We start from the raw sequence: 144179 nt of genomic DNA on the forward strand, positions 1-144179 counted from the left end.
AGTTCTATGACACATTGAAATGACATTAAACTAAGATAATACGATGGTTATCATATTTTTTCAAATCTTTATTAATAAGTTATTACAGAAACAGTAAGTGACATTTTCAGAGAGCGAAATCTGTTGTGGTATTTAAAAATGGCGGTCAACGATGAAATCTATGAACATGGGATGACGATTTCCATTGACCAATCAACAGTGTGCAGCGTCACACGTCACACGCAGCCTGGCAAAAAAGTACCTTTCGCTCCTGTAGTTCCTGGTCACGAAGGGTAGCTAAAACGGCCCGCTTCGGCTCGCTTCAGCCCAGCTCGGTTGGCAATGGAGAAAGGATAATAAACCGGGCCGGCACAGCTCGGCTCGAGTTGGCCCAGTAGTGGAAAAGCGCCATCAGACATCAGCAATACCGTGCAAAATAAGAAAAAAAGGAACAGATTAAAATGAAAACAAGGAATACAGTAAATGTAAATGCTGAGTAATGACCAATGATTATAATGAACACAACATTAGGACATGTTCATATTATAAAAGAGTAAAAGCCTCAAGACTAGACTAACATTAGGTGGTCCACTACAGCCTTTAACAGTTGTTGGTTTACAGTGAGATTCCTTACTACTAGCCTAGCCATGTCATGTAGTTTTAATGAAACATACACGTTTTCAAATACACTGCTCAAAAATTAATGGAACATTTAATCATTACAGTATAACACCAAGTCAATTAAACTTCTGGGATATTGATCTGTCCAGTTAGGAAGCGTAAATTATTGTTAATCAATTTCACCTGCTTTGGTGCAAATGAAAGCGGTGGACAGGTGGACAGGAGGGGCAACAGCAAGACGACCTCCAAAAAGGTAATGGTTTTGCAGGTGGTGGCCACAGACTATTTCTCTCTCATCCTTCCTGACTGATTTTTCTCTAGTTTTCCATTTTGCTAGTGCCCTTGTCACTACTGGTAGCACAAGGTGTTACCTGCAGCACATTCAGGTTGCACAAATTGTCAGAAACAAACTCCATGAGGGTGGCACGAGGGCCCGACTAGGGGTGGGACGATTAGAAAATGTCATGTCACGATTATCGTGGGCAAAATAATCGCAATCCACGATATTATCGCGAGAATAATATATATTGATTTTTTTTCTTCGAATGCCAATAAAACACACTGTAACCACTTTAACTTAGATGTTGTTGTATTTTTATGACATTTTAAGTCAGTAATTCAAATTCAGATTCTAGTGGCACATCTCTGGCCATAATCCGGGTCCTTAAGAAAGAGCAATCGAGCGCTGATTGACCTAACTCCTTTTCGGCCAATCAGCACCTTTCATTAACGTACCCAAGGAAGTTTAAAGAACGCACTCCCAGTGTTGCCAACTTCCAGAGCCCCTTGGCGACTTAATTAGTCAAAAGCGACCAGCGACAAATCTAACTTCCTTTTCTGGTCATTTGGGGAATTACTGTAAAGCATCTAACATATCCCGTATTCCACGGTTCACGTTACAACCGAGCTCAGGAGAGACGAGTAGGGATACAGTCTATGGCGAGCGAGGGTTGCCGTCTCCTCTCTCCCTCAACACTCACTCCCGCGGCCAGTCTGATAGCAGCCGCGGGGAGCATACCGTTGTTCCCCGGGTCCTCGCGTGGGGTTCGGGCAAAGTTCGGGAAATAACGGACGGTTGTCATGTGTTTATACAGCATGGATGTTACGTGCCTAATGCCTTTGATGCGCACACTTGCTACTTGACGCTTTCATAATTTTATTTAGCCTATATAGCACAAGTCATGCATTGCATGTAACCTCAAGTGCTGAACAGTATTAAGTAAACCACAATATATTTGCTAAAGCTTATATTATATATAATATTATAGCTTATATTAGGGGCGACCGTGCCTTTTGCAGCCATAGACTGTCACTGCCTGGTAATAACAAGGAAGGCCAATGACAGTATCCCGTCTAAAGTTTTTAACCAGCCATGGTGAGTAGGCTAGCATACGTTACCTAGTGACTGACTGTGACACGGCTGACTTGACAGTAACGTTACCCATGCAGGCTGAACAATAGCGCGTGACAAGTTCTGTGAGGATAGTCGCGCGCGGCTCATGTGAGGAATCGCAATTATATTACAGTAACAGTCGCTAACTTGACTGCAAAAGTAATGTAGACTAGGCTGAAAAATAGCGCCAGACATTTGTTAAACACAGTTTATTCATAACATACGATTATGACGATTATTTAAATAATTGAAATTCTCCACGATTAAGTTATCGCGGGTGTTTTTATTGCGATAAACGATAATCGTCCCATCCCTAGGCCCGACATCCTCTACTGGAACTTGTGCTCACAGCCCAGCACCGTGCAGCTCGATTGGCATTTGCCAGAGAACACCAGAATTGGTGTTCTTCACAGATGAGAGAAGGTTCACACTGAGCACATGTGACAGACGTGAAAGGGTCTGGAGACTCCGTGGCGAACGTTATGCTGCCTGCAACATCATCCAGCATGAGCGTTTTGGCGTGTCACTGATGGTCTGGGGAGGCATATCCTTGAAGTGTTCCCTTAATTTCTTTGATCAGCATATGTTCAAATATTCAGGACGATACAGTCTCCACATACGTAATTAACCTTCCGTTAATTAAAATATGTCTAGTTTCGGTTTCAATGGATTGGAGCAGATATTGCCTACTCACACTATCTCTGTAGACCAGTGTTCGAGTTATGTGGGAGCCAATGGGAGCTGAGCTCCCATAAGGAAGGTCTGAGCTCCCATGAAAGCAGTAAAACATCTGTGGGGGTCGCTAATAATACATTACCACAACCATTATTTGATAATAATAATAAAAAAGTCAATATAATGAGTATTATTTATATTTATTTATATGATAAATATTCTAAAATAAACACGTTTTCCAAAAGAACTACGCGCACCAGCATTAATCTCCTGTGAATGACAGTAGGCCTTTGACTGCCTGCACTTTACCACCAAGACACTATGGGGCGCAGTAGAATATTGTGCAACAGCAGAATATGATCGTTGAAAGCTTGCGAACGTGAAAACACGATTATTGAGAAGAAAACATTTAGTAGCTAGCTATCATGCCGCCCCATGAGTTTCGGGTTTTCATCCAAGAAACCAAACTTGAATTCAGCTGCACCTGTTATGACACCTAACGTTGAAATAGCAGAGCTCAAACAAAAGCAAGTGCTTCCGAAGAAAGTAGCAGAACTCACCTCCAGTATGTACAGTATAAGGAGACAACTAGTTCGTACAGGGCAGCCTTTACTGTCGCTAAAGAAAGGATGCCTTATACAAAACTGAATCCAATTATGAAACTTAATGAGATGAATGGCGCGACAGTTGGCCCCTGCTCACCGATCCGATCATTCATGTGCCCAGATTGTAGAGCAAGAGATGAAAGACAAATTCATTTCTAATGTCAAATCACTTGATTCTCGTAGTAGCATAACATTAGATGAAAGCACAATTCATGGACGAGCATACATGATTATTTATGTCAGGTGCGATGTCACTGGAAATGGAGATGTGGACAATGTGTCGTGCTAACAGGGAAAGTGAATGGACTGTATAGCAAAAACAACAAAATTATTGGCCGAGATACCCGTGACTATCGCTTATAGCTGTTGTTTCATGTGGTGCTGTTGATGTGGTGAAATGAGTAGCCTATGGCTAATTAAAACTCGTAAGTCCCATCGCTGTGTGGGCATGATTCGCGCGCGTGCATGAGAACATTTCGCACTGTTATTTTGGAGCCCCCCACAAAGCTCAGCTTATAACTCGAACCCTGCTGTAGACTGGTGTAACTCGGTTATAGACATAGCCTGCAGAACTCCTGTGCAGATCACCTCTGACTTGGTTTGACCAATCACTGATGTCTTTGGGCTTAGCAAAAACGTGGGTGAGTGTTTCCACCTCAGCTGGTCTTGTCCACAAGATGGCACAAACATGGTTGGATTGAGCTGAATTCAACAACACAGCCTAGATAAAATGCAATATTAAAGACATAGGTTTTTAACTGGTGCTGCAAGATGCAAGACTGGGGCACACTGTTTTCCTCCCTACATCCATGTAATGATCTTTATATCGCGGATCAAGTACAGTCGTGATGCAGTACAGGGGTTCGTGGTCTGTTTCAACCTCTTTCCCTAAAAGACGCTTTAGGGCCACAATTAAGGGGATAACGTCTGCAACAGATGCATTAGGTGACCTTATTTCCTTTGTTAACTTCTCAAAGGGGGAGAGAAGAAAGAGAATGTTTTCAATTAATACCCACCGGTGTGCAGTGAATGTTGCGGGCAGATCATAATCTGCTACGTACGCAGCCAGGACTTGCTTTTGCGCAAAAAGGCTTTCCAGCATATAGTACGTACTGTTCCACCTTGTGCTCACATCTTGTTGGAACCTTTTTGGTGGCATTCCGTATTGTTCTTGAATAGTTTGTAAGCGCGAAGAGGCAAGCGGAGAATGCTTTTATGTGGCCCACAATTTTTCTGCCTATCGCTATCACATCCTCTATACTGCGCTGACTCAAGACTCCCTCGTTAACCGCTAATAGAAGAGTGTGGGCCATGCATAGGGATGCTCCGATCTGGATTTTTGGGGCCGATACCGATCACCGATTTTTTTCCTCAAGATCAACCGATACCGATACCGATACCGATTTTTAAAAAAATACATAACTGTAGGCCTACTGACTGGATAGCCTACATATTTTTTGCTTTTTAGACAAAAGTTTTGATCCATTAGGCACCAAGCAAACGCAGACCCATTTTTATGGCATAGTAAAAGTCTGGCCTATCACCCAGTTAGGGCCTGAAGCCCAAGTCAGTCGATATGGCTGTATAAAAGACATCATAAACGTGGCCTTCATGGTTTACATACTGTTACGTCCTCCTATGTTTTCTGTTCAGTTATCTGTCTTCCCCAGGAAAAAAAAAAAAAAAAAAAAAAAAAATCGGTTTTTGCGATCGGCCATTTTTACCGATCACCGATCGAGTCATTTGGAGTGAAATCGGCCGATTTAAATCGGTGGCCGATAAATCGGAGCATCCCTAGCCATGCACGGTATACTTTTCAGATGGCTGTCTTCCATCGCTTTTGCCATATTGCTTGCGTTGTCCCTGACTACCGCATGCACTTTTGATCGGTCAATACTCCAAGTGTCAAACATCTTGGCGAATGCCTTGGAGATGGCTGCTGCTGTATGTGACCCCCTAAACTCTGTCCACTGTGCGGTTAGACTCAGCATACTGGTGGGGCTGACGTCAGAGTTGCAAGTTGTCATGATTTCGAGTGGCAGATTAAACTTGAAGTGCTGAAGGTTTTTGCCGATGTTCCGCCTCTAGATAGTTCAGCCGAACAGAGTTGGCAAATGGTCATTCTTGTGTCACTGACAGAAACCTTGAAATATTGCCAAACTGCCAACATGTTTGCTGTATGACTTGGCAGTTGGCAGTCACCACTCAATGCTCACCTCATTCACAGAACACCAGGGGTTGCTTGCACTGTTTGATTGAGTCATCAAAAAACATCTCCTATTCGTCTGTAAACAATCTGTCTTTTCACACATTCGGTCGAATACCGGATGTGCTTTTTTTGCTATTATTCAGTCGAATACATCCGGTGGCCGAACCTTCGGTACATCCCTAATTTCGTCCGATTCCGATTGCTGGCCGATCGATCGGGGCATCCCTAAAAAATACCACTAAAACACTGAATTAGCCTAACTGAGGAACATAACGCTTTCACTTGAGCTTTTAACAATGATCAAGGAAAGATAATCTCTCATTACTAAATATCAGTTTAATTTGCTCTGAAATGTTTACATAGTGGAGAACCCAAGTACCCTATAACCCAAGAACCCTGCACCGTCAACTGGTTCAGTTCATCAATGTAAATCCTGAAAACTATAATTTCAATAACATGGATCATTAGGCCCGGGATCCAGAACTCTGTGAATTTGAGTCGGGTCACATTTCCCCAGCCCCATTTCTCAACTTTATTCTAAAATCAGCGGGGGACCAAGAATTTGACTGAAAAAGGAATTAAACTATTAATTATGATAAATGTGACATTTAAATACCTCAATGAGAGAATAAATCTTACCGTATCATAACCAAAATAAAGGACATAATTGCAACAACAAAAAAACTCTGGTAAGGTCATTAGATGATTGAATGTCATTAACAGCCATTTATCCTCCTCTCCTCCTCACAGACAAGTATTTGATTGTGGCTCCAGGCTTTAAGGGTCCTCTCTGGCACACAGGCAATCTTCCTAAATCTCATGGCAGTTCAGTTCATGCACTAAACACTATCCACATTTATCATCTTATCAGAGATTCTGGTGTCAAAACAAGTGCTTCAATCAAAGCCCTTCGTCATCTGGCCTTGAGACCGTGAAATGCACTTCCCTCATCCATACGCATCGTTTCCACAGTAGCTGCTTGAGCCAACTCTTCAGTTCATTAGCTGGAGAAATCCTGACTGCTGGAATATTCTGAACCATCTCAGGGAGGGTGATGAGGTCAACGGTGCCTGGAGTTTCCCAGGCAGCTGAGCCGCCAGCTGGGAACAAAGGGATTCACTCCGATATGGAAACTTGACTAGATCTGAAAGGTCTTACACATCATTACATAATGTTTTGAATAGGCCAACTGCATTTTACTTTCAGAATGATGGCCATCTAAAGTACTCTCTCCATAACCATGCAGAGTCTATAGGGCCAACCACACAGGTAGCACCTGCTTCAAGCTTGCTTTGAGATATAGGTTGTTATCATTAAAAACATCATCTAGGTACAAGGGCACCTTCTCATCCACTCATGATGTAAAACCCTGCTCATTCATCTTTCTATCACAATTGGGGAGATTATTTAATGTTTGGCATTATTTGCTAAGATTAGATCCCAGGCATGTCCTTCTTCTTGTTGAATGTGTAGAGAAGCCAATGTATTTTCGACCAATAGCCTATGTGTGAATGTGGGAAATCTGTTCTGACTACCCATATTACATCACATACTTTTTTGTTTTATTTTAGAATTTTACTAACCTGTCTCCCAGCTGACAAATCGAACGTCCGCAAATTAATGGAAGAATACGCCTGAAATCAATGGCATGTAGATGGGAAATGATATACTGCATTCAAGTGCTCCTTGGAAACTTGGACATTTGTTACTTGGAAACTCGTGTTCCTCTGAAATCTCTGAGTTCCGAAGTGCACTTAAATGCACCATTAATCACAGTCATCTTTTTAAATAGAGATGCTCAGCCTCGAGAAGAAATTACCATAAACAGGATGTTATAGATAGTCTGTGTTTTAAGCAAAAACAAGTACATTCAGAGGTATCTGCCAAACCTGTTAGGCCCAATCCCGATTCTCTTTTTTACCACTTCGGCTCGTTTTGGAGTCACTCGTTTTGGAGTCACTCGTTTTGGAGCCAGAGCCGTAGTGGTTCCCCGGGGGAAATGGGACAACCCTTCACGACGTCATCCGTAGTGTAATGAATGGGTTAATTCATAGTCAGGACAGCGCATGCGCCTTAGAGAGAGTTCGCGATATACCAGTAGGTGACTGACAGGTGTTGAGAGAACCGAAGTAAACTGGTTATACCTTTGTTGAACCCAGACTAAAGTGTCTTATTATTCTATGTCCAAGTGACATTACACGTAGTATCGTAGAAAAGCATTGACGCTCGCGATTCATTCACAACGCTATCAATCGATCAAACAAGTCATCAAATAAAAAAGAACAATGCTTCATTATCAGACCATGACAGAATAAGCTCTAACCTGTATGAAACCTGTGCTCCAGTGGTGTAGTCTAGGTGATACGCAGGACTATACCGTATACCCACTAGGAAAGGCCAAGGATTTCCGTATACCCACTTAAAAATGTGTGAGGATACGTAACGGCGTTTTGTGACAGAACTTTCACTTTCATTCATAAAATTCACCCCGTCTGTGTTACGAAGCGCTTGACTTTTGGACCATTGGGACTGACTATAGCGTCATATACCATCAACGGGAGGAAACATGAAATATGTCAAAATGCAGCACTATCATGCGCAGATCAGCCTTATAACATGTAATTTATATATATATATATAACAGCACAGATATATTTTTATGGCGTTACGAAATCCGATGTGACAGGAACACTGCATTAATGAACTACATGTCCTTGATGAGTCTCCCGCTCACTGCCCTCCATCAAAAATGGCACATCCATCGATAATATTACATAATAACAACTGCTCGGATTAGATTGCGAGTTGTTTTGGTATAATAAGTGCCGCAATACAGATAGCGTCATATACCACCAAGGGGGGGGGGGGAATTTGCGCCTATCATGCACATATCAGCCTGTGGATAGATAACTTTAGATAGATAACTTTACATTAAATATGTCTACCATCATCCGCTGTCAAACACCACAATTTATTTTTAAATAAACATGATTGTACATCTCTGTAATCGCGCACCGATGTATTTATACGTATGGGGAAAGGCTGTGCTTGATGATTCCATTGGACTGACGCCGGGCAGAGGAACAGGGACTGTCGCCCTGTGACAAACGCGCAGATATGAGCAGGTGTCCCGCTTTGATAGTCTAATGCAGCGGTTCCCAACCTTTTTGGACTCACGGCCCACTTTACAAATCTCTACAGTATTCGCGGCCCACCTAGTGCGTGAAGCGTGTAAAGAAAAAGTCTATAATGCATTGAAATGACATTAGTACATCAGACATTAGACATCAGACATGGAAATATGTCAATGCGCGGCTGTCATGCACAAATCAGCTTGTAACGTTAGACACACAGCACATCGGCATAATAACGTTGTGTTGTTGTTGTGCTTGTTATAAAGAAAAGGTCTATAATGCATTTAAATGAATGATACAACCCATTAATAATATAATATTACCTAATAACAACTGCTCGGATTAGATTGCGGGTTGTTTTGGTTTAATACGTGCCATAGCTGTAAATAAAACATGGAAATATGTCATGCGCGTCTATCATGCACACATCAGCCTAACGTTAGATAGATAACTTCACATTAAATATGTCTAACATCATCCGCTGTCAAACGCCAAAGGTAATCTTTTATTTCTAAACAGGAATGTACATCTCGATGTGAATCGCGCTCCTTATATTATTAGATAATATATTATATTATGGGAAGGCTGTGCTTGACGTTTCCATGGGGCTCTCCTGCATAGGCACAATAGCGGCATAATAGCGATCTTTTTTTGTTATGCTTGTTGTAAAGAAAAGGTCTATGATGCATTGAAATGACATTAAACTAAGATAATACGATGGTTATCATAATTTTTCAAGTCTTTAATTACAAGTAATTCCAGAAAAAGTAAATGACATTTCAGGCTCGCTTCCGTATTACGAGAGCGAAAAGAACATTTCTGTAGATGTTTCGCAATGCATGCCGGAAGGGAGTCTCATGGCTCCGAATCGAACGAGGGTCAAGATTTTCTCCAAACGGAGCCATGGAAAACCCTAACCCTAACGCTAAATGAGTAATGAATTGGGACGCCACTCTACGGCTACACGTGAACGCGCAAAAGGGAGCGGAGGGTGAAAACGGAGCCGGAGTGGTGAATTGGGATTCACCCTTAGTGTCTCATCATTGCCACTGGCGGGTGCTGATAGGGCACATTTAATTGCTCTGAGATACTTATGTTTGATATCAGAATTAAGCAGTGAGATTGTTACATGCTACCGTAGCATTTTGAAAGCAGGCCCTTTTGAAAGACATCACTCAGACAGCTAGCCATTTTGAAGGTGAAAAGACTGCAACCGCCTGACTGAGGAAGAACAGAACACCATCACGTCTCCTTATTCCAGATAGGAAGGATGTGAGCAGGTTCCAGTGCTCTCTGCGGTCATAAAGGCACTGTAACAATGCTGACCTTAGATGGCAAAGCTAAATGGAGTCCTGGTTTTTGATGGTATCAGCAGGCAGTTAGGGGAACCACTCCCCTCTCCTCTGGGATGGTGTCTTATCTTCCCATGGAAGATATGAACTGAAACCAGGGAGGTCCTGGAACCTTCCTGAGCTTGCGGCAGCTCTATAGGCATACCCTACGGTAACGCTGCACAATGTTCGTCCATAAAGTCGATGGATGCGGCTTAACAGAGACATTTTGCAACTCAAATGGTTATTCTGCAACTTGAAATATTCACCACGTTTAAATGCACATCTTCGGTCAGACAGTATCTGGTGGAGCAATGGTGAACACAGACAGCGTGTCCAAAGTTTTCAGTCAGTCTTACTTGGTTCAAAAGTTACACGGTTCATTCTATTATGTCTTAGTTATCTCGATAATTTGTCTCTCCACATGCTACCCTCTATGGTAAATGATAGAGAGAGAGTAGAGAGAGACCGAGAGATGACCTCACAACTCATGATGAGAACCTCACAACAGGACAAAAAAAAGAGAACAATTTATACCCTGACCTCTGCTTTTATATCAATCAATCAAGTTGTGCTTTTTACATAGACAAATGTCACAGTAAAAAAAAGTGCTTCACAACAAAGATAATACCATACATATTACAATTAAACAAAAAACTCCCTCAGAGGAAGAAACCTTGACAGGAACCATACTCCAGGGGAACCTATCCTCCTCCGCCTGATCAGGTGCTGAACAGTAACATAATGTGGAATGTGGTGTGATGTAAGAGTTCAGGGGTCTGCTGTACAACCACAGTATTTAAATTGTTTGCAAGGAGACCCAACCAGAATTTATTCTATCAGTTCTATACTGATGACATCATAGTTCTGACACCTCTCACAACATTCCACAGAGCTCACAGCCATGTGTCTCCTCTGGGCAGGGCTCTGAATGTAGGGGGGCAGAACAGCTCTCCCTTCAGATTATGAAGATCACAGTCCCCTCAAGTTTACCTACATTTTCCAATAATTGTGGTGTCCTGAAATAGGGGTACTATGTCTGTGTACTTCAGGCAGTAAGGATTGTACTTTGGATTTTTATAGCATTTTTTTCCAATACCTTTTAGAACCCTGAAATAGCCCTGAACATTTTTGCACTTTCTCAATGGTGAACCCAATCAGAAAAAAACAACATTGAATTAAAGCTGAGAATCTCTACTTTAACCTCATACTAATTGTTTGATTTAAAATCCAAACTGTTGGAGTATAGAGCTAAAAGAAGCTTTCCAATATTTAAGATTGCCATGCAGCAGCAGGTATTTATGGGTGAGGGACTGGGCATTAAAATGTTCCAGTGACTGATATGCAGTGGGTTTACGCTGTGTCAGGTCTCGGTCTATACTTAGGAAGTGCACTTCATTCACCGTGATTTCATTCCAATAAGATGTTCATGAAACACAGGCTTGTGTAACACGAGGCTCTGCATTTGGCTTCACCATTGATTGTTGTCACCGAAGGTCTTGGGCAAGCCAAACACTATCCTGAAGTCTCTTTTTCCAATATTAGGCCTACTTACGTGGTTTTCGTCTCTACCAGAGAGTATCATTATCTTGCATGAACAGCTTAATCCTCCATGATTGACAGCAATGGATAACATTAATACAAATCTAATTGTCTGGCCATTAATGGTGGAGGTTTTAACATGGAGCACAGTGTTGAACATGCATGGTTGATGAAGCTTTTGCCATAACCATTAGTTCTTTCTGAGACTAGTTTTCTCAAACAAAACCTCTGTAGAGCTTTTATTAATACTGTGTGCCGTATGTATACTTGTGACAGAACTGCATCAAAAACTTTTTCTGAAATGTCCATATTACAGAGTAGGCGAGCACATACCGGGCGAACGTAAACAGAGGTGCACAGAGGGTTAGGGGGAAGGTGTTGTTGGAGATAATTGGTTGATCGATTAAGCCTTTTAAGCCAATGGCTATGCACTGTCCGTTTTTCGATGGTCTTTCTGTTGGCTTAATGAAGGCCATTAGTCCACCAGTGTGCATTCGTGCTGAAGTCTCTGGGAATGACAGTCTATCTAAATGCAGTCACTGACCACTTTCAGTAGACTGTGTTAATTTGGTTTCTCATTAGATTATTGACAATTGAGGGGAACTCAGGCAACAGTGCTGTTATTGTTGCATAGTTTGGCACCCAGTGCTTGGATTCTGCCACAAACTGGAGAGACCTTCTCATGAAAGGGGGGCGTGGGGTCAGAAAAAAATGCCACAAAGCGGAATGCAACCACTATCTGCATGTTTGTCTGTTCCCCCACCCTTCTGACCCTATGCATGGACGAAGAATGTCATCAAACATCGAACATTTGTTCATCATCTCATAATGAATCCAAATAAATCACTGTCGTTATTACCACAGGAAGGTCTGTTTTACCACCCTCCACCATGTCTGTTTACCTCAAGAATGTCACAATGATTTATCCCCAATTTGGGGGCATGCCTGGGGACTGCTGATGCGTGCCTGGGGACTGCTGATGCCTTCATTAACATGATAAGAACGTCTCAGAGGAGGGCTTTCAAACAACAGTGACTTGATAGTGCCATTTTAGAATATTATTTTCCCTCTGACTCAATATGATTTCCATCTCCATTCCCCCCACAACAGATCTTTGGAAAAAGGCCAAACTCTCAAAAACTCCTCTTGTCTTGTGCTGCTCTGACCTTTTAAAGCCTAAAGATGTTGTGTTTTGCTGAATCTCAAATTTTGGAGTAGGGGTTGGGTCAGTGTGTTGGTTAAAACATTCCTCAAGCTCTAGCTGCTAAAGGGCGAGTGTGTCTGCAGATAAGTGTCTGCTGATGAAATGTCAACCCCCCTCATCCTTCCCTCTGAGCGGGACAGGTTCATACCCAGCGGTCATGTTATCAAGCCTGCCGTGCAGCCCCCAGGTAACACTTGAAACAAAGTTTTTGGTAATTAATGTAATCACATTTTTGTGGAACACTGCTTTATGTATAAGAGTATCAGACCGATGGAAAGAAAAATAATGCATTTCCAATGTATTGTTGAATAATAGGTTTTGAATAAAATGGCAGCTGTATCTGTCCGTCACAATTTGGGCAAAGGCCTGTTTCTTACTTACTGTTATTTAGCAAAAAAATTGGCTGTGGGGGTGCTAGAGACGGGAGCCAATTTGTGCTCCTAAGCCCCTGAACACGCACAAACAAACTACATACAACCTTCCTAGCCGGAGATATGGCCGCATTTTACAACAAATATCCGTTGGGTCACTTTATAGCAAATTGAATCAATCGCAATTAGATATTTTCCCCAAATCGTGCAGCCCTACCTAGAGTGCTGTTTTAGTAAAACTATCATTGGTGACCCACACACCACCTCCACAGGATAAAGAGTAAGATTAGCTGAGAAGCCTGAGAAATGTCAGTGGTGTGTGTGCGTGTGTGTGGTCAACTTTGAGGGCGTGTCTCCAGGAAACAGAAAGCTAACCCTGAGCAACCCTTGATGTAACGTGTTTCTGTTAAACATGCTGCTCCTTAAGGAAGCTTTGATGTAACGTGTTACTATTACACATGCTGCTTCATAAGGAAGCTTTGATTTAACGTTTTACTGTTACACATGCTGCTCCATAAGGAAGCTTTGATCTAACGTTGGGTTACTGTTACACATGCTACTCCCTAAGGAAGCAACGGTACCCGTCCTTGAGCAGAAACGGTAACTACAACAAAGTTGTTGTAAAATCAGCACCATTTTTTAAGGGGGACCAAATACTCAAAATGGAAACCATAAATAAATGATTAATTCAATTAATACCTGATTTAATTCTGAAATGAGTCCAGAATTTTCATTAATGCAAGTGATTCACAAATCACTCTAAGTTGAATTGAGTCCATCTTAATGTAGCCTAATTTTGGAATTAATATCTTTGTTTTTATAGAGTCTCTGATCTGCATAGGAATCAATTACACACTGTAGATTAGGGTGTTACTACCAACTCAGCAAATTGTATAATTGTCTCTTGATCCTGACCCCCCCCTTCCCTCCCAGTGACAAACATACCCATAACATGAGGCAGCTACCACTATTCTTCACACAGATGAGAGACAGAAACTGCATTGCATGTGCTGGATTTGCACTAAAATGAATGTTTTGTAGTAAAACCAAATAAACACACTTCCAGACACTTTCTTTGCTGTATCACTTGAATTCATTGTTGCAAACACAATTATGGATATGAGATAGATTAGTTTCCATTTTTGGCCACTTGGTTATAGACACATTTTGTAGGGTCACTGAGATGATGTCCCATCGACTTTGCTTTTTCCTCTCCACCATTCAACTTTGAGACTTTTCAAGTCTCCCCAGGCCTCAGAGTTGCATTCTTGAACAGATTTTCTCAGTTTGTAATGACAAGCTTATCCAATCAGAAACCCTATAAAAGCAAATATATTAATTCCAAAATTATTGATATTAACACCCACGAACAATGAGTTAATACCAATGTCTGTCATGTGAAGAGCTCTAATGGAAATATGATGTTTTTTTAGTTTTTTTATGTGTTGATACAGTATACTGTATGTATAATTAATTTCAAGCTAGGTAAAAACTTTGAAAGGAGGTGTAGACTTTCTATAGGCAATGGAATGGAATGGAATGGAATGGATTTTATTTGTCATTGCTACAGTACAGGTACCAAACAACGAAATTTAGGAGGGGTGGCTCCCCTGGTGTTAGGAAAGAAAAAAGAAAACACATTTTAGAAAAAGCATAGATGCATAAAATCACAAGAAGGTAAGGAGCTGGTTTACATCAATAAAGGCTATGTACACAATCCACTGTACTATACTGCACAGATAGTCAACTAGGGTTGTCATATTGCACAAAAAGTATTTTTTCACATTATTTTAAAGTGTCACAGTTTGCAGGCTTGAAAATGTACATGTTTGTGCCTCAGCACTAGCTGCCGTACAATCCGTCCGGACTGTCCTGGGCCCAGAACTTAGGCCTTTTCTGTGTTCAGGGCCTTGACGGCCCTGTGGTAGAAGCAGTCCTTCAGTCTGTTTGTCTTAGCGGCCGGGGTCCTGTACCTCCTGTTCGAGGGCAGCTTGACAAAGTGTACGTGCCCAGGGTGGGTCGGGTCCTTGGCCCTCCTGAGACAGCGTGTGTTGTACAGCTCCTCCAGAGAGGGGAGGGGGGCGCCGGTGATCTTCTGTGCTGTTCTCACAGATAGATAGTTCTCACAGATAGATCTCAATGTATCTGGATAGACTGGTTCTGAGTGATGCACGGAGTGTGAGCAAGAAACATCAGATTGATCTTCCCAATTGACACTGAAAAAGACCTGCACATATAATTAATGTCTGAAATAATAATAATAATTGTATCAAGTGTCTATGGAGATATAAGTTCTCTCATTTAATTATGCAGATGCTTATATTGAAGTTCACATAATATCGACTTTCTCTGACTTGACATTCATTTCATGTCAAATGTAAACATCTTAACTCATACTGATCACGTAACAGTCAGGCTGCCGTTCACGGCCAACGGAAAAACAATCTGAATTACAGGGTTTGCTGGGTAAAAGTTATCCAATGGAAATCATCCTCTGAAAAAAACGCATGTCCTGGGGTAATAATTACATAACTGACATCCCCCCCAGTAACACTAGCCCAATCCGAATCGGGCTATAGATGTCACTTTTTGAGTGCGTTTGTATTTGGACACTGGTGAAATACGCAGACATTAAAATATAGGCTACTTGTTTGTAAAGCCAGACTGTTGGTCTGTTTTCCCATTACTCTGCCTGAACAGACCATGGGGATTGTTTTCACTTTCTCAACCAATCTATTATAAATGTGGTGTACACAGTCATTGCAAAATGAATGCTGTGTCTGGAAGTTAAACATGTATAGTGCATGGCATTCTAATTAGCTAGGCTGTCAGGGTGTGATATTCTTTTCCTCATGTTTGAGCTGACATTGACAGGCTCTGTCCAACTATGCGGCCTCTGTGATGTTATTTTTCAGCCTACTCAATGTTCTATTATCTGAGCTAAATTGGTCCCAGCATAGGCATGAGTTTTGGTCAGTTAATTGTAACCCTCAATACAGGTAATGAATTGGCTATTCATTTTGATTCATGACAAAAAATACCAATGCAAGCCAGCTGAGGGATGCACCATATTGGGTGGTTCTACCTGGTTCTACTTGGCCCAAAGCCCCCAAAGCTCTCTCTGTGGCGCTGGAGGGTGGATCAGACAACCCGCAGCTGGCCCGGCGTGGCTTGGCTCTGTCCCCTCTCATTAGTCTCACATAATCCAGCCTGCCACGGCCTTCAGGGAGCTGCCACAGGGTACCCACCACTCTTCCCTCCCCTCTCTTCTCCCCACCCTGAAGGAAGAAGTCGAGGCCCTGGAAACAGTGGCTCTTTATCCTTTATTTTGTTGAATGGACATTGCTTTAACAGCCATTGGTAAAGTGTTGTCTCCTAAACACATTTAACTTTCATTCCCATGTCGTGGGCTTGTCACTAGGGATGCACTGAAAGTTCGGCCACCAAAATTATTCTACCGAAAATAGAAAAAAAAGCACATCCGGTGTTCAGCCGAATGTGTGAAAAGACTGTTAGACCGTTTTTTTTATTTTTATGACGCGATCAAACAGTGCAAGCAACCCAGGCTGTTCTGTGAATGAGCATTGAGTGATGACTGCCTACTGCCAAGTCCTATAATTACAGCAAAGATGTCGGCTGTTTGGTATCCGTTCTCTGAATGACAGCGACATTCAGACTTCCGTTTTCGCTTTGGTGACTTCAAAATAAAAGCCGGAGCTAAGCAATAACTGGAAACTGATGGGATCACAGTATTATGTGACAGATGTTGGTGAAAGGGGTAACAAGCTGGCAGCCGATTTAATGTTCAGACTTTAATTTAGAAAAATGTTAATACATTTCAGCATTGTTGAAAATCAGTGACGCACTCGCTAGTCAACTAACATTGTTTTGTGAGCCTGCTAACAATGTAAAGTGTTTCCTCCAGGATTTTTCACATTTGGGGGCGCTCACCTTTTGCGCGCGAAGCACGTGCGTGATTTTCCGCGTGCACGTGCATGAAACGCGCACGCGCGCTCAAAACAAAGACGTGCGCGTTTTCACTCTAGCAGAACAAGCGGTAGGTGCAACAGAACCCAGGCTACAGATTTCGCTCTCGCAAAATGTCATTTACTTTTTCTGTAATTACTTTTTGAAGAGATTTGAAGAATTATGATAACCATCTTATTATCTTAGTTTAATGTTATTTCAATGCATCATAGAACTTTTCTTTACAACAAGCATAACAAAAAAATCGCTACCATGGCGATGTGCTGTGCCTATGCTAGACTGTTCCACAGTCCAGCACGCTTCATCATCCCCCTTCTAAAAACTGCCATCCACCTTTCCATCCCTCATGTTATTTTATCAATGAACGTGGTATTACTGCTATTTCAACATTTCGTTTTGCCGTAGGCCTATCGTTTTTGGTGTCGTGTGGTCGGCGATTGGGTGCGTTTTCCGATAACAATGACGCGGATACCCACACATGTATTGTGGTTTACTTAGCTTAATACTGTTCAGCTGCACTTGAGGTTACATTCAATGCATGACTTGTGCTATATAGGCTAAATAAAATTATGAAAGCGGCAAGTAACAGGCACGTAACATCCATATTCTGTATAAATAAAGACTACCATTAAACGATTAATTAATTAATTAATTAATTCATTCATTCATTTACCAGCAAGACACCGGAGCACTCATATCTGCGTGTTTGTCACAGGGTGCCAGTCACCCTGGTCCTCAGAGACGCAGAGATTGTATGAGTGCCCCGGCGTCAGTCCAATAAAAGCGTCAAGCACAGCCTTTCCGTAGAAATACATTGCTCCCTGTCTAACGTTATATATCTAACGTTACATGTTTTAAGCCTGATCTGTGCATGATAGTGCTGCATTTTTACATAATTCTTAGCGCATTTCCCCCCGTTGAGCTGTATAGCGGCACTTATTAAAGTGAAGTGCTCTTATGACACTTAACTCCTCCTACTGTCCCGGCTTGCTCCAGGTCTGTTGTGTATAATGGAGAAGCGTTTCTGAAAGTACAGTACGGGTAGGATACAAATGCATGCCGTACAGTGCCGTACCGGTCTGGTCAATCGAAAAGCGCCATTAGTGGACTGAATGAATTAGTGGCGGAGAGAATCTATTTGTGGCGGGCCGCCACAAATCAATGCATATAGAGGAAACACTGTAGTGTTATAGTTAATTAGGTAGCAGTGGGGATTACTCACCGAAACCATTGCATTGAACGTTTCGATTGGTGACTTGTTCCCCCTTTCACCAGCTGCTTCAAACACCTAATTTTGATAAATATAATTAATCAGGTTATTTTACACGAATAACCATACACTCATGAATAAAAAGCTATATTTCTTTAATTTGTGCAATGGTAGAAGAATTGGCTAAATAAATGGAAAAACCGGTGTACTCAGCTTTTTTGCCGCTTTTTGCAATATTCGCAAATTCCCGCATTTTCATTGCATAAAATCACACAAATGATCGCATATTCCATTGCATAATCAAGGATTTCTGCCCGCATAATCAAGGAAAAAACTCAGTTTTTCTGGAGGGACTGAGCAATCCTGTTCTTTATAATGTCTTTGTGATTTGGCATATGTGCTCTGATGTTTGTAGGACGGGCATGGGGGGATCCCGCTGCTTTATTGTAACCTCAGGGCCAGATTAAATCGGACATCAGGAAGGACACGCCCACACCCACTGTGTGCTGATAGCAGATCCTCTCACTGGGTGCGATCCAGAGACAGCCTTCTGATGTCCCATAGGCAAGGCAGACCTCAGGTCTTTGCTGGTGCCTGCATCATGACATTTTGTGAGTGTGTGGTTGAGCTATGTGTGTGCTTCCGCAGTCCTGTCCAGTGTGCGTAAAACTGGAGGCCCTGTGAATTGTTTGTTGTACCAGTAATTGGGCTGATACTGTGTTCATGATTTAGTGTGAGAGTGGGAGAGGAGAGGGGGGGTGCACGGGGTAGAAATAGCAGCACTGAATATGTTTTCACAAATCAAAATTGTCAAATTGGGCAAATAGAGTTTATTCCCCTCAACCTCTCACAAAAGTACACATTTTAAGTCAGACACACACTATCAAAGGCTTTTTCCTTAGAGTTTGAGGTGTTGATGAAGTATAACAATCACAGCGGAAGAATGACACACAGAAGGGAAGTGTCAGATAAGGTGTTGAACTGAGAACAGCCGACACTTGGACAAGAGTTTCCTCAAATGGCTACGTTGGCTCTCCCAACTACAGGCAACTACAGGCAATCAGAATATTGTGTGTTGGCTTGTTCTGTACAGGCAACTATTTCTTTTGTGTCCCTTCGACTATCAATATGGTTGCCCCATCAGTAGTGCAAGCTCCTTATTGATGCTCAGAGCAAGCGGATTGTTCTCCCCCGCCTCCATTGCATGGCTTGGATGGCTTACATAACCTCATCTTTTTGTCAGCAGTTTTGGTGCTCCACGTCAGTCAGAAAAGTAGCCTGTTAAAAGTTGACAGACATTCCTTGTCCTAGCCATTTTAATAATCATTTCTCAGCAATTTGTACAGTCGGTCTGCCTTTCTCGTGCAGTCCTTGTTTTAAAGCAGAGAGTTACTTCAAAACCAGTGCCTTCAAACTTGCTACCAAGAATAATCAGAATACTAAAGCAGGGCAAACTGCTGAGAATTAAAGTGCTGTTGACTGTGTTATGTCCTTTTTACATCCTTTGATCTTCTAAAAGATGCTGTTTTCCCTCCAAATACATGCCATGAGTTTTTAGTTTTAACAGAGGAAATGTCTTTCATTAATTTTCTTTCTTACAACCATACAACGAGTGATGTTCCTGCATTTTAAGCATTGAAATCATATATTGTATTCATAAAGCCTTTTTTTCCATCCTAATCCTTAACTGATACAAGGGGCTTCAGTGTTGCCCCTAGGTTTGCTGTCTTGGGGGAGGGGCATGGACCGTGGCATGGACCCCCCCCCCAGGGGTTAAGACCCTGCGACATACCAGCGTCATGTCCAGGGGATGTACTAACTTGTACATTAAGCCGCCTCACGCTACAGAAACAGGAGATAGGCTCCTGCCCTATGGGCCAAGGCTACTTACTTATGTGGTCTTGACTACCTGTCCACTTTCTCACCTGGTTCTTGCGCTCTCTCTGGTGCACCATCCTGCTCTCTCTCCTTCTCTCCCTCTCTATCCTCCTCTCTCCCTCTTTTGCTGTCAACCAAAAGGCAATCATAACAACCAGAGTATTTATAATCTAGTAAGAGGTATACATTTATCCATATCAATTTATAACATAATTATAATTGAATATTGGATTGCTGTGGGCAATGCAGTCAGATAATGTCATTTTGACTTTACTCTCTCACCTGAAAAAAAATCGTATGTCCAACTATATAAAAAACAGACATTTCCAATGCTTCAATCCACTGTCCATGTACTGTAAATATGCCATTATGGTATTACCATAAAGCTCAATTCTAACAGAATAAGAAAGATAGTATATCTACTTTAAGTAAAATAATAAAGTGCATCCAGTTAGCTCTTTAGCTGGCATGTGTGCAGCAGACTAGCTCATCTAATCACCTCTGAGCTAGCTAGTTAGCTTGCTAGTTCTTTGACACTACTATTTACATACCATGGAACTATAATCAGACACTTTCTAGTCACAATAATAACGACCAATTTGAACCAACTTGCTCTGTTAGAACACTCAGCAATTATATTTGCTTACTTGCTTACTTTCCATCTGCAGACATCTCACCCTGCAAAAACTCTCTCGCATCGCGCGCGCACACTCGCGCACAATCTTGTACGCGAGTGTGTCCAGCGCGAAGCGAAGTGTGGAGATAGGTTTGGCTATGCGAGACTACTGGCAGACTAACGTTACCAACGAGCCCATGGGCTTGCCACTCGCCAGATTCGGGTTGGGTTTTTAAAAAAGCGGATATTTTAGCCTACTTGTCAGATGTTTGGTGTCTACGTCCGTAATAATTCCTCTTTCTTGGGGGGGCGGGGGGTTCCGTTGGGGGGGCGGCAATGGTAGGGAAAACACTGGGCTTCATTGACATTTTACAAATCTTATCATGAAGAGAACATCAGCTAGACACTGGAACACTGTCGCTCACCATGTTGTTGATTAGGAACAGAATCTGTATTTTGATTAAAGATTCTTGATTTAGCATTTGGCTGAACGTACATGTAATACAGCTGAAGGAAGGAGATTTCTGCAGGTTTGCAGAGAGGTCTACCCACTGTATGCTTGAAGTGTATCAATGCACTCCGGTTGAAATATCCAGAGTAATAAATAAAAGAAAAACGGTTTTGTTTGATTTCTTTTTACGGCTACTTTTCCCCTGGACTGCAAGAAATAAGTCCCATCCATTAAATATTCTTGTAGAATACCACATTGTGCTCTTTTGCTTTTTTCCTTTTTGGTTAACATCGGAAGTAGGGAAAGTTAAGCCCTGAAGTCTTCCAAAGCTGTTGATGGCTACCCCCCTGAGCAGTTTCTGGCAGCGCTAGATTGGACTGTAAAACGAAACATAAATATCAGGATGTAGCAATAGCCTCTTTGGAAAAAAGAGTTTAGAAATGGTTTTATATTGCAAAACCTACCCCCCTGAAGGCTCCAACCCTTACTTACCAAGCAAATAACAAAAGTAAGTTGATCTTATGTGTGGTTCAAAATAATTTCTGGAATTCTGGGGACTGAGCTCATATGTGTTATAAAAGTGTGTATGTCCCAGTCCTTGCTAGGCTATAATTTGGTAGCTTTATGCACAAAGCTTGATTGGCTTTACTGAAGGATTGAGATACCAGATATAAACGGGACCCTCTGTAGAGTCTTAAACACATTTTCTCCCCTTTGTGTCATTTAGGAATGGCTGGTGAAGCAACACTCCCTGAGGTCCAGGCTTGTGTTTCCAGGCCCTGAGTTAAGTCGCTTTTGCTTAGGCAGAATGAGACAGCAAGGGTGGCCCCTGCAGTCCATGTGAAGAGGAAGTGGAAGAAGGAGAGGATGGGTGTCAATACCTCCAGCTATCCCCACTCATGCTCACCCCGTTTTGGGGGCAATTCACAGAGCCAGCAGACCTTCATAGGTGGGTCCTTTTATCTTTTAACTCACAATTCTGTCTTTACATGTTGGTTTCAAAAGGGATTCTGTACTCTCAGTAGAATAAAAGCATGACTAAATGGGAAATACCTTCATTACATGCTCTGCCTAATTCCTAAAATGTTTTGAATCCTTATGTAGTTTGGTTGATACTGTACTCTTTTGATAAACAATGAGTTGAATCAAGAATCTTTCCATTCAATTAATTATTTTAATGAGCATAGCAAAGGATCAGAGTGTTCCTGTAATCACCTATAATGTTTACTCCATAAGTGTACCAGAGATGGTACAAGTTAGTATGCCAGTGACTAAATAAAATATCAAGCGCAAACAATTCCAAAGAGAATTTTCTGATTAGTTTTGCCTTTTCATATTGTGTGTGTGCACATTTGTTGGATGTAGGGCTGCCACAAACGATTATTTTCATAGTCGACTAGTCACCGATTATTTTAACGATTAGTCGACTAATCGGATCATAAATTACAGCTTATCGCACAATTACTCAATCGCTCTTATTTAGCTATCATCTTCTAAATTAGCTTCTAAATTTAGCTTGAAGTTGTTAGTTGTTGTTGTAGGCATGTGCTAACTAAAAATAAAGACAATTAAAATGATTGTTCACTCAAAAATAGATATTTTAATGAACTTTGCAGATGTATTTCTGGCATCACTTGCATGTAATGTAATGTAAAGAGTAGTAGAGAGTGCAAACTGTTGAGTAAAATGAGGTAGGCTAGGCACTAGGCAACCAAAAGAATACAAAAACAAAAATAAATACTTGTACAGAGTACAAAAGTTTTGCTTTGCTTCTCTGGCATCAAACATACATTTTAAATGTATTGAATAGTGCTGCAAAATAAAATGAGGTAGGCACTAAGGCAACTAAAAAAGAGCAATTATCCACAAAAAGAAATTTTGTAGAGAAAAGGTTTGGTCTCAATCAAATAACATAACAAAGAAAAGTGCAGGAGACTGAGCAAAGAAATTGTTTCTCTCCTGTGTGGACTATTCATTCATAGCGAGGAAATGCACGTTGGCATCTTGACAAGATAACTATCCATAGTAGAACGCACCTTCTTAGCACTGTAACGTTAAGACAACATTTTTAGCTATTTGATAAGTATCGCTTTGATGACAACGTTACAGCACATAACGTAAAATAATGTAAGAAGGCTTTTAACGTAACAATATCGTTAGCCAATAACAAGCTAACTAGCTTACCGAGACGAGCCATCGTCTTCCTCGTCATCTGCCACAACGTGCTTCCTTTTGAGATGCTCGCGCATCATAGACGTGCTGCCATGATAAGCGAGTTCAGCTTTGCAAATTGTATTTTACATTCTTTTTTTCAACGTTGTGGTTGAAATGCTCCCACACTTTAGAGGTACGAGGACAGGAAGACATTTCTCTCTGTTTGTTTTTCCGGCGACGTCACATGTGCCCCGGATGACCGACACTGCGCATGTACATCAAAGACACTGGGAGACGCTAGCCAGTGGCAGCTTCAGGGAAGAAAAACGAATGCATATCGCTTATTTCAGCTCCCAAAAAAATGCGACGACGTCGATTACCAAATATGTCGGCGACGATTTTGGCAATCGACGTCGTCGCGACTAGTCGACTAATCGTGGCAGCCCTAGTTGGATGTGTATGGAAAATGCAACATTGGACAACCATGTAAAAGTCAGTTGGGAGAGATCAGTAGTTCTGTGTTTGAGAGGGCAGACACAGATTGGAGTCATTCTTTCCATTTGAGAGACGGTGAAAGTAACAGAGATGAAAGCAGAACATAATGGCTAACAAGTAATCTCCAGAAGCAGACATCTTTTAGTACACTTAGGGACGGTTTCACAGACAGGGCTTAAGCTTAGTCCTGGACTAAATCACTTGCAGGCGGAAGTGGAAGAAGGATGCTTTTTAGTCTAGGATTAGACTTAAGCCTTGTCTGTGAAACCAGCCCTTAATGTCGGATTTCCCATATGAAAGATACTAAGAATAATCAGAATACTAATGCAGGGCAAACTGCTGATAATTGTGTATACTGTTGACTGTGTCATGTCCTTTTTATATACTTTGATCTTCTAAAAGATGCTGTTTTCCCTCCAAATGCATGCCATGAGTTTTTAGTTTTAACAAGGGGAAATGTCTGAGGATCAGTCCTATTAATTTTCTTCAACCATACAAAGAGTGATGTTCCTGCAACAAATCAGATTCTTGCACTTTAAGCACTGAAATCATATATTTGTATTCAAGATGCAACTTTCTGCCTTTTTTCCATCCCAATCCTACTCATACAAGGGGCTTCATTGACATTTTACAAATCTTATCATAAGAGAAGAAGCTACACTGGAACATGGCCGCTCACCATGTTGATTAGGAACAGAATCTGTACATTTTTATTAAAGATTATTTGCTGTATATATACATTTAAAACAGCTGATGGAAGGCTATTTCTGTTAATTACTTTTTGAGTACTTGCCAGATTGCAAAGTGTATCAAGGAATGTGAATTTCTAGGACATTAAGATTCAAGAAATGTCATGTTAAGCATTACCACAAGATGAAAGCCATTTAGAATTCTGCAGTTACTACACTGACCTACAGAGTGGTTAGCACTAAAGCCTGCAATCGCACTTTTGGTGTGAGTCATAGTCATGCTCTCTTTGACTCACACCAAAACTTTTTTTGAGAGCTTCTAAGAGGACCTCTAAAACAGGGGTTTTCTGCCCAGTCATCGAGGTTCACTCAGTTTTACCTTTCATCTAATTAACTACCATATGAAGTTGATTTGAGTGGTGAACTAGGCCTAACCTTTTTGAAAATGTGTTGGAGTGTATCTCTCCAAATGAAAATTATTGCAATGTGCATAGCTTATCCAATTCAACAGGCTTAGCTAAAAGCAACTGTTGTACTAATTAGTTGGCTCAGCTTGACTGCAATCCGCCTGCACTGTCCCATTGAATCCGTTCTCAGGGTGCAAATGGTGAAAAAAAAGAGTTGAATGTTTTAAGACATCTTGACTACCATTCAGTTAACCAGTGACAGTTCTTTAGTAAGTAAGTAAGTAAAGCTTTATTTATATAGCACCTTTCATACAAGAAATGCAGCTCAAAGTGCTTTACAACAGGAATAAGAACATAAAGTGAATATAAAAGCAGGGGAAAACAGTAAAAAGAAAAAGTAAAGATCTAACTTTCCATATCCCTTTCATCTCCCCACCTTACACAGTCTTTCTGTACTTCCCACTGGCTTTCCACCAGCAACACAAACATCAGTTTTTCGAAAAGGTCTGTCTCAGTCTCTGTGTACATTCTCAGTCTCTGTGGACGTTCTCTAGTTGGTTGCACTCCTCTACCACACCAACGCACACAGCAGACGGATCATGCAAGCAGTGTTTTGCTGGCTTCTCCAGTCTAGTCTTACTGTGTCTTACTGTCTCCCCCTCAGGGACGTCTTCCTATGGCCCCCAGGGATATGGTGGAGAAGGGAAGCTCTACAGCCTGGAGCCGGGCCCCGAAAAGACCCAGGACAAGAAGAAGAAAAGCTCTGGTCTGGCCACACTCAAGAGACGCTTCATCAAGCGCCGCAAGTCCAGCCGTTCGGCCGACCACGTGCGGCAGATGCGTGAACTTCTATCGAGCTGGGAGGTGCGTGACGCCAACGCCCTGGTTGAGGAATACGAGGGCACGGCCGCCCTCAAGGAGCTGAGCCTGCAGGCGGGGCTGGCGAGGGCTGAGGCCCGGACCCTGCAACGTGACCTGGCGGCCCTCTACCAGCACAAGTACTGCACCGACGTGGACCTGATCTTCCAGGACGCCTGCTTTCCCGCACACCGCGCTGTCCTTGGCGCCCGCTGCCCCTTCTTCAAGACGCTGCTGTCGTCGTCGCCGGGCTACGGCGCCGAGGTGCTCTTGGACGTGGGCACGGCGGGCATGGACGCGGCCGTGTTCTCCGCGCTGCTGCACTACCTGTACACAGGCGATCTTGGCCCGGAAGTCGACGCGCGGCTGCGGAACATGGACGTGCTGGTGCGTCTGAGCGAGGAGTTTGGCACGCCTAGCTCTCTGGAGGAGGACATGCGAGAGCTGTGCGAGCACATGTGCTACTACGACTCGCTGCTCAGCTTCTCCTCCAACTCGGAGCTGGTGGAGGCCTTCAGCACGGGGCCGCCTGCCGGGGGCGGGGCAGGCTGTGGAGGCGGGGGAGGTGGCACAGTCATCCAGGGCTCCGCTGACGAGGAGCTCCGCGCCCACAAGGCCGTCCTCTCTGCTCGTTCTCCCTTCTTCCGGAACCTCCTCCAGCGCCGCATCCGCACTGGCGAGGAGATCACAGAGCGTACACTGCAGACACCCACACGCATCATCCTGGACGAGTCCATCATCCCCAAGAAGTATGCGCGTGTCATCCTGCACTGCATGTACACAGATGCTGTGGAGCTAGCCCTGGTGCTCAGAGGCAGCCCCTCGGCGGGGAGCCTGGGGGAGGTTCAGGCCTTGGTGGCGGGGGGCAGGGGGAGTGTGAGCCGTGCCGAGGAGGCCATGGAACTTTACCACATCGCCCTATTCCTGGAGTTCAGCATGCTAGCTCAAGGTGAGTGTCTAAGCCCTGATCCTCCCCCCCCACACACACACTTTTCCTGCTTCTTCCGCCTACATTCAAGGCTTTGTTTACTGCTTAATACATTTACAAGCTGTTAAGAGGGAGGATTGTGGGGTGGGCAAAGTGCCTATTACCGTATTGACCCGAATATAAGACGACCCTGATTATAAGACGACCCCCCTTTTTCAATAATTATTTTTGGTAAAATACTTTTTTTGAAGACCAAATCAAGAAGACCAAATAAAGAAAATAATTTGATTTGTATTCACATTGAATGAAACAATGTAGGTTATTATCATCTTGGGGTATGGGCATACAATCGTTAGGTTTTTCAGTCACGTTTTCACACACCCTCCTGTCAATCTCCTGGAAGAGGCCGCTTTGCGGACGGCGATACGCTTTTCTCTGACTGTTACCATTCTTAAGCCGATCTTTTTGGGCTCGTCAACTTCTAACATTAAACTCTGTCATATCATATTTCTTGGCTCCTCGACAGTTGTTTGATGCCTCTGCTTCATTGACCACCATGGTCTTAAAATTGGCATCGTAACTCCTCTGTTGTTTGTTAACTTGACCAACCACTTGAGCCACTTTTTTCAAGCTGGTCCGAGTGTGTCTCTGCGGTGTCTCTCCGCGGGTGTGTGTGCGAGTGTGTCTCCATCTCTCCAGGCACCCGTCACTGGGGGGTGTGTGAGAGGGAGAAACACGGTGGCTCGTGTGGGGAACAGTCTTTTGGCGCCATACGTTGTTGTGAATTAATATGGACGTGTAAAAGTCTAGGGCGCGAATATAAGACGATGCAACTTTTTCAGACTTTTTTCCGGGGAAAAAACCCTGTCTTATATTCGGGTCAATACGGTACTTCATGCCCATGCAGTGGTTAACGTAGTTAGGAAAACCCTGTTGCTCTTACGTCAGATGTAGCCCTATTCATTGTCAAGGCTCCATTATGTTTAGCAATATGAAGGACATAGTTTCTTTTCAAGGGTAGATCAGCTTTAAAAATGACTAAATATACAGTAACTTTTTCAACCCTGCCGTATCCCTCTCTTTATTGGAGGACATGAAAAGAAAATAATAACTACTTAATCTGATCTAGCCTACTTATACTAGTACTTAATATATGACACGTACTGGTGAAATGTGCGACCAACCGCCAACCCTGAAACCATGAAAAAGCAGTAAAAAAAAAAGTTTATGAAAAGCCTTGAATTTCACGTTCAGTTTGTGTTCACTCATAGGGCTTTCACACCGGCAAAGAACCATGCCCATTCAGGAACCTCCGAACGTTGGTGCTGTCTGGCGAACGAGCCCGCGTTCATACCAGTGTAACCAGAACCATCCCCGTCATCAACGATGGGTGATGAAGGGGCGGGATAAACAAACATTTCACAACTCGATGGCAGCTACTTCACTGGAAAAGAGGATACTATCTTCCACTACAGTATCTGAAATAAACAAAATTTTCTATGAAACAAAACAAAAGACACTTTCTACACGCGTTCTCTTACTAATCAGCTGCTCCGTTACTGGAATAGAAATGGCTTACGAAATTCGCGTTCGCACATGTCCGCGTGTTTGCTGAGCATGTGAGGATGATAGAGAGAATAATGAAAGTTTTGATATTGTTTTTGATCACTAATGATTAGATTTACATTAGATTTAGATTACATTTTGTCTACTTCCTCCTTGCTGGTCTCTGCAGCCTAGAATATGACACACCCACTGACGACGTGACTGTTCTACGTTTTGGTTCACGCTTGAGAACCATTATTTTATTATTTTCTGGTTCCCGCGAACCGGCACGGTTCTTTGCCGGTGTGAACGCCCTAACAGAGGGGAGAGACGCTTCACTGACATGGAAAAAACCCCACTGTGTTTGCTGTAATGTCGTAGTTCATTACAGCATTGAGTAGGCTACATGCAGTAATATGAAGCACATATTGAATAACTTGAAAAGTGGTTTTCGGGACACTTACTGCCTGGTTGTATGAAATACCAACATTGTATTCTTCCGTTTTTTATGCCGAAAACATGTGTTAATGTGACCTCTGCATTATTATTGGGGATATTGCAACCGATGGTCCTGGCGGTAACAGGCAGTGACGTCTGCCATGTCCCCAGGAGACCATCCAGTTCATCCCATCCCACCCTGGACAGAGACCAAGAGTCGTTTATTGAAAAAAGCCTAGCACTGTGCGGAATTCAGTCAAATCTGAAGAATAACATCCTTGAGTTGTAGCTTATTTTCAGATGTTGACTCAGTCTAGTTGACATCTTATCTATACTTTTTTTCTTGTGCTTTCGACTTGTAGAGGGGCCTCTATTTTTGTTTTCCAAGCAGCACAGACTAGGGCCAATCATTTAAACAGTTTGAGCCTGAATAACAAATGAATATCCACATACAACATTATAGATGTTTAAATAGAAGATATATTTGTTTATTCAGTAGAAAGCAAGACCGTCTGGTATAAAATTTAAAAATTTAAAAGAGGAAAGACTGGAGACAGTTTGATAGACGGATAGGTAGATTTATATTAAATGTTTTATAATCATTCATTTACAATCTTGAAATGAATAGTGGTCTTTTTCTTCTTTTCTTTTCCTGGTTGTCCTCCATATAACTGTAACTGGCGGTCACCATATAGGCTAACTGTCAGAGCCCTAACAAAATGTAATGATGTTGTAAAAAAAAAAGTGTATTCTGATTGCAAGTGTTTCACTGTAAATTGGATTTATCTCTCCCATGTCCACACACACAGACACAGTAAGGTCTCTCTTAATCTTTCCTGTTGGATATGTCAACCTCAGGTAATGGGTTAATAGGTTTTTGCTCCACATGTCACGTGGCGGGGCGGCGGTAGCCTAGAGGCTAGAGAGGCCGGCTAGCAATCAGAAGGTCGCTGGTTCAATCTCCGCCTCAGGAGGGAGTTGCATGTGAGCTGGTGACTGCTGGCATCATATCTAAAGTGTTGCCGTTGTGCCCTTGAGCAAGGCAGTTAACCCCTAATTGCTCCAGCAGCACTGATTAATGCTGACCCTGTGCCTAGAGCAAAAAATACATTTAGTTGTACTCTGTGCAATGACAAAAAGGTGGAATCTAATCTAATGTCTGGGACGTTGCCCATCCTCAGCAGTAGATAACACTACCAGTCAAATGTTTTAGAACACATTTTTCCAGTTTTTATTAAATATATGCAGTTTAATGTCTTTATCAGCGAGGCTTGTTTCGGATCCGCTTTTCCATGTTTCACGTCAGGGTGATGCCTCAATTAGTAGTTCCGTAGATTTGTGGTGTTTCCACAAAATTTAACCTCCACTGCGCACACCTTGCATATGGCTTTGCTTTTGTCCTGCTCATCGTCTATCGTCATAATTTTTTACATCCAAAATGCACCCAGACATCTGCCTTTAAGCCTGGTGGTGACGAGTGTTGCTGCCATCGCCATGTTTTTAGATTTTACAGTGTTGAGACCTCTCGTTGCGTGAGATGATAAATTCTTGTAGCGCGAGATCTGGCCACGAGATCTCGTTGCGGGTTGAAGCTGCAAGCAGGAAAATGCATGAAAGATCGATCTCGGGATTTATGAATCGATAATCGCTCATTCAATGAAGATCGATTCAGAATTGGGAAATCGATTTTTTGAACCCAGCCCTAATCATGCTATACACATGCTATGAGGATCACTGGCCAGGGCCATGTGTACAGGAAGCAGATCCTTTGAACCAGTGACGTTGTTAGGCCTGGGTATCCGGGACTCTAGCCCCGAATGTTTTATGAATAGCCCCGGATCTCCGGATCCTGGAAAAAAAATTAAAAAAGATCTACCGCATGGCCGTCGATTTAGCGTATTGCCATCGATTTAGCGCAAGCCCGTACTCCACAACCAAAAACTGAAACGATGAAATGTGGGCTAGCTCCCAATGTTTCAAGAACCTAACAACGCCTCTACTTTGAACAAATGGACCAGTAGCTGACTCCTTTCAGCAGATGGATAGATAATCACCACTGGGCACGGATCGGAGTTCCCCCCCTCAGTGAGAGAGCCAGATAACTCTCACCCTAGGATCCTGGGATAAGCTGGGATAAGGCTTGATCAATACTGTGGTCAGACAGCAGACAGCAGCCCCACCAGTCTATCATTCCCCAGCACTGAGTATTACCAGCCAGATTAAAAGAGGCTCAGGAGACTGATGGGACATCATGGAGGCGACGGGTGGGGTCAGTGAGAGCATATCCGCTGACATTTCCCTGGCTCGGTGTTGTTGAAGAACCATGTTAAGCTGAGGAAGAGCTCTGCATTTAAGGAGAACAGTAGACACAGACCAGAAAAGGGACTGTGTGAGAGAAACCTTTCCTGAAGTGTTTGATAGATCACTTATGAAGAATACCTGTCACAACATTGCATGCTGGACCTCTACTACTGTACCTCTGAGTTTGTTGTCTTATGGCGCTTTTCCATTACAGGGCCAGGCCGGGTCAGCCCGGGCTGGCCTGCTTCTTTGACCCTTTTCCATTTGTCGGCCCAGGTCGCGTCAGGTCGGTTCGGGTCGCTTCTTTAGCTCCCCTTCGATACCAGGGTCTAAATTTCCCAGAGGAGCTGTGCCATGGCGCTGCCTGGTGCGGGTGTCGCTTCACCATGTCTGAGCTTGCTCTGCTGGCTAACGTATGGGAACTTGTTGCATCATGCCGTACTGCGTTGCGAAATTCAATGCGAAGGCAAATGCAAAGTTCATTTCTCACACATAACGTGGACAAACTAATTTCCACTCAATTTATTAATGATTATCGAGCAAAATATTTTGTGATCGACCAAGATACTTATCAATCAATTATCGATTGTCGATCATTGATGCCCACCCCTAGTTCCTACATTAAGTAAGTGACTACAGGTGGTCAGAATCAGATACCGGGCTCGTGGAGAGGACAGTGTCACCTGGTAAGAGCGATCAGACTATTCAGGATTAGTCGGCCTCCTACACAGACAACTGCAAAATAGCTTTATACTAGCTTATCCTCATGTGATTTTGAAAATGTAAGGATACTGGGTGGTAGAACACACACACACATATCTAGGAAAAGTCATGAAAAGTCAAATGACCCCACCCATGGCTGTTCTAGTGTTAAAGCCAGATTGGTGAGGGTCAAGGACGTTGTTCTGAAGAACATTGTGAGACAGTTGGTTAGACACAGCACTTTCAAGGGTTTTAGATAAGAAGGGGAGAAGGGATACCAGTCTAGTTATGGACAGTAGACCGGTCAAGAGTTGGTGAGAAGAGGCTTGACTCTGGCTGTCTTAACTGTAAGGCCCCCTGTGTCAATATTACAACAACAAATGTAACTATCCAAAAAAAGATATAATATATGATTTTTTTCAAACCACATTTACATAATCAATGGGTCCTATTCTTTACCCTCGCAATGCAGTATGGTTAAAATCCAACATTATTATTATCACAGCAACTCATTACTTGCTTTTGTTTCACTCACTAAAAATCACAAACTCTTATGAGTTGATGGGCATTTACCTCCCTCTCACGCACACTAAATACAATTCCAGTGTTTCCTCTACATGCATTTATTGGTGGTGGGCCGCCACGAATGAATTTCCTCCGCCACGAATTGATTCAGTCCACAAAAAAAATAAAAAAAATAATATAATAATAATAATCTGAACATTTTGGCTGATTAAAATATATCTGATCCTAGATCAGCGCTATAATGGATGTTGACTAAAAGTGCACCTAAATCCACGCCCATCTCTCTCTAACCGCTGATCCAAAATCAGATTAATGACATTCAGTTGACGACGTGACACAAGGGCTCCTGATTGGTCTAAATGTGAACTGTGGTATTATTGTTATTGTGTACAGGCCACCGTAGTGACATCAGGGGGGTATTCCATCAACATCGCTAAAGGGAAAATCCAGGTTTAGTCTGATAAATCTCGCGAGAGTTCTTAAAAATATCCAGGCATATTCTGATAGGTCTCGCGAGAGTTATCAAAAATAAGCCAGGATTTTCCTTTAGCGACGTTGATGGAATACCCCCCAGGTCAGGTGGGCAGGTTACGACGAGACAACAAGAGACCGGTATTGTAGAGCTTACAGAGCGAGTTAAAATAAAGACACTTACATTGAAATACAGAAGGACTCACGTGTATGTTTAATAGAATAACACGACATGGTGTCAGAAGTCCTGTAAGTGAGTGTTAAGAGTTAGATCGGCCGACAAGTGTCATTTGAGCTCGTGACGGTGAGAAGGGAGAAGAAAAGATGGATGCTAATGCTAACGCGGGAGCAGCTGCAGTCCAGAGAACGGCGCCAGTTTCAAGTGCTACGTTAGCAGACATTAGCAAGTCAAAAAACGATTCGTATTATATTATAGCTGATGATCTTTGTGTGTGTGTATGTGACTGTCAGTCACAAGTTTATATTCTGTATATTCTTTTTTTTCTTTTTTTGGCCATCCTCTAGTTTGGGCTGTGATTAGATTTTTTTTTTTTTTTTAAACAATTAGATCGTTGTTTTTAGCGCGCGGTCACGGCCATCCGCCACCATTGTAAAAATTCCTGGAGGAAACACTGAATTCTGTTTACATAATTGCGTCAAATGAAATAGGGTTATTCAGTTTCAATTCTGTCAATTCAGGAAGGGATTTGAGTTCATCATTTAAAAATAAATTATCATAATTCATGAGTTAAAACGTAAAGTTTTTTTTCAATACCTGGGTCTTACAGAGACCGATCCTGTGGATAGAGAGGAATTGATTACGGTGGTAAGGAAAGAAAGGAGATGTTTGGAAATGGATTGGAGGAGGGGATAGGATTGAGAGGGCAGGTGGTTGCCCGCTTGGATGTGATCAGTTTTAGAATATCAACAGGGGAAAGGGGGAGAAAGAGCTGATAAGTCAGAGACCGAGTGTAGAGCAGTGGGTTTGGGAGGGGTGGTAGCAATGTTGGCGAGAGGCGGAGAGAATGAGCTGCTAATGTCATCAACCTTGTTTTCAAAGTAGGTGACAGTCATCTGCAGACAGGGATGAGGGGGGGAGGTGAGTTGAGGAGTGTGGAAAATGCGGAGAACAATTTCCTTGGGTTAGAGGCAGAGGATTGGATTTTGGAATGGTGGTAGGAGCTTAAGCAACTGATGCAGAGGAGGTGTAGTTGAGGAGAGAGAGAGAGATAATGTAATATGTTGGGACTGTGAGTGGTGGGCTGACAAAATATCCCCCAATAAAACATTTTGGTAGAATTTGTTACTGAAAGAACTGCACTGGGCTGATGGATGCATTTGTGATTGGGCTTTAACACTGGCGTCCTCCACACTTCACACACCCCCATATTCACTGCCCACGATGCGTCTCCTATATCATGTTTACCCAAGTGTAAAATGAGCTCGGAGCCTCCCTCCTCTATTTTACATGGGCCGACCTTGCTGCCTGACAATTCTCTTGACAATCTCATCTTGGTTGTGAGAGGAGGGACTGAACAAGTGCTTTTTGTTCTGAACAAGGACACTGTGCTGTAGTTCAGGTTGCTTTTCCTCCCGCTTTCACAAAGGCATTCCTAGTTGTCAGGTTAGATGAACCATGTTTTGTTTTAGATTCTCATTATATACATTTCAGAGATGATTTGAAGATCGTTTAAACAAAGTAAAAATGCGTTTCCAGTTAATCTGATCAGAATTTCCCTCTGACATACTATTACCAATTTGCTTGAAATTCTCTAAAATTCACTTCAATCCCTTTGCTATGCCACTGGTTTGTGTTGGACCGCGGTGAACCATTTCAACAATAGACAGACCACACACACACACACATGCACACGCACAGTGGAAAGGGCAGGGCATGGGGTGTGACAAAGCGAATGGTTGAGCCACAGTGGGGTGCAAAGATTTGGGCACCCCTGGTTTAAATGTCTGTTACAATTAATCTCCTAAGTGATTGAAAGCAAACCTGAACACTAACACCTTTCTTCAGATTGTAAAGTAGTTTCTTTTTTTTATTTTCTTTTTTCTGAGTTTTTAAATGATAAAAAAAAAAGGAAAAGGGCCCTGTGCAAAAGTTTGGATTATTCTTTGTTACCTTTTGAGAAGATGATTACTAAGGGTTGAACTATATATTCTGAAGTAACTCCATGCCTTCTAAAGTATCTGACTGCGGTGGCTGTTGTGTCTGGTGTTAAAAACCATGGGTTCCTCTAAACAGTTGTCCAAGGATGTCAGAATCAAGATACTTCCACCATCAAGGAGAAGGCGACAAAAAACTCTCAACATACCCATTTCCACTGTCAGAAACATCATCAGAAAATGGAAAATAAATGGAACAATTGAAGTCAAGGCAAGATCTGGAAGACCAAGAAAAAGTTCAGATAGAATGGCCCGAGATCTGGTGAGAAATGCTCAGAAGAACCCACACATCACTGCAAAAGATAGTAATAGTTGTTCACAGGACAACAATACAGTGTACCTTAAGAGTATCGCGATTCATTTTTAATTTCACCGATTTGAATCGTCTCTCATTTGTATCGATAATTAATTGCATCGCGATGCATCATTACATCCCTAATGTTTACCAGTGGTCTAGCTATAGCCTATCCGAAATCAAAACGGCCAAATACACAAAAGAAATTATAAGCTGCGGGTTCTGTCACAAGTGTCGAGGCTGTCTTGAGAGGAGACCAGATCCCTAAGCTTTACCAGTCAGCTTACACTGCAAGTAGTGTAAGTATGGCCCACACATCTTTTGGCCAACGCAGTGCAACGGCAATGCGCTCAAACACACCAAAGTAAAACTCAACCTCAGACTATCAGAATGAAATGTGTTTACTCGCATCAAAACCTGAGGAACACTGCCCGCCAGCGTTCGATCCCATCGCTTATGGCGTATAGCATAATTCCTACACTAGCAACGTAGCCCTCAATGGCTAGGCTAGGCTAAAAACAAGTAGTAACGCAGTTGAATGACGTCAGACTCTCATCCACTCAATAGTAATAATAAGTAATAATAATGACTGAACTATATTATGCTTGTGTATTGTGTATATTGTTTTTCTGTGCATGATTAATGCGAAAACAACAACAAATAGTGCTACAGAGCCGACATTAGTTCTGTCCGTTAATTTGCGTTTATTGAATGGAAAGAAATGTTAACGGTCCTAATGTTAAAAATTGACTGGCCCTCGGGAACGATTATTCGAATAATCGATTGTTCTGCCCATCCCTAGTGAATATGATGAATTACAATCTTAAGGGCTCTGCACACAGCGTGCGATTTCTGTTGCGCGTCAACGTTCCATTTTGAAGTTTGAATGGAAGTCTATGAGAAAATCATAAAACATCGCATCCCAATGCACACAGCGTGCGATGCGATTTCTGTTGTATGTTCTCATAGACTTCCATTCAAACTTCAAAATGGAACGTTGACGCGCAACAGAAATCGCACGCTGTGTGCAGAGCCCTTTACACTACAACAAATGTAGGTTGAATTCACATTCTTGTCAATAATTTTCCTTAATCTGATGCAGGCTTTACAAATATGCAAGTCGATGCTGAAGATAGGTCCCTCTCTCATTTAGTGGCCTCTTGATTCACTGTTGTTGATGTATTGGCGGTCAACTGACTCAGTCTTGAGTTAGCCTTGAGTTAGTTGACATGATTTTCAACTGCTGCCAAAGACCTTTCTGTTAGCTTTGAGGAGTAAACAGCTCCATCCATCAGGCCAAACTAACTCGGGTAACTGCACGACTACCAAACGGAGGAGGCTTGATTACATTTCGTGATTTGTAGGCAGTAGGTGTTTTACACATGTTTGTTCAGTGTTTGTGTTTGGTTTACAATTACGTTGTCAACAAACAATGGAATAAAACAAGCTGATGAGGTATTCATAAGTTAGATTCTTCAATAATCAATAGCTAGGCTATATCATTCATTTAAATGTTATTTACCAATCCCAGATTCCCTTTAAAAAGAGTGTAGATATGGTACAGCCTGTCACAGGAACAGGAACAGTAGTTGTGACCTCACATGACATGTTGTCATACCCAGGCCTCCGGGGCAGCTCCAACATGAGCTGACATTTACCAATGCTGCGCTTTCTCCACATTAGTAACAGTAGAGCTCACAGAAATGAGTGTCAGCTCCATGTTTCTCTCTCCAGTTTTAGAATGACTCAACACACACTTATTGTTGCATATGAGTGAGAGGAAAAACTACTCATAGACAATTGAGTGAATAATTAAGGACTGGTGACATGGGAGTCTCATGAGACAGCCCTTATCAATATTGATAAAGTTGCCTATATATTATGCATATACAGTGGGGAAAATAAGTGTTTAACACATCAACAATTTTATGTTTATGTAACATATCACCAATCCATGTAATAATTATTATAAATAATAATTTGAATATGCTGGGTTAGTGCATGTTGGTGGGTGAGTTTCCCAACTCTGAATACAAGTAAGCAAATCATTTGTCACCAAGCTTTCCTGCAAGAAACTTATAGGTAGAGGCAAAGAGCTCTCCCAAGACCTTCACAACAAGATTGTTGAGCAGCATAGTAATGGCACTGGTTACCGACGGATTTCTCCACTCCTAAATGTTCTTATAAGCATCATTGGGGCCATTATCCACAAGTGTAAGGAACTTCACACGACTATCAACCGGCCATGCACAGGAGCTCCTCGCAAGATTTCTGACCGGGCAGTCAGAAAGTTAGTCAGAAGAGTAGCCCAAGAGCCAAGGACCCCTCGAGCAGAGCTCCAGAAAGACCTGGAAGCAGCGGATACAGTTGTCACAAAGAAAACAATAAGCAATGCACTCCACCACGATCACCCTGGAAGACTCCATCACTTAAGAAAAGGCATGTTGAAGCTACATTTGGCGAAGCCTGTAGATTAGTAGATGGGAGAATGTAGTCTGGTCAGACGAGACAAACATTGTACTTTTCGTCAACAATGTGACGTGTCATGTTTGGAGGAGAAATAGCTCTGCCTATGATCCTAAAAATACCATACCTGCTGTGAAGTCCGGAGGTCCGGAGGTGGAAGCATCATGTTATGGAGAGGAAGAGGAAGAAAATAAAGGTGTTGGACTCGCCTAATCAATCAGACTTAAATCCAGTAGAAAATTTGTGGAAGGAACTGAAGATCAAGTTTCACTAGCGGGCCCCCCGTAATCTCCTGTGTCATTCCCTTTTATTGAGTTAATACCAATGTCTGGTCTAAATGTCATGTGAATAGCTGTAATGGAATTATGTTGAATTAAAAAAGAGTTGATTGTAGAATACTTATTTTCCCCACTGTATGTATTTGCAGTAGTTACACTTCAGTATCTCAATTTCTGTTTAATGATGTTGGACCATTGGAACACCACTACGTGTGTGTGTGTGTGTGTGTGTGTGTGTGTGTGTGTGTGTGTGTGTGTGTGTGTGTGTGTGTGTGTGTGTGTGTGTGTGTGTGTGTGTGTGTTGGGAAATAATAGGTTAAGAAATAGTGAGTAAAACATGTGTAAGCTGTTGAATTGGTTGTCCCACTCCCTCTCTCTTGACCCCCTCCTTTCAACCCCTCAACCTACCTATTTCTCTCACTCACTAACACACACAAACACTATCTTTTCTCTCTGTCTCTTGCACTATCGAGTCACATCCTTCTCTGTATGTCCTTCTACAGTATGCCCTCTTCTGTCTCTCCAGGTTGTGAGGACATTGTGGTGGCGAGCATCTCTCTGGACACGGTGGTGCCCATCCTGAAGTGGAGCTCTCAGCCCTACGGCTCCAAGTGGGTCCACCGGCAGGCCCTGACCTTCATGTGTGAGGAGTTCAGCCAGGTCGTGACCTCCGACGTACTCTACGAGCTCAGCAAGGACCACCTCGCAGCTGCCATCCAGTCAGACTACTTGCAGGTCCGAGGTCACACACACTCACACACTCACACACTCACTCACACACACACACACACACACACACACACACACACACACTCTTCTGTGTGCATTAGGTACACGCTTCTATCGGTTCAGGTCCGTTGTCAGATGGGCCACTAGAGTATTGTTATGTCTATACAGGAAACAAGGCTAGGATTTGCAGTTTTAACTTGGGTTCTATTGGAAAAGATTGTGTGCTGTGACAGATTGGCTGTTGGTTGTGTGTGGACATTATTACAGGGACTTTACAAAGACTAGGATGGCTGCTGTGTGAAGACCAAGAGCAACCCCATGAGAGCTAGTCTGGCTCTGTGACAACCCCTCAGTGGCTGCCCAGAGTATATTGGGGAGTGAGGACTTGATATGAAGAGGGAGTTATATAATAATTTGTCATGTATCATTAGTGTGTGCCTCATACAATGTGTAAGCGATTGGCCTTAAGGCGACATTGAGGGGGTCCGGGCTGGCTGTATGTGAGGACCAAACTGTTTCATAAGGACCTTACGAGGACTGCCAGGCTGGATGTGTGTGTGGAGACTTAGATAAGGACCTTATTAGGAGTAAGCTAGCTTTCTGTAGACTCAGCTGGTTCTGTGGGGACTGCGTGAGGCAGGCTGGCTATGTGGGGACATGCAGGACCGGGGAGCAGCAGCTGGGAGAGGTTCCAGCTCCAGCTCTACATCTCCAGCCAAATGGTCTATGATGAGCAGATTAGTGTGCCAGCCACAGGGGTCTCTGGCTCTGCATTCAAACTCTCTTTCTCTCTGGCACTCTCTCTCTCTGTCTTGATCTCTTGCACTCTCTCTCTCTCACACACACACACACACACTCTATTTTTATAGTTGCCAACATACACAGGCTAACTAAGGCAAACACTCACACAAAAGCACACATTTTCAGAGACATGATGCACACAAAGAATTCTTTATTAGTAAACACACGCGCACACACACACACACTATAAATCACACATAGTAAAACTCAAAGTTAAGTCAACACACACACACACACACTTTTTCGACCCTGTTTAGGAATAGCTTGGATGGTCATCTCCTTTGAGGTCAAATCCACAGAATCATGACATGAAAGCCATAGACTTTCCCTGCACATCAAAGCCTAAACTCTTCAGTACAGGCAGACAGGGGGGGGACCAGAGTTGCCAGTCTCTCCTCAGGGGACATCCCCCCACAGACCCATCATAGTGAGGCAGTCAAAGTGTCATCGAGGCAACGTTTCATACCAAATGTCAACCAGACGTCTAAACGTCAGAGAGATGTCCGTTTTAATATTAGTACTCCATGTTCCACTTAGATGTCTACCATAATACCGCTCATCTATCTACAGTGCTAAAGTGTTGGAAAGCATTTTGTCTTATCTCTTTTTCTGTAACCGTTTGGATTTGAAGTCAACCAATGGGGTCAAAGAAGAGATTCTCAGCTTTAAATGAAATGGGTTTTTTCCAGATTGGGCAATATCCCTATTTCAGGGCTCCAAACGTATTGGAAAATTGCATATCATATTTGGTCGACAATCCCTTGCATGCATTAACTGTCTGAAGTCTGCAAACTATTGACCACACCAGATGCTGGGGATGCTATGCCAGGCCTGTACTGCTGCCATCTTCAGGGTTTTTTTACCTTTTTTGGCATTTTTTCCTAAAATGTAATCATGAGGAAGTGAAATGCATGTTCAATTGGATTTAAATCTGAAGATTGACTTGGCCAGTCAAAAACATGACGCTTTTTAACCCTGAATAACTCATCAGTAGTTGCTATGGCAGTATGGTTGGGGTCAATAGCTGTTTTTCCATAAAATGTCAAGCGAATTTTTGTTCGCAAAAAGAAAATGTGAATCATGATGTGAATTATGCGCGTTTCCAGGGGTGTTCTAGGGGAGTGGACTCACCAGTGTTCAGGTTTTTGTCTTTGGTGGCTGCTTCTTCGAATCATGCCTATATGCAGAAAGACAACAGCTATCTGACACTGCAGGTCCATTTTTGGGGGGTTATATTACTAGAATCAGAATCAGAATAATTTGTATTGCCAAGTATATTTGCAATACAGGAAATTGACATGGTGAGGTTGGTGCATATGACGTAAAAACAGCAATATAAGCAAAAATTATTTAAAAGACAATGGCAAAAAGAGCAATAGAACAGTAATTATGTAGGCTGTAAATTAGAATAAATGTAAAACTAATACACTGTCAGTGCATTGTGAACCCGTCCATGGTTCTAATGATGGTCCTGGTTCTCCTTCACAGGCCAGCGAGCAGGACATCCTCAAGTACGTGGTCAAGTGGGGAGAGCACCAGCTCATTAAGAGGATGGCCGACCGAGGTAAGATCACTTTTGTTTAATCTAGTTTTCTTTTTTTCTCTCTCTCTCTCTCTCTCTCTCTCTGATATCAGCTGGCTAAATTCACCGGGTACAAGACACCTTTGATTACATCCACCTTCTTTCTTTCTTTCTTTCTTTCCTCCCCCTCCCTTCTTTTTCATATTGACTCAGCCAAACTTCTCCATGCCAATGATGTATATACCCTTATCCAGGTTAAGTGGAGTAATGATAACTATGCAGAGCACTTCAGCTGTAACAGAAATGTAGCCTATTTCAACACTTGTTTCATTCAATCTTTCGTTCCATAGGCTATCTAGTTTATATGCATTCATTTAATATTCCTCCGTTTAATTGAAGGATGTGGGAATTGAGGCAATTATTTAAAAACACATGACACAGTGACCGGAAAACATAGCCTACATATACCCACGAGACTGTGGAACATTAGGACCCTTTTTTTCGGGACCGGGGAACATAGGACCTGGGTAACATAGGACCCGGGGAACATAGGTACGCTCCCGTTGGCATGGCTCTGTCTAACCACTGCCACAGATGGAGAATAGTTAGCTCCTTCGGCTACTTTAGTTTCTTGTGTATGATGAGAGGTCCATTCAAGTTCAGTTTGGTCCTTATTTAGATGTGTGCGTGTGCATGTGTGTGCGTGTATGTTCTTTCACAGAGCCCAACCTCCTCAGTGGCACGGCCCACAGTGTGAACAAGCGAGGGGTAAAAAGGAGAGATCTGGACCTGGAGGAACTGAAGGAGATCCTGTCTCCACTGCTGCCCTATGTCCGCACTGAGCACATCCTGCCCACCAACAGTGAGGTCCTCTCAGACACAGTGAGTGTGCCCTTGTGGTCAGACCTGGGCTAGATACAGTGCCCTGTGTAAGTAATGGGACAGTGAACTAAACTAAAAGTTTGGATTTTAAATGAAAAAATTACTGCAAGGTTAAAGTAAAGATTATCCGCTTTTATTTGATGGTATTTGCGTACATATTGGTCCCACCATTCAGAAATTACAATGCTTAAAAAATATATATATACCGTATATACATAGTCCTCCTATTTCAGCTACCCAAAAGTAATGGGACAATTAGCTTGACAGGTGTTTCTGGTAAGTCCATCACATCATTTGTGCAGGCATAAGAGAGCTGTCAATGTCCAGTATTGATTTAAGGCTTTGGGTTTGCCTTTGGAGTCTACGAAAGTCAAGGAAGCCTTTATTAGGTTGAAAAATCTGAAACTTGAATTGTACAAAATCAACAGTTTGGAACAACATTAAAAATAAATTTGCCTATCCAACATAGCCTTCATCAAGCAAGCAGACACATCCCAAAAAAACACCCAGACAATTATCAAATAATAATCCAAACCAGCATAGAAAAATAAACCATATATCTTACTTTTGGCGCTTTTCCACTACCGACCCGAACCGGGCCGCATTTGTATCCGAGCCGTGCCGTGCCGTGCCGTACTTTCAGAAACGCTTCTCCATTATACTAAGCGACCCGGGACTGTAGGAGGAGTTGCGTGTCATAAGATTCCCCCCGCTATACAGATCAGCGGGGGGAAATGCGCTAAGAATTGTCAAAATGCAGCACTATCGTGCACAGATCAGCCTTACAACATGTAACGTTAAGTGCCTGTTACTTGCCACTTTCAGTTCTTGTAGACTAGTTTAGATCTCGCAACCAGGGAAATGCCGACATGAAATGCCGACACGATTCTATTTTTATTTCTCCTGACACTTTGGGCACTGTGCTCAAAACTGCACAACTGTGCTCAACTTTTCAAAAAGTGCAACTTATCTGCTTTCAGAAACTGTTTGAATTTTTTAGATTGGATATATAGTTCATGAATTACGATAGTTTGAAGGAACGCTGTAGAATCCGCTGTAGACAGCTCCGGTTTCGGAGCAAGAAGCGAATCTATCGGCATTAGTCAAATACATGCTCACATCCAGTCATCCGCTCACTGCTCTCCATCAAAAATGGCACATCCATCAATAATATGACATAATAACAACTGCTCTGATTAGATTGCTTAGATTGTTTAATACATCAACGGGGGGAAAAGCGAGATGAACTCGCGAGTATCATGCTTCCTCCATTGAACGGAAAGTCCTATCTATTCCATTCAAAGTGTTTTAGCCTTCCCCCTTTCCACTGGTAATAAGGAATTGGCAAGAATAGATAGATATAAATAGATCAACATAATGCAGCACTATCATGCACAGATCAGCCTTAAAACATGTAACGTTAGATATATAACAGAGCAATGTATTTCTACGGAAAGGCTGACTGACGCGTGGCTCATACAATCAAGCGGACGTTTGTTATAGATACGAGTGCTCCGGTGTCTTGCTGGTAGTCAAATATATTTATTTATATATACAGCATATGGATGTTACGTGCCTGTTACCTGCCGCTTTCAGTTCTAATAGTTTAGATCTCGCAACCAGGGAAACCGACATGTGTTAAAGGGAGGAAGACGCGAATCTACCGCTGGACTGAGGAACAGCATAGGCACAGGACATCGCCATAATAGCGATTTTTTTGTTATGCTTGTTGTAAATAAAAGTTCTATGATGCATTGAAATTACATTAAACTAAGATAATACGATGGTTATCATAATTGTTCTAATCTTTATTAATACGTTATTACAGAAACAGTAAGTGACATTTTCCGAGAGCGAAATCTGTTGTGGTATTTAAAGATGGCGGTTAGCGAAGAAATCTATGAACATGGGATGACGATTTCCATTGACCAATCAACGGTGTGCAGCGTCACACGCAGCCTGGCAAAAAGGTACCTTTCGCTACCCATCCCGAACAATAACTATTTTACCGTGCCGTGCCGTGCCGACCCGGGCCGGTCAATGGAAAAGCGCCAAAGAACAAGACCCGGGTCGGCCCTGTAGTGGAAAAGCGCCATAAATGAGTCTCTTTCTGCTCTTCCTCCTTGCAAAGTCGTCCACTACTTCATCAAGGTTCAGCTGCCTGACGAGCTTTGACTCGATGGCCATAAGGGATAGAGTTCAAGCGTTTTTGGCACATCTTCATTCTGAGTTCATTCTTAATTCAGTTTCGAGAATGAGCGCTCTCCCTCACAGTTGGTTACCGGCAGTGTCAGGAAAAGCCTGCAAGCAATGTAGACATTCGGGAACGTGGATTGCAAATCCAAGTCCAAAATTGTTTTTAGCATTGTGTTTGGGCAGTTCTCTTTTTCCTCTGTATGATCTGTAGTGGATCAGTTCATCTGCCAGGCTCATGTCCAAATCCAATGAATATGCCGCTGAGAGAGCGTTAGCTTTTGATCTGTGGTCAACGTTTTCGGGCAAATATCTCAGTCAGGTGTGTGTACGCTTCCAAAGTCCTAACAGCAAGAACCGCGGCGCTGCTTGCCTCAGTGCTAACATTAGTGCTGCTAGCGCTCTGTATCGTTGTCCGGTGCTTTTTAAAAAACAAAACAAATTAAAGGAACTTTTTTCAGGAAAAGTGCCTCCTTTGCTTCCTTTATCTTCTTAGCTTTTCTTTTAGAAGCATCACTTTTTATCCATAACTTTAACATAGCCAGGAAGCCTACTGTTAAATATCTAGCTATTAGAAATGGATAACTGTCAACTAATTAGAAAATACCCGCCATAAATAGTCCTAATCTGATTGGACAAACGGTCATCGCGCGACCATCTGACCTGATGGACGTTTGGATGTGTCACGTGTCATGATACAAACATTCAGCAAACCAATCAATCATATTTTTATTCAGAAAATAATTGAGTAGGTATAACAATCCCCACCAAAATAATAATAATAATAATTTAAGAAGAAAAAAATGGGCGGCCTGGTCGTTAATCCGGGCTTGATCCACATGCACCACTGCGTCCCCCAGATACATTGATCCACATGCATCGCTGCGTCTCCCAGAGACAGTGATCCACATGCACCGCGCTGCGTCCGTGCCACCTGAGGCACTGATATAGGACTGTTGCTATTTCAGAGGCTTCTTGCTAAGCTAGACTTTGAAGGTCCTGCCTCATCTTCTTATTGGCTTTTACAACCTGCATATCCCCTTCCCCCCACCATCCAGATGAAGAGAGGTCTGATCAGCACCCCTCCCTCAGATATGCTCCCCACGGCGGAGGGAGGCAAGGCCAACGCCTGGCTGAGGCAGAAGTGCGCCGGCATCTACGTGCGACCGCGCCTCTTCTCTCCCTACGTGGAGGAGGCCAAGGTAAGACCGTTTACACACACGTCCACACACAAACACACATATACACACACACACACACACACATACAATCACTCCTTACACTCTCCTTTTCTGTTAATGGACCATGTGACTCACTCAGTACATAACACACACACACCCTTACCCTGTCTGTGCTGCCAGTCCGTGCTGGAGGAGATGATGGTGGAGCAGACAGACCTGGTGCGTCTACGGATGGTGCGCATGTCCAACGTACCAGACACCCTCTACATGGTCAACAATGCTGTGCCCCAGTGCTGTCACATGATCAACCACCAGCAAATCACAGGCAGCCAGACAGCCCCACCATCCGTGGTGGCCAATGAGATACCAGGTGGGTTGGGTCAAATGTTACATTTCTTACTGGTTACCCAACGTAGAATTGGCAAGAACAAGGGGCTGGAACAACTCTGGCTGGCCTGGTGAGTTTGTAGTGAAGTCCATCAAGGTCACATTGTAGACCATTTCAGTAAGACACATTTAAAACAGCATTTTACTTGGATATTCAAAACAATTTATATATATATATATATACTGTATATATCAATCATCATTGAAATGGTCCCAAAATATCATTACTGTGTAGTGGAAGCCTGATGATTTACGTCCTAGAATAGTCTCATGATGATATGGCTTGTGGCTGTTAGGATATCCACAACCGCGCATCGCTGCTTTAAACATATTGTTTGGCTCAGAATCTGGAGAGAGTAAGCCAATCCTAGATTGTTGCCTCATGGCAATTTCAATCTGCAAGCAAAAATGTTAGGCTTCTGCTCTGTGTTGTGGCATAGGAATTGCCCTGCATGACTAGATAATAATAAGATAGCACAAGCATTTATTTTTTTATGCAAGAGTAAACTCTCTTTGTCTGTAAGTGACAGTCCCATCTGTGAGGGATGGAGTGAACATGGGCTTTGTTTTTCTCTGTGTGTGTTCCGTGTCTACTCAGTCTCCTTGATTGTGTGTCTTGAAATTCAAGTCAGAGTTTATTTTGCTGTTCATATTAGTAGTGTATTTCTGTGCCTTTGTACTCTGTTCTCAAACACCAGGAGTGATTAGCATTGTTGGCAGAGATGAGCCGAGCCGTGAGATGGACTTTTCTCTGTTTCTGTCTCCCACACTCACTCACTCTCTCCCTCCATCCTGCCCTCTGTTCTTCTCCCACGTTTTGCTCTCTCTCTCACCACACATCTTGCTGTGTCTCTCTCACTTTCTCTTTCCCACCTCTATCCCTTTCTCCCTTTGTTGTTTGTTAGTTATTTTCCACTTCCTTTTTGCCTTTTTCCCCCCATTCAAATGCTTGTTCTTCCACCTCCTCCCTATGCCCTTATGTTCCCTTTGTTCCTCTCTTATTTATTTATTTGTTACATGTATTTAATTTAGTAGGTTAATGATAACACATTCCATTTTCCATCTCTTCCTATCCCCCCCCCCATTCTTTTCTGTACGACTATTTCTCTTCCAGGGGCAATTTAGAGGACATCTTCAGAGCACAGGAGCATAGTTACATATATCCTTCAGTAGTGCACATGCAACATATAGGACTACATACATTTACATTTTAAGCATTTACCAGACACCTTATTCTAAAGCGACTTACAATCAATGCATTTGACTAAGTAAGTAAATCAACTATCCAGTAGTCATAGCAGGAAAAAGTCATCTATGCTCAGGCCTGGGGTCATTGGCAGTCGTTGTGCTAAAGGAAGGAATAATTATTTAAATTGTTTATTCTCATAATGATGGGATCACATGGCTCAATGATATGTATAAGTTATAATTATTATTAATTTCATATATTAGTAATAGTAATAAAACAGTATATAATGGTATCGCTCTGATTCTCTGTCAGTTCCCAGACTAGTGGTGGTGAAGGAGATGATCCGGAGGCTGCAGGACCTTCGGCACACAGACAAGGTCCAGCGGGCGTACGCCCTCAACTGCGGCGAGGGAGCCACTGTGAGCTACGAGCTGCAGATCCGTGTTCTCCGCGAGTTCGGCCTGCCAGATGCTGCTGCGGAACTGCTGCAGGTGAGTTACCAGGAGACCTGAGAGAGTTACTAGGAGGTCTGAGAGAGTTACCAGGAGACATGAGAGTTCCTAGGAGGTCTGAGAGAGTTACTAGGAGGTCTGAAAGAGTTACCAGGAGGTCTGAGAGAGTTACCAGGAGACATGAGAGAGTTACTAGGAGGTCTGAAAGAGTTACCAGGAGGTCTGAGAGAGTTACCAGGAGACATGAGAGTTACCAGAAGACTTGAGAGAGTTACCAGGAGACATGAAAGTTACCAGGAGACATGAGAGTTACCAGGAGACATGAGAGAGTTACCAGGAGACATGAGAGTTATCAGGAGACTTGAGAGAGTTACCAGGCGACATGAGAAAGTTACTAGGAGGTCTGAGAGAGTTACCAGGAGACCTGAGAGAGTTACCAGGGTTTTGGTTAGAGAGTCATGTATAAAAATGAGAGTTGTGTATAGAAAAATCATATTAGAGCAAAAGGTTATCAACATCGACTGAGAGGACTGGTGTATTTGCAGACCCTCTCAGAGCCATTCACAACGATATTTTGCTTCTTTTTTCTATTTTTTACTTTGACTATGTTACTGTTTTATAGTGTGGCAAGCTTTAACTTCAATATCCTCTGTAAGGTCTTACTGAAGAAAACCAACTATCAATTATTATATTGGATATTTACAAACAATGTAGAGTATAATGGATATACATGTATATACGGTACAGTTATTTTCGGAATATATCAACCTTAAACAATGTCACATTTTGTAGATGTAGAAGCTGCTTGTTTTGTTTTTATTCACTGATGGCTTCTGTCACTGGAGCACCTCATAATGACGAACATCCCAGGAATTTTGGCTGGAGCACAACAGCATTTTGTTTATTCCATTTCATTCAGCAGTCTGTTCAGTGGTGGCAAGTGGGACACGGTTGACTCAAACTCGAACTGAGGGTGGAAAAGAAATGTTGAAAAATGTTGCTGGATATGGTTTTGTTCTTACCAGACTGCCTTGATAGTCTAGTTGATAGTCTTGATAGTCTTGTTTCTAATGTAGTTTTGGTAGCCATTTGGGTTGTGTGGACCTAATTCATGCTGTACTCCACCCCCTCCAGAACCCTCACAAGTTCTTCCCGGAGGAGCGTTTCGGGGACGAGAGTCCCGTTCTGGCCCTGCTCCAGTCTGGGCGATGCCGGGTTAACAGCAGCCCGGCAGTGGAGAGCATGTTCACCGACTTGGAGGCCATGGCAGGGTTTCACCCTCCGCTGCCCCCTCCCCCGCCTCCCTATCATCCACCGGCCACGCCCGCTCATGCCCAGCTCAAGGCAGGCTGGAGGCCCCGTGCCCCGAGCCAGCCCCCATCACGCTCCTTCTCCTACCCCTGCAACCACACCCTGTTCCACCGTCAGCTCTCTTCGTCCAAGCACGGGAGCCCCGCCTACCTGCCAGGGGCCACCAAGGCCCTGTCGCCTGATTGTACCAAACCCCAGAGCGGGGGACGCGCCCCTCATCAGGACAAACCAGGGGTGAGTTGAGGGTGATAGAGTTGTAGTTAGGGCTGGGTTCAAAAAATCGATTTCCCGATTCTGAATCGATCTTCATTGAATGAGCGATTATCGATTCATAAATCCCGAGATCGATCTTTCATGCATTTTCCTGCTTGCAGCTTCAACCCGCAACGAGATCTCGTGGCCAGATCTCGCGCTACAAGAATGTATCATATCTCATATCTCACGCAACGAGAGGTCTCAACACTGTAAAATCTAAAAACATGGCGATGGCAGGGACACTCAAGTCACCACCAGGCTTAAAGGCAGACGTTTGGTTGCAAATTACAATCAAATTCTCCGCGTGCCCAACAAATTACAGAGGCTGTAGCAAATTTTATTTGCAAGGATATACGCCCTTACAGCGTTGTCGAAAATGCTGGCTTTTGAAGCCTCGTCAGTGTACTAGAACCACGCTACGTGTTACCGACACGCAAACAGTGGAGTGAAGTGATAGTCCCAGACATGTCCGCGCAGGTGAAACGTGACATCGCAACTTCACTTCAGCCAGCAGAGAGAGTTGCCATAACGTGTGACAGCTGGACATCCAGAGCAAGGGACTCGTTCGTACCTGACAATCACTTGCCACTTTATCAGCGAGGCTTGTTTCGGATCCGCTTTTCCATGTTTCACGTCAGGGTGATGCCTCAATAAGTGGTTCCGTAGATTTGTGGTGTTTCCACAAACATATTGTTACTGTATACTACAGTATTTTAATAATCATTGATTTTCCAATTATGTTTATTCCTGAATAAAATCTTCCAATCTCCAAAAAGTGAGAAAGCAGTAATGAAGGGCTTTAGTTTCATGGACATTATGGTTTACAATGTGTTTTTTTGTTCCCCAAAATACCCTCATCTATTGCACTATTTTCGTTTGAGTTTTGCACATTTTTATTTAGTATATATATATATATATATATAATGCAAATAAGCTATTTGAGACAGTCCTGAGGGATGTGAGATGTCTTGTTTACCGATAGGCTATGTTTGTAGCCCCTTTATTTACACTGGCTGCAGTAAAGCACATTAAAAAGCACTTTTTGTAGTGTCTGATTTAGCAAAATGTTGGTCAATGATGTTCATTTATGTTCCAATAAGAAGTACCGTACATTCATGTAACTGCTTTGGAGTCAATTCTTAATGTAAACATTGATATGTTTAACAATGCTACATGTTATAGGGTTCCTTGAACCATTTATATAGCATTAGTTCTGAGAATCTCTTTATATTCAAGGAAAATTGATATTGTAACTAAATCGAATCGGAATCGAATCGGAATCGAATCGAATCGAATCGAATCGGGAGCTGTGAATCGGAATCGAATCGTTTTGGGAAATCAGTGGCGATACCCAGCCCTAGTTGTAGTGTCTATGAGGTGGTGGGACTGATGGCTAATAGGCTATCTGGGTATGAGGGTCTATGAGGTGGGGGGGAATGAAATGTAAACCCCTAAATCCCTAGAGTATTGTATTGATATTTGATTGAGGAAAATAAAGCAATATCTCCCTCTCTCTACCATTGCTTGACTGAATACTGGAAACAGGTTCTTAGATATTTAGCCTAAATGGCATGACTTGCACAGTATTTGGTATTAGGGTTCCACAATGTTAACACTTCTTTGTTTTCTCCTGTAGAATATGGAGCCGGTCATTAACGAGTTCATGCCCGACATCGCCATGGGGGTGTCTGCCATGACCCTGAAGGAGCGCTGCCTTCCAGAAGTCTCCATGGAGGTGGAGGCTCACGACCCACACCCTTTCCACACGGCCCCTGTCCCGGCCGCCCCCGTCCCTTACTGCCACGCCGGCCGCCACCTGCACGCCTCCCGCAAGCGCCATGCTGCCGAGCCCAAGGCGGAGGCCCAGGCGGAGGCCCAGGCGGAGTACCCTGACCTGTACTCTGGGCGCCATGTGACCTCCTACATCGGCCCTGACCTCTACAGTCACAGCCGGCTCCCTTCAGGGGGTCTGGTCCCCCCTCCGTATGCCCAAGACGCCCAGCAGCACCCCTGCCGGCCCTCCCCGGGCGACCCCCTCCGCCTGGACGTCCTGGAGCAGCCCCCTCAGAGACTGGATCTGGCCCTGGCCACACAGGCCGGAGCCCAAGCTGGGCCAGCGCACGGTCCGAGGGGGGAACGTCCCAGAACTGAAACAGACCTCACTAGCGGCCTGGGCCTGGTGAGGCCCTCTGAGACTTATGAGGAGTGGCCCCAGGGCCGCAGGCTCTGCACCGAGTCAAAGTCTGGGGGCAGCGGCGACGAGATGGTGGGGGCCAGGGACCGCAGGTCGCCCAACAAACCAGAGTACCCTTACAGGAAATCTGCACTCTGACCCTCCATGAGATAACCACCAGAGGCCCTGGTTCAGATAAGGGTACAGACAGACTAGAAAGGTGGTGTGGTCTGTGCTGTCCCTGGTGGAGGAGTGATGGTCACACTCATGCACAGTTCAGGGCACAGGCACCACGCACACAGTGGTCCCCCCAGGAGAGCTCCATAGTGGTCCCCCCAGGAGAGCTCCATAGTGGTCCCTCCAGGAGAGCTCCATAGTGGTCCCTCCAGGTTAGCTCCATAGTGGTCCCTCCAGGAGAGCTCCATAGTGGTCCCTCCAGGTTAGCTCCATAGTGGTCCCTCCAGGTTAGCTCCATAGTGGTCCCTCCAGGAGAGCTCCATACTGGTCCCTCCAGGAGAGCTCCATAGTGGTCCCTCCAGGAGAGCTCCATAGTGGTCCCTCCAGGAGAGCTCCATAGTGGTCCCTCCAGGAGAGCTCCATACTGGTCCCTCCAGGTGAGCTCCATAGTGGTCCCTCCAGGAGAGCTCCATAGTGGTCCCTCCAGGAGAGCTCCATAGTGGTCCCTCCAGGAGAGCTCCATAGTGGTCCCTCCAGGAGAGCTCCATACTGGTCCATCCAGGTTAGCTCCATAGTGGTCCCTCCAGGTTAGCTCCATAGTGGTCCCTCCAGGAGAGCTCCATAGTGGTCCCTCCAGGAGAGCTCCATAGTGGTCCCTCCAGGAGAGCTCCATAGTGGTCCCTCCAGGAGAGCTCCATAGTGGTCCCTCCAGGAGAGCTCCATAGTGGTCCCTCCAGGAGAGCTCCATACTGGTCCATCCAGGTTAGCTCCATAGTGGTCCCTCCAGGTTAGCTCCATAGTGGTCCCTCCAGGAGAGCTTCATGTCCTGCACCAGTGAGATGCAGCTGTCACAGTGCCTTCAGCACAGAGTGGTGGTGGGTTTTGAGGGAAGGGCTTGGTTTTATTGAGAATTATCTGTAAAAATAAACAATCCCATGAATAACACATGCAATTGGCCACCAAGTAGATCTTGCTGTTGGTTGAAGCGGTCCATGTCTGTCCACCACCTTTCTTTCTCTAAATTTCGATTATTAAATGTGAATAAATCTTTTCCAATGTTTGAGATTTAATGACAATACACAGCAATCACTTCGTATTTACATTCCTCTCATTTCCTGCATCAGGATGATACTGTAGAGCGGATTATGGAGAAATATATATTTATATTTTTGTGCCTATTTGCTTTGCTTAGAAAATAAATTGAAAAATGCAGAGGCAAACTCATTTCAGCCCCCCTGCCCATTACAAATAGTTCCTCCTCTTCAAAGAGCGCGGAATTGCAGTAATAGCTTGTGTAATCCTCTACAACCAGGGGTTGTACGTCAGTATGGGCAAAGAAAAAAACAAATTAAATCTCCCCACTACCAATGTGGCTACTCTCCAGAAATAATAATTGCTCAGCTGCTTTATTAGACGTGATTATTGAAGCCCACTTTGCATACCAGAAGTGGAGTCTCTTAGTCCTCAGAAGCTGGGGAACCCAACTTCTCAATCATACCATAGCACTCTCTCACTGAGTCAGTCCTGTTGTTGACAGCCTGGCTAGAATTCAGCCTTTAAGCAAGTCACAGTACTGCTGCTTTTCTTTTCCTTCTGGTACATCTGTTACTGTCATTGGACAGAGAGTCCAGATACTTGGTAAGGATTGGGGTATCCCAAAAAACCCTGCGTTAATCCATAACCATTTCACTGTTTCTTTGTTGTTGTTTTTTTGTTATGAAGACACAGGCCTCATGACTGTGCCTCTCTTTAGATGGCTCCACAACGCCATCAAGGATAAACCTCAACCAAACCAAGCTTAGACCCTTATTCCCATGACTCCTCATTGGCCATATGAAGCAGGCCACTGCGGTCCATGTCTGTGATTGGTTGTAGGGTGGTGCCTCACCATCTTACCACTTACTTTGCTGTACCCAACAACCAACGGTTATGATGATGTCACAATGAGTTATGGTGAGAGAAGAAAAAAAAAGTGTTTGAATCATTTGCCTTGAGGAATTTAGAATATCTTCACCCCCTGGGGAAAGACTCACTCCAAACCAGCATAGCATCAAACTGTCCTTCTCCTTTGATTGAAAATCTCAACATGTGTTTTCTCCCATGTCTTGCTACTCCCATTGCTCCACAGTGTCAAGAGACAATATTGACTTCTGTTCACTTTAATTATCTCAGTCATGTTAGCTTCTCCCCACATGGGGGAGGGGAGAAATTGCTGTATTGTGCACCTGTTATACTACCATTCACAGACACTCTATTGCTCACTGTGTACCTCAATACTATGCCACTTTTTCCCCCTCAGGGTGTGACTCGTGTCCGAGGGCTCATCTCTGTAGAATGCTAACGCCTGTTGTTTCTTGGCAAAGCAGAGATTCGCCTCGGGCGGGTAACAAATCACCTCCAGGAAACCTTTGTATGAATACCTAAGGACTTCCTTTATCTTGCTAATCCAAATTGCCTACTTCTCTGTCCTTTCAATGCAATGCTCAAGATGCATAACACTGGACAGAACAGAAGTCCCTGTAAGTTCACTTAAACATTATTTACATTTTTTCAACTCAGTTTGTTCGCTTGTAGGGAAGTGGGCTCTGTAGGGTCAAGTCATTGGCGGCTGCCTTGAATGGCTGTGTGAATGGGATAAGGCAATTGTATCTTGAATGAGCTGGGAGTGTCTAGCCAGTTGGGTTGAGGTTGCCAATGTTTGCGATCTTTCAGATATGGTTTCGTCACACCTAGCTTTCGATAACAGTGGCTGGAGGGCAAATGTGTACCAAGAGATGCATAGGAAATGTGTTAATTTGAATTAGTTTCAGTTGGGAGTAGGAAGGGACTACACTAAATTATCCATTATATCATCTTAATTTAATTCTGCCATGTCAGAAAAACAAGCCTTTTAGCACGCTCAGGAGTGTAGTTTGAGTCAACTCTTGTGTTGCATAGGTCGTCTGCTACTAGTTTCTACACTACTGGACTTGTTCTTGAATTTCACATTGAAAGTCTCTCATGGTTCAATGTCTTGACCCAAACTTCAACCCTTTGCTAGACTGTGACCTACCTCTGTCCAGACACTTACTCATTATAGACACTCCTCAGCAAACGTGTTATTTTTTTCTTTAACTTTCATATTGTCTGCCAAGCGCTCCTTTATTCAAACTCCTGGACCTCAGTTATCGTATGCAAATAGTTGGTAATGTACTACTTATCTGTACAGCTCCAACACTTCCTAGATATCACCATGGCTTCAGATCATCACATCTGTCTAAGCAGTAACAAAATCTATTGTTTTCTTTGGCTTTCATGCTAATCGCTTCAACCTCCTGTGGGTGCGTTCTGCTGCTACCGCCACTGCTTGAGGGTGGAGAGGGAGGTGTGTGTGTGTGTGTGTGTGTGTGTGTGTGTGTGTGTGTGTGTGTGTGTGTGTGTGTGTGTGTGTGTGTGAGAGAGTGTATTCACAAGTGTCAATGGGTGTGCGTTGTTGTGGGATGATGCAGTCTGCCTAAGGGGCTGAGCTCAAGCACGGCGTAACCAGCGCCCATCGTGGGCTGCCTCACTTGCTCTCTGTCATAGGCAATATGGGATTCAAACAACAACAAAGCGGTCACCTCTGCACTTTATTTGGTAAACAGCTGAGGGATGGGGCTGGAGAAATGTAACCACTCTCACATTCATAGATGGAGCTATGGATGCAAAGACTGACCATGAGATCAAAATGATTGTTTTAACCCTTTTTTTTCTTTTTACAATTACACTTTTTACAAACAATAGAGTAAAACAAGCTTACATTTTGATGGTTTTGACAGGGTAAGACAGTTGAACTAAGCTTGAGGCGTTTCTAAATTATATTCTTCAAGAATCAATGGTTATATATTGGAAACAGTGATGCCAATCCCAGATTGCCCCTTTAAGAATGACATATGAATGGTTATCTATAAAAATGTGAAAGAGAGGAAGAGGAAGGCTGTCTCAAGTATAATGTTGGTGTCGTATTTAAGAAGAGATGATCATGGATCATAGATGGATGGTTGTCTTATGTTCCACTACCTTGTTCTACTAAGGTAGTCTTATCCATTGATCTTTGTTGGTCCTGGGTTTGACTTTGATAGGTTTGATAGGTGGGGATTGTTGTTTGTTATTGATGATCTGTAATATAAGACTGTCAGTGTTCAGATCTCCAAGAGGGGAGAACAAATGTGTGTGTCAACATAGCCCAGACAGAGACTGGAGCTTATGACTTCTGCAGCCAGAGCTCGGCCCCCCCCCCCCCCCCTCCTCTCTCTCAGCACCTCACAGCCCTGAGGCCCCCGCCCCCCAATCATCTCCTCCCCCACCCCCATCCCCTCCAGAGACCACAGAGGTCATTCAGAAGGCAGGCAGGGATGGAGAGCTGTGAGTGAGACTCAAAATATTAGATGTCTGAGATGTTATTGCTGCTTTCTCATTCCAGAATGGCTCCCCCTGGCAGTAACGTAGTGATAGGAACGTAAATCAAATCAACACTTCTGCCCACTAAGCATTGACGTCATGGCAGGCTTTTTTTAACCTGAAAGGGAAGGTCCTCACCCCCAAGCCCCTGATTGATTATCAGGCATGATTATCAGGCATGTTGCAATATGTTATTTGATTTGAAGTTATTGCTGAATTCTAACAACAGTTGAACAAAATCTGTTTTGTTTTGTTATTTGTCTTTTGCTATAAGCTAGTTCCTTTTGAAATATAGGTCTTCACTTATTGGATACAGATAGCAAATCTGCAGGTTTTCATAACAGGTATATCGTTTTGGACTATAGTTTTGGTATTAGCAGTTTTCTCTTTCTGTACTGGCGTGAGCAACACAGGTGTGAGCTGAATGTGGTCATAATTCAGGTGCGAGCCTGTCTATGTCATGTCAGTCCGTCTATGTCATGTCAGAATGCAGAACCTTGTGTGTAGGGGACCTCTGGTTTTAACTACATCCCATCTGAGAGGAAGTTTAGAGTTTGGCTCCTGTCTTGGGACAATGAGTATCCATGATGACCAAGCCCAGCCCTGCAGCAGGGCTAAGCTGCTGTTTGTCCTCCCACAGATGTTTGTGTCTGTTTTGCCACAACGGAAAGACTGGACTGTTGTGGCAAAAAAGGATTGCTGTATCAAAGATATAGAATTAACCCCAGGAGAACAATGATCACGTTTGCCACGATCATTTAATGATTGTGCATTTAGAGTATGTCGAGTGAGGCTGAAATGACTCTGTGTTGACTTTTTTTGCTGTAGACGATGGTATTGGAAGCTCTGTGTACAGAGGGCCTCACCATTGCACTAAAGTGAAATCTCATAGAAGTATTGTATGTATATTAGCAGTATTAATACTGTGGAGTAGTGCCCCCTATAGGTATAATGGAGATTTCAGATGTTCAGATGATTTTCTTTTTCTTGGTAGCTTGGTGTCTGACACATTTCCATTCATTATCAAAAAATATTGTTGCTTTTGCATTATTAGCTAGCCTTGAAAGACCCACAACCTTTGGTTTCCCTCGATCATGTCAGACATAAATAAGATATACAGATTCACTCTGGTTTTCTCTCTAGATTTTCACAAGGACCAGCAGTTGTAGTTGTGCAGGGTTGGAGGGAAGGTAGATGGGGACGCAACTCATGTCCTGCTTCCTGGTTTTGCACCGGTACATCCTCTGTCTGAGGTTAGGGAGGGTTTTTAATGGTTTTCTCATTTCCTCCAGCTCCTCCTTTAGCTGCCTCAGCCCTCCCAGATGGAGACTAAAGAGTGCCTTCCCTGCCAGTGGCTGGGCATCCTCCTTACCTTTGTCCTATGCAAGCCTTTTTCTACCAGCCCACTCAACCGGTCTCTTTGTATTAGTGTAGCCAATACTTCATGTACATAGTGGTTTTCAAAAAAGTATTTTTTTGATTTTAGGTACCTTTGAACACAAGTCTCTCAAATGTATTTCTTTGTAGAACATATACATTTTTCTATATATAAAACAAATATGTCAAAAATCTGGAGAAAAACAGCATTCTTGTAGGTTCTTGTAAGGAATTGTGGAAATTCTATTTTTCTACTCTTCTCGGATAGAAGTGTAAGAGTAATGAAGCTCAAATCTGCAATTTAGGTGACTGACATCTTCAAAATAAACAGCTTTGATAGAAATTATTAAATGACTTTGAGTCTGTTTCTTTCCTAGTGACTAAAACGTTCCTGACAAGGACTCCTGACATTAAAAAACAATGACTCCCTAAATGTTTGTGGTCTGGTGGGTCAGATAAACTGACATTAGCTGCTCCAAAAATCCAACAAATCAGGAGGCATATTTCCATTGAATTCTAGAAGCCACGAAGAAGACAGAACAGAGTGATCAATTGTCACTGGCCTAATGGTAAATGTTTTGAAAACACATTTTTGTGAGCAATGTGCCCCATTTGTTTTGTGCCTGAAATATTCACACACCTCTGTTGCAGCTGTTTTGTGTTCTCCCAGATAATGAATTTGAGCTGTAACCTACTGGTTTTCCATAATTATACCTCCACGGTTGTCCAAGTGTAAACTTCATTGTTTTCAGAACTACCTCTGGTTTATCATCAGTTTAGGTTTGCACAGAAGATTCTAGAGATGCATCACTGTGAGCGATTAGATCAATTATATTGATTGTGTGAGTTATATAATAATTATAGCTAGCAAAAAGGTATTCAACTTGTAGTATGTTCTGTAAAGCATAAGTGAAGGGTTCCCAGAAGGATGGCTAGGATTAACTAGCACTAGAACAACTTGTATTATTCAGTTTTATTTCTCAAAGGTTGAATATTAAAAAGGAACAGTGATAACAAATGAACACTACACATTGTTATACAAAAGGTATAAGTAAGTACTGCAATCATGGTTTCTGCATCTTTGATAGAGCACTAAAGAAACCGCAATCGGTGCCACTGAGGGAAACTGAATTAGACATTGAGAAGGAATGGAGTTGAAAGAAAGTGTTTTATGGAAAAAAAACAACCTACCAGACAAAACATTGCCTTTGTTTTGTCCAGATTAACCCTGGCTTTGATCCCCTTTGATATGCTGGACGGCAATGGATAATGCATTCACTTTGAATGTTTGAAGAATAGATCCATTAAAGTTAGTCTCCAAATAATAGATAAATGTCAGAGGGTCAACAGCGGAATAGGGTCACCGGCTAACAAAATGCTGTACTTTAAATACGATCACTCCAAACAGATGAGCTGTAATACAGACTAGAATTGTCCTTAAGAAAACTGTTGCAAAGATGTCAACTATTTCAATCAAATGTCAGTAAAGCCCCCCAAGATAACATTTGAGGGCAAACATCAGCCAGTTTTGCTTCCTAGCTTTTCTTTAAAAAAAAAAAGAAGAAAAAACTTGAACGTAAACATAGAGTGGTGACGTCAGTCATTCATGGAGCTATGTGGGAAAGTAACTCAGAATGATCCTGATTCTTTTTTGCTATCCAGGATCAGGTGGAGCTGGCTGATTTCCCCTATACAACTCAAAATCAGCCAGATACATCTGATCCAGATTAAAAGTTTTGAACAAGTGGGCCCTGATATAGCTAGAAACAAATCGTGTCCAAAGGTTGTCTGACTCTTCTGCTGCAAAAATGCTGGTGAAGGGGGTTCTGAGTGTTATATTTGACAAACAGGCAAGCCATGTCACTTCGGTGCTCTGAGCTGTATGTATAAACTAAAAAGCACCAGGATGTCATATAAAAAAAACATCACAATTACTAATGTGGGCCTTTGAGAGAATTCCCCTTTATTAACCTTGCATAGCGTCAACACTATATAACAATTGTATGGTATAGCAAGTACAGCAAACTGTGGCAACAGGATAACAAGCTCACACATTTGAGAACCGTTACATTTTTATTTAAAAACAATAATTCTGAAGAGGTGGACTACAATGATATTGGACACAAGGCGACATTCAGTGGAGGAAAACTACTGATAGGTGTTTGGAAATGTGGAGAGGCGTTGGAGGTTTGGATGAGAGCAGATGGGACTGGGTCGGTTCAGCTGCAGTAGTACTGGCCCGCGTTGGCCCGCCGCCTCTTGCGGCTTTGCTGCTGCTCGAAGAACTGACGAATGTCCTCAGGAGTCACCACCTGGCGGGGAAAGGGACCAGGCCATCACACAACGACGACATAACAGCCAAGAAGGACCACATCCTTATTGAAGGCTGATAAGGTAAGTGGACTAATAAGCACCTACCGTGTACCTACCTTTCCATCTGATGCAAATCTCTGCAGGAAGTCCTTGAGCTCAGTCTTCATGTCATTGTACTCTGAGAAGAAAAAAAATAACAATTTCAAACGAATGAAGTTTTGGGCTGCTGCAGTTGCAGCACTGGTGGCTGTCTTCACTTAGCTTGCTCCCCCAGGCAACCCTCACAGAAGAAATACAATTTGTAATACAATCAATGTATGTTAAGGACAATGGGTCAAACGTGCCCTTCTTTCCCCTTCCCTTGTTCCTTCCCTCTTTAACTACACCACTTTATACCATGGATGATCTCCAACTGCTGAACGTGGTTCAGGGTGTTGAGGGCTGACATCAGGGGGTCACGGCCCTCTGCGCCCCCTTGCTGCTCCTGTTCGGTGGTCTTGCCCTTGTTTTCATAGGCTAGAACGGTGTCAGACTCGTCCAGAAGGAAGGACACACCTGCATCGGTGTAGGATTTCTGCACCGGCACAGAAAAGGGAAATGGGTGAGTTGTGAGCAAAGTCTACAAATTGAATCACACTATACTAAACTACTACTACATACTAATTATACATTTAAAATAAAATAACATTCCTAAAACGTATAGACCAACATTATCTCAAACAGGATGTTTACAGCAATAATAATGGGTTAATCAAGTCTTTGCATTCTTTTGCAACATGAGGCTCACAAACATATTTCAGAGGCTCAAATTCATTTGGAACAACCATCTCAGTTGAAGTTGGTTTGCTTGTTCCTGACAGCTTGAATAAGAGATTTAAGGAATGAGAAGTGAGTGGTATCCTACCTTACAGCTGTCGCAGGGACAGAGTTTCGTCCGCCAGGCTGAAGGCCAGAACACAGCCCCAGCCCTCTTCAGCCCAGTGTCCTCCAGGTTCTTCAGCCCAGTGTCCTCCAGGTTCTTCAGCCTACACTCAGGCTCTCTGGAGGGCAAGCCTTGCTCCATCTCCCCGTACTTTCTTTTACTGACTGGCACTCCATTAGCTTTTGACTGCAAAAATGACACAAAGTCCTCTGAACATTTGAGAAATAACACTTTCTATCCTGAAGATAAGCGGCAACAACATCACTCTAATGATGTATCAAATTCTGTCTGAAAGGATGAATGAAAGGAAGCATGCATTTTGCCAAGACTGGTGGGTGGACCTCGGACCATCAGGCCAGTGTTTCTCTTCTTTTGGATGTGTTTATGATTTATTTTTGATTTCTCAGCCCAATAATGGCTTCCTTGACTTGCAGTGACCCTTTAGTCTTCGGATTGACAGACACCAACAGCAGTCTCCAAAGGGAAACAAAGCCTGGACTCAATACTAGACATTGACAGCTGTCTTATGCCTGCACCAATGATGTGACAGAACACATCTGACAAACCAGAAACACCTGTCAAGCCAATCTTCCAATACTACTGGTTCCCTGAAATAGGGGGACTATGTTTAAAAAGGGTTGTTCTAAATGGTGACAAATTAAATTAAAGCAAAGAATCTCCACTTTAATATCAGTAATTGATTTCAAATCCAAACTGTTCCAAACTGAGTATAGAGGTAAAAAAAAAAAGACAATAATTCCTCTTTCCAGTACTTATGGAAGGCACTGTATATTTGCATGAAAGTGAGCTGGAACCACAACAAACATTATACATGATTCAAATGCGTGTGTGAGATCACAAGGCTCCAGCCAGGGCAAAGCGTAGGTTGTCAAATTAAGGCTGGCTTCAATGTGCGACTTGCCTCAGAGGCTGACAAATGAAATGTGTTTATCGCTTTTGTTTATCTCTTGTTTATCGTATGTGCCGCCGCAAAGCCTCAGGCTGCTCCCTGTGGACCAGAGAATCAGCGTTTGGCATTTATTCTCTAAATACCCACACAGACACAGCGGAGGGCCGTACAGGAAACTGACACAGCGGAGGGCCGTACAGGAAACTGACACTGCGGAGGGCCGTAAAGGAAACTGACACTGCGGAGGGCCGTACAGGAAACTGACACTGCGGAGGGCCGTACAGGAAACGGACACAGTGGAGAGCCATACAGGAAACTGACACAGTGGAGGGCCGTACAGGAAACTGACACTGCGGAGGGCCGTACAGGAAACTGACACAGAGGAGGGCTGTACAGGAAACTGACACAGTGGAGAGCCGTACAGGAAACTGACACTGCGGAGGGCCGTACAGGAAACTGACACTGCGGAGGGCCGTACAGGAAACTGACACTGCGGAGGGCCGTACAGGAAACTGACACAGCAGGCTGTACAGACTCCTCAAGCTGCCTCATCAGAGGTGTGGCGCCACCATGTGGTTTAACAGAGAGTCTTTCTTCTCCTACACAACTGAAATACTGGTAAAGCACAAACTCCAGGTTCAAACAACGGCTTTGAGAGAGAGTGTATGCATCCTTAAAAAGGGGAAATAATCAACTGTATACAGTAAATCAGTAAAAATGGCAAAATATCATGTGAGCAATCTGTATAATGTCTGTATAGTAATAACATGAAACATCCACATCCATTTCCCACTGATACTTTCAAAAAACTGGTTCTCAGTCTGCTGGTTCCAGTGCCATCTACAGTAAGGGAAATAAGTATTCAACACATCAACAATTTTTTTCAACAATCTGGGATTAACCATTCAATATATTTATTCAATATATTTCCACTACAGATATTCAAATGAAATTTAGACCAGATATTGGTATTTACTCAATAAAACTAAACAGTCAAAGAAATTGTAACATTCCAATCGATCATGTGCAATAAAGTGGAATGACACAGGAAAAACGTATTGACACAGTAAGAAAAGCACTAAAGCAGCTTATGCCACTAATGAGTTCTCCTACCTGTGCTAATTAGTGCATGTTGCAAACAAGCTGTCCTGCCAGAAACATCCCATGGTGGATAGAGGCAAAGAGCTCTCCCAAGACCTTCCCAACAAGACTGTTGGGCAGCATAGTAATGGCACTGGTTACCAACGTATTTCTCAACTCCTTAATGTTCCTATAAGCATTGAGGCCATTATCCACAAGTAGAGGGAACATCAATCGACCATCAGGCCACCAGCCACGCAAAGGAGCTCATCGCAAGATTTCTGACCCGGCAGTCAGAAAGTTAGTCAGAAGAGTAGCCAGAAAAGGCATGTTGAAGCTCATTTGGAGAAGCCTGTAGATTACTGCGAGAATGTAGTCTGGTCCCAACCCGGGACCACCAGTGATTTTCGCCGTTCATACATGAGCTAAATGCCCTAAGCAATCTGTATAATGCCTGTATAGTAATAACATGAAACAGCCAGGGCACATCCAGAACTCATTAGTGGCATAAGGTAGCTCTTACTGTGTAAATACTTTTTTCCTGTGTCATTCCACTTTATTGCACATGATGGATTGGAATGTTACAATTTCTTTGCCCTTTCCCATGTTGCACCTTTACAAACATGCAATGGCATTCCCGGGTTAGCACAAGTAGTCCAGTAGTGCAGCAGATGGCGCTAATGCAACATGAGGCCGGATGTACCCAGAGAACAACAACAACAACAAACGCGCTTCAACCCTCTGGCCTTCGACACCGCCTAGCAAGTCGCCATGTTCAGGCTAATGTTGATACACCTGCATGTATTACTAGCTAATCAGCTCGTTAGCTACCAGCTAGCTAGCTCACTATCAACAAACCTAAACATGATTAACAATAGTAACCCACAAACAACAAATTGACAATTAACTAACCTGTACGACTGACAATGAAAACGTGAACAAGTCTTGCGTCAGACATACATAACCCTTTACGTGCCGTTCCAGGCAATGTTCATGCTTCTGTTCACAACTAAGCCTTCCCTGCATTTTCCATGGAATTACACATGGTCTTGACCAGGTAAATTACCTGAGCAGATTGCCCTTGAAATTCTGTTTTCACATGCCCCTTACCAGGTAAATTCCATGGAATTTAATGGGAAAGCTCTTGTGTGAATGAGGTTTAAGTTTTAGGCAACAATACGACACGCCATGTTTGGAGGAGAAATGGCTCCGCATATGATCCTAAAAATAGGATCGGGCCCCTGGGAATCTTCAATATTTAAATACGTGTATGTCTGTGTTGAAGAATGGGCCAAAATCCCACTTGATCTCTGAGAGATTAGTTTGTTCGTACAGGAAGCCTCTTGAAGCTATCATTGGAAACAAAGGCTTGTTACAATTTCTTTATCTGTGTTGTTTTATTGAGTTAATACCAAAGTCTGGGCTAAATTCCAGGTGAACAGTTGCAACGGAAATATGTTGAATAAAAAAATGGTTGAATACTTACTTTCCCCACTGTATTCTTCTCATAAGGATGAAGCTTGGTATCTCATGACTTACCTTCTCTTCTCCTCTGTTGTGGAGGCTCGTGGAGGCCTCGTCTGTTCTGTTGTTTCGTTCCTCATTGTGCTCCACTTCTATCGTCACCTCATCCTCTGCTCTGCACGGGCTGGCTTTGGCCACAGGGGGCACTGTGTGAAAGACGAAACACACCTTGGAGCACCTGGTTCTGAGAGGTAAGCAGACTGTACATATGCCTAGAACAGGGGTGGCCACAGCCGCATGTGGCTCTTTGCCTGTCTGTGTGCGGCTCTTTAATCCATTCATTAAAAGTGCGTGGCTCACTCTCCGTGTCTCGATAGATGTTGTTTTGGTATGGCAATCTATGGCACTCGCCATAGGCCTACCTGGCTTAAAAAAAAATCCCCAGAATCTGAAACACGTTGTGTCAACAGCTAGTTTACGTATGTCAACAATGTCTCTATTCTCAATAATTTCAGTAATAATTGTACCAAATTGGGGCCAGTAAAACTAACTTGTGTGTAAGTTATATGTGTGTGCAAGCATGTTTTGATATTGTCAGTCGTCTCACTTTTAGTAGGTGAGATGTAACAAAAATATGCCAGTGAAAAAAAGGAAAATGGACATAACAAGGAGCTTTTTTGGTCAAAGGGCAGCAGAGACACGTACAGGGACACAGGTGAGGTCTCATAAATCTAGCGTTTTAACAGTGCAGTTAATTTAGAGTTGAGAATAGCTAAATCTGTAATGTTTTGTTTCTAAGGAGATTGAACCAGTCTGCCTGCTAGGAAAGATGTAGATTACTACCCACATACTGTAGTTGTCTCCTTTATTCATTACCTTAATGTCATATAAGTCAATTGTATAGAAACAACTCACCAAAATTGACTATTGCGCAACTTATTTGGAAAAAAAATCCACCGTGGGGGGTAACCCCCCCTCAACCCCCCCTCAACCCCCCCACTCAGACCTTGCCATACCATGTCTTTTGCTGAAATGACAACACTGGTCTCATAGCCTATTGGAAATGTATTGTGTGTGTGTGTGTGTGTGTGTGTGTGTGTGTGTGTGTGTGTGTGTGTGTGTGTGTGTGTGTGTGTGTGTGCGCGAGTGACAGCTTTTGTGATGCATGTATGATGTGGCTCTTTCTGGTACCCCAACTATTTTTTTGGGGCTCTAAGTCTCCGACCGGTTGGCCACCCCTGGCCTAGAAGATGGTGGAGTGGGAAACCTAATATCTGACTGTCAAAGATACAACTACAGTTATACCCCCACTGAGGTCATTTGCTCACTTACTGCAGGTTTCAATATTGTTTGTGTTAAAATAAATGAATCTTTAAAAACACAGTTCTCAAAGAACCTAAGTAGAGTCTGTTGTCTGTTGTAAATTTGTTCACACTTTTTTTTCTTAGTTTGCAGCTATAGGGACATACCATGTAGGGACATGCCATGCATACCTATGAAAGTCACAAACTGTCAAATGTAAACATAGCTGGACCCACACCTCGTAATTTTTGGAGGCATGAAGCTGTGTTACAATTAGTTTTGCTTGCAAAAGACTTGGAGAAGTAGCTCATCAAACAGTAAATCCCCTCCATTTTGGTTTACATTTAGAGGCTAGGAATGTGTCCTTTCAGGGCAGAGAGCAGGCCTACCTGCGAGGTGGGCCGCATACGTCCACAGGAAGGGGTTCTTGTTCATGCAGGACTCGCATACCATCTCCTGCAGCTCCATGCTCTCCGGCACAGGGCAACTCAGGTGCTGGAATGAAGGAGTAAAGGTTTTTACACACTGATGCGTTTTTTTCGTATGCGTATTTTTAAATCCGTCATCCGGAAGAAAAAAAAAATGCACAGAGACCTTGCACACTGACCTCCGATGCGTTTTATTATTATATTGACGTTGAGAAATGTCGCAATATGCACTCTACATTCTAAATGCTTGATTTAGCAAAAGGTACAAACAAGTGAGAGCAATATAACAAAAAACAAATGGTAGACGACATCAGTCATTGCCTGCAAAGGATTCTCGACAAAGTATTAAAAATGAGCATTTTATTTATGATTATGTTAATTTGTCCAATTACTTTTGAGCTCCTGAAAATAGGGGACTGTGTATAAAAAGTGTTGCCCCTTGAATTAAAGCTGAAAGTATGCACTTCAATTACATCTCAATTGTTTCATTTTAAATCCATTGTGGTGGCGTACAGAGCCAAAATTATGGAAATCGTGTCACTGTCCAAATATTTACGGACCTAACTGTACTTCATATACTTTTGTAGTGTAGAGTCAAAAGAAGACAAAATGCTTCAGTGTCCCAATACTTACACAGGGCACTGTACAGGAAACCAATGTCACGTGAGCCTAGACTTTGACACGTGACACGGTACATTCCAGATACCTAAAGTCTGCCTAAATTATAGATGTCCAATATCATGTTGATGTGGATCCTGAAACATGAAGTACTTTCATTATAACAAGCAGAAATTGTATATCTGGAATAAGGCCTTACCCTGCCGTGAAGCCAATCTTCACACACAACGCACTGAATCATCTCATCTTCAACCTGAGAAAAGATGCAGCTTTATTTTAAGTGCTGGATTGATTGTCTACTTCTGTTTCCATACCAATGTGCAATACACTACACATTATCCCAATACTGTTTTTAGAGAAAAATCTGTTACCGGGTCATCTGGGTCTGGATATGGTCTGTTGCATGTGCAATACAGACCCAAGAAATTGTGGCTGTATTTGTTCTCAGTGTTCAACGGATCTTTTTCCTAAAGTAAAGACAGATAAAACAGTCATATCAAGGCCATGGTCACCATGATGGTGTGGTATTTTAGATATAGTTTGCTTCACATGCCTCCATAATGTTGCATAATTTAAAATAGCACAATTTCAATAAATATTGGAAAACATACTGAGTATAGCTTGCACTCCATCTCTCCAAACTTGCTGTTTCCACAGTCGCAGCGGAAATTCCTATAAAAGATTTCAGAGAGCTCAGGGTCAAGTATGGACATCTTTTTAAACCAACTGCATTACAGATAATGCTAGAGGGTTTATGATACAAACACTGAACAATAATCAAATACTACATGACAAACTCTGCATCACAACGTTATGGTAACTGCACTGATTACGACTGCAAGCCATACAAGAGGCCTTGAAGACAGCATCACTCAGGTGGAGCTCTCCCCCATCCAGGACATCTCCTCCACAGCGGGATACGGGTGTTTACAGGTCGACATTTAGCCCCAACTCAGGATAACGCAGGTCACAAAAGCTGCTCACTTTTAGCCAGGTACCTGTGGCAACACATCTAACTAGGGATGTCCCGATCCCATTTTTTCACTACCGATACCGATACCTGGGCTTCAGGTATCTGCGATACCGATACTGATCCGATATTAGTATTTATTGTTTTACTCCTGAATAATAACAAATACTTCCCCAGTATAGTCCACAACAACAGTTGGCTATTAAAGACTGCCAGCCTTTATTCAAGCAACAAAAACAGTACTCTGCAGTACTCAGTGACCAACTGGTTAAAACAATTTAAACAGCAGCATTCAGCATTGTAGGAAAAAAAAAGAGTTACGGTCTGATTTCTAGTTTTAGTGCCTTCAGGTTTGTATTCTATTTATCTTCTCTTACAAATGGCAAATCAATTATAGGACCCTTTTTAAAAGTGTAGCCCGCTGGTGAGACCAGAAACCAGTCGCAGAATCGAAGGAGTGTCAACAATATCTGGTTTTCGTTTTTTGTACCCAGTCCATATAATAAAAAACAGTTTAACCATCACTAAATACTTATAATCTGTGGATTGGATTAACTGTTCTCGTTTGTCGGAGGCTACCAGTAAGTGATAATGACTTGTAAACATACTCTCGTTTTAGGACGTGTTCAAAAGCAAGGACTGTGTGTTCATCTAGTTAAGATGGGAGTGGAGGTGAGGGAGCTGATGAACTGGGGCTGGGCTCCCAGAGAGGCAGCGCTAAACTGAAAACAGACGCGGAAACGGATGCATTCAGAATGTAGTTATGTGTTTTTAGCATGTCCATGTTCTCTCAGTATGTTGTGATGATATAAAAACGCAGTTAGATGTTCCTAGCGATGTACCACTGTTAGCTGTTAGCCGCTAGCAGCGTTTGTTGTTGTGGTTTGGTCAGTCACTTTTCTCCTGTCGCATTCCCATTCGGTGCACCAACATTAAAATACTCGTGTCGTCTTGAATTTCTTTCCGATTTCAATGTCTGACGCATCATTTGAAAGCTTACCATCTGTAGTTTCAGACTATGTAAATAACCGAAAAATTACTTAAGCAAATGGTTTATGATTTCACCAGCTAGCATCATGACATTGTCAGACTCATTACACACAGGTAGTCAACTCTCATGCCCGTGACCACTGACTACTACTGTTGTCATCACGTGAGTGACACGCCGGATCGCGCACGCGGATCGCAGCCTATTTTCTTTCTGGTGCGATCTGCGATCCAGCATTCAGGACCAATATCGCAGCGATATCCGATATCAATATCGGATCGGGACATCCCTACATCTAACCTCTAGCTTAAACCTGCTCCAAGACATCTATCCTCTAGCTCTACCCTGCTCCAGGACATCCAACCTTCTACCCGGCTCCAAGGCATCTAACCTCTAGCTCTACCTTGCTCCAAGGCATCTAACCTCTAGCTCTACCCTGCTCCAAGACATCTAACCTCCAGTTCTAACCCTACTCCAGGGCATCTAACCGAGGACCATTCAGATCCCTCCCTAAAAAAAAAGCCATCCCCTCCATATTTCACAATGACTGATAGTAATACCTTATTTATCAAATATAGTGTGTTAAAAAAAACACATCTAAATTATGGCTGGTTCATCTACCCCTCCGAATGGACTGAAAGAAATGACATTGTAGGAATGCATTTGACACTTCACATATGTAACAGGCTATGATGGTATAGTGAAATAAGCTATAAGGAAATGTATTGACAATGAAATAGGCAAGCTGGCAGTAATTGGTTATTGAAACCAATCACTGTTTTCTGCATTGACAGGAGTGCTCGATTGGCTGAACAAAGCAAATGCATGCACAGTTATCTTCCCAAATCATGTCTGGGTTGAATTAGCAGCTGGTGCTGGAACAGTCTATCCTCAGGATATTGATGAATCTGAATGTCGATCTTATTGAAGCGGGCCATCTTTGAATAATGCCGATCATTCACAGTTTGTCTTGTGACATACTGTACCCCTCTGGTGAGATCACAGGAAAGCCCTTAACATCCAGCTAAAACCGTGAAATCTCACAACAACTTGCACCTTACTCGACAACACACTTCTGCACCACTGTGCCGGCATTCTTCTTTCTACCTTGTGCTCTGCTGCTACTGTTATTATGTAATATACACACACAGTATTATACATGTATTAGACATTGTTGTTATTGTACTGTTGTGCATTGTTTATTATAGTGTTTATTGTATTACTATTGTATTGTGTTACTATTGTTTTCGATGATGAGTTAGAATTGCATTGTCGGTCATGCACACCCCTGAATCCCAGTACATGACCTAACCCTTAAGACAAACCTCAGGATGGACATACACTTTTGGATTCACATTAGAGCTTTAAACAGGCCTAAACAAATCCCTGTTGAAATGAGTCTGAGCCCAACAATTTATGAAACACACCTTTTGGTATAGAGCTCAAAGAGGTCATGGCCTTCATGGCATTTGTAGGAGCAGGCCAGACACACCCCAGCAGACTCTCCTCCCTGCGGTTGGCAGGTGGTGCAGGCATACAGGGCCTGTCGCTTTACATACCCCTGCAACGACAAAACAAGATGATCCCTGGTACATCATTGATTGACATGTACAAAGGCAGTAAGGTAAATAATTACCATTCTGATTATAAACAGGTCGGGAATTGTGTCTACCATGACAACTCACTACAAATCAAATGAACAACAAGTTAAATTGATCAACACATACATGTCAACTTAATGGTGTTCAGGACGGATAAAGGTGCTCTTGATACTTGCCATTTGAGGTTAGCGGGCAACATCGATCTGAAGATAAGCATACAGCTGTACAACAATTTGGGAATAAGACAAGAGCTAAAAACGCCGTTGTTTTCCAGCAAAATATGGGAGCAGTTCCCATACCGATTGAGTGAGTCCGTTTATCTAAATAAATATAGAATATGCTAAATCACATACCTCAGGGTATGAACACTTCTCAGAATCGCTGCCACCTAAAACAGCAGATGCTTCGTTCTGTAACTCTTCATCTTCTTCCAAAACGTCAACTAAGGATACAGTTGTCTCGTCTCCCTCCACTGCCGCCATCCTGGGAATGAGAAGGTGAGTGTTACAAGTTCCTGTTCCAGGGCAACATGCACAGCGCGCAGGTGGAAACAACTAAAGGGTCGTATCGGACTAGAGAAATTGCACCACAACTCTGTCTTAGGCAGAATAACAGGACTACACCGTTATCAAAGTGCTTCTTTTGTTTCTCAGTTGTTGGTCAGTGCGACGCGCGTTTTTGGTCAGATTATGAAACTCGATACGTCGTATCTCATTATGACAACTTCCGGTGTCCTTATGACAACTTCCGCGCGACTTCCACATGACATATTTGGCGGGAATTTCTGGAAATGTGTTTATTTGCTAATTTGCTACGCATTAAGCGAATAGGACGAAAATTATCTGTCATATCCATAAATACCTGAAATACGAAAATGATCTATCTCATATTCATAGTTGATATAGCTGGAAATGCATAATGGGCTTGGCGATTTACGTGAATTTGTCTTCCTCAGCCACCGTAGTAGCGCGGTATGGTGACGTCGCGAACCAAATATGGTGTTGAAATCCTTTCAAACTACTTTAAGAAAGCCTCCGGCTACGGGTGGATATATTGGTCTACGTTCGGAATGGCATACTAGCATACTACTCATACTAGATATGACGTATTTTTAAGTTTGTGAGAGCACACGTTCACAGTATGCGAAATTTGAGTATGCAATAAATCTAGTATGTATACTAGAGTTTGCTGAATATTTGAGCATGCCATGACTGGACACTAGTGGGGTACTAAATCCCCCAAATGCATTGTGCGTCTCTTCAGTCTCGTCAAACTGCGTCATACAAACTCGTCATACAGCTGTTGTTTACAATGGTCTGAGAGCCTGGGGTCCGTTTCACTAAAGGTGGCTTAATATAGCGGCGCTATAATTAAATGCGGCGCTCAGGGACCTCGAGATTGGTATTCAAGCCTCAGGTGATTCCTCGAATGAGGATCAGCCTTGTGTCATCAGTGTTCACAGAAGACAGGCTTACAAATCTTCGATATGGGCGCGTGCACGCAGACATAAAAAGCCCTGAAGTGTCGATCTGTCGAAATGAAGATACTCCACTCTGCAGGGGTACTACATTTGCGCAGCATTCCGAATTATTGATTTTTATGAAAACGGAAAAATAAGATGTAAAATAGTGCAATACTGCCGCAATTAACAAGGCGAGGGAAATGGTTTGGCAAGAAATTGCTGACCGATTAAATGCGTAGGTCATACTAGCCCCAGTTATTGTTATATGTTCATATTTTAATAAATGAATATTACTACTGTGGTGATATCTGCAGCAGGCTACAAACCATCATATCGCCACAATGGCCTAGTGGTATTGACTGCTGCCATAGGATTTATTCGTCATTTTATATCAGTGGTTCGAATCCCTCTACAGACGCACTTTTTACTGCATTTCGTTGTCTGAATCTAATCTAAAATCTCATCTAAAAAAGTATTGTAGGCTATAAAATTATGGTGCAGGCTAATTTACAAGAACTGACACGATTACAATGGTGTTTGAAACCTTTGCATGAAATCTTCGGTTAAATGTAAAAAAAAAAAAATGAATGACTTAGTCAAGTCTCGAACTCGCAACCTTTGGAACTCGAGTCCGCAGCCTTAACCACTACGCCGGCCAGACCGCTGTCATGACGGCAATGCAAGTTGAGACAATTACTTCTTTTTTTTTTTACACTCTTTTCTTTATCTATCTATCACACTTTCAAAATATCAAGTTATCTATCACACAATCAAACTATCTATCGATCGATCACACTTTCAAAATATCAAATTATCTATCTATCACACAGTCAAACTATCTAATCTATCTATCTCATGTGAAGTGGGAACTAATATTTCCTAAAAGACACATGAGGAACTTTCGTTCAGGGTTTAGTTTCCGCCTGTGAGCCTTTTTTGACGCACGGATGACTATAGCCTGTGTTTTAGCCTGGTCGGGACCAGGCTAATTATATCTGACTAAGAAGGAGCTCAACCAAGCAGCGAATTATTTGAGCCACATTGATGGCACCGAACGCAAGCTAACATTTTCGAGGCTTAGAACTTTATCGAGGCTTAGAACTTTATCGAGCTTTGTGGAATAGGGCCCTGGAGACCGAAAGCTTGCAATAAACATTGTTTTTTGTACAGATTTGAGTGTGCTTTTTTGCACTATATTTTATACTCTTCAGCTGCAGCACCCCAGCTAAATCTGATCACGGATGAGCAGTAGTATTTTCACTATATTGGGAATTTACATGGTGAAATGCATTCTTAGACATGACTACGTCGTCATGATTACAAAGATGCCACTTGAATTGCATAAAATCCTGTCTTACACACACGTTCCCTTTTGTATTTGACTGCCTGTAGCCCAATCACGAATGGTCCCAGTATTGTAGCTTCAACAAGTTGGTTGTTATTGCTGTAGCAAGCCCACAATATATTAGTGCTCATATATATTTAATTTAATCCTGTTCTTTTACCAACTGCTAAGACAACAATATACTAAGTATAGTAATCATTTTACAACTTGTTTAGATATTATGTTACGATGTTTCTGTCGAACCCCACAGTGAAGGTATAGGCAACATTAATGTAGTTAGCGAACAGAAGTGAGAAAAAACGTCAGATCAGATATATAAACGGGTTGTTTTGATAAACTGGACACATTTTGGAAATATATATGGTTACTTTCTCGCCTGAAAACATATTAAAACTTCATAAAATGACATGTTAACACTTTCAGTATATACTCATTGAGTATTCTAGTACGCAGTATGCTAGTATGCCATTTCGAACACAGCCTTGGTTATTTGAGCTGTCCCGGAAACGACCGAGGCGCAGGTGAAAGGTCATGAACGCATCATGGCAGCTTGCAACAGTGAGATACGAGGAGAACTAAAGCTTCGGGATGGTTTGACTAAGGAGGTTGTCGTTAAAACGGAAAATAACCTGCCTTCGATGATAACGGGGATAAAGAAATTAAACACAGATGTCTCAGGTCTTTTAACAGAACTCGTTGTCCAAGAAAAGCTTTGCGGTGGCAGTGACAAGAGGGATTCTCCAGCCGATGATGGTGAGCTCCTGGCCAGATCACTTTTGGCCAGATTCGAACTGTGCACAGCAGCCTGTAGACAATAATCACAAGTATGAATGTATGTATCTAGGTAGTGTGTGTAGGGTGTAATTTAGCAAATATGCGTTCGTATCGAGCTAGCTTTTATGTAATGTAGAGAATCACTACAGTATGTAACAAATTAAACATTAGGCAGGCGGCAGCCTATAAACGCTGTTCAACTCGACCGTTAAAATGAAATCACCTTTTCTATACAAGCTTGCCATGTTTGTCTCAAGATATGTTCGATATCATGGTATTCTTTGATTGTGATGCAAAACTTTACCAGTTCATAGCCATGAGGATGTGATGTTCCCCAGGTGGGGTAAAGCCTTGTTCAATCAAACATCTGTTTGGAGACATGACTTGATATTAGATTGGTATTGAATAAAAGAACACCACCCAGTGATAACTGACAAATAGTCTATTGACAGTTGAAATGAATTTTTCACACTATTGACACTTAGGCTATTTCTTTTTTAGCACACAGTAAAAAAATATATTCATACACACAATAACCATAATAATCATAGAGTAAGTGCAAGGAAGACAAGAAACCCAGAGGGGCTTATTATGGAGCGTCTCCCTCGATCATAGAATGTGATTACAGTTAATGAAAAATAAATCAAAGAAAAAGGTTAAAATGACAGAAAAAAATAAAGAGATCAATAAAGAACAAAACAAACAAACGGGAGAAACGGGAGAAATTAAAGTAAAGATAAGTTTACATAGTTAACTTTACATGAGAGAAACACATATTAAGTAAATCAGTCGTGATCAAGAAATAGGTGTCATCAATTCTCAAACAGAGGGTTGCATTTGCTATGCAAACCTGGCCAACCAATACAGTTGTATAAACCAGCTAACAGTAAGGGTTTCTAACAGGTAAACCTGCTAATGTTAAGGGTTTGTTATAGGTTATTTGTTCCATACCTGCCGACATGAAATAGACATTCTTGCATGCTGGCCAAGTGGTCAACTCAACAACATTGTTGTGAATACTATAACCTAAACCTATATCGACAAAGTACATCCACTGCATGAAATTATAGCAGATTTAGCCTTGTGTCATTGATTAACCAGTCAGCTCAACGTGGTAAATTGGCCACAACGTTGCATGTATGAAATCTATCAAATCTATCAAATTTGCCATGATGAGCATCCCGATCTTTTTCTAGTTGAATTCAGAGAGTGCATTATTGACCTATGCCAATATATTATCGATCAAAATGTGAGTAGGCCTATGTGGGAAATCTGTTATGACTTTTCCTATTTTAGCCTATATAAACCACACAATACCCACAATGGGATACCAGTTGGAGGGCAACCTACTGACAAATCAACGTTCACACAGCCTATTGTGACGCTTAATGATAACAGCCGTCAATTGTTACTGCATTTTAATATTGGTTAAAAAGAGAGATTAACCCACTTCACTATTGATTTGTATATGATAAGTTGTCTGTTTGAGGCATTACCAACTACTGTCTCTGAGCAGCAGAATGTCTGTTTGAGGCATTACCTCGACTACTGTCTCTAAGCAGAATGTCTTGCATAATGACTGTCTTTTTTGTCAGAAGCATTTGATTCGATGGTGTCAAGCAAGTTGCATCAAGAACAAGGGTTACCATACATTTGACCGTAATATCCTCTCAACACTCAAATTACTGTTGGCCTGCAAATATTTATAACTGGCTTAAAGCCATCTCTTGCGCAATGGGGTCTAATTAATTACTTTACTCAAATGCTGTTACTATGGTATCATGTTGATCTTGAGATGCAATCGGTCAGTATTCAGTTATGCTGACATCACTCCATCTTCATAACTGCAGAACTGTAGAGTGAGTGAAATTTGTATTTGTTGCAGATGAAGAGGAAGGTGAAAGTGATGAAGAAGAAGCAGACACAAAAGCAAAGACAAAGGCCCGTGTTACGCAGACTCCCGCCAAGCGGTGGAAAAGTTCATGACAGGCCCGATGGCCTGAGACAAGGCTGTGGTATGTGAAGAGAAACACTGTTTTGGGGGCAGATGTCGATGTACCACCAGCCTTAATAATTCTGTCCAATATGTGGTTGTGGAGCCACTTGTTCTGCCACTTATACCATCTGTACAGTTATAGGCTTTACACCTTATTGTCTTATTACACTTGTTGATTGAATGATTTATTGTTGAGCATGTGTGTTAATTATTTCATGATGGTCATCTATAATTACATTTGATTTGAGTGGAGAGGTCAGGAAGTCCATTTTGACTGCTTTAAGAAATGACTGAGAGGACTGCAGAAATACATTTTCATGTTTATTTTCTCCTTTGTTGATCACAGTGCATTTAGATTTGAAAGGCAATAAAAATCAAAAGCTCCAACATAAATATCCATTCATTCTGCTAAAGAAGTAAAAGACCAAGGCAAGGGTTAAAAGGGCCCTTAAACAAAAAGTAAAAGCAGTATTCCTTCTCCTTTTGAAGACACCCTCTTCGAAATATGGATAGGGGACCATGAAAGCCAGTGTCTCTGAACTGTGGAAAGCTAGGCCTAAAGTCTGGTACACACATAAATATTTTCTATATCTTAACAGATTTTTTTATCTGAGATTCCCAATACAGCACACCACATACATAAAGATCTGATCTACGACAGTCTAGAGTCTCGTCCCCAAGCCAGAAATCTCGCGTGATCAGGGTAATAGTACCCTGACTGACCTGTACGAGGCAGCCATGTGCGACAGGGCAAATAAATTGCCGAAGAACCAATAGAAGAAGACGCGTCAGTCAGATCACTTCTTGATTGGCTACATTCCATTCCACGTCACAATCGGACTCCGGAGTCGCCCACACACAAGGATTTTTTATTGTAAATATTGAACACATTTAATATTAACGATCGTCGGCTCCAACCATTTTCCGAGCAGATTGTCGGGAGAAATTGACTTCACACGCCTCACACCACAGGATAATCTTTAGAGCCATCCGATAATCGGGCGTTTGCAGTCCTTGGTCGGAAAGGGGGAAATCGGGCCAAATTCGGCCAGATTATCTTTGTGTGTACCAGGCTTTCGGCATGGGGCGAGTCAGAAGGACAGTCTGCCAGGTATGATTCACCTCAGTGCTTGATTAATCAAGTCAAGCCAAAAGGCTTACTAATGTAGAAGAGGATCAGCCTGAGAATGGCACTGCACACTACCATGGATCTACACATTGTCTTGTATTGCTAACAACAAGCCTCAAAGTTGGCCACTACATATTGAAATTGGCCAGTCTACACTACGCCTCACTCAGACTGGTTCTTTTGAATGCAGAGAATATGTAGATGTAATGTCAACACAGGCTATACCTAAGACTGGGTCAGTCATTTATAGAGGTAACAGGTGAAAAAACAACTCAGGTTGTGCTCTAGGGTGTTATTAGTTGGTGCAAGTTTGCAGGAACGTAATGAGGTTGAAAAGGGTGTGAACGGAAGGTGCCAACAATAAATGAAAACGTTGTAAGTCACTAAAAACAACCCCCTGCCATGAAAAAAATGTAAACACCCATGTAGACAGTACTTTACTGTAGTCAAGGATAAATTCATAATAAATAATCCCTTTTTGTTATGTCGCTCGATGCAACACAGTACTGTGTGCACTGTCAGGCTGAAGATAAAATAATACTCCATTATGTACATTCATCACTGCGATACTGAATCAAATCTTAAGCTGTCTTAGTACCTATTTTTTCATCTTGAATTAAATAACAAATGTAAAAACATGTAGCTGAACTGCACCATCCCGGACAAGACACAAAGACTTCATTTCAAAACATATTGCAGGTTTGCCTCTAAGGAGCCTGACTGGCATATGCATTAATATATCACAGACACATACGCATCAGAGAGGGAAAAGTCCAAAAATCATTTTCCATTTGTAAGCGGGAAAGTCCCATAACTCATTTCATGTTTCACAATGGGAAATGACAGTCATTGGCAGTTGAAGTCTTCCTCGTAGCTCCACATGTTTCCATGGATTGAACAGATAGTATTTTAACAAAAACACACCTTTCCACAAAGTGCTTATTTTTCACTCATAGAAAACCCCAAAATGCTTTGTTATATTGGCACAAAATATGAATAAAAGCATTTCAGTGTATGAGCTTTCTTAGACTTTTCTTGAGGGGCAGGGCAGTTCTAAAAGGCACAAGCTATTTTTCCTCATACAAATACTGGATTTAAACCATTTGACAAAACCCCGAAAAGGTATCCAAATATTGCAAGTGACAAAAATGTGTTGTATATCAAAATGAGCCAATACAGAAGTAAATTCCACTATAGAATACATTCAAACCTATGATAAATAACACTGTTGTACTTCTTTATGGCCAACTATGTTTTTGAAATGGCATCAAATCCCTAAAAATGTCCTTTTAGTACTTCATCTTCTTTCAAGTCAGGAGGAATAGTTTTTGGATGATTAACCAATATGGCTTTCTCTTTTAAGACTTTCCTCATAACACCAGCTGAAAACCTAATGGTACCTTGCAAGTTAATGGACAAACCCTAAATGTATTCATTATCGCTCTTAGTGGCGGGCAATGAATGAGCTGCACCCTTTGGTCCAGTCTGTTCAGTTTAAGAAATCACAAATACACAAAGTGTGAGAGACCTATCATGGTACTTTCAAGACCTGCACACACATCAACAACACCCCCATTCCCCTCCTCCCCCTCAAGCAAACTGCCCAGTGATGCCCTGTGGACTAACTGCCCAGTGATGCCCTGTGGACTTCACACTAACACAAGTGCACTAAGGAGTGTTAAGAATTCTGGACTTCAGAGTGCAAAGGAGGCGGTTGCCAGATGTGTCCAGATGTACAAACAGCAGCTCCCATGTAATCAGCAGTTAATCAGCAGGGTCAGCCTCTTCAGGTGTCGATCAGCTGCAGCCGGCTGATCTGATTGGACGCCTTAGCAAAGGTCTGGTGGCGGTTGCAGAGGACTGCCAGGCATACGGGCAGGATGCAGTAGCCCACCGTCTTGGGGTCAGTACGGGTGCATGAATAGAGGAAGAGGAACACCTGAAGGTAGGGGATGAGAAAGATGGTGGCCCAAACCCAAAAGGGTAAGAGGAGCAGGCGAGTCTTAAGACTCTGAGTCCACGTGAGCGAGGAAGAGGGGGGGGAGGAGATGGCATCCCCTGCCTGGGCAGAGGGCGGCTGCTCCTGAGCCACTCTCTCCACGTGCTCCAGGGTGAGGCGGTTGTATTTATGGTTGATCTCGAAGACGTAGTAGACTGCAGCCACACTAGCCAGTAGGTACAGCCCCACACCAATCCATCCCATGCGCTGTCGGAAGTTCATCATTCTCCATAGTCCTCCCTACAACACAGGTAAGTGACGAGGTTAACACAAAGCAACACCAATGGGACTGGGGGATATAAAGGGATTGGCTATGGTCAGAGTTGTAGTAGTAACCTAATCAAATCAAAGTTTATTTGTCATATACACAGAATACAGCCATCAACGGTGCAATGAAATGCTTAGGGCAAGCTAGCATGTCAACAGTTCGATGAAGTAATAATAATAATAATAATAAATAAAACAATAACATAAGGTAGCAATAGTATTAAACTGCAGAAACACAACAATAGTTGGGTGAGTAGTAGCACTAGCAGTATGTATGTATGTATGTATGCGAGTGCACATTATGCACCAAGTTGACATGCTCAGTGACACTTGTAAATCTCAACTTTAATGGGGTGACGTTGGCTGTCCCTAGGATCCCAGTTAGCATTTACCATAGTAAATGTCTACGAAGCAATGACTTCAAGACCATGACTAACCATGTAGTGTGAGCTCAACTGCATATTAACCTCAGCTTAGCCCGGGACTAAGAAACTGCAGGGTGAAAAGCTCTCGGTTTTTTCAAAACTAACGAATAAGTGGGCTGGCTAGCTAGCTAACGTTTTGTGCAATTCAACGAAGATTAAGAGATAAAACCGTGTTTTCCTCTTAGGACTCTGAGGGCCGGTTTCACAGACAAGGCTTAAGCCTAGTCCTGGACTAAATCACACTTTCAATGTAAAATCTCCATTGAAGATGCTTTTTAGTCCAGGATTAGGCTTAAACCTTGTCTGTGAAACTGGCCCTGAGACATGTTGTTGAAGCTTAAAACTTGGGCAATAGAGACATAAAACATGTCAAAGGTAAACACACAACTGCCCTAGTAGCTTGAATTATTTCATTGCATGCATAGTACTTTCTGGCCAATGTTGCGCTTTGACAAAAACACATTAGTAGCCATCCTACTTGACACTTGTTTCGCTAGCAAACATCAACCAGGCTACCTGGCTAACTAGCATGAAGTGCTAGCTGGCTCACCACAGGCAGATAACATGTGTAGAGTAAGATAAGTAAGCGGTTACCTCACCCTTCTTTACATAACAGACTGTATTGTTCACAAGAAGCAGCTTGCTGTGGTTTCATTGTACATCCATGTTCACACTATGTCCAAATGCCAGACCAGCAGAATCCCCTCGGCCTCAGTGTTGTCATTATGACCAGCAGTGTCACACTTCCTCATTGGAGACAAGGAAGAAAAACTACAAATGGGATATACTTGGGATATCCGGGACCACGTCGTGATGATCTTGCAGCGCCACTCCGTGTTGAAATTAAGATCAGCACCCTGATGTCTGGTGGCTGAAATTCCCACTACGTGTTTTTAGGGTTAGGGTTTTATTTGTACAGACGTTTATTTTTGTCCTCCACACTGATGTGATGACATCGGAGAGGGGACTATGATTCTATTAAATTTGTGTTTGGAGTAAAGGTGCCTTATATCAAAACAGAGTTAGTAGCCTAGTAATGGCACTCAAATTATTTTTTTCTTTTTGGTTACAGAAGGTGATCACACCCAGATAAAAGCCCTCCTAGCCCTCCTGTGCGCAACGGACACACTGTAAAACACACAAAGACAACTACGACAGTGTCATAGAATAAACGCATTCACACTGCTTTTAGGGACGTACATCATTTGTGACATTATTCTGGTAGTAAAATGTAAGTAGAAAAACAAGTTCCTTTACTCAGTCTTATTTTGGTAGTATACTCTACTCAAGTTGTAAAAGAAAATCAGGGAGGTGGTGGATTTTATCATAAGAGGACAATTTTAGCATCCCCTCAGCGTCAGTGACTTAGTCTGCGGCTGCGGGGTTCCTAATATTTGCGCTTTGATCGCAGGTACATTATTATTTTATATCCTGTTCTATTCATTGTTCATATAATGATTGTTACCTCAGTCTACCACGAGAGGTCCCATGGCGAATGGTGCTTGAGTGACTGCCAGTCTGCGGAGGTCCTAATATTTGCGCTTTGATTGCCAGATTGCCTGAGATTATGGCTGCTGCCAAAGGCATTGACTGGGACATCTTTATTTGACAACACAACACAACACAGAGCAAATTACTACCGTGGCATGTGTGGGATACAAATCATACAATACATCACTACAAACGTATGTCATTAATTTATCTTCATACCCCTATTTCATGGCACCAAAAGTATTGGAACAATTGGCTTGATAGATTAGTTGTTATTGAGACAATTGGCATGACTGGTTAGTCAGGTGAATTTCGTCACATAATGTGTGCAGTCATAAGAGAGCTGTCAATGTCTAGTCTGGAATTTAGGCATTTGCCTTTTGATTCTGCTATTGGTGTCTGTCAACATAATGACCAAAGAGGTGTCATGAAAGGCAAGGAAGCCATTAAGAGACTGAAAAAAATTATGATCAGAAACAGCCAAAACCTTATGCTTACCAAAAAACAACAGTTTATTTTTTCATTAAAAATATATAAAGCACATGTACCAGAATGATGGCAAGAGGGGGTGTTATGGTTTGGGCATGTATGTTGTATGATCACTTGTCTTCATTGATGATGTACAGTAACTGTTGACAGCAGCAGTAGAATGAGTTCTGAACCATACAGAAACACTTTGTCTGCTGTAAGCAAATGCCTCCAAACTCTAACCCTAGGAACTAGAACGTTTTCAGGGCCAAAACGTGGAAGGATTTAAATCCAAGTCAACATACATTTAATTTGTTGAAGATTAGACTATGCAAAAAGACCTAAAACAAACATCAGTACAGGCCTTTGCTACCAATAGGTAGCAATGGTAGCAAACTTCAGGTAGTTACTGCATGCAAAGATTCAAATGCTTCACTGTTTTCTATGACAAAATGTATTCCGTTGTTTGCATTTTACTGTTAAATAGGCTCAACTTTGAGACGACGAAGTCACTAGATGGCGCAGTGTGTGCATACAGTAGCCACTATCTGTAAACGACATTAACACAATCGTACAGTCCTACTGATTTCAATTTACATTAAATGTGAATTATAGACTACTGCACCATTAAAGTTCCTCACGATTTCTCGTATCGGTCTGAAGACTACCTGGATAGTGTGCATCTGTGTCTCTCTCTCTGTCTCTCTCTGTCTCTCTGTCTCTCTCTGTCTCTCTCTCTCTCTCTCTCTCTCTCTCTCTCTCTCTCTCTCTCTCTCTCTCTCTCTCTCTCTCTCTCTCTCTCTCTCTCTCTCTCTCTCTCTCTCTCTCTCTCTCTCTCTCTCTCTCTCTCTCTCTCTCTCTCTCTCTCTCTCTCTCTCTTTCTCTCTCACACACACGAACCGGAGTTTACTCACCACGGCGCTTAATGCGAGCTGGCGGAGGGAGGGTATGTCAGAGGACACTCTATACGATTTACCCCGGGAGATAGAAACCTAACATGATCCATGAGTCATAAGAATCGCGTCAAAGGAATTAATCTGACAGGGAGGAACTGTAAATGACTGATTCATATGGGTAGGCCTAAATTCATGTAATTGATCATCATAGGAAGTGGGTTTGCTTGACACTGAATGGTCCACCAACTGATTAGCCGTAAATGCTCCAGGTAACCAGACTTACCTGAAATTCAGGAGTAGGTTTCCATTTCGATTCCAGCAGACCTACATGTGACAGACAGTTTAGCCTTAACTCAATTGAAGTTTGCTGCAGCTTCGTAAAACAGGTGGACTAGGCTATTGCATTTTTCATTAATACACTTTTTGTTCCTTCAGGTTTTATGTGAAGACACCCGTTTTACATTTTTCATTCTCTGGACGAAATATCCCATAGAGATGCAGACCTTTCTGAAGGGCAGGAGAGTGGGCTACTGGCTCAGTGAAAAAAAGTTCAAGAAGCTAAATTTCACGGTGTTCGTGGATATGTGCAGGTAAGAGTACAACACAGCGTGTGATTGAAAGTCTCATGTGCTATTCGTTGGAATGATCGGCCTTCCAAAATTGTTCTGAAGAGAATAATCAAAATGACGTGCGGAGACAACAGACCCTAGGCTTAAGAGTATGGTGGTGGGATATGCGTATAGTTCAATAGCTCATGTTATCGTAGCCTATAATTCAATAGCTCGTATGTTTCTGACCGGGCATACAAGGCAGTTGTTTTGTTAGCCTTCGGATAATCAACACTTGTTCACTATAATCAATAATAATAATAATTATTATTATTATTATAATAACGATTATAACCACATATTATTATTCATTATTAATAATTATTAATATTAATACTAAAAGATACGAAACGAAAGATGAAAGATTCGCGCACACAAGTCATGCACAATTATTCATACTGTGTCAGAATAAGACTTTGAAAGTGTATATGAGGATACCAGATATTTACCCAAATCATGAAGGTGTTTCAGGGTATGGCATTGTTCAGTTAGAGACTATCCTCCTTCTGGGATGCTACCTGGCAGGTCTTACTGGTCAACTAGTTTTGATGACAATGCTTCTCCAGACAGCCACTGTGTTAAAGGTTAACTTTCTGAGAGCCATTTGGGCTTTGTTGCATTTGTTTTGAACAGAATGATGCCAGGATTGTGACCGATGCAAATGAATGAATTTGGTACTTAACCCTAGAGATCTTTCCCAGGATACAAATATATTTTAACCAAAATGTTCTGGGGGTTTTTGTTGTTCTAGTGGTTGTTATGGCACAAATTGCCCCAGCAGCGAATTATGAAAATATCTGGTAGATGAGATTACCATCTGACATTACCTGCTGCCAAGCAGCTGACTGACCACAGCAGGGGCGGTTGAGAAGTCAAGCACCAATCAAGTGAGAGCCTAGTAGCTTTAACCTGTCATGGGTGACTGTTATATGGGATCTGGGTGGTGACATGGAACAGCATTTTGTGTGTAAACGATGTGTGAACGTGTGTAAACGCATTGTGCGGTATGTCAAAGCACTAGTGGTGCAAACATTCTCTGACATCAAATTACATCAGATCACGTAGTACACAGGGAATGGGGACACATCAGTTGTTTTAGAGGAGCTCTGTGACTCTCTCTCTCTCTCTGTCTTTGAGTCTCATTTTGTTTCCACTATGTTCGTAAGTTAGCAGAGGGAACAGAGCTCCATACTCTGTCTGCAGATATCAGACACATTTTGGAGTAATTTCACCTCATATATGGTATGTATTATTCCCAAACTAGAAACCAATGAAGTCACATTTGAACTGTATCCTTGTCATAGCACAGGGTTCATAAACATGTGACAACGACAGTGTTGGCCAAGTGAGCAGTCACAGGTTCTTCTTAGCAACATTGGGACTTTCTATATGACAAACCATTTTCCAATAAACCCTCAACACCATGACAACGGAGTAAACCTCAATAGCCACATACTGTATGGACCGTGTATGCTTTGTTCAGTCACTTTTCATTTTCAGGCAATTCAGGAAGTAGTAAAATCCAATAGTGAATTACGTTCAATCAACGTTGATCTCCAGAATTCACCTGAACTGAAATGGAAATGACTAAATTTGAGTGTCCATAAAACCTGTGCTATGATGACAAGGACACCCACAGCTCATGTGACTTTATTGGTTTCTGGTTTGGAAATAATAAAGACAGAGAGAGAGAGAGAGAGAGAGAGAGAGAGAGAGAGAGAGAGAGAGAGAGAGAGAGAGAGAGAGTTTCAGAGTTCCTCTAAAACACATAATGTGTCCCCATTCCCTGTGTGCTGTGTGATCTGATAGCAGAAAATGTTGGTACTGCTAGTGCTTTAATAACTTTGTAATTTGTATAGCGCTTTACGTCAAAGTGCTTTACAGTAGGTAAGCAACAATCTAAAACAATTAAAACAACTATTCCAGTTTAACACACATAATTACACAACACAAATACACAAGCAATGACATATAGACAACAGAAAACAGGTGGGTCTTCAACTTGTTTTTGAACACTTTGACATACCGCATATGTGAAAGTGTTTTCTTTTGACACAAATTGCTGTTTCATTTCACCACCCAGATCCCATATAACAGTCACCCATGACAGGTAAATTGAAATGTCGTAGAAAGTCAAATTTTCCTAACGAGACTAAGTTAAGAGTCAATAAGTTAGCGCAACACACAAAGGTGCTGTGCAAAATATGGCCGATGTCACAAACTATATTTTACAATATGGCTATAACATAGCAATTGGGATCTGGTTTTGTAAGAGGAAAAACACATGGATGAAATGTACCAGTTTTAAGCACTGGATCTGACTAAGTGCAAGTGGGCTATTGTCTGAGGTGGGATAATAAGGAGGGGTCCATTCCCCAAAACAGATAGATGCCCCATACAATCAGAAATGACAAAATCACTTAATTATGCTTAAAATAAACATACTTACTTAAATATATAAATATAATATAAATTAATAATGTGTATTGTATTTGGAAGATTGTAAATCATGTATTTATTATGAATTAGTAATTAAATGTAAACATGCTCCTAACACATTGACCAATGTGTTTGAATTATGTTAATCTTGTGTGAAAATACAGGGTTAGTGTGAAACAGAAGAAAAAAAAAACTGATCAATTAAGACTTTCTCTTCAGAAGAACATCATGTTAGATGATCCCAGGAACCAGGCTGTGTTTGATACCCACTCAGTATTGTCATTCATTCTTTTGTTTAAAATGTTGCATCAGCCTTTGGTGTGTTTTGGAATCCCAAAAATGCTGCCACCTGTTTGTGTGCAGGGTAGGTGATTCATATGATGGAATGTTGTTTAACAGGTCTGCCATTATTGTAAAGTAATACGTTTAAGAGTAACAATTATAATCAAAGAGACTTGCCTGTCCATACTTTTTGAGAAGATTTAGACTGTTGGGCCAATAGGCCAATCACTTGGAACTTGGTTTCACCATAGTTAATGGTGGAGTCTGATCAAGTTAAGTCTGACAAAAAAGATCAAACCAATGAACAACTTACAGTAACTTACAGGCTGGTAAGACATTGAGATGTTAAAGAGGGACTCCACTGTCTGATTTTGCCTTGATTTTTCTCCTCATTTAAAAAATATGCAACTAAGAACGAGATTTGTTTCTTGGAGCCCAACCTTCAAAGTTGTCAAGGAAAGGTGGGGTGTAGTAAGTATTTGCTGATAAAGGTCTGTTCACAGACTGACTTAAATGTAGACAGAAAATATGGGTTGATGTCAAAAGTTTTCCTTTTTACACGTTTATGTACATTTTGGGGCTAGAATTGATGTACAGTGATGTGCAAAAATGTGGGCACCCCTGGTTTAAATGTCTGTTACAATTAATCTCCAAGTGATTGAAAGCAAACCTGAACACTAAATGCTACAAAGTTAAACATGACATCTTTCTGCACATTTTAAAGCAAGGTTTTCTTATAATTTTAAGTGATAAAAAAGGAAAAGGGCCCTGTGCAAAAGTTTGGGAACCCTTTTAGAATATTCTTTGTTACCTTTTGAGAAGATGATTACTAAGGCCCAGACCAAGGTGATTTACTTGTTAGGGCTTCAATGAGTCAGGTGAATATAATTCCAGGATTTAACTATATATTCTGAAGTAACTCCATGCCTTCTAAAGTATCAGACTGCGGTGGCTGTTGTGTCTGGTGTTAGAAACCATGGGTTCCTCTAAACAGTTGTCCAAGGATGTCAGAATCAAGATAGTTCACTTCCACCATCAAGGAGAAGGTTACAAAAAAAGTCTTGCAATGTCTCAAACTACCCATTTCCACTGTCAGAAACACATCTGAAAATGTAAAATAAATGGAACAATTGAAGTCAAGGCAAGATCTGGAAGACCAAGAACAATTTCAGATAGAATGGCCAGAGATCTGGTGAGAAATGCATAGAAGAACCCATTACTGCAAAAGAGATGCAAAAAGAGTAGCAGACACCAGTCTAGTTGTTCACAGGACAACAATACAGTGTACCTTAAATAACAAAGACCTACATGGCAGAGTTGCCAGAAAGAAGCCTTTCCTACGACCTCAAAATTAAGCGTCTATGCAAAAGAAAACCTTAAGAAAACCTTGAGAAACCTTGAGAAAGTATGCAAAACCTTGAGAAACCTGAAGCCTATTGGAACAATGTGCTTTGGACTGACTAAACCAAAATTGAACTTTTTGGCCACAACCAAAGAAGGTATGTTTAGAGAATTCTTAGAGAAGAACACTGTGCCAACTGTTGAGCATGGAGGTGGATCCATTATGCTTTGGGGTTGTGTAGCATCTGGGGGCACAGGCAATATTGTGTGGAATCAATTCTGAAGGAAGAATTGATTCTGCCAAATATCAAGACATTCTAGAGGCTAAGGTCAGTCCAGAAATTGAAGTTGAAGAGAGGTTGGGTATTCCAGCAAGACAATGACCTAAAATGCCACATTTCTATAATGACAAAAAAATAAAATGATATATATATATAATAAAAAATATTTAAAAATAATTTTGAAAATGATGAAGCATACATCAAAATCAACTATGAAGTTCCTCCAGGAAAGACGGATGAAGGTTTTGGAATGGCCATCACAGTCCGCAGCCTTTAATATTATTGAAAACTTGTGGAGAGATCTCAAACATGCTGTGCATGCAAGAAGGCTGAAGAATATTTCTGAGCTAGAGGTGTTCTGCCAGGAAGAATGGGGAAAAATTCCCAAAACAAGAATTGAAAGACTCATTTTTCCTTGTTTAATTATTTTGAAACTGTAAAAAGTAAAAAAATAAAATAATAATAATAATCTTGTTTTAAAATGTGATTAAATGTGTCATGTAATCTTACATTAGGTAAACTTTGTACCATTTAGAGGTTAGGTTTGCTTCGTTTCACTTAAATATTATTTGTAAAATACATTTTGACTAGGGGTGCCCACATTTTTGCACCCCACTGTATGACTACTACAGATGCTACATAGTCCATGTTTAACCGGAAAAGTTTTTTCACTTTAGTTCCCCTTAACGATTAGCCTAGAACAAATGAGTAAAATACTACAAAAGCTGATGTAAAACTAAGTTATTTGTGACTCACCCTCCTTATCCTTACCTCCATCTGGCATGACACACTCCTTCCTCAAATGTTTACATTACATGAGCGTGTGTGTCAGTACATGAATGAATGAATGAATGAATGAATGGTCTTTATTGTCATTGATATAGTACAGGTACCAAACAACGAAATTTGGGAGGGGGGGCTCCCCTGGTGCTAGGAAAAAAAACAACAACAAAAAAGAAGGGAAAAGAGCTGGTTTACATAAATAAAGGCTATGTACACTATCCACTATACTATACTATACAAATAAAACACTGTGCTGTACTCTATGCTATGCTATACCTATTCTAACATTTCCTATTCTCTGAACCTTATGTACCCTAGGGTTGTCATATTGCACATAGTGTTATTGCACATTCATTTAAAGTGTCGCAGTTTGCAGGTTTGAAATGTACACAGTTGTGTTTCAGTATTACACTTGATTTCAATCTAGTAGCTGCCATCAATTTGTCTAGATTGTCCAGGGCCTAGAACCTAGGTCTTTGCTGTGTTCAGGGCCTGAATGGCCCTGGGGTAGAAGCTGAGCTTCAGTCTGTTTGTCCTTGCGAACATGGTCCTGAACCGCCTGTTCGAGGGCAGCCGAGCAAAGTGTTCGTACCCAGGGTGGGATGGGTCTCTGGAGATCTTGGAGGCCTTCCTGAGGCAGCGTGTGTTGTACAGCTCTTCCAGAGAGAGGAGGGGGGCGCCGGTGATCTTCTGGGCCGATCTCACGACTCTCTGTAGCGCATTCCTCTCTGCGGCTGTGCAGCTGGAGAACCAGATGCAGATGCAGTAGGTGAGGATGCTCTCCACTGCGCAGCGGTAGAAGGTCACCAGCATCTCCTGTCCGATGTGGTCTTTCCTGAGGACTCTCAGGAAGTAGAGCCGCTGTTGTGCCTTCTTGATGATGGCTGCTGTGTTGATCTTCCAGGACAGGTCATCCTGTATGTGCACCCCCAGGAATCGGAGGGTTGAGACTCTCTCCACGCTCCCTCCATCGACGAGCAGGGGCTGGACCTCAGATTTTTTCCTCCTGAAGTCCACGATGATTTCCTGGGTCTTTGACTGGTTCAGCAGCAGGTTGTTAACCTTGCACAGCTTGCTCAGCTGCTCTACCTCATCCCTGTACGCCGCCTCGTCCCCCCCCGAGATGCAGCCCACCACGGTGGTGTCGTCTGCAAACTTTACGATGGAGTTGCTGGGGTGGACGGGGGTGAAGTCGTAGGTGTAGAGGTTGTAGAGGATGGGGCTTAGCACGCAGCCCTGGGGGGACCCAGTGCTGAGTCTGAGGGCTGTGGAGGTGTGGGAGCCCACCCGCACCCTCTGGGGGTGGTCAGACAGGAAGTCCTTGATCCATGCACATATAGAGTGTGATAGTCCCAGGTCTAGTAGTTTGGTCACTACTAGCCTGTCTGGAAGGATGGTGTTGAAGGCAGAGCTGAAGTCCACAAAGAGCAGTCTCGCGTAGCTGTTTCCCCTCTCCAGGTGGCATAGAGTGGAGTGGAGAGTCGTCGCGATGGCGTCCTCTGTGGACCTGTGGGCTCTGTAGGCGAACTGGTATGGATCCAGGTTGGGCGGGAGGCGTGTGACTATGTGGGCCCGGACTAGTTTCTCTAAGCACTTCATGATGATTGGTGTGAGTGCCACCGGGCGGTAGTCGTTTAGGCAGCTCACCGTGCTTTTCTTCGGGACTGGGATGATAGTTGAGGTTTTCAGGCAGGGTGGGATGGTGGCCTGGGACAGGGACTGGTTGAAGATGTTGGTGAAAACCCCGGCCAGCTGGTCGGCGCAGTCCCTCAGCACCCGTCCCAGGACGCCATCCGGCCCTGAGGCTTTCCTGGGGTCCACCGCCTTCAGCACGCGTCTCACTTCATGCTCTGTGAGAGTGCGTGCATGTGTGTGCAGTGCACGTGCACGCACGTGTGTGCAAGGTATAATATGAGATGTTAAAGGGATTACTGCCATGCTGAAACTGTGATGAGCATTATTTTACTATTTAACTGAATGTTTTGCTCATTTACCCCTTCAGTATCACTTAAAGTGTATTCAATCGTCTTTGTAGTATTTTATATTTGACAGTCTACACTTTGTAGGCCTACATGTTTCTATGATATTTGATGTGGTCATTGGTTTAATTTAGTTTTGCCCTCTTTCCTCAGGAAACGAGGCATAGAAATGGTTCAGGTAAGTTTCTCTAATTTACATTCTACACTCACACCACTCATACTTTTTGTATGGTTTTTTTTCTGATTTTTTTCTTCCATTACAAGATATAGCTCTGATATGATAAATCAACTAATTTGATCTTGTTAGACTCTTGAGGTAAGTGTCGATCAAAAGACTTTGATCGAAAGCCGGTGTTCCTTCCCTCCAAAATAACATAGAAAAGGTTGGTTACACCTTTTGGCCGACTTTCAACATAACTCAACTCCGACAAGTAGATTCTCTTTCTCTGGCCATCGTAACCAGCCCAAAAGTCAGATTCATGACCACCTCAACCCCTTTTCCTCAAACAAGAGTTATTGATCATGCCGTGGGATGCTTGTGTGCAAGTTTTATTTGGAAGATGTTTATTATGTTTATATTAACGTCGGTGGGTATCATAATGGCAAAATACAGGTTGAGGCTTTACACATCCAGGGATGGAGCGGTCAAGACGAGTTATGAGATATCCCATTGAGTCAATAGTTAAAGATCTTTATTATGACGGAAGCTGTAAGAGTTGTTAAATGACCTCTCTTTTTCAAAGATGTCGGTATTTGTTTTTCAGAAAATCAGATGCTTAGCTCTGTGACTCGTAATGTTGTATGTATGTAATAATGTTAATAAATAATAGGCAAAATAGTGAAAATACCACCACTCATCCGTGATCAGACTTTGCTGAGGTGCTGGAACTGACGAGTATCAATAGAGTGCAAAGTTACAGCATACGCACACTCAAACTGAGTGTCTGCATTATGCCTGAAGAAGGTCTATGACCGAAAGCTCGCAATAAACAAGGTTTTTTATTTTATTTATTTTTGTATTATTATTTTGCAATAAATAATAGGCACAAACTGATGTTGCAAAAGGTCAAAACTATAACTGCATTTACTTCCCTGTGTTTAAATGAGTCCTCTTGCTGAAAAATATCATAAGCACTTATTGCTTTTTCTACTTGAGTCAGGGGTTAAAGATCTTAATTATGGGGCGCTTAGGTGGCGTAGCGGGTTAAGCGCTGACCATGTAACCGCAGGGTCCCTGGTTCGATTCCGGCCGGGGACATATCCTGCATGTCATCCCTCATCTCTCTCTCACCCATTGTTCCTGTCTAAATCTTTACTGTAACTGTCAATAAAAATGAGAAATATGAGTGGGACTGCCCCACTCAGAAAAAAAGAAAGAGAAAAAGATCTTTATTATGACAGAAGCTGTAAGAGTTGTTAAATTACCTATCTTTATCAAAGATGTCGGTATTCGTTTTCAGAAAATTAGATGCTTAGCTCTGTGACTCGTAATGTTAATACATAATAGGCACAAACTGATGTTGCAAAAGGTCAAAACTATAACTGCATTTACTTCCCTGTGTTGAGTCCTCTTGCTGAAAAACATCAAAATCACTTATTGCTTTTTTGATAAAGTTAATTAATTTCATTTTCAGAATTGTTTTTGTGAAGGTGAAAAGTATGTTATGTTAAAAAATAAAATGAAATGGTGATATAATGATTGGCGGTTTTAGAGCTGGTTTCACAGACAAGGCTTAAGACTAATCCTAGACTAAAAAGCATCTTCAATAGAGATTTTACATTGAAACAGTGATTTAGTCCAGGACTAGGCTTAAGCCTTGTCTGTGAAACTGGCCCTTAATGTTTTAAATTCTATATTTGACCTACTCCACATTTTCATAGCCTTATCGTAACATGTATTCTTACCACTAGCAGCTAATCAAAACCATATAATGTACTGCTTTTTATAAATCTATAAAAGTAATATTGAGCAGAAGAAGTTCAGCCTACTGGTCTGGCCCTCCACAATAGTCCCAGTTTCTCATGTGGCCAATTGCCCACCCCTGCTATAGACTCAAGCACTGAAAAGGTGAGTTTTTCCATTATGGGACCTTAAAGGGTTACCAATGATTTTGTTTCTTGGCTCATGCTTACATGTTTTTGGTCATGTAAGATATAACATTTATATTAGTTAACTCTTAACTTAGCGGGATGCTGAAAAACAGATTCATGCTTTTATTTCAAGTAGACTTGACTACTGTAATGATCTCTTTACTGGCCTCCCCAATAAGTCTATAGAGAGGCTCCAACCAATTCTTCTGCTAGGCTACTGACAAAAACTAAGAGGAGAGAGCATATCACTCCAGTCTTAACCTCTCAGTACTGGCTCCCTTTATCATTTAGAATTGACTTCAAGTCCTTCTACTGGTGTTTAAAGCACTAAATGGGCTGGGACCAGCTGTCGTTACTGACTTGCTGAAAATCTATACACCCTTAACAGCAATCAGGTCCTCTGCTGCTGGCTTATTGAAGGTTACCATCAGAACCCAAAAGAAAGTTGGTGATGCGGCATTTATTAATTATGCCCCTAAACTGTGGAATATGTTACCTCAAGAAATCAGGGAAGCAAGCTCAGTAGACATCTTTAAGCGGCAGTTAAAAACCGCTTTAAAGAAATATCTTCAATTTAGCTTTTAATTAGCATTTTATCTATTTTGTCTGTTTTTGTCTTAAATATATTTCTTTAAGACAAAAACGTAAAAAAAAAAAAAAAATAATAAAAAATAATAATATCGATATTGTATTATCATTTACGGTTATTCCTTATATGTAATTTTAATCTGTGCCCTCTGGTGGCCAAGACAAGCAACAAGAAATCCTCAGTGGTGACCCACTCTACCAAAATGTGACAGCTGCTGGTGAACGGGGGAACAAGCCGACAGCTGATTGAATGTTCAGACTTTTATTTAGAAAAATGTAAATACATTACACTAGTCAACTAACACAGCTTGTTTTGTGAGCCTGCTAACAATGTAAAGTAGTGTTATAGTTAACTAGGTAGCAGCTGGGATTACTTACCGAATCCATTGCCGTGCAATATTTTGACTTGACTAGCTAGAGTGTGTTTCCGTTTTTCAAAATAAAGGTCTGAACATTTTTGATTGGTTGCCAACTTGTTCCCTTTCATCAGCCGCTGTCACAAATAGCCTGAGGTGATCTGCATGTGAGCTCTGCAGGCTACATCTATCAACGAGTAACACCGTCTACAGAGATAGTGTGAGTATGCAATATTTGCTCCAATCCGTCATTGAAACTGAAACTAGCCATACATTTTATTAACAGAAGGTTAATTGCGTGGGCCTGTATCATCCTGAATATTTGAACATATTTGGAAGCGTTTATGTTTGATTAAAAGTACATGACATGGCTAGTAGTCATGAACTGGATTGGACAAGTAACCTACTGTTAACGTCTGAGGTATTCGGCTACGTCTCGAGTTACACCGGTCTACGCCGGTTTAGGCTTCTGCGTAAAGTCGACGCCTAGGCTACGCGTAAGCGTACGTAGTTCCACGTGCCCTTGCGTAGCCTTGACGCGCTCCTCTCAAAAAATCTAACCACGCGTCAGAGCGCACGTAACCGTAAGCTCTGTGATTGGTCCGCTTGGTAGAACATGATTCAGACAAGATTCCGACTCTCTCGTCGCCCAAAATGCGGAAGTCATGACAGAAATGTCATTCACCTTTTCTGTAATTACTTATTAATAAAGATTTGAAAAATTATGATAACCATCGTATTATCTTAGTTTAATGTCATTTCAATGCATCATAGAACTTTTATATACAACAAACATAACAACAAAAAGATCGCTATTATGCCGCTTTGAGCTTTGAGCTCCGTTGAGTTCCTAACCGGAAGAGGCACAGCACAGGGGCTGAAAACACACTGCCACCTAGCGATGTGACGGTGTAATTGCAGCGCGGTCTACGCAGAAGTGTAAATTGCGAGATCTACGTAAGAGGCTATATGGCGCTTTTCCACTACGATGCAGACCTGGTGCCGACCTGGTGCTGACCTAGGTCTGCCCGCTTCGGTTCCCTTTTCCATTCGTCGGTCCGGGTCGCTTCAGTCCTAGGTCCCAGGTACCACATCCGAGCAGGGTCCCAGGGTCCCAGGTCCCAGGTCCCACACCGTTGATTGGTCAATGGACAATCGTCATCCCATGTCCCATCCCATATTATTTCTTCACAACCGCCATCTTGAAAATACCACATTCACTAGGAAAATGTCACTACATTTTCTGTAATAGCTTATTAATAAAGATTCGGAAAATTATGCTGACCATCGTATTATCTTAGTTTAATGTCATTTCAATGAATCATATAACTTTTATTTACAACAAGCACAACACAAAAATCGCTATTATGCACCGTGTTTGTCCGTGAATAACACCGGCAAGTAAGCTACGCACGTAAATTCGACGCAGAACTCTAAATCGGCCTTAGTGAGTAGGCAATATCTGCTCCAATCAAACCGAAACTAGTCATATTTTAAATAATGGAAGGTTAATTATGTGGGCCTGTATAATCCTGAATGTTTGAACACATTTGGAAGCCTGAATGTTTGAACACATAAGCTTGTATGTTTGGTTAAAACTACATGACATGGCTAGTAGAATCTGACTGAGTATCAGTCTGAGTAAACCAATAACTGTTAAAGGTGGTAGTGGTTACTGTTATTCCGCTGTTTTATTTTTTTAATCTGTTCTTTTGCACTGTATTATACAGCACTTTGAGCTGCATTATTATGTATGAAAGGTGCAATATAAGTAAAGCTTGTTATTATATTATATTATTATATCATTATTATAATATTATTATTATCATTATTATTAAAATAATAACTAAAACAAAGAGGGTTATTTGTACTGTAAATATAATTGTATCTTGGAATATGTATTTATCTATTGCATAACTACAGTGCCCTGCATAAGTAATGGGACAGTGAAGCATTTTATCTTTTTTTGTCTCTACCCTTGTTTGGATTTTAAATCAAACAATTACTCTAAAGTAGAGATTCTCAGCTGTTATTTGGTATTTGTGTACACATTGGTTTCACCATTCAGAAATGACAACACTTTCTATGCATAGTAATTTATGGTAACCAAAAGAAATAGAAGAATTGGCTTGACCGGTGTTTCTGGTAAGTCAGGAGTGTTGTGCCACATAATTTGGGCAGTCTTAAGAAAGCTGTCAATGTCTAGTATTGATTCTAGGCTTTGTGTTAGCCTTTGGAGTTTTCTATTGGTGTCTGTCAACATGAAAGTCAAGGAAGCCATTATTAGGCTGAAATCAGGAAAAAAAAGAGCAAACCAACAGTTTAGAACATCATTAAACATTTAAATAAAAGCACTGATGAGCTCAGCAATAGCAAACGGGCTGGTAGGATGACCGAAGAATGCTCACCATAATTAATAAAAAATAAAATAAAAAATAAACTGTCCAACAGATCAGGAATACGCTCCAGGAGGTAGGCATAAATGTTTCAGAGACTACCATCCGTAGAATACTTCACCAGCCAAACTACACACTTCTCTGCAAGGTACAAACCACTAGTTTGAACCACTCAAAAAGGATGGTCAAATTACAGTTATCTAAAAAGTACCTAGAAAGCCTGCAGAGGTCTGGAAAAGGGTATTGTTGACAGATAATATGAATGATCATGTTTTGAGAAAAAAGGACCATCCCAAGATTTACAGCACTCCACCTCATCTGTGAAACATGGTGCATATTAATGTTTGGGCATGTATAGCTGTCACTAGAACTGGCTCACTTTTCTTTATTAATAACTGCTGAATTAATTCTTAGTGTATAGAAACATTTTGTCTGCTTGAGTGCAAATGCCTACAGTAAGACAATGACCCAAAACATACTGCCACACAACTAGGTCGTTTTTCAGGGTCGAAAAAGGTGGAAGGTTCTTGATTGGCCAAGTCAATCTTCAGATTTAAATCCATTGAACATGCATTTCATTTCCTGGAGATAAGATCTTATGCAAAAAGACCTCAAAACAAACAACAACTGAAGATGGCTGCAGTACAGGCCTTGCAGAGCAACATCAGAGAAGATACCCAGCGTCTGGTGGGATCAATGGGTCGCAGTTATGGCATGCAAAGCATTTTCCAACAAATACTTAACATGAGTGCTTAATTTGACATTTGATAAATATGTTCCATTACCTTTGGGTACCCTAAAATAAGGGGACTATGCATAACATGTAAAAAAAAAAATACATTGTAATTTTTGATTACTGAAACCAATATGTATTTGATTTGAAATCCAAATGTTTGGTGTGTAGAGCCGAAAGAAGAACAAATGTTTCACTGTCCCATTACTTACACAGGACACTGTATATTCAGCAGAACTGAAGTACTTAAATGTTCTCATGTTGGTAGGGTGATTAACTTCTCACAGATGAGCTCTCACAGCAAATGATACTTGATGAAAATTGAATTCATGAATTCATGCTAGTTGGGTGCCAAAATATACCTTAAGAGGAAATCCCCAAACTAGCTACTAAAGTTACTTAATGAAAATGACAGTAAGTAAGTAAATGGCAGTTTTGAGTGAGAGGATTGAGCTGATTGTTTGTTCATGGCTGTCCTTCCATTTTTTTTCCTTCCATTTTGAGCACAGCCACAATTAGGAGATACGTCCTGGGAACAATCCCAAAGTCAGCACGGCTGTGTTTTACGAAGCGGATGTGAACGATTGGAGAGGGAACCACTTTTTACAAGTGTGCTACATAACCACACACATGCACACGCACACACACACACACACACACACACACACACACACACACACACACACACACACACACACACACACACACACACATACATTCAAATGCATTCAATAATGATAATAAATTGTATTTAATATCATGAAGGCGGGTCATGATAGAAGTGGGGGGATGGCAATGGGTTTGAATGAGAGGTATAACCAATGGTCTCTATATAAATAGATATATCAGTTGGTAAAACCGAGTATCGTCGACTTAACAGTGAAACTTGACTCCATGGTGGTGTGCTAGATGATAACAATGAATGGACCTAATACTGACCCCTAGGGGATGCACAGTGTAACTGTGTTTCTTTTGCTGGAAAAATGTTTCTCTGTCTGAAAGGTAGGATTGAAAGCAGGAAGGTGCTACACCTGTTATCCTCAGGCTAACCAGACGGTCCAGTTACAAGGAGTGGAAGACAGTGTCAAAACACTGCACTGAGGTCGAGGATGAGAAGCCCAGAGGAGGCCATTGGTAAACTATGCTGTGTTTAGAAAGGAATCCAGATTGAAAAAGGTTCATGCAGGTTTTCATGCAGTAGTCCAGGTGGGGTTGGAGTGAGACAGCCACTACATGTTCCAATACTTTTAAGAATGGAAGTGACAGCAGTACTGGCACAGTACTCAAGGTCAGGGAGAAGTGGATTATCCAAGTAACCAGGGGGGAGATGGTGGGCAGGCAGGCTTTGACTAGACCAGTGGGTAGATGGTGGACTTGCAAGTGGTTATGAACTTTGTTATGGACATTTCAGAGACCTGGGTGGAATCAGAGAGACGGTAGTAGAGTAAGGTCACTGTGGCCATCAAGGAGCTGTTGGTGGATATTGTCAATGTTGTTCTGAAAAAAGCTAAAACATTCATTGCATAGCTCAGTGTAGACAGTAGAAAAGATGACTTTTCTAGAGGAAAAGGAACAGTTTGTCTTATTTCCCATCACCACAGACAGTATGAACATCCCAGCATAGTGGTGGTAGTACTGATATTTATATTTCAAATAGAAGAGTGTGTCAGAGCCTCCAGACTCTGGCCTTGGCTGTCTACTCTCAGCTCAGCTGATAACAAACCTGTCTCTCTCTTGCCCCTCCCTACCTTCAGGGTGTAGTAGAGCGTGACAGATGTCCAAATCCATATCAGTGAGAAGGGTCATAATGAGCAGAATGAAGGAGGGGACTGGACTTTGAGTACTCCTTAGTGTCACATGTCATTGCTGGACCGGCTACACCCAGTCATAGGTTGCCAGCTAAATTAATCTTTTGTTAATTATCAAGTTATTATATAATGACAAGCTGTAAAATGGCCTAATTATCACAGTGTACAGTGCCCTACTTAAGTAATGGGATGGTGAAGCATTTTTTCTTACTTTGGCTCTATACAATCAAACAATTACGATGAGGTTAAAATATAAAGATATTGCAATGTAATGGATTCGGTGAGTAATCCCCACTACTACCTAGTTAGCGTAGAGTAGTGGGGATTACTCACCGAATCCATTGTATTGCAATGTTTTGGCTTGACTAGCGAGTGTGTCATAGATTTTCAACAATGTTGAAATTAATTTACATTTAAAAAAAATAAAAGTCCGAAAATTTGTATTGGTTCCCGCTTTCACCAGCTGCTGTCACATATTGGTTTCACCATTCAGAAATTACAACACGTTGTATGCATAGTGCCTCTGTTTCCGGGTACCTAAAAGTGATAGGACAGATTTATCAAATTAAGCACTCATTTTTAGCATTTGGTCGACAACCCTTTGCATGTAATAACTACCTGAAGTCTGCGTCCCCTTGACCCCACCAGATGCTGGGTATCTTCTCTGGTGAGGATCTGCCAGGCCTGTACTGCAGCCATCTTCAGTTGTTGTTTGTTTTGAGGACTTTTTGTCCTTACTTTTTCACAACATCAGGGAATTAAATGCATGTTAAATTGCATTTTAATCTAAGATAATAATTTTACCATTTTTGGCCCTGGTCATTGTGTTACTGTTATGATGAAGAGCCATCCAATGAACTTTGAGACATTTGCTTGTTCTTGAGCAGACGAGATGTTTCTGTACACTTTAAAATGCGAGGGCCGCGAAAGGTAGTGGGATCAATGCCATGCATGTCAGTAGAACTTGGTAATATGATTCATTTGCGTTTACATTTTTTGGCGGCTGTGGCTCAGAAGGTAGAGGCGGTTCGATCCCTGGCTCCTCCTGTCCACGTGTCAAGGTGTCCTTGGGCAAGACACTGAACCCCAAATTGCTCCCAATGAGCGGGCCGGCGCCTTGCATGGTAGCTTGCCTCCATTGGTGAGTGAATGTGTGTGTGAATGGGTGAATGAGAGGCCATTGTAAAGCGCTTTGGATAAAGGTGCTATATAAGTGCAGTCCATTTAGCTACATCATCAATTAAGACTAATTAAGTTAGCCAGTTCTAGTGGAAGCTATACTGTACATGCCCTAACATTAGCAACCATCCACCATATTTCACAGACAAGGTGGTAGGCTGTAAATCTTGGGCAGTTCCTGTTTTCTACAAACCTTCCACAAACCTTCTTGCAATCACTCTAGTAAAGGGGTTTTCAAAGTCCAAGACAGTGAGCCTCCCCTAAGAGAATTGTCATAATAACTATTTTCTCTGACTGTAAATTCAACAGTGTTGTGCCAGCTATCAAAAACCTTTTACTGAATTAAAAAAGACAACCATTGTTGTCCATCGTTTCAAATCAAATGTTTCCAAAGGCGTCAATTATACGCGAGCCACGGTACTGTCTGTGATGCCTGTCTGGTACTGTCTGAGTACTGTCTGGTACTGTCTGTGACGATACTGTGCGATAGGGTCTAGTTTAGCCACTGCTATCTCTCCCATCATTATGGCACACATTTCCTTGGCAGCTGGCAGCACTAAGGTTTCCCCAATAGTGTGTGGATTACCTGCAATGCGTAATGCCACCCGATATGATGCCTCAGTAGCCTTGACATTAGTTTGACTGAATTGTTGAATGACCCGCTTTTCTCCTAGTAACACTTCTAGTTTCCTTTGGAAAAACTCTGGTGGTTTGGATGCTAGCTCGTTGTGCTTAGTTTCTAGATGGCGGCAACGTTTTGCGGGTCTCATGCTGTCATTAGCCAGCACCTCTTTGCAAATGAGACATTGCGGTCGTGGGATGTTGTTTGAACCTATCCAGGTAAATCCTAAATTGATATACTCATCCTATTTCCTACGTTTTGGTTTGCTGTCAGAAAGCTCAGGCTGTGGCACTGCTGGTATCAGAAACCTCTTCATTTTTACAATTTTAATCTCACGCTCTTTCACACTCTCTCTCACATCCGTTGCTAGCCAGACATCCGTTGCTAACAGACGTTTTGGCACGTGACTAACTATAAAGCAGGGCGCAAGGCTACATTTATTTAATTTATAGAATGCAATACAGCCTTGCAATGTTCTCAAATTTAGCATACATCTCTCCCATTATTTCTTTACATTTTTCTTTGTCTGTAAAAAAATCACATTTCATTCAAAAACATTAAACCAAATGTTATTTTACACAGGCTCCGCGCCTCACACTTTGAAAACGCCTGCTGTAGATGATTCACTTACTTAGACAAATGAATTTGTTGTAAGTCGATTTGGATAAAGGCGTCTGCTAAATGCCCAAAATGTAATGTAAATGTAATTAAGTTTATACTAATTAGCTGTTAATTTATCTATTACTATTACTATTACTAATTTATTTATTACTACCCTCTAGGAATTTGTACAGCAGATTTATCCAGGGGTTAATAATAATGTTGTGGTTCTTCTTTAATCACGAGCAGACTTCATTACGACAAGAAAAATGGTGCCAGCCCCACCTCCTATGAACTACATACCATTAAAACATTTAATAGACGAGGGTTGGACTATAAAGATTTTAAACACTCTTGTATGATGTTCTCCAGAACTTCTTCTTTGTTTGTTGAATGTCTTCAGAAAGAATATGGATGGTTTTCTGGAATAGAGACCTCACATTGTATTTGTTTCAGTCAAATGGATGGTTACAGTTGAAATGTAAACCTGTGTAATAAGTGCACTGTAAGTCCATGACACAACATCCTATGAGCTGTTAAGAGACAGATTTGCCTTTGCTAATGTACACCATGTTCCTCTTTATTCTCCAATTGCTGATTGATTGATTGATTGAAAAACTTTATTAGAAGATTTGCAGGAGTAGGTACATGAAAGTACATATTATATACAAGGTCAACTAACAGGATAAAAACCCAAGAAAGCCACTGGCTTATTTCAATTGGGGTCCTTGATTCTCAATTCATCGTTACATGTAAGACAGACAAAAAAAACTAGTACTATCTACAAGATAATACAGACAAATAACTAGTACTATCTACAAGATAAACATACATCCATCATGGGAAGAACAATATAACAAAACATTAGGTATGTACAGCGGGTAGGACAGGTGGGGACATACACCACAGGTGGGGGCGGGGGACAAAACACAAAGTATGTACAGTGGGTAGTTCGGGTCTTTTAATCTAATTTTTGATTTAGAGGGTCCAGTTACGGATTGCAGCCTCCTGTAAATGTTTTTTGAGAGTGGTTTTGAAGGTGGGCAGTGTTTTGCACTCCTTTAAGATTATAGGAAGGGCGTTCCACATTTTTACTGCATAGTTTGCAAACGAGTTTAACCCCTTGTTTGTGGTGCAACGCGGTTGAACGTGGTTCGTGGAGCTTCCTCTGGTATTGTATGTGTGGACGTTGTTCACTTTTTGGAAGTATGTTGACAGGTACTTGGGTGTCTTTGTGGTGTAGCGTATCTTGAAGACCAGGCCCAGTGCAAGCTGCTGCACTCTGTCAACTACTCGTAGCCAATCAAGGCTCAAAAAATGAGCAGCGGTTAGATGTGTCCCAGGGTTGAGGCCTAGCAAAAGCCTAACCAGTTTATTTTGGGCTGTCTGGAGTCTTGTTTTTTGGGCCTTTGTGGTTCTATAGTACCATGATGTTACGGCATAGTCGAAGTGACATTGAATGAGAGCTCCTGATAGGGTCCTCAGTGTGTTTTTACTGACAAGTGAGGATATCCTGTACAAGAATCTAGTTCTATGGTTCACTTTTTTTGATTACTTTTGCTGCCATTTTATCTCCGGAAAGATTTGCCTCTAAGATGGAGCCCAGGTATGTAATATCCTCTTTTCTTGTGATATTAATGTTACCCACTTTTATTTTGAAATTTACAGCCTTTCTGCTCTATGTAGTTTACACCCCAGGTCACTTAGAAAATGAGGAAAACTTGGCTAGGGGCATTTTCTATTGTTTCATGTCTCTCAGAGGCCTTTCCAACAGGGCTAGGTTATTTGGAATTTCAATTATTCATTCATATTCAAATTCAATCATTCAATTATTGAAAATAGGGCATTAACTTGGTTAGTGCTATGTCAGTACCCCTTGCATGAAGGCATTTTGATCGATTGCTCCCAGAAAGATAAAATGGTTGCATTCAAGATAAAATGGTTGCACTCAAGCTGAGCTCATGAGCTCTCGACTCACATACGTACAGTATGTGTATGTTTTTCTTAAATCAGCTGAAGACCTATAAGATCCAACTGGTAAAACATTTCCAGACATCCTCCTCCCGCAAGATTAGATCCACGTAGAAAATGGGCCTCAAGGGTCTCCCCCTAAATCCTGTCCTCCCCCCTGCCTCCTTCCATCCCACGACTTGGTGGGTCCCTGGTGTGTTTGTGCTCCTATATTTGGTGCCAGCGATGGGCCGCGAGCCCTTGACCGGGTCAATTCTCATTACATAATGTTTCATGCTGCTTTTTCCTCCACAGCTGTTGCAAGGCCCAGTACACGGGCAGTTGTGGTTCCATGGCTTGCCAAGAGGCTCAATACAGCCTAATAAAAAGAATCTCTAATAAAACAACTCTGGCCCTGAGGTTCAAATCCTAAAGAATCGAATAACTGTTTTGCCTAACTTCTGTGCCCTTGTCCTCGTCTCCAGTTGGATCTGACTCAGCCGCTGGAGGAGCAGGGTCCCCTGGACGTCATCATCCACAAGCTGACTGACCTCATCCTGGAGGCGGACCAGAACGACACACAGGCCCTGCTATTGGTGCAGAGTGTCCAGGTAGACCAATAGCATCATGGGAAACTTGCAGGGGGTGGAGCTTCTTTTTGGGGGGACCATACAATAAGCTGCTCATCTGAAGGGTGGGGTTGCTTTTAAAGTGATGTTTCAAAGCTAGGACACATATCTTAACCCCCCCACTGTCAGACATTATAATAATCCAAAACAAATATTTGGCATATCTGGTTAGTATTCACACACGTTTCCGTGCTGCTCCACTGCTGCTCCATTCTCAGGTTGAGTTAGTCCATCAATGACTCCATTCATGTCTGAAATATGAATTAGTTTATCTTTAGCCCAACTCAGAAAAATAATTTTGATTAATATTTAAGACATAGACACCAAAGGACAGGGTAACTCTGATTTCAAAGTACATACAGAGATACCAAATAGATTCAACCATAGAATGATAAATTACTTATTATTATATTGTACACACTTAGAAACATTTATTATCATCGTCACTAGTGTCACTGGTCTAATGATTAGTGGGTTTCCCAAGCATGCTATGATATGATTGCACTGATTATTCTTTTGTGGTTACTGTACTTCTAAATTATTAACTGGTGTCCATGGTAACACTAAACAGAGGAAGTAGAAAGCAAACTTTGACGATGTATGTTGTCTTTCTATTCAACGGATGTTGCCTCTGTAGTTTTTTTTGCTTTTGTGGCCATCAGAACTGTAACATGGGAAAATCCCAATTGATGATTTGAATCCCTATTGATCCCAAGTGTCTGATATAGAGTCCCTAGATGGCCATGTTGGAAAGTACAGAGGTATCAATATTGTTAGAACTGAAGAATATACTCAAGACCTATTTGTTCATAATGTGGGGTTAGGGTTTCGGGCTACGGTTAGGGGATACTGAGTGACTGAGGATGTTGTGGGGTTGTTCAGGACTACATCAAGGCCCATCCTGAGACAGTGGTTCTGGACCCGCTGCCGGCCCTCAGGACCCTGTTGGACCGATGTAAGTCCTACCAGCTCATCCGCAGAATCGAGGACAGCATGAGAGGTATGGGGAGAAATTCATGAATGCGCGCACACACACACACAGAGACATAGACACACACAGAGACATAGACACACACCACAGAGACATAGACACACAGAGACATAGACACACACAGAGACATAGACAGATATTTACATACTGCACCCCATCGTCTTACGTCAGGTATCGTCATTCTACCCTGATACTGCTTCTGATATTTTGTGGTGCCAAAAAATCAGAAAATAAATCGCCGCCCATTGCTTTTAATGGCATCACAATCTATTTACTTTACTTCAGTTCTCCAAACTCAATTAAAACCATTGGCTTTCAGAGCATCTGGCATGTAACTTTAAAATGTCGAATTTTGTATACACAAAAATATAATGAGCACCCATTTTATTTTGTATTAAATGTGACCAAATCTTCAATGCTAGCTTTCGTCCTCATTTGCCAAATTAAAAAATACTGCAAACTCAACTTCAAAACTCCTTGCTAGATATACTGGAAAAAAACTTGGAAATCATTTATGGATGTATTTTTTGTTGAATAGTCATGACTGGTTTGAGGCTAAAAAGTTTGTCTGTATCATTGTAACCATGATAATTTTTTTGACAGTGAATATTTTAGCCGGGATACTTTTTATCCTTCCCATAATTGCTTGTGAGTTCTCAGAGAGATCAGTGTGGACAGAGTCTTGCTGTCTGTCGTAAGACAATGACTGGACCTCCCAAACAAACACACACACAAGTTAAGTCTAATCTCCACAAACCTGTTAAAAATGTGTTAAAAAAAAAAACTGTTAAAAGTTATCTTCAGAAATGGTTATTACATGTTTTGCTAAGCTTGTAGTCATGTTTATGAAAACATTATAAAGGCATTAAGACATACTCGCATAAAACAAAAACACAAACCAAAAAAACCTCAGCATCAACACCAAACATGAATATGAATGGTTGACTTACTCCCGGAAATCCCGGAATATCAAAATACGGGAATCTCTGTGTGTGGTTACATACTACATGAGCCTACTTCCAGAGCCCCTTTGTCACTAGATGGATATCCAAATGCGGGCTCCATTTCGGAGCTTTCCGCTGGGGAAATGTGTGGCTTAGAGTGGGTTTATCCACAGTGTGTGTAGAAAAACTGCCGACTGGCTCATCCTTTGTCCTGCGGCACGGGGCATTCCCAAACAAAAGGCAGCAGGGATCAGGGACCAAGAGGCCAAAGGGTTAGATACTGACATGTACACTGGGATGAGCTACAGCTACAGCTACTGTGGCGCACTGTGTCATAGTATGTATGAAAATAATGTATAAAAACGTACAGTATATGTACTACTAGATAATACTGTAGATGTGATCTTTCTGTTTAGTGTCATGGCATTTACAGATGGTGCTTTTGACAATAGAACAGTAGAGGTGCCCCAACGTCATAGTTGGTGGCACAACAGGTTGACCATCTTTCTGTGGTCTACAGAAAAGTTACCTAACCTGCTCTTTCAGATTCTTAGCTAGACACACCAAACCAATATGCAGAGACACTAAAATGCAGAGACACATATTAAATATGCCACTCAAACAATAAGACACTCAAACTGTTTTCCTTTAAAACAGCTTTTTCAGTTACAGGCATTATGAATTTGTATGGGTGTCAATGGAAGATTTGCTCACATTTGCTTTAAGCTAGATCCACCAAACCGACTTTGAAATGTGCAAATATCCCGAAAGACAGATGTGAAACAGTGACATGTTCAACACTGCGTTAAAGAAACACCAACCCGCTTTTAAAATAAGATAATAATATATATATATATATATATTAAGATTATTATTATAATAAGATAATAATATATATGTTATGATTATATATATAAATAAGACTGAATACCTTAAAATTGCTTTTTGATACTTATTTAATACTTATATTTGAAAATGAGTCAGATTGAATGAAATTGTTATATACATCTTATTGAGGAAATACAGCAGTTATAAACACTGTAAATGCCATTTCTGAACATGTCATTTAAGCAATAACACACAAGGCTGTGCTATATATATATATATATCCAAGATGGCGGCGCACACGGTTGCTGCGGCTACCAGCTCTCTGACTAGGCGCATTATATTTGTATTGTTCGTATACTTAGTTTGTCTAATGACGTGGTGTCATGCACTTAAATACACCTATAACAATGCAGTGCTCCGGAATATCGGATCGCATTTCCAGGTTGCGATTACCAGCGACTACCAGGGGACCCACAACATCCCATCGGAGATAGCGAGACCGACTGAGTCCCCCTGGATTGTTTACATCCCTAAGCAACGCAGGCGGCGTAGGGAGCGCAAGCAAAAGCAGGGATGTCGAGCGGGGCTGCTAACCAGGCTAAGGAAGCAGCCATTCAAACCACCATTACCCAGTATCTTCTTAACAAATGCAAGATCAATCGTCCACAAGATTGACGAACTGGAGCTACAACTCACAGCCAATTCCTCTGCTCGTGAATGTTGTGTACTAATCGTCACGGAGACATGGTTACACAAGCTAATCCCCGAGGCTACTGTACAGCTAGCGGGCCGCACCATCCACCGCTATGACAGGAACAGTGACTCTGGTAAGAGCAGGGGAGGAGGGTTGTGTGTCTATGTTCACAACGACTGGTGCATCAACAGCAAGATTAGAGATACCTACTGTTCTCCTGACATAGAAACAATGACAGTTGTTTGCAGACCTTTTTACTTGCCCAGGGAGCTGACAGTAGTTATCATTACTGCTGTGTATATACCACCAGATGCTGATGTTAGCACAGCTCTCTCCCACCTATACAACATTGTAAACAAACAACAGCTAGCACATCCTGAGGGAGTACAGATTATTGCTGGTGATTTTAATCAAGCCTGCTTAAAGACAATCCTCCCCCAATTTGTACAGTATGTACAATGTTCCACCAGAGGGGCTAACACACTGGATCGTGTCTATTCCAATCTGAAGCATGCCTACAGAGCAGTCCCCCTCCCACATCTCGGACTATCTGACCATATTTCACTCATGCTTATCCCAGCATACTGTCCCCTCAGGAGGAGAACGAAGCCAGTCACAAAGACTGTCAAAACCTGGCCAGAGGGTTCACTCTCAGAGCTACAGGACTGCTTCACTCAGACAGAATGGAGTATCCTAGAACAACCAGACCTACAGGGCTTCACTGACAATGTACTATCCTACATTAAGTTCTGTACGGATAATGTCATGGTTGAAAAGCACGTCCGTGTTTATCCAAACCGGAGGCCCTGGATGACAAGTGAAGTTCAGTCACTCCTGAGTGCCCGTAACTCCGCCTTCAAGACAGGTGACAAGGCCCTGTACAGCTCAGCAAGGGCAGACTTGAGAAGGGGCATAAAAGGTGCCAAGGAGGCATATAAGAGGAAGGTGGAGGGCCACCTATCAGACAATAACTCACGTCAAGTGTGGCAGGGATTGAAACACCTCACCAACTACAAAGGGAGCTCTCCTGTGACCCTCAGTGCAGAAGCCTCGCTGGCAGAAGACTTAAACCATCACTTTGCCCAGTTCGAAGCAACAAGGCCCAACACAGCGACACTGACATCACAGTCCGGAAGCACGTACACTTTCAATGTCGAAGAACATCAGGTGAGTTGTGTGTTCAGGTCTGTGAACACAAGGAAAGCCACCGGTCCTGATGGAATACCTGGGGTAGTGCTGAAAGCCTGTGCAATTCAGCTCGCACCTGTCTTCACAAAGATCTTCAATCTCTCCCTGAGTCAGGCATCCGTTCCACCTTGCCTCAAATCAGCCACAATAATCCCACTCCCCAAAACCCCAACCATAAATAACCTCAATGACTACAGACCTATTGCCCTAACACCAGTGGTCACAAAGTGCTTCGAGAAACTCATAATACCATCATCCCCGATATCCTCGTGGACAAGCTAGCTGCCCTGGACTTCCCCCCCGCCACCTGTGCCTGGATCAAAGACTTCCTTTCCAACCGCCCACAGACAGTCAAGATGGGTCCACACAACTCCTCCACCCTCATGCTCAGCACTGGCTCTCCACAGGGCTGTGTTCTGAGCCCTCTCCTGTACTCCATATACACCCATGACTGTACCCCCACCCACCCCACCAATGCAATAATTAAATTTACGGATGACACCACCTTGGTGGGGCTCATAACCGGAGGGGATGAGTCAGCTTACAGGGACGAGGTGCAGCGGCTGACAGAGTGGTGTGTCACAAACAACCTGACTCTCAACATCAAGAAGACCAAGGAAGTGGTCATGGACTTCAGAAAGGTAAAGGCAGACCCTGCTCCACTCTACATCAACGGAGACGTTGTGGAGAGAGTCCCCTCCTTTAAGTTCCTGGGAACCCACATCTCAGAGGACCTCACCTGGTAAGCCAACACCACAGCGGTGGTAAAGAAGGCCCAGCAGCGACTCCATTTCCTGAGAGTTCTCAAAAGAAACAGGGTGGAGGAGAAGCTGCTGGTAACCTTCTACCACTCCATCATTGAGAGTGTGCTGACATTCTCCATCACAGCATGGTACCAGTGGCGTACCGCAAAATCCCGAGGCCCCCCCGCAAGGTGGCGGCGGGGGCCCTTTCGCAACAGAGGTTAAAAAAAACGTGCGTTTTTTAGAGTCCGACAGTGTTTCCTCTATATGCATTTATTCGTGGCGGGCCGCCACAAATACATTTTCTCCGCCACTAATTGATTCAGTCCACTTTATGACCGGAGAACAGAAAAAATCAGATTGAAGCTAGTTTAGGCCGCTTTCAGACCTACATTTCGTTCCGATTTAGGATGTAGTAAGTTACAATATGTAACAATGTTGCAATTAACCTCGTCGGCGACACGCTTGCAAAACAGTTTTGTGATTGGTCCGAATTTAGCAGGACATTTGGATTTCTGGAAATCCCTTCCCTCTCTCTTCGCCCGTCGCCCGTCCCTTTAACCCCGTATGCGTATCCTAATCGAAAATGCAACATCATCAGCGGCGACCTTGGGTTCTTGCATTTACTGCTGTTCTCTGGTTCATGTTCTTATACCAGTGCTCACTATAGAGTATTTTAAATGAACATTCGTAATGTAGTCTAGTCTCTGATGTTCATGGTCAACTAAATCAGGCTATTTTGTGAAACAAATAATGTTCCCGAGCAGCCTCGCATCTAACGCTAGCTTCGAACTATTGATAGCATAAACTTTGGTAAATGTCACAAACGACACAGTATTGGCAGGGGGAAAGAAGGGGAGTCAAATTTTTATTGACAACGGATTTACATGCTGGAAAAACATGCAGCTAAAATTCAGGGAACATTTGGCCAATAAGAGACACAACGGAGCTGTGGTCGCGTGGTCTAATTACAGGGCAATATGCGCGGGGCAAAAATTATCTATTGCCTCCCAAATCACCACGAACAGAACGGCGGAGGTACGGGTAAACAGGGCACTTTTTTTTTTTATGTTGCCTCTATTTTTCGGTGAAATTACGTCTTTGTATTGAGCGCCAGTGCGTGTTGCATACGCTACGGGCGCGAAAAAAGAACACTCCGCCACTAATGTGAAAAATCCTGGAGGAAACACTGTCCGATGCATTATTGACGTTGCGAAATTTCGCAATATGCACTCTACATTCTAAATGCTTGACTTAGCAAAAGGTACAAACAAGTGAGAGCAATGAGAGGGGGTGCTAGCAACCAATGTTAGGGGCCCCCCTAGTGGCTGGGGCCCCCCCGCGGTGCGTCACTTGCGGGCCCGTCCGCTACGCCACTGCATGGTACGCTGGCTGCAAAGTAGTGGACAAAAAGAGACTGCAGAGAGTGGTGAAGTCAGCGGAAAAAAATATCGGCTGTCCCCTGCCCTCCCTGGATAGTAGTGGTGGTCTAGTGGATAGTGAGTTGGACTTGTGATCGGAAGGTTGTGAGTTCAAATCCCGCCTGAAACCACACCACTACTAGTGTGCCCTTCGCGTACAGAGCCAATAGATCCACGGAGGACGCCGTGAACATGGCTCTGCACTACGTACTAGAACACCTAGACACTGCAGGCAACTACGCCAGGATCCTGTTCGTGGACTTCAACACGTTCGGCCTTCAACACGATCCTCCCACACATCCTGGAGCACCAGCTATCCCTGCTGCAGGTGCCGGTCTCCACCTGCAGGTGGATCACGGACTTCCTGACTGACAGGTCTCAGCGGGTGAAGCTGGGGAAGAGCATTTCCAGCTCCAGGACCACCAGCACGGGCTCCCCGCAGGGCTGCGTCCTGTCTCCAGCACTATTCTCCCTCTACACCAACAGCTGTGTCTCCCGCCACCCCTCGGTCAAGCTCCTGAAGTTTGCAGACGACACCACCCTGGTGGGCCTCATCTCCGGGGGGGACGAATCTGCCTACAGGGGTGAGATCGAGGGGCTGCAGAGCTGGTGCAGTTTAAACAATCTGGAGCTAAATGCTCTAAAAACAGTGGAGATGGTGGTGGACTTCCGAAGGAAAGCAGCCCTGCCCCCTCCCATCACGCTGGGAGGTACCCCGGTGGCCTCCGTGGAGTCATGCCGCTTTCTAGGCATGACCATCTCCCGGGACCTAAAGTGGGAGCAGAACACCGAGGCCCTCACAAAGAAGGCCCAGAAGAGGATGTTCTTCCTCCGGCAGCTGAGGAAACTCAGGCTGCCGAGGTCCATGATGGTCCAGTTCTACACGGCCATCATAGAGTCCATCCTCACCCACTCCATCATCACCTGGTTCCATGCTGCAACGACCAAGGACAAGGCCAAGTTGCAGCGGGTGCTACGTTCAGCAGAGAGGGTGATCGGCTGTCCCTTGCCCTCCCTCAACTCCCTGCATGACACCAGGGCTCTGAGGAGGGCAAGGAAGATCATGGCAGACCCCTTCCACCCCGGCCACGGCCTCCTCACCCTGCTTCCCTCTGGAAGAAGGTTGTGGCTGCCTAAGGCACTGAAGGCCCGCCACAGGCTCAGCTTCTACCCCTCAGCCGCCAGGCTGTTAAATGACTCTGGCTTCCCCCCCCCCCCCCCCCCCGCCCCCAAGTCTGCCCAGGACTGAACTGGACTCACTGTAAAAAACTCTGCACTGCACTTTACTTTATACCGCACTATCCAATGCACTGTTGTCTGTCCTGTGTTGTTGTTGTGTTGTCCTGGTTTTTGATATGTGAAAAAAAGTATAAACGCACTTGCTGTGGTGACGAAGCAAATTCCTATATGTGTAATGCATAGTGGCAATAAACGTTATCTCAATCTCAATCTCTCAAGCCCTCAGTTACACCAGGGGGAATGTCCCTGTAATTCGTAATCGTAAGTCGCTTTGGATTAAAAGCGTCTGCTAAATGGCAAAATTATTATTAAAATTATGGATGACGTGGCACGCTCTCGGTGCCTCTCCATAGCAGGAAGGATTCTTAAAGACCACCTCCACCCTGGTCACCACCTGTTCAGCCTGATGCGCTCTGGAGTGAGGTACAGGAGCATAAAGGCTAGAACAAACAGGCTGTCCAACAGTTTCTACCCATGGACCATCAGAACACTGAACAATAGACATAAGACATGTTCATAAATATTTATCTTCAGGGGAAAAAGTGCAATAGAAATGTGCAATAACTCTATTCTAAGTGCCTATTTATACATTTATATATTTTTACAGTATTATTATAGTATTATAACGCCACTGACCTCATGTCTTTTAGCTTGCTTTTATAGTTGTCTTTATTTGCACTTGACACCACGGACCTCATTGTCTCTTAGCTTGTTTTATAGCATTTTCGCTTTTTAATTGTCTAGTGTGTAATATTTGTGATATGTTATATGTGTATATGTTTGTGAATATGTGAATATGTTTTCTGTTTTTTGCACCTTCCGTTTTTTGCACCTTCAGAAGAACCACTACAATTTCATTCAACTGTACAACGACAATAAAGTCTATTCTATTCTATTCTATTCTTCTATATTGTGGATATTGGAACGGCTAGAATGCTTCTTGGCCAATCACAATGCAACAATTGATTTGATCAGATCGTTGTATCAGGCCAGTTTAAAACTGGACCACAGTAAGATGGCCACCAAATTGCTCCATTCCAGTGCATTAGGTGTCAATGATATCAACCTGTCTATTGCACTTATGGGGTACCCTGGAGGTTTATGCTTAATTTTGTATTTGTACTTGAATCTTGTCATTGTATTTCTCTTCTGTGTTAAACTGTTTGTTACCACTCCCTTGTATTATTCCCTGAAATAAAATTAAAAAATCATAATAAATATATATTATTCCCAAATATTGGGAATTGAAAATGGTTCAACTTTTGATAAGAAGTTGTGCCCATAAATGTCACTTTTACACCACCCATAGCAAAAAACACTGGATGTAACAAATGTATCACCCTATCATAACCGCATATGATTTTATTATTCTATTGTTTACAAACACAAGAATGTAAACAAACAATGTATAGGTACAACATATGTTTAAAAGTATAATGTAGATGTCAAGGGCTGTCAGTCCGTGCATCTAGAGCTGTCTATGCATTGAGAGACATTACTCTACAAACTTCTGTGAAGTGAAACCCTTGTGTGCATGTGTACTGTGCCCTACCCCAAGACCTTGTCTGTTTTTGTTCCCCTACCCCAAGGCCTTGTTTCTGTTCCCCTACCCCAAGGCCTTGTCTGTTTTTGTTTCCCTACCACAAGACCTTGTTTCTGTTTCCCTACTCCAAGGCCTTGTTTATGTTCCCCTACCCCAAGGCCTTGTTTTTGTTCCCGTACCCCAAGGCCTTGTCTGTTTCTGTTTCTGTTCCCCTACCCCAAGGCCTTGTCTGTTTCTGTTTCTGTTCCCCTACCCCAATGCCTTGTTTCTGTTCCCCTACCCCAAGGCCTTGCTTCTGTTCCCCTACCCCAAGGCCTTGTTTCTGTTCCCCTACCCCAAGGCCTTGTTTCTGTTCCCCTACCCCAAGGCCTTGTTTCTGTTCCCCTACCCCAAGGCCTTGTCTGTTCCCCTACCCCAAGGCCTTGTTTCTGTTCCCCTACCCCAAGGCCTTGTTTCTGTTCCCCTACCCCAAGGCCTTGTTTCTGTTCCCCTCCCCCAAGGCCTTGCTTCTGTTCCCCTCCCCCAAGGCCTTGTCTGTTTTTGTTTCTTGTCCGTGGCTTACCAAAACAAGTTGAGTCAGACTTAGAGGGTTACAGTAAGCAAACACAAACATACTGATAGATGACTACAGAAGCATAAAAGAGAGGGAGAGAGAGAGAGAGAGAGAGAGAGAGAGAGAGAGAGAGAGAAAGAGGCCAAGATGTAATGGGAGGCCTGAAGGAGAGATGGAAGAGGGAGAAAGACAGAGAAAGAAAAATAGAGATTGCCACCAATATGAGAGAATGGGGAAAATGGTTGAGAAGAATGAGAGGACTGACATGGCACAGAAATATGCTGTATGACATTTTGTTCCAGAAAGCACGACTGAACAGCTCTCCCCCGAGACCACAGAGGGAAGGAGAGCTGCCCTGTGTAATGAAAGAGAGAAACCAATAGATATAGAGAGGGAGAGACAGGGAGATAGAGGGACTAGAGAGAGAGAGAGATGTTGTCTGATAACTGTTTACGTGTGATTTAAAGTAATTGTTGTTCGTGCAGTCTCAATTCCTACACACACACACACACACACACACACACACATTATTGGTGCCATATTCAGAAGAGCTGCAGTAAAAAATATAACTAGAAATATAACTAGATTCTCTCCCTCCCTCCTGCCAGATGACAGGATCAGCTCTCCACCTTTCATGGTTCTGAGGAGTGACTGTGGGACTGACACCCTCCAGCACCTCCAGAGGCACGGCATCACCTTCCCCTTCAGTATGTACAACCAATGTCTCTACCCACTCTCTACCTTCTCTACCCCCTCTGTGACCAGCCTCTACCCCTCTCTATGACCCTCTCTATGACCCCTCTCTATGACCCTCTCTACCCTCTCTGACCCCTCTCTACCTCTATGACCCTCTCTATGACCTCTATGATCCTCTCTATGACCCTCTCTATGACCCCTCTCTATGACCCTCTCTACCCTCTCTGACCCCTCTCTACCTCTATGACCCTCTCTATGACCTCTATGATCCTCTCTATGACCCTCTCTATGATCCCTCTCTATGACCCTCTCTATGACCCCTCTCTATGACCCTCTCTACCCTCTCTGACCCCTCTCTACCTCTATGACCCTCTCTATGACCTCTATGATCCTCTCTATGACCCTCTCTATGACCCTCTCTATGATCCCTCTCTATGACCCTCTCTATGACCCCTCTCTATGACCCCTCTCTATGACGTCTCTCTACCCTCTCTATGATCCCTCTCTATGACCCTCTCTATGACCCCTCTCTATGACCCCTCTCTATGACGTCTCTCTACCCTCTCTATGACCCTCTCTACCTACTATCTAATGCTTCTGGTCGGTAAGGGAGACGTTTCCCTGACTTTGATGTGTCACTTGTGTTGTAGACTCTGTTAGAGAACCTCATCCTAACTGTCATTACAATGGAAAATAGCCTTGTGCTCAACTAGCCAGCTGGGTTTGGTCCGGTGCGGATTGTTAATAAGAAGACGCAGCTTTTTTCCTTCCTGACTTTTCCTTGTAACGATTCCTCTGAGAAGATTCCACAACTGTCTCATAATATTTTCAGAACTCAACTGAAAATGGCGTTTCAGTTCCTGAAGATGACCTCAATATTTGCTCCCCTTCTCTTCTATGTGCAGTTTGCAAAACTCGGGTGGCGCATGGCACTAACTCCCATGAGGTAAGAGATTTTGCGTTTCATCAGAGGACAAAATGTATAACTTTCACAGCCAGTTATTTCTGTGTTGATCATTTCTAGCTCAGGACCATTTGTCCCTCTGCAACCTATCTTGTCAAGGTTAGGGTGGGCCGTCATCTTTCAAATCTTGTGATGAACGAATCAGCAGGACTTCCTGATATGGCCCACCCTGTCTGTCATTATGTTACTAAGGAATTCGCTGACTTCCTTGTAACCAAACCAAATGACAATGTGAATCACACAATTAAGCTCTGCAATATTGACTTTTTGGGAATGTCCAGGACTGTGTGTCCAAGACTAGAATTCAAGAATGGCTTATGAATAAGTCGCCAGTGAGGCTGTCATGTGCTTTTATGACTGTGTACTCAGAGCCGTGCCTTGGTCATAAAACAGAATGAGTAGCATGCAACTGTGTTGAAATGGGTGCAGCACCTTCGTTTCGGTGATGAATTCTTTATTGATCAACGTTTCAACGTTGAAAAGGTGCTAAATGAAGTGACAATACGCTGGACAGGATAATGGTTGCCCACCCATCTTAAACACACCCATATGCTTCTTCTGCTGTAATCCACTTACGCCAAACATGTGTTCTGTTACTGTGCCCAAATAATTCAACTTTGGATTAATCTATCCAAAGCACATAGTTCTAGGTGTTTGTCAAGGTGTTTTCTGGCAAACTTTAGAGGCAAACTTTAGAGTTTTTTGATAGCAAGGGTTTCCTCCTTGCACACCTACCGTGAAAATGTGCAGTCTCTTTGTGATGGTAGATGCATGTACTTTGACATCAACTGTAGCAAGAGCTACCTGTATTTCCCATGATGACATTTTAGGATTGTTGGAGTCTTCTTCAAATATCTTGCGGTCTGATCTTGGGCTGAACTTGCTAGGACAGCCTGACCTGGCCATGTTGGCAGTTGTTTTAAATGTTCTCCACTTGAAAATGGTTTTCCGGTCAGTGGAATGGCTGATTTCTAATTGTTTTTGGATATCTTTTAAAATCCCTTCCCAGACTCATACGCATCTACAACCTTCTTTCTGAAAGGCTCAGAGAGCTCTTTTGAGCTTGCCATGGTGATACCACTCACTTCAACAATCAAGAGCAAACCAAACTAAAACAGGCTCCTCCGAAATCCTCTCTAACAATGTTCTAATCATTTGCACGTGATGTGGTGCACTTGATTCTAATTTTAGGCATTTTAAGTAGTAATAAATGTGGGGGTGTTTTAACTTTTCCCTCACAAGAAAATTGCATTTCTGTTAATTACATTTTACAAGCCATTTTAAAATACTTTTTAGTTGTATTACCTCCATCTCTCAATATTGTTCAAATATCCTATCTTTTTCACATGACTGTGTACTGTAGATGATTATTTGTATGCAATAGATTGATAAATCGATCGATCCTGACAGTGGAAAGGATGGTTGGCTGAATCAAGCAGTTTGAGGATGAAACAATGGATGGATGAGACAATAAACAGATGAGTGAAGTTGCCATATTTGTCCCATAGATGGCCATCATCTTCAGCGAGGAGGATCTGAAGGATGTCAAGCCTCCGTGTGTGATCCAGAACTTCATTAACCACAATGCTGTGCTGTACAAGGTGTTTGTGGTGGGAGAGGCTTACACTGTGGTGGAGAGGCCTTCCATCAGGAATTTCCCTTCTGGTCCGGCAGGTGAGATGTGTTCTAGACTGCCCACACTACTGTACATTCAGGCTACACAGATCAGTCCATCGCTATTCATATGGATCCTCGGATGTTCCACACATGTCCAGGACCCAGTTGTTCAAAACGTGATGATCCTGATTCTTTTTTGCTATCCAGGATCAGATCGAGCTGGCTGATTTCCCCTCTAAGACTCAAAATCAGCCAGATAGATCTGATCCTGGATAGCAAAAAAGAATCCGGATCATTCTGATCCAGATTAAAAGTTTTGAACAACTGGGCCCAGGCGATGTAATAATATTATCTCACCATCTGCACTGTATGACAGAAATGAGGGTGAATTGGAAAGTGACCATGAGAAAGGATTGGAAAGCAACCATCTTAATCTACTTCTCCCCACTACCCACTACCCACTTTCCCATCCATATCTTAACGTAAATCTTGCTACCACCTTCTAAATGTTGAAGGCTGGTGGAACGAGCTTCCCACTGCTGTCAGGACTGCAGAATCGCTCCCTATCTTCCACCGTAGACTGAAGGCCCATCTCTAAATGCCAAAAATGTAACGTAATGTAAATGAGCAACTGTGAGTGGCAATGCTTAGAGTAACGTTTGCTTTCACATTTTGTTTATATGTCCATCTTTCTTGTCATGGATGGACATGTACAGTATGTGGACACGTATGTTGGACAAGTGTGTGTGAATACCCATACTAATAGTGACAAAAGGTGACAAAAGCGAAAGCAGTAAGTTAACAACCGATCTAACCCAAGTCTCAGAATCTCAGATGTGAACCGAAACACTCCCTTATAAAGGGCCTTGATTTACGACCGTTTATAAACAGATCTATGTGTAACCATCACAGGGGCGCCAGGCCAAGTGAGATATGCATTTATGGGATTTCCGAGACGCTCCTTTTGACGCAAAGTGCTGATGCATTCTTAAATGATTCCCCACTCTGTGTCAATGTTTGTGCTTGTGTGTGTGTGTGTGTGTGTGTGTGTGTGTGTGTGTAGGTTCATTTTCCCTGTCTCACTTCATAAGCATTACCATACTGTATGAGTCACATTTCTGCCCCCCGTTGGACAATTAGGGTACTGCACAAGCCAAAGTCCTTCAACTTGAGCCCATCTTTGATTTGAAAAGGAGGGGATGGGTAGCTGTAGTTTATCCTGAACATGTGTCCTGTCCATTTTATGTAATTGTTTATTTGTCCAGGATTAAGTATTGCACCAGATTTAGCTACATAGCTGGTTTCAATTTGCAATCCCTGATGTCCCTGATTTAGTTGAGAAACATGATTCTCAATATTTCCAGTAGGCCATTAAAATGTAGTACTTGTACTGATAGGAATGTCTCTATAGGTAAACTAAAATATGGCCAAGATCATTGTGACTTGTTTTATATCAGTTCATACTTATTCAAATGTCTTGTTTGCAAATTATGTCTTTCAGAGAGAAAAGCCATCTTCTTTAACAGCCATAATGTGTCCAAGCCAGAGTGTGCCTCCGATCTGACATCAGTAAGTGCAACACTGTTTCCCATCTAAAAGAAGTCTCAGCCATTTTGAATGACAAACAGTTTTGTGATTGTTTCTTTTCCTTATCTACTTTCCATGTGCCTTTGTTTTTAACATCTCAATTGACGCAACCTATTGTACACTTAATGTCACTTAGTGCCTTGAAAAAGTATTTAACCCTGTGCACAATCTAGATGTTATTGCCTCAGAGTGTGAAAAATTAAATACATACATTAATGATTAATGGATGTCCACTTTGCTTTATATTTTGTTTAATTATTTAGACAGCAGGAAACTACAGAGAATGGTTGTGGATTTGAACCCTGTCAACCCACCTACTCTGTATCATAACCTGGGCATGAAAATGTTTAATCGTCACATTACTAGATGGAATGAATGAATTAATGAATGTGAATATAATAAAACCTTCCTCTGACAACTAACCCTTACCACTTGAAGTTAATGCCCAACCCTAATCCTAACCACTGGAAGTTAATACTGATGAAAGCTGATGAGACCTTGAAATATTTTATTTTGACGACATAGGACGTTGCCTGGACGTGGTATAAGAACGTTTAGCAATGACACTGTGTTGGCCCCACACTCCAGAACTGATATGATGTCATTTGTTTCCATAGAGGGACAACGTGGAGGGCATCTCCAGGGTGCCAAGTGACAATGTCATCCGGGAGATCTCCAGGTGCCTTCGGCGAGCCCTGGGAGTGTCCCTGTTCGGCATCGACATCATCATCAGTAACCAGACAGGCCAGCATGCTTTCATCGACATTAACGCATTCCCAGGTTTGTGCACATCTTAACAATGCTTCCACCAGGGGGCAATGCTGAGGATATTATTCAAATGCAACCACTCCTCGATCTCAACTGTCCCGGGGAGCCTGGGTGGCATAGCCACGTAATCGCAGGGGTCCTGGTTCGATTCATAATGCTATAAGAATGAAGGTCTATTTAATTGAATTAACATTATTCACAGTAGAGAAACTGTAGAGGGGGTGAAGAGGTCTTATGAGGGACAGTTTCAGAGGTCCAAGGAGCGCATGGAGAGGATTGTACTGGCCTTGAGGTCAGTGGACAGAGAGAGTCGAAGGATGAAGAATGAGCGGACAGGAGGGTGGAAGAGGCTGCATTGGTGGATAGAAGGGAGAATGATTCAACAGAAAGTAGGGAGGATAAGACAGAGGAAGAGAGAGGTGGAGAGGGTACGCAGGTTGCAACGTGACGATACAGTGTGGGTAGAGGCTGACTGGGAGGGGGTGGGTTTAAGGGGACTTGGTGGAAATACTGTGCCCGGAAATGAAAGGGACTACTATTTGGAGAGGTACAGTAACTGCATGCATGGAAAAGTTCGGGCTGAAGTGGGAAATCTTAATGGGTGTTACAACCGATGGGTTTCCTAAATTGATGGGGGAAAATGTAGGTCTGATGCAGGATCAAGTGACGGAAATCAACCCAGAGCAGAAACTGGTATTTTTACATTGCATTATTCATCAGGAGGTGCTATGTCCTGAAAATTAACCATGTGGTTGATGTTGTCATTAAAATAGTTAACTTTATTAGAGCATTAGCTTTAAATAAATCACAATACAGCGGTTTTAGTGTTTGAACACGTCCTAAAACTAAAGTATGTTGACAAGTCATGTATCACTTACCGGTAGCCTACGGCAAATGAGAACTGTGAATCCAATCCACAAATTATAAGTATTTAGTGATCGTTAAATTGTTGTTTATTATTTGCTAGCAAACTGTAGGTATTAAGTGAATGTAAAACTATTGATTATGAAATTGAGTGGGTTCTTCATTGCTTACATTTTCGGCATATATGCAATGAACCGGGAAAACACTTTTTTCCACAACAAGACTTGTTTTGCTCGATTTCGAGGTTTCACAATTCCCGACATGCAGACCTTTTCACCAAGCTGTGACACACATGTGTTTCATTTTCTGATGACACTAATTTATATTGCTCCGGGAAAAGTTTGGAACGGCTTCTGAATACAGTGAAAAGGGAACTGAAAGTCTTCTGAGATGTGTTGTATGTTGTGGATGGCTGTGATGTGTTTGTCTTGTTTGCATTGAAACATTCTGAAATGCCTGTGTGATACAATGCAAAACTATCTCAGATCTCCGAAACCTAAGCAATAGAACTTCTGTCTCTCTGCTGCTAGGTTACGAAGGCGTTCCTGAGTTCTTTGATGATCTGCTGAGTCTGCTGACAAGTGTTCTAAAGGAGTGTGCACCTGGGAAAACTGTCAGTGGACAGACCCCCGCCTCAGCCACAGAAACCAGTGAAAAACCCTGCAAGCTGTTAGCGGAAGAGGGCAGCACCTGGATCGAGGGTGAGGGCGTCAAGAGGGGTGCCCATCAGGGACTGGGGTGCAACTCGGACGTTCCGCCTAACTTCCAACAGCACTGCGTGTCTGCCATAGCCACCAAAGCCTCCTCTCAATGTTGATTCGCTCCCCCTCACTCCCACCTTAGCCATGAGAAACAAGATGTCATATATGATCTACTCAACGCTAATTAAAACTCTTCATTGTCAGAAAGGATGACAAAAGATGTTAATGATTTTAGCGATGCCAATATGTTTTTCATTTGCTCCATGTCCCTTTGTACGGTATTCAGGTATTGAAGCTTTTGGACCCTGTCATATCTAAAACTTTTTTTGTAATATTTTTGAGTAAGTGAATTCCCACCAGTAGTTAAACAGTGTTGACACAACGGTGTGACAGTGAATGATGTGTCTCAGCAAAGCTACTGCCTCAGAGATGGGGTTTGTTTATTTGTGTGTGTGTGTGTGTGTGTGTGTGTGAGAGTGTGAGTGTGAGTGTGAGTGTGGGTGTGGGTGTGGGTGTGGGTGTGAGTGTGAGTGTGAGTGTGAGTGTGAGTGTGAGTGTGAGTGTGAGTGTGAGTGTGAGTGTGAGTGTGAGTGTGTGTGTGTGTGTGTGTGTGTGTGAGACCTACAAAATATTTGTTTCTGTATACTGAATGCCAGGTGTAGGCCCCCTCAGATTGGCTTTAAATGGTCAGGCTAATGTCATATATATGTTAAGATTTACCGCTACAATAAATTGATCTGTCTGTGTTTTCCAGGGCAGGATTCACTAAATACTAATATACTCATAATCATGTTAAATTTACTGTAGTAGTTGACTTAAATATGTGAAGATATTACATTATTATTTTTCTGATGAAGACACAAAGCTAGCAAATAATTGATAAACTCATAATTAATTAATTGATCAATTATAAAACACTCAGGTATGAGGGGGAGACTGCTCCTTGGATATTTCACAGAGCAGGACTCCAAATGTCCTACCTAGATCATAAAGAAAGTTACACTTGAATTGAGAATCAAGACTTTAGCAAGCTATAACTTTGATAAACACTCAGAAAAGTTTGGTCTGGTTCAAGTTAATTATGCGTGATATTTAATATCACCTAGCCCAATAATAATCACAATCGCCCATATTTAACTTGGACCAGACCTTTCTGAGTGTATCAGAGTTAGTTTGCTAATTTCTTGATCCTGCTTTGTTTTTGTGAGACTCAGCGGTCTATAGTCTTTGCTTCTATAGTGTGACAGTGGCTGGTGATCAAATTAAATGGAATGTCCCAACTTACAAATTGATATGCTTTGTTATGTACCTGTGAATTATTTTGCTGTAATTTTCAATCAAGTTATTAGAGAAAAAAATGTGTGTGTAATTTGTCAATGTATATACAGACTGTATATATTTGGGATATATTCATACCTTCATTAACTGTAATAGAAAACTATGAAGGACCAAAACATTAAACAAACGTTGATACTCTGGAATATTTTACTGTATAAAGCATTGGTGAAATATGTTACAGTTCGCAAGTCGAAGTGGAATATACAGAATAGCATTACCTCTCCACCTGTAGGTGATGTTATATGAATGATAACCTATACTATATTTCACCTGTTCATCAATCATATCAGTGACTCAAAGAAAAAAGAGCATAACAGGAAGTTTGTGCTACAAAAGACCTATCATGATAATGTTATTGTGCTATCACAGTAACAACTGAGTATCAAATGTATGTACAGTATATTTACCTATACTGTATATACTAATATATTATAGTGTTTTTGCACAAGAATAGGTGTCTCTGTTTTTAATTATTTGAATTATAGAGAAATATTAAATAAATGCTTGAAAATGTACTTAATTTGAGTGGTCGTTGTGATCTAAATCAGGGACTCATTATGTTTGGCCTACATAAACAAGGGCAAGAGGACATGTACAGTATATGCCTGTAGTATACAGTACATTCCATCACCTATACAATGCATCATTTTCTAGGTAGGAAAGACGTGAGATGGACACTTCCTTCCTTATTGATAACATGGTACTATCACTACTTCTTGAAGCCAAAAATTGTTGGATTGCACAGGTGATGTAAACTCCCTCAGTTGAACAATTTACAAGAATGTCTTTTTGGTGTTTTTTAGTTGTTTTTTTTACTAGTAATGCGGGCTAAGCTGTATTTAGATGTTCTATTACTTCATTTTATTATGGATTCAAAAGCAGCAACTTGCAAAGCTAAAATGTGCTGTTACTCTGTAGCTTGAGCCATTAGCTGACATAATCATTATTCATTTCGAAGAAACTGCTCCCTAGTATGATGAATTTAGGAATAATATTTTTGATTAAAGTCGGTTATGCAGCATCATTTAATACTGACACTTGGCCTATATAAATATGGAAACCAGAGGTGTCTTCAGTTGTGGTTATTTGTAAGCAAATAATTTGGCTGAGCAAATATTTTGTCTTAGCTAATGAATCTGGTAATAATATTTTGAGAAATCAACATAAAGATGTAAGAAGCAAGGCTGTTTTATGGCTCTGCAATATGTTGTCTTTATGTTTGAAGTAAAGGCGTCTTACATCTATACAGAGTGTGTGCAATAGTAGCCTAATGGCCCCAAAGTATTTTTCTCTTTGGTCACAGAAGGAGAATGCAAGAGAAAACCTCTCAAGTTCTTCCTGTGCACAAAGGAGACACAGCACTGTAAAACAGATACAACTAGAGTGTCATAGTAAAACATTTATAAATAAACATTGTAAACATTGCTTGCTTCACAGGGTTCTCCATCACTTTCCTTTTATGGAGGGGTGCTACATCATTTATGCTTTCCTTGCTCTGTTCCATGGAATCTACTGGGAAGGCTTGTATGTGTGAAAGGGGCTTTGGTTGACTAGTGATGTGTCATTGATTTTCAATAACGTGGAAATGTATTCACATTTTTCGAAAGAAAAGTCTGATCATTACATCAGATCCCGATATGCGGACCACAGCATTAGAACGTGACACATATATACCAGTCTACCTGTCTGTTTATTAATTTGCTTTCTGTTATGGATAATAAGGTTGCTTGTAAATGGACTGCACTTATATAACGTATTATTCCAAAGCACTTTACAATGGCCTCTCATTCACCTATTCACACACCAATGGCGGCAAGCTACCATGCAAAGCACTGGCCCGCATATTGGGAGCAATTTGGGGTGCAGTGTCTTGCCCAAGGACACCTCGACATGTGGCCAGCCGGGGATCAAACCTCCGGACCGCCTTGTGATCATTAGACGCTGACTCTACCTCCTGAGTCACAGCCGCTCCCCCCCCCCCCCCCCCCCCCCTCCTCTTGTGCGCGTGCAGTTGTCAGATGCAGAGGTCAAGTGCCGTATGTTGGGGGGTCACATCTTGGCATCCATGTCTTTGGTTCCGTAAGCCAAACATGTTGAAGACCACTGTCATACTGAATGTGACAATCATAGCATAGTTTTCTAGCAAATGCATTTTCACATCTAGGACTAAGGCCCAATCCCATTTCTCATTTTTACCCCTACCCCTTGTTTTGGAGTGCCATTCGTTTTTTTCAGCTTTCCCCTCGGAACAGAGTTACAACTGGGGTAGTGGTTGAAAATATTCCCCTATGAAATGGGATAACCCATTAAGACCCTGATACGTCATCAGTAGTATCATAGAAAAGCATGGACGATCGCGATTCGTTCACAACTTAAGTTTCATGCTATCAATTGATCAAACAAGTCATCAAATAAAAAAGAATAATATTTAATTATCAGGCCAGTTCATGATAGAATAGCGGTGCTCTGTAGTCTAGCAACCCATGCTCATACCCTGCCAGCCTGCACTGATATTAGAGGACCGCTAACAACAGTGCAATAACTAAGCTGAACTTTTGCTAAATTTCGGGTGTCATATGCCATCAATGAGGGGAAATGCGACATGGAAATAGGTCAAAATGCAGGACTGTCATGCACAAATCAGCCTTAAAACATGTAACGTTAGAGAGCTAACATTAGACACATATTGGCATAATATTTTTTTTTACGCTTGTTATAAAGAAAAGGTCTATAATACATTGAAATTACATTAAACTAAGATAATACGATGGTTATCATCGCCAGATTACGACCCTCCCTCACTGACTCCACTGCCGAAACCCTCATCCACGCCTTCGCCACCTCCCGTCTGGACTATTGTAATGGAGTCCTGTTCGGGGTTCCCAACAAAGCCCTGGACAGGCTCCAGTACGTGCAGAACTCAGCTGCCAGGGCTTGGTGTGGGAGAGGACCCTTCACATCACCCCCACCCTCATTCACCTCCACTGGCTCCCGGTCAAGTCCCGCATCACCTACAAAATCCTCCTCCTCACCTACAAATCCCTCCACGCCTGCGCCCCCCAGTACCTAACTGACCTCCTCCCCCAGCTCCTTCCCGGAACCTGCGGTCCGCTGACATGGGCCTGCTGTCCACCCCCCGCACCAACCTACGGACCTTTGGGGACAGAGCCTTCAGCGTGGCCGCACCTACCCTCTGGAACTCCCTCCCCACAGTGATCCGCAACGCCCCCACCCTGGACTCCTTCAAACTAGCCCTCAAAACTCATCTGTTCTCCAAGGCCTTTGGCCCCTAGTCATTGTTTCAGTTTTGTTTTGTTTGTTTTCTGTTTTGTCTGTCTGATCATTCCCCTGTAAAGCATCCTTGGGCTTTTTGAAAGGCGCTATATAAATTAAAGTTATTATTATTATGATCATATTTTTTTTAATCTTTATTAACAAAGAAAATAATTACATTTGTGGTTTTCTTTTCCTGCTCTGGGATTTCATAACACTCCATTTGTAACTCCGTTCGGAGTGTGCATCTGAAAAACCTCTGTTTGGAGGGCTATGTAGCCCTCCCACTTAGCCCTACCCCTACATAGTAGTGGAATTGGGACACACCTACCACCTGAACACACAAAATGGGCTAAAATGTAGGGCCAAGGGGTGAAATTGGATTGGGCCTATATGTATCATATTAATAAATGTGCATTTCTACCTGCAAACACTATGTTAGGCTTTTAATCATTCATTCATCTTATTTCGTCCATAGAAATTATTTAATTTTTTCAAGTGAGAAATGATTACAGCATGGATTCTACTATCTGAGATAATATGAACTTCATCAAAGACAGTGTGCTTCGCATATCCCTGTCTGACTTCGTAACACTTCCTCTAAGTGACCTCAATTGTGATTTCTGATTGGTTGAAAATGCTGATGGGTGGGAGTAGAGAGCCTGGGACATGTTTCCTGCCATCTGCTATGGAAGCGAACTTACACTTGAATACCTAACAGGCTAGCTGAGTTAATTACATTTTGCACACAGCTGATGGTCATCTGTTGTTCTTCACATTATTAAACACATCCAGACAAATCTCCAGATAACTATCCAATTTATTCATTTTCTTATATAAATTCCCATACAGCATTTTATTATAGTCAAGTCATTCCTCTATCAAAATTGTCCAGTTACTGCATTGGCTTTCATAAGTATTGTCAGCTATAGCCATTATAATCAAGTATAACATCCTTTTCTTTCTTTTTTTCACATATATGTGTATACATTAACTTGTACAACCTCACCTTTTTAGCATGGTAACACTAATAACTGCCTTTATTGTCTACATGTTTTATGAGTTGTTGTGCAGTGCCAAAATCATTTGAAAAGCAGACAATACTATTGTCAAGCTGAAGCAGGTAGAGAGAGAGGGTGAGGAAAATAAGTTACAGTCCTTTGGTGTCAAAGTGATGGAGGACCACTGTGTGTGTGTGTGTGTGTGTGTGTGTGTGTGTGTGTGTGAGTGTGAGTGTGAGTGTGAGTGTGAGTGTGAGTGTGAGTGTGAGTGTGTGTGTGTGTGTGTGTGTGTGTGTGTGTATGTGTGTGTGTGTGTGTGTGTGTGTGTGTGTGTGTGTGCGTGCGTGTGTGTGGATTGGGCTGGATTGGGCACTGTTATTCTCTCTGGAGGAAAGAAAGAGAGAACAAGAGCGAGCATTCGATCTCAAATCACACCCTTGTCTGGTAGAGCCGGCTTGTTAGGAGGAAGTGGAGAATGAGGAGGAGGAAGGTGTAATTGGCGGTTCAGCCTTGTCTCAGCTCATGCAGTTTCTGGGCAACACTCTCCAGCTCTGACTCAATGGCAGCCAGACTCTCAATCTCAGGATCCTACAGATTGGGGGGAGGAGGGGGGAGGAAGGGGGGGTGGAAGAAAGAAGGATATTAATTATACATTGCCTATAGAAAGTCATCATACCCTATGAAAATATTTACCTTTTGTTACACCCTGGAGATTAAAATAAATTAAGTCTAACTTTTTTGAGCTGTATGTACACATTATAACCCTCATCATCAAAGCCAAAATAACATTTAAAACAATTCTGGACAATTATTAAAAATGTATTTGTGAAACACCTGATTTGGTTAAGTGTTCAGCCTTCAGCCCGTTAGGGTATACCATTATAAACTTGCTCAGGTGCAACCAACTCAAATCAGGAAAACCAGAAGATTCATGATTTTTTTATTGCCATGTGTGCCAAAATGTATTACATCCCATTATACAAGTACAAGAGAGTAACATTCTTATGGCTTCAGTTCTTTCATTATAGTCCGTAATGCATCTATTGGGACTTTGGTGGAGGGCATGTGATGTTTTGTGCCTCATCACAACAGAATTCTGGCATAGAAATGGCCAATATCTTTCTCAAAAAGATAATTCTGCCAGTGTTTTTTTTTTTTGTGTCAGTGAAGCGTATCTCCCCTCCACGTGAACGCGAACTTTGCGAACGTGAACTTCTTGGCCATTTCTATACTAGCTAACAGCTAGTAAAAGAGAACGTGTTTAGAAAGTATTTTTTTTTCATGCAAAATAGTGTATATTTATTGATTTATTAATACTGTAGTGGAAGACATACTAATTTCCAATGAAGTAGCCGCCATCTTGTTGTGACATTTTTGTTTATCCCGCACCTTTGTCACTGATTGGTTTCTTGAAAACAAAACATGCCCCCAAACCCTACTGTTAGCAGATCGAAAAACAAGCTTACTTTGCTGACAAATTAAGCGTATTTAATGATCGCAAAACGGTTGTTTGTTATATCGAGTGGGTGCTTCAAAACCCGAAGTTGTGTATTATGAAAAAAAAGCATCTAAGAAAACATCTTCATTCAGACTTCATTGTTGTTGAGTAGAGTGGGGAAAGCAAAGCCAGCAAATCACACAGGTACGGTATGTAGCGTAAGTAACTGCCATTGAGAATGATGACATACATACAGTGGTTGAGGGGCATTGTATTTATCAATAACAAGCGCACTGATAGATCTAGAATAGTACAGTATAAATAACTTTTTCATTCTGCAGTGGGGATCTCTGAGGCAAACTAGGACCAAAAAGGGAAAGGTCATTACTCCGTATAACCTTCCTCTGAGTGCACTTTAACAGCTCTACCCTTCAAACATGCATGGCCAAATCAACTCTCTTTTTTTGGAAGTTGTTTTGATTTGGAAACAATCAATCATCAGTAGAACTAACATGTAGTCTATATGTGACTGCAGCTGATGAAACCGGGAACAAGTCAGCAACCAATCAAATTGTTCTTGCTTTTATTCAGAAAAATTTAAATAATGTCAACGTTCACACTCGCTAGTCAAAATATTGCAATGCAATGTATTCAGTGAGTAATCCCCACTACTACCTAGTTAACTATAACACTATTTTATATTGTTAGCAGGCTCACTAAACAAGCTGTGTTAGTTGACTAGAGAGTGTGTCATTGATTTTCCTAAAAAGAAACATTTGATCGCCTGCCGACTTGTTCCCGGTTTCACCAGCTGCTGTCACCCTATCGCATGACCCATTGTTTTGGGGTTAGCAGTGGTTAAAGTTCAGAATCGTGGATTACAGTTGCTCCTTGCCAAAAGACTACTGTTACAGCAAAGGGCTGTGTTCGTAAACTCGCTCTGGAAATCTGATCAGCGCTTATGGAATGCCTCTTGTCCAATCAAATTACTTGGTCCCTTTATGACGTTGAACCCAGTGTGCGCTCCGGCACTCTCAGAGCGAATTTACGAACACAGCCAAGATGTACTGCTCCACTGCACTGTTAAGTAGGAGGATGGGGTGAGAAGCCTACCTCTGTCTTCCTGCTAGCGCTCCCTTCTTCCTCCACTCCTCTCCTCTCCTCTGGTTCCCTGCGTGCCATCACCTGCAGCTCCTTCACCTCTGGGCTCCTTCTGTTCTCATCCCCTTCCTTTAAGACCTCCTTGGAGTGATGCGGGACTTCCTGTTCACCTCTGATCTCCAGTGACTTCACTTCCTGCCTCTCTTCTTTTCCCGCTCTTTTCCTTGCTTGCAAACTCCGGGCCATGGCCAGCTCGTTCATCCTGCTCCAATGCTTTGGCCTGCCACCACTCTCCCGTTTCATCTCCCCTTCCTCCTCCTCCTCCTCTTCCTCTCCCTCATTCTCTACCTCAGTGTCGTGCAGAAACAATGCAGACCTCTTGTCTTCTTTCTCATCCTCTACCACCTCCTCTTCCTCTGCAGACTTCTTCTCCTCTGACTTCTCTAAAGAAGCATTCTTTGCTTCACTGGACTCAGTTCCTGGGCAGACAAACAGAAGAGGGAACTTGTTAGGATCTCTATCTCTTTTCTTTCTCTCCTTCCCTCACACAATCAAACTCAATAAAAATCAAACAGTATCATCTAACATCAGCATGATTCTACTTTTCTAATGAAATCTTCACCTCTTGCGAGCTGGCTGTGTAGCTCTGCCTACCTCTGCCTTTTAGCTCTCCCTCATGGCCCTAATGAAGGGAGGTTCAGCCATAGCTGACTGTTGGGAGCCTTTAACTCTGGAACATTGGACCTGGAACATTATTGGGTGTGCAGGAATGGTTTGTTCCAGTCTATCTGTAACCTCATCCAATCAATTGTAGTCCAGACTGAAGGCCGTGATTAGCTGATTGTTTAAAACAATCAACTAATCAAACAATCCCACCCACCACAATAGTTCAATCTGATAAATGCTTTTTGCACTCTGCAGAGCAGAGTGAGGTAATGACAGTACAGAATGTACCTCCAACTGCTGGCAACCAATCATCGTCTGTGTATCGAATGCTGAGCTTGCTGCTTCTAGCCTGGAGACTAAACAATATTCCCAACTTCCCCCTCCCCCTGGAACCGCCCCCAAAAGATTCAGCAAATGCTCATTTGAATTGCGTTCACTATTATCTGGTCCTGCTAAAAGGAATGTAAGTGTGATCACAAATACAAATACAGTGTATCCATTTACCATGACCCTTTATCTTAAAGCACATGCCAGTCACTTATAGGATAGAGTATGTGTGCCTATACATGATGGTACAGTAGTTACCAGCTAAGTGTGTGTATCAGGCAATAGCAACTGGCAGCAGTCTACAAAAGGAGCTGCTAGGCGGTAGGTTGGGGTTGGTGAGCGGGCGTACAGCCAAGACTTGACAGACCCGAACCTTGCATGTTCAAGTCAGTGTTGGGGCAATTTTGACCAAAGTATTTGTAGTGTTTTTTTTTGCTAATTGTTGTTTCTTATGCTAATGTTAGCCTTCCCCTGACACCTTACCCTTACACTAACCACTCAAAGTGAATACTGAACCCATATCCTCACCAATCACAGTGAATGCCTAAGCCAACCCTAACCCTTAACCACTACGAGTGAATGCCTAATACTGCCTAACCGCCACATCAGTCGGATTGCGGCTTTAAAGGTGAAGGATGTAGTTGTGCATGTTGCCGCCTTCTTTGTGCCAGCTGTACATTTCCAGGGCTGTATGGCCATTTTGTTAATACATCGCTCTGCTTTCAGTGTCCATCTTGTTGGCCCTGCACCAGCATCCATTATCTAATCAAATCCACAGCTCTGCGGGGAGGACTCAAATTCATCAGACTGATGGAAGCACTCGTATCAATCATTTCGTTCTGCAGTGCAGTGCTGGATCTCACCATCAGTTCCCACCTCTTTTTCTCTGTGCATATTTCCTGTACCAACTGGCTGACTTTTGGTTTCTGTCTCTTTTTTTCAGTGCACTCCATTTCTTCTTATAGTCTCTCCATTTTGTTGAACTATCCTATCTTCTTGTCTATTTATCTCTCTCACGCACTCTCTTTCTTTCGCACATGCACATACAGGATAATTTGTCCTTCTCTCTCTCTCTCTATGTGACTGTGTATCCCAGAGAGTAGTAGTTATCTGTTGGATCAATTTGTTACCTGAAGCCGTCCAGAGATTTATCTTTATGACATACTATCACAATTCTCCTCTGGGTATGGTGTACTGCTGCTGGCAGAGGAGCTGCAGCCTCTTTCATGCTCACTTCAAAGCTAACAAGAGCAATTACATGATGGGAGCTGCTAGCAATGCCTACTAATGAATTGTGATAGCAACTCCATCTGACAAATGCTAATTAGTTGGGAAGTGAAAGGAGGGTAGAGATCTGGGAGAATAACTTGTCTTATCGATCTTACTCTGAATTACTTTTTCCTTCTCAGTTTCTTCCTCCTCTGCCTCTTCTTCAGAGCTGGCACGCTTCTCCTCCTCCTCCTCGTCTTCCTCATCCTCCTCTCCCTTCTTCTCGATCATACCCCCAACCTCCTCTTTCTCCTCCTGGTTCATGGAGTCAGAAATGTGATTGTCAGGGTTCTCGTCATTCTCTCTCTTCTCTTCATCCTTTAACTCTATTTCGTTGCCCTCCTGTGACTCTCTATCTTTCTCCATGCTTTCCTCCTCCTTCTTTCCTTCTCTCTCTCCTTTCCTCTTATTGGCCAGGATAGACCTCTCTCCAGGTCCCCCTAAGGCAGCCAGCATGGATCGATCTATGAGGAAGGGGAAAGATAGGTACATACTTTATTGACCCCAAACGGACATTGATTGGGCTAGACAGCTGACATTCATTGGTCCCCATAGGGGGCCCTGATCCTTAACCCCTATAATAAGCTTCATTTATATACAACCTTCCATTCATTAGAATTCAGCTCAAAGTGCTGTATACTACAGTGCAAAAGAAAGAAAAAGGAACAGATTAAAAATAAAAACAACTAAAAACATAATTTATCAATACAATAAAAGCAGCAAAAAAGGGGGAAAAGCAGCATCACTTACTCCAGGGGCCTCATTTATAAAAAAAGTACTTGAACGTCATCTTTGACTTTCACGTAAGCACATTTGTCTAAACGGACGTAAGCATTATTTATAAAACGGGCTGAGATGGTTTAAAGTTGCGTACGTGCTTCCTTCTATAAATACCAAATATACTTGGAATTGAACGCAGGTGAATGAGGTTTGTATTAACGCCCTGTGATAGAGGCTCAATTATAGCGGCTGAATTAAGCCAAGTGCTATAATATAGGGTAGGCGTTCGTCTGGAAGCGGGAGAGGGCAGAGAAGGGTGGCTTCTCTGTAAGTTGCATTCCAGAAATCTCGCGTGAACCCATCCTTTTAATATTGCCTTTAAATTACAAAATAATTAAATTAAGATTATATAATGATTAAAGCACTTTGAGCCGCAACGTTTGCAGGAAAAGCGCTATACAAATAAAGTTATTATTATTATTATTATTATTATCTAACGTAGTACCCTGACTGACCTGTACGAGGCAACCATGTGCGACAGGGCAAATAAAGTGCCGAATAACGAAAAGAAGAAGTCAGCTCGCTTCTTGATTGGCTACATTCCATCCACGTCATAGTCGGACTCGCGAGCAGGGTTGCCAGATGGGAATGACATTTTCCACCCTAACCACAGTCTAAAACCGCTAATTCCACCCAAAAAAACCAGAGTCCATCTGGCAACCCTAGGATTTTTGGTCGTAAGTAATGAACACATTTGACATTTACGATTGCCGGCCACGACCATTTTCCGAGCAGATTGTTGAGAGATTGACTCTTAACACACCTCACACCACAGGATAATGTTATAGGAAAATCTTTAGAGCCATCCGATAATCAGGCGTTTTCTGTCTTTGGTCGGAAGGTGGAAAATTGTGCCAAAATCGGCCAGATAATCTTTATGTGTGTACCCCGCTTAACCTGACTCACCTGGAGAATCTGTGCCCTGAGGACCTGGTGGTGCCTTGGTCACAGCCGTGATGTCACCATGCTGTTGTGCTCTCTCACTGGCTCCTGACAATATAGATGTAAGATTAGTCACTTATTACTCAGTCAGTTATTTCACATACTGCATATCACCACAAATGCCCGGCAAATGCATTCTGTCAGTTCACATGGTTGTCAAACGGAACATCATTGCTGCAACATACTGTACAATCAAGAACATAACAGACACAAATATTTGGTTAATGAAAATATAATAATGAAAAATATTTATTTAATGCAGAACACAGAAAATAATGTATGTCTATGGGAATGATAAAATGTGTACAATTTGAGTTCAACTAAATGACATTATTATTTAAACTGCAGCTGAGTGATTGCACTAAAGGAAGGGCCAGGACCAATGACTGTAAAAGAATGGACACATTGAAGTCTGACGTCACTCCAGTCATTTTAATAGTAGCAGCTCATGTCGCTAATCCGACGATGTTATGTGTATTTCCTCGTCACCATTTTGGTCTATCCACTCATTGAAGGTGCTCCGTATTGGCGTTCAGGCCTCTGTGCAGGGCTCCGTGCAGGCCTCTGCCTGATCGAGCATGTGCACTGCAGGGATCTCCCCAGGAGTATTTAACAGTGTGGCACTGAATTGCATCATCAAAACCCAACCCCCCATTCATGTCAAAATGTGTCAAATGTTTTTTTGAAAATAATTAATTCACTGAAGAACATCATGATACTTTCACTTTCGCTTTAGTTTTTATAAGTCATTCTTTCTTTCTTTCTTTCTTATTATACAGGAAAAGATTAAAAGTAACATGTTACCAGATGTTAAAACGTGTTACATTTATGGAGCTTTTCCATTGACCGGCTCGGCACGGCTCGCCTCGGCACGGCTCGCCTCGGCACGCTTTTGAAAAGTTCCATATAGGAACCGTTCTGCACTATACAGGAACGACCCGGGACTGTAGGAGGAGTTACGTGTCATAAGATTCCCCCCGCTATACAGATCAGCGGGGGGAAATGCGATAAGAATTATGTCAAAATGCAGCACTATCGTGCACAGATCAGCCTTACAACATGTAACGTTTAAGTGCCTGTTACTTGCCGCTTTCAGTTCTAGTAGACTAGTTTGAAATGCCGACACAATTCTATTTTTATTTCTCCTGACACATTGAGCACTGTGCTTTTTTTGGTTGGCGAACTACCGTAATAAGCCTAAAAAAGTTCAACTGTTCAAAAAGTGCAACTTCTCTGCTTTCAGAAACTGTTTGAATGTTTTAGATTGGGCATATAGTTCATGAATTACGATAGTTTGAAGGAACGCTATAAAATCCTGTCTGCGCCGACAGCTCCGGTTTCGGAGCAAGACGCGAATCTATCGGCATTAGTCAAATACATGCTCACATCCAGTCATCCGCTCACTGCTCTCCATCAAAAATGGCACATCCATCAATAATATTACATAATAACAACTGCTCTGATTAGATTGCTTAGATTGTTTAATACATCAACGGGGGGAAAAGCGAGATGAACTCGCGAGTATCATGCTTCCTCCATTGAACGGAAAGTCCTATCTATTCCATTCAAAGTGTTTAAGCCTTCCCCCTTTCCACTGGTAATAAGGAATTGGCAAGAATAGATCGATATAAATAGATCAACATAATGCAGCACTATCATGCACAGATCAGCCTTAAAACATGTAACGTTAGATATATAACGGAGCGATGTATTTCTACAGAAAGGCTGACTGACGCGGGGCTCATACAATCTCCTCGTTTGTTATAGATACGAGTGCTCCGGTGTCTTGCTGGTAGTCAAATATATTTATTTATATATACAGCATATGGATGTTACGTGCCTGTTACCTGCCGCTTTCAGTTCTAATAGTTTAGATCTCGCAACCAGGGAAACGCCGACATGTGTTAAAGGGAGCAAGACGCGAATCTACCGGCATTTGACTGCCGCTGGACTGAGGAACAGCATAGGCACAGGACATCGCCATAATAGCGATTTTTTTGTTATGCTTGTTGTAAATAAAAGTTCTATGATGCATTGAAATGACATTAAACTAAGATAATACGAGGGTTATCTTAATTTTTCTAATCCTTATTAATAAGTTATTACAGAAAGTGACATTTTCCGAGAGGGAAATCTGTTGTGGTATTTAAAAATGGCGGTTAGCGAAGAAATCTATGTACATGGGATGACGATTTCCATTGACCAATCAACGGTGTGCAGCGTCACACGTCACACGCAGCCTGGCAAAAAAGTACCTTTGGTACCTTTCGCTACCCATCCCGAACAAGAACTAAAAAATGGTGCCGTGCCGAGCCGAGCCGGTCAATGGAAAAGCGCCAAAGAACAGGGCCATTAGACTGGCCTGACTCAGTTAAAATTACAAAAAGTAAAAGCGGGAAAAATTTCCATTCCAGTAAAACAATTTTGGGATCTGTTTCCAGATTTTAGCGTATGCGTGAACAAATTATCTCTGACCATAGCTGTTTTTGTAAGCTGGAACTGGGTGTGCAAGTGCAAGTGAAATTGATCTAGTGATCCGTTCCTGTCTTGTATTTGTCTTGGAAGTAGAGCATTGAGTGTTTGAGTAGAGCAGTGAGTGTTGGAGGGGAGTTATTGTTTTGATGTAATGGCTATTATTTGCGTAATTCTGAAAAGTCAGGGCATTGGAATGTGAAAGTGCAGTGCAGTGGTGAGTCCAAGGGGGAAGGTTCCCATGGATCTTATAGGCTCTATTATATAGTCTTGCTATTGGTTCAATGATTTCCTTTGCTGTGAGGGACCAAATTGGGAGACAAACTGATATTGTTGAAAGAATGATTGCATATTTGTTCGAGACAGTATGGGTCTTGTTATTAACATACAATTTCTGATTGAGCTTTTTTGTGAGATTGTTAATGTGGTTTTGACAAGTGAGATGTGAATCAAGGAGTACTTACTGTATATTATAGATATTTGTAGGTTTCTGTGATGTTTAGTGTTTGATCAAACAGATTTCCGAGGAATGGAAATACATACACATGTTTTCTTAACATTGATAGTTAGGTGATTAGATTCCAACCAGTCATGTCAATAGTGTAAGTCGGAAGGAAGTTTTGAATTGATGACATCAGGGTTTGAATCAGAAAGAAACATTACAGTGTCATTTGCGTGTACAGTAGGAGACAATTAGAGTATTTACACACATTGGGAAGGTCATTGATATACAGAAGAAAGAGTAAGGGACCCAAGATGCTGCCTTGTGGAACTCCCATGTTACGTTATAGGGGGAGATGTAACATGTTTTTGTTGAGTGATATACTTATTTGTTCAGTAAATAATAAATAAGTAATAATGCAGACGTGGTTGATCGGTTGTAGCGGAAACCATTGGAAGTCACTGAGGAGGTTATTGCTTTCAAGATGATTGAATTGTTTGTTTTCCAAGAATTTTTATATTATTGGGAGAATGGATATTGGCGTGTAGTTCGAAATAAGAGTTGGGAACTGCCGATGGCAATCTTGTGATCATTAGACGCCAGCTTTTGTGGTGTGCCCGGGTGATTGATCCTCTGGCCAGGACCTACTGAGCTTCCAAGTATCTTTTCTTTTCCTGTCCGTCAAAGGTCAAAGGTTAGCTAAGTTTACTGTACCTTGAACAGCAATGTCCTGTAGCTCCTTCAGGAAGTTATGATGGCGTAAGATGGAAACAAGCCTTTCATCTGCAACACACACACACACACACACACACACACACACACACACATAAATTCAACTACTTTCATTATCCAAAGCTAAGCAATGTCCCAAATATACAGGTTTGTTTCTCTCCCCTTGGGGTGTTCACAGGACTCAGCACTTTGTTTCTCTCAGACTCAGATGAGAGTTAATTGCCCTGAAATGTACTGCCTCCAAAGCAGAGTCGCAATTAATCATTTGGTCCCAGGGAGAGGTTTCCATTTCCCTTTCTGCTGACCCAGAAAGAGCACATGCAGCAAGCGCTACTACTGCTCCCTCTTTCCGTTCATGGACCTCACTGTTTCTTCACCTTCTTGCCATCTCTCTCTTTCTCTCTCTCTGTCTCTCTGTCTCTCCACCCCCCCCCCCCTCTCTCTATTTGTTCCTGAGGTGTTTTATCTCCCTGCTGCAGCCACAGTCTGAGTTATGCAATGATTGATTTTGCTCAACAAGGCGAGCGTCAAGGTAATACAATGGACTGTAATTGAATAGCCTGAGCCCAGTCACCCTACTGGGAACCCTACTGGTTGCTCTCACTGAGAAATCATTAATTGCCTCCATTAACATTGTGGTATAAGCAGTGTGCATTCATGATGAAAATTAATAATAAGAGTAATGGCAATTACTGATGACCACACCAACCAATCACAGAGCTTTCAGTCGAGCTAGGTTCATTGAGGAGTAGGACAAAGGCAGCAAATACAAAGAAAATGTTATTCGTATGAATAAAATGTGTTAAAATGCAATTATTGTCAGCATTGAACATCAAAATGTGAAATGTGTACGCCTAATTAGGTAGGCCTATGCTGTCATAAACATTATCTGCTACTGACGAGGAAGGATTAACATGTTTTAATAGCTGACTGATCCCATCTGGCATCTGACCTAAGACTGAATGTACCATTAGGCCTACATACTGTACATTAGGACATTATTTTATTGTTTTTAATTTCCACCAACCAGTAATTTCCACACTTTAGCTTGCAGTGGTCAATAATTCTCCAATGAGGATTCTTTTAGCAAATATAAGTAGGCCTATTTTGCATTTTAAAATATACCTCAATACATTAATCCAAGGATCTGACGCCATTCACTTCATGCACTGCACTTCAGAAAGAAAATGTGTTTTTATCCCAAAGCATCGGGCTGCATAACCATCACTGCTTGCAAATGCTTACTGTTGTACTCAAGCTTCATAGAATATAGGAAAAAACAGATATCATAAATAAAGTAGATATGTTGTTGCTGTAATCAGAACTGGATAGGTTTGTGCAATGTGGCCATAACACGCCTGGCATCAGCCTGTGAACAATTTGAGGGTAGGCTAAAGTATTAGTTAAAGCAATAATATTTGTGTTTAACATGTCTTAATAGATAAAATACATACAGTTAGGTCTGGAAATATTTGGACAGTGACACAATTTCCATAATTTTGTCTCTGTATGCCACCACAATGGATTTGAAATGAAACAATCGAGATGTAATTGAAGTGCAGACTTTCAGCTTTAATTCAGTTGAACAAAAACATAGTATGAAACGTTTAGAAATTGCAACAATTGTTATACACAGTGTGTATATGTCTTCTGTCACATCATCAATAAACACTAGTGACCCAGTGGCATTGGAAGCCATGCATGTTCATGTCATCACACTGCCTCCACCATGTTTTACAGATGATGTGGTATGTGTCGGATCATGAGCCGTTCCCAGCCTTCTCCATACTTTTTTCTTCCCATCATTCTGGTACAGGTTGATCTTAGTTTCATCTGTCCAAAGAATGCTGTTCCAGAACAGGGCTGGCCTTTTTTATGTTTTTTGGCAAAGTCTAATCTGGCCTTTCTATTCTTGAGGCTTATGAATGGCTTGCACCTTGTGGTGAACCCTCTGTATTTGTTCGTGTGAAGTCTTCCCTTTATGGTACACTTGGATAATGATATGCCTACCTCCTGGAAACTGTTCTTTACTTGGCTGGATGTTGTGAAGGTTTTTTTTCTTTACCATGTAAAGGATCCTGTGATCTAGGGATGTCCCGATCCGATATTGATATCGGATATCGCTGCGATATTGGTCCTGAATGCTGGATCGCAGAACGCACCAGAAAAAAAATAGGCACCGATCTGGGGCTCGAGATCTGGCGTGTCACTCACGTGATGACAACAGTAGTAGTCACTGGTCACATGCATGAGAGTTGGCTAGTAGCTACCTGTGTGTAATGAGTCTGACAATGTCATGATGCTAGCTGGTGAAATCATAAACCATTTGCTTACGTACTTTTTCGGTTATTTACAGAGCTGCCAAGTCTCACGCTTTGGCCGAAGAGACACACGCATTTCAACCAGTTCTCACGCTCTCACGCCACACCTCAAATTTCTCAGAAATAACCATTGTTTTACGGGACTTATTTTAGAAATTCCATGAAAGAAAGCTACCAGACATGAGTCTCGTGGCATCTTTCTGCACGCGCGTTAACTTGAGTCTGCAATCGAAGCGACAGGCGAGCGCTAATGGAAGAACCTGTGTTCTCGCGAGCTGCAAGAACGTACCAAGCAGTGTTGCCAGATTGGACTACTTTTGGTCACACTGGACGGGTGGATTCAGCAGCTTTTAGACTGGTTGGGCTGGACATTGTCAATTCCGTCTGGCAACCGTGGTAGCAAAATATGTGCATACATTACAACATCGTATCTGGTAGCCTACTGTACTGGGTTGCACCAATTTGGTGTAAGTCATTAATAAATGCAGGCATTTAGTAGTTACTAAACCCCAAGTTGTTACTAACTAGCTTCAAACTAGTTGTTTACTAATTTCGGTTGCACCACGCCAATCTTTTGCCAATCTTAGCTAGTAAATACTCAGTTTTGGTAACAGTTTTTTGTTTCTCTACTGTAACATAACCAGGTACATTAATAATAATAATAAATACAATTTACAATACAAATACAACAATTGGGGGTCCCTAAAAAAAACAAGATCAACCACCAAGCCCTCATTCTGACCCAGGAAAAACCCTGGTATGTACTGTATAATGAGGGTAGTCTGTTCATTAGAACGTGCACATCCAATCATATCGCCAAATGCTTTAGTGGTGTCCAATCATGTCGCCCAATGCTTTAGTGGTTGCTTTAGTGCAGCCAATCAATGCTTTAGATGCTTTAGTGGTGCTTTAGTGGTGGCCAATCATGTCGCCCAATGCTTTAACGGTAGCCAGCGCGTCATCACACACCAGCAAGTCGGCGCTAAGCGCATGCGCGATGAGTGAAATGAATTTGTCGGCTGTCAATCACACTGGACTGGCTGTCATTACTTGTGGTAAGTAGAGCTTAATATAATGATTTGATCTATATTGTTCATATAGATTAATACGGTGTTGTCTTATGAGTTCATAGCAAGACACTTGCAGCTCTCGTTGTTGACGAGAGACAGACGCGGTGATGCCCGCCGTTAGATAGCTAGTTCTACGTTTGTTGAAAACGCAACATGGCATAAACACAACGATAATGAATTATTAAATCATAGCTATCTTTTATTAGTTGAATGACTAAGATCTCATGATGAAATATGTGGTTGTCACTGGTTTGCTGGCGAAATATTAATAACTTGGCTGTCATTGAGCGCAGCTGCGCGAGCCTTCATGTATGTATGTGCTGACGAGATCGGATATTAGAGATTTGATTGTATTAACAGTACATATTAATGTGGAAAGATTTTGAACTGGCACATTTGTTGTGTGTGCCTGATGTGTAGTGGGTTATTGTCTATAAATAGTCTGTAATTGTTAAATTACGCATACTGTACTATGTCATACTGTATGTTGTTACATTTTTAGTTTTTCTTGTTTCTGGTGGGATTTGAACCGGTGACCTTCGGATCCATTCTTCCCCCCCATACAAAAATGGAAAAGGCGACATTTTTTATTGTGCATTAATTGTTTAGAATACATTGAGACTATTAAACATGTAGATAATGGAAAAGAAGCCTCAATTTCTCTCTCTTCCTTTTCTTTTCCCTCTTTTCTCCCTTTTTCCTCTCTTTTTCCTCCCTTTTCTTCTTCCCCCTTCTTCCCCCTCTTGCACTTTCTTCCCCACCCTTAACAGACTATTGTGCACCTTGCCAAAACCAGTGAGCTCAGAGTGGGCTGCCTGACAAACAGTTCCAATAGAAAAACGCATGCACGCGCACGCGCACACGCACACGCACACGCACACGCACACACACACATGTTCGAATAGGCTCATTCAACTTCAGAAGCACAGTAGCTCACCTGGCTAAAATGCCTGTGTGGTAAGCAGGAGATTGCAGGATCGAATCTCCGAGAAGATTCGCCAGGGGATGCAAGGGGGGGCAAGCACATTTCATAATCTCCACAGTCTTGTAATAGAAAGCAACTCTCCATGCTTGTTTGTTGTTTGTGTCAGGAAGTGATGATGTTAGACATCACTGTAGCCGAGGTACAACGTGGGCCACAGTGACGAAAACATCACTTCAGGGCAAATACATCAGACAGAAGACAGAAGAAGACAAGTCACATGGCCATGAATCAGATTTGTATCTGATTTTACCTATGAGTGTGGTTTGAAATATCCGATTCCATGTGGTTTTTGCTAGTTCAGATCTGTTCTGTGCAGGAAAAATATAATTTTCAATTGTATATGGGAAAAAATAGGATTTGAGTCACTTCAAACTGCAAGTCTTAAGATTAGCTGCCCAATGGCAAATTTTACCCAGTGGCAACTTCTACCCAGAGCAGCTTCTACCTTCTACCCAGAGCATCGTTCACCTGAGAGGGGGAGAGGCTTACCTGTCCGTAGTGTGTCCAGGCACTCCTGACTGACAGGCAAGGGGTGTGGCCTAGAAAGTACATCAGCCAGCACCTCCACGATGCATTTCATCACCTGAGGAGACACACGGTCAGTGGACAAACAGAGAATGGTCTTGTGTTATTTAATGATCTACCATCCTCCTGGTATTTACACGTTCATAACCTGCAAATCCTTGTTGCTTAAATGTGATGGCAGCTGGTGAACGCGGGAACAAGTCGGCAACCAATCAAAATATTTAGATTAATTGTGACAAACATGTCTAGATACCATTTGGTACCAGGTTATATAATACGTTGTAGGGCCTTTTTAGGTTGGCAGTTACAATACGAAGGGTTGGAAAGGAAATGTATTGTTAATAGCCAAGCATATCTTAATATTAATAATCGGAATCTAAGTAGTCTGAGTTTGTGTTGATTAAAGCAAGAATAGTCAAGTTAGAATAAAATGAGGCTTTAATAATACTGTAAACCTATATAATTATTACAAGGGCCTTTTCTCATAGAGAAATGTTACATTCTATCCTCATGGCAAATGGTACAATAGATAGAAAGAGAGAGAGAGAGAGAGAGAGAGAGAGAGAGAGAGAGAGAGAGAGAGAGAGAGAGAGAGAGAGAGAGAGAGAGACAAACAAACAACAGACCACATGATCTGTTGCTGTACTCACAATTAACAGCTGGGACCTCTGACCAGAACACAAAGACAAAAGATACTTCCATAGTATTTAACACTAGAACAGTTGTGAGTAAAACAATTCTATCTTTGCACTCGATCAAATTTCAGGAACCACCTTTCATGACTTTTCCTAGATATGTGCGTTCTACCACCCAGTATCCTTACATTTTCAAAATCTAGCTAGCATAAAGCGATTTTGCAGTATTTCTGTGTGTTTCTGTGTGTTTGCGCTATCTTGCGCTATCTTTTTTTTTCACGGCTACAATTCTTTTCCATATCAGCAGAGGTAGCATGTGCTACATGTGCTGAATTAGATTCAGTGAATAAGATTGATATTTGTAACATAATGTGTTTATACGTATATAGGCTATATATAGCAATAGTGATACATAAGTTGTGTATATGTACAGACAGTTATGAATGAAAATGATAAACTGTACAGTATGTCTCCCAATCCCTTCGGATTTTAAATGTCGGAGCTGAAGCTGGCTTTCGATAGAGGATTTACCCAAGTTACATACGCAATAGTGATAAGATATTATGATATGTGTACAGTTATGAATGATAAACTGTACAGTATGTCTCCCAGTTGTGTGTTACATGCTATAGCTACCACAGCAAAGTAGTTGCAGTAGCCTTTGATTGTGTCTGTAATCATCAACACATTTTCATGCAACATGGAACAAATACAATTATATTTATAATACAGTATATAATGTATTGATATGTGAAATGACATGCGTTGTGCATTGAAAGACAAATTACAGCACTGTCAATTTTCAAATAATGCAATAGGCTATATACTGTATATGAATTCACAGAAACACAGAAATTATCATCATGAATAGAAACACGCAGAGCATGTATTTCACAAATACCGGTAAACGTGTAAGTAAGAAGAACTAGTAGGTTATAATGTGCAGTGAACAAACAAACGAGACAGAGAGACAGATTATCCAAAATAAATTGCCACGCTTCTGCTTATGTTCACATATGTTCACTCCAATTCTTCCAAGTAAAAAGTAAGGTAATTAATATAAATAATAAACAATTGCTACTAGTAAATACGCTCTGAGGGCACCGGAGCGTACTAAGGTTCATTAGAGCAAAGCAATACAATAATTAATACACTCTGCAATTGGCTACAATGTCGCCAAAATCAGCTATAATGTTTGAAAATGAATCTACAAATATTAATCAGCGTATATCTATGTGAAAACCGTCTTGCGTGTTGTGTATTATTATCATTGCTACTGCAAGGTCGACACGAGAATTGTAGGCTACTCTCCTCATAACTGAACATCTGATAATAAGAACATCAGGTGAAGGGCAGTATTTTTCCATCTTTACTTTATTGGGTGAATAAACTCAATATGAATGGTTGTACAGTGCTCTAGGCAATAGGCTACTACAGCCATCTTCAGAGTTCATTGAAATGCTAAGTGATGTACTGCCAGCGCTTCCATGTATGCAATTGTAACAGGATACAAAATCATTGATAAAAAATCATTCTCATCATCCAAACATCGTATTAGCATTTGAATTGGGGGTGGGGGGGCTGAAACAACAGCGCTATTACAGTCTCGATCAAACTGTAGTGAGATTAGGAGACTACTAATTGTAAATAGTAATCCACAATCACAACAGAATCTTATTTAATCTTTATTTTTTATTATGACACCCTGTCTTTCATTATTGTCGATACTTTTCATTAGACATTTACCTTTTCCTCCCCCACAACCCACACCCTGCCATGTTGGACTGATTCAGTCCCTATAATCCTGGGCTTTTGCCAGGACATCCTCTGGGTTTTCCCCAATGGCCGTAGTTCGAACAGTTTCCGTGTGGGCAGTTAAATTCCTGCCCATTTATTCTATATTATATACAGTTATTATTATGTAAATAACGTTGGCCAATGTAATGCATTATTATCTAACTGAAACCCAAAATCCTAACTTCTGTCATGAAAATGTGTCAGAATAAAATATAAAACCTGATTGGATTAAATAAGATAATTTTAGTGCCAGTGTGCTGAACAGAAATTAATCTGTACACCTTGAGCTGGATTTAAGCGGGCAGAATACACTACAGCCACCTCACTCCCTGAGCACAGTCTTCAGAGCTAGAGCCACCCCCAGAGCTCAGCGTTCTATTCATATGCTAAATTAGGTACTGGTGAGTTGTAATAGCTGTTGTAATAGCTATCACCTAACAATTTCAATGGTAGTGAATAGACAGACTGAGGGTATAGCTACACGACGACGAAACGCAATTTCGGATTCCATCTGATCTCTGGCTACAAAAGCGCTTTGTCATTGTTGCACAAAAGAATCCCAGGGCATGCACGTACTGGCAAACCCAGAAAATGATTCAAATATAATTGAGACATAGAGACAGGGAATATAGGACCCTTTTTTCGGGACCGGGGAACATAGGACCCGGGGAACAGCGGACCCGGGGAACATATGTATGCTCCCTATCATTTCATTTGTTCCATGTTGCATGAAAATTCGTTTTCACCCAACTCATACTTATTAATGTCAGATTGCGCTAATAATTTTCCCTGCTTCTCTGCGCATAGGAACATATGCATTTTCATACAAGTGGTGATGTTTTTCTCTTCTTGTAAAGACTAATGTACAAGAGACGCCATCCAGAGATAATTGTGCGTCAGTACACAGCTTCTCACTGTAAAGAGTGGGGCCTTAAACTATTTTTGCTTATGTATTGTTGTTTTTTATGTCCTATGCACCAACCTCACCAAGTCAATTTCCTGTATGTGCACACATATACAGTATATATATATACTTGACAATAAAAATAATTCTGATTTTGATTCAGATTCAGAGAAAGACCACAGTCATCTGGCCCACTGGGGGAAGGGATCTCAGAATTGATGTCTCCCCCTTCAACAATAGTATCCACTTTTACCACATATCTTATGTACCAGGTAAATACAATCCAAACAGGACTGTTACCCATATTTTTTATTCCATTTAAAGTA

The 144179-nt window shown here is 42.1% G+C and overlaps 5 protein-coding genes across 5 annotated transcripts in view; 2 read left to right on the forward strand and 3 right to left on the reverse strand.

The window, feature by feature from the left end:
* Positions 1-22073: 22073 nt before the first annotated feature.
* Positions 22074-51361, forward strand: btbd7 (BTB (POZ) domain containing 7; the record flags this gene model as incomplete). The annotated part of the gene is made up of 10 exons (XM_080550536.1): positions 22074-22155; positions 25616-26758; positions 38460-38668; positions 40952-41027; positions 41707-41867; positions 45119-45262; positions 45422-45611; positions 47130-47308; positions 48404-48814; positions 50472-51361. The coding sequence occupies 10 exons, from the start codon at positions 22074-22076 to the stop codon at positions 51165-51167; spliced, it is 3291 nt and encodes a 1096-aa protein (XP_080406662.1). The 3' UTR covers positions 51168-51361.
* Positions 51362-58957: 7596 nt separating this feature from the next.
* ubr7 (ubiquitin protein ligase E3 component n-recognin 7) lies at positions 58958-70252 on the reverse strand. The gene is made up of 11 exons (XM_080550537.1): positions 69931-70252; positions 69404-69537; positions 66630-66690; positions 66390-66485; positions 66218-66271; positions 65362-65467; positions 63746-63876; positions 60199-60402; positions 59691-59868; positions 59411-59472; positions 58958-59293 (listed from the first exon to the last, which is right to left on the reverse strand). Exons 1-11 carry the CDS (start codon positions 70057-70059, stop codon positions 59201-59203), a joined length of 1248 nt encoding a protein of 415 aa, XP_080406663.1. The 5' UTR covers positions 70060-70252; the 3' UTR covers positions 58958-59200.
* Positions 70253-78069: 7817 nt separating this feature from the next.
* tmem251 (transmembrane protein 251) lies at positions 78070-78507 on the reverse strand (the record flags this gene model as incomplete). Its single annotated transcript, XM_080544037.1, has 1 exon — positions 78070-78507. One exon carries the CDS (start codon positions 78505-78507, stop codon positions 78070-78072), a length of 438 nt encoding a protein of 145 aa, XP_080400163.1.
* A 3817-nt stretch (positions 78508-82324) lies between these two features.
* itpk1a (inositol-tetrakisphosphate 1-kinase a) lies at positions 82325-119951 on the forward strand (the record flags this gene model as incomplete). Its single annotated transcript, XM_080524232.1, has 10 exons — positions 82325-82419; positions 89696-89720; positions 102351-102476; positions 103377-103494; positions 113247-113345; positions 114240-114280; positions 115807-115972; positions 117417-117484; positions 118120-118282; positions 119665-119951. 10 exons carry the CDS (start codon positions 82325-82327, stop codon positions 119949-119951), a joined length of 1188 nt encoding a protein of 395 aa, XP_080380358.1.
* A 6000-nt stretch (positions 119952-125951) lies between these two features.
* The window catches only part of chga (chromogranin A), a gene marked incomplete at both ends in the record, with an annotated part of 20803 nt that continues 2575 nt past the window's right edge, over positions 125952-144179 (reverse strand). The window contains 6 exons of the mRNA XM_080524244.1: positions 125952-126035; positions 127999-128465; positions 130482-130712; positions 131935-132018; positions 135599-135667; positions 140482-140575. Coding sequence (XP_080380370.1) covers positions 125952-126035; positions 127999-128465; positions 130482-130712; positions 131935-132018; positions 135599-135667; positions 140482-140575 — 1029 coding nt within the window. The remainder of the gene's footprint in view (positions 126036-127998; positions 128466-130481; positions 130713-131934; positions 132019-135598; positions 135668-140481; positions 140576-144179) is intronic.

The sequence above is a fragment of the Nansenia antarctica genome (assembly GCF_963989245.1).
Source record: "Nansenia antarctica genome assembly, chromosome: 1".
In the NCBI taxonomy this organism is placed as follows: Eukaryota; Metazoa; Chordata; class Actinopteri; order Argentiniformes; family Microstomatidae; genus Nansenia; species Nansenia antarctica.

Bases quoted from the DNA above. Each gene is read 5' to 3' on its own strand.
- ubr7 (XM_080550537.1), bottom strand. From the start codon at position 70,059: ATGGCGGCAGTGGAGGGAGACGAGACAACTGTATCCTTAGTTGACGTT. The intron at 59,869-60,198 runs GTAGGATACCAC...GTGCCGGTGCAG, and splicing joins GTCCCTGCGACAGCTGTAAG to AAATCCTACACCGATGCAGG. The intron at 59,294-59,410 runs GTAGGTACACGG...TTTCCCCGCCAG, and splicing joins GATTTGCATCAGATGGAAAG to GTGGTGACTCCTGAGGACAT.